Source organism: Mobula hypostoma, chromosome 6, assembly GCF_963921235.1.
Source record: "Mobula hypostoma chromosome 6, sMobHyp1.1, whole genome shotgun sequence".
NCBI classification, from domain to species: domain Eukaryota; kingdom Metazoa; phylum Chordata; class Chondrichthyes; order Myliobatiformes; family Myliobatidae; genus Mobula; species Mobula hypostoma.
The window spans coordinates 9712178-9834577 of NC_086102.1; the positions used below are offsets into that span (position 1 = coordinate 9712178).

General features: G+C 43.4%; 2 protein-coding genes and 1 long non-coding RNA gene across 5 annotated transcripts; 1 reads left to right on the top strand and 2 right to left on the bottom strand.

The window, feature by feature from the left end:
- Positions 1-3319: 3319 nt before the first annotated feature.
- LOC134347817 (lysozyme C-1-like) lies at positions 3320-17341 on the bottom strand. Its single transcript, XM_063050271.1, has 4 exons — positions 17154-17341; positions 12289-12462; positions 6625-6700; positions 3320-3503 (listed from the first exon to the last, which is right to left on the bottom strand). The coding sequence occupies exons 1-4, from the start codon at positions 17281-17283 to the stop codon at positions 3440-3442; spliced, it is 444 nt and encodes a 147-aa protein (XP_062906341.1). The 5' UTR covers positions 17284-17341; the 3' UTR covers positions 3320-3439.
- On the top strand, positions 13112-63102 carry LOC134347818 (uncharacterized). 3 transcript variants are annotated; one of them, XR_010018273.1, is made up of 6 exons: positions 13112-13487; positions 35920-36088; positions 43361-43500; positions 45246-45414; positions 53038-53206; positions 60305-63102. It is a non-coding gene; the product is annotated as an uncharacterized LOC134347818 (long non-coding RNA). The 3 variants fall into 3 exon arrangements; XR_010018275.1 differs by lacking the exon at positions 43361-43500; XR_010018274.1 differs by lacking the exon at positions 35920-36088.
- Positions 63103-63252: 150 nt separating this feature from the next.
- Positions 63253-75933, bottom strand: LOC134347816 (lysozyme C-like). Its single transcript, XM_063050270.1, has 4 exons — positions 75672-75933; positions 75168-75341; positions 71099-71177; positions 63253-65081 (listed from the first exon to the last, which is right to left on the bottom strand). The coding sequence occupies exons 1-4, from the start codon at positions 75862-75864 to the stop codon at positions 65015-65017; spliced, it is 513 nt and encodes a 170-aa protein (XP_062906340.1). The 5' UTR covers positions 75865-75933; the 3' UTR covers positions 63253-65014.
- Positions 75934-122400: the final 46467 nt, after the last annotated feature.

Consider the following 122400-nt stretch of genomic DNA (forward strand, 5'->3'; position numbering starts at 1 on the left):
TACAACATACAAGTGGTTCAGACAGCAAATCAGTGATCTCAAATTCCTTCAATGGAACCTCTATCCTTGTTCTACCTCTGTTGTTGGTACACACACGGACCACAGTATCTGGTTCTTTACTCTTCCCTCTCCAAATTTCTCTGTAGGCCAGATGAAGTGTCCTAACCCCAGGCACCAGGCAGACAACGGAGTCAAAAATCTGCGGACCCTTCAGTCTCCGATTATTTCTGACACTCGTGTTTTACAGGTACGGCTGGGTGAATAACTGCAGGGGAAGGTCAATTCAGCATTTCGTCGAGGGCTGCTGATTGAAATGGAAGTACTTCTGCCATCTCTTCCCAACCCTGTGTACGTCCCTGTTAGCAGTTGGCTCCGTATGGCTGAGATCACTGCAACGCCAGGTATGCAGGGACCAGCTCTCATTCACAACTTAATAAAATAAATGCAAGCAAATATCAAAACTAATCCTGTCATTCTCTTTGATTAAATGATAACACAACAGAAGTGATATTGCACAAGGGTTGCTTCTGGGAGTGGAGCTGTTTAATCACTGGCTCAGGAAACAGAAAGATAATTGAAGTTGGTAATTGGCAACAGGTTTATTATTGTCACATGCACTGAAGTGAAAAACATGTTTTTGCCATCCATACCGATCATTTCAGAACACATGGACACTGAGGCAAAAGCAAATAACAGAACTCAGAGCTGAAGTTCACAGTTACAGAGAAAGTGCTGTGTAGGTAGATCATAAGGTGCAAAGTTTACAAGGTGTTAGTTAGACATATCCAGAGTCCATCTTTCTCATGTAAGATGTCCACTCAATCGTCTTACAGGAGATGGATAGGAACTGTCCTTGAACCTGGTGAGCTTTTGTATCTTCGCTCGCTGGAAAGGGGGAGAGGAGAGATTGTCCACGTTGAGAGCTGTCTTTTGTTACGCTGGCTGCTGTACGGAGGCAGTGGGAAGCATAGACAGAGTCCATGGAGGGGAGTTTTTCCTGATGGACTAAGTGGGTAGACTAGCTGATATACTAAGCTGTGAAGCATCCGGGTAGGATGGTTTCTATAATGCGTCTGTAAAAATTGGTGTGGGTCAATAGGGACTTGCCAAATTTACTTCATATTCTGAGGAGGTAGAGGCACCGATGTGCTTTCTTGTCCACAGCATCAACATGGTTGGAGCAGGACAAGATATTGGTGACAGCTGCACATGCAGCCACGACAGAGAAAAATGAATATAAAGTATGGAAGGGTATTGTAATTACTTAGAATGGGCATATAGTTCAAACAGAATCTTCTGTGTGACTAGAAAGAGTGAGATATGGTCTTCTTCTTGAGCTTGAGAAATTTATATTATGGACGGTGTTTGACAAAGTTATTGGAGAGAAGACATTGCCTCTTGCCTCAGGAGTTTGGTGGTCACTAACAATTTCAGATAGGTGGATACAAAATGCTTCTTTACCAATAGAGTTGCCTGTCTGAAGGTAAATAAGTAACCCAGACCAGGTGGACTACACCATCTGGTCCAGTTGATTTAGTACCGAAGAAGCAAAGAGTTTGCCTGCCCTGTTGTGTATCATTAGCTTAATAAGTTTGGTACAACATTATGGGCTGGTGGGCCTGTTCCTGTACTGTATAGTTCTACATTCTAAGTTCCCTCTCATTAAACTGATCCCATGACTTAAGTACTGCAAAGAAACAGGCCATTCAGCCCAACTGGTCCATGCTAGCCATGACCGCAATCTAATCCTTTCCCATTTGCCATTGTTTGATCCATATCTCCCGAAACCTTTCCTATCTGACACTCTGCAAGTGTCTTTAAATATAGTTTATGTCCTGTATCTACTTCAAGCACTTTCATTGTCAGCTCATTCCATATCCAGACCACTATCAAGGTCAAAATTGTGCCGCATGGGTTCATACGGAATTTCTGCACCCTCTCCTTGAACCCATGTCCTCGATTCTTGATTTCTGAACACTTGGGAAAGGACTGTGTGCATTCACCCTAAAAGTTGCCGCTCCATTTTAATTAACTTCTAACGAATTAGGTCTAATTATGCGGGTTTATATTTTCCCCTCTCTTTCCAGTCTTCATGAAGGGTCTCAGCCCGAAACGTCGACTCTTTATTCGTCTCCTTAGATGCTGCCTGATCTGCTGAGTTCCTCCAGCATTTTGTGTGCGTTGCAGAACAGATGCGGTAATACTAGAATGAGTGCAAAGAGATTCAACAGGACATTGCCTAGAATGAAGGATTTTGTTTAGTAAAGAGAGATTGGGTAGGATGGGATTATTATTTCTTAAGCACTGGAGTCTGAGGGGAAACTACATTTCATTGTTGCCTCCTTCTGATTCCCAACATTTCATTGTCGCCTCCTTCTGATTCCCAACATTTCATCATTATTTATGTAGCCCCCCTGGCCACCCTCAGGGTCGCTCGGCTCGCTGTCGTCTAGGGAAACAGCCTCGGCCCCGCCAAACTGGGTAATTAGTTTGTGTGCAAACAACAGGAATTCTGCAGATGCTGGAAATTCAAGCAACACACATCAAAGTTGCTGGTGAACGCAGCAGGCCAAGCAGCATCTGTAAGAAGAGGTGCAGTCGACGTTTCAGGCCGAGACCCTTCGTCAGGACTAATTAGTTTGTGTGGATGCTGTGTGAGGTACCCCACCCCGCCCAAATAACAGACAATACACCAGATGCAATTAAATGATATACAGTTTATAGATATTACTGGAACTATATAATTAAAAGAGAATAAAATATAAAAGGAAAATAAAAGGCGCCACACTTATCAAAGTTCAATCTCTTCGTGCACAAAAACCGTTGGAGCTCAAGGACTCTTCTTCTTCACCCTGCGACCCCCTCGGACCACCTCGACCGGCTGCCTGGGACCAACAACGGTGGTCGACCAGACGCTCCACACGAATCCGTCTCTGTCTCCTTGCCGAACGTCCCGCTCGGGGTCCGACCCCGTTAGCGGACTCACAGCACCTCGTCCATCCTCTGCCTCGCTCTCCCGCCTTCTCCCCAAAACCCCCTCGCAAACAGTATCTTCAAATACACCAAAACTATAACAACTATCCCAATTGGTTAATAATGTATTTCTTATCACCCTCTAAACCACAACAAGCTGCTAGCGCAAACTTTCTCAGCGTTTAAGACAACAAGGCCACATTCCTCAGATTAACATAACAGAGATGCCATTTTAATTAGCCTCCGCAGTAATATAAAAATCGAAACCCCCTTACATTTAATTCCTCATATCATATCAAAATGACCACACACGGCATTTAATATTTATGTATTTATTTCAGTGTTATTAGATAGAGGGAAAGTCCCTTTTGTGCACAGCTTTTCATTTAGTGAAGATGGGGGAGACTTGGGTTCGATAATGTGTCTGACACCACACACTTCTGATCAGTTAAGATCTGCTCCAGCTTCAGAAGCAAAAATAGGAGTAGTAGCCAATCCATTTATTTTTGCAGTTCTCCACCCAGGTGCTCCTGAAAAGCAAGAGTACCCAACACATATATTATCAATCATTGCAAGAACTTCACAAGAACTTCAATGACATTTGAACATTGACTTCTCTAACTTATGGTAATTCTGGTTACCCTCTCATTCCTTTCCTTCTCCTCACCTACTTATCACCTCCCTCTGGTTCATTCGTAAGGCCAACGATGTTGTGGGGATGGAACTGGACTCTCTCACAGTGGTGTCTGAAAAGAGGATGCTGTCTAAGTTGCATGCCATCTTGGTCAATGTCTCCCATCCACTACATAATGTACTGGTTGGGCACAGGAGTACATTCAGCCAGAGACTCATTCCACCGAGATGCAGCACTGAGCGTCGTAGGAAGTCATTCCTGCCTGTGGCCATCAAACTTTACAACTCCTCCCTTGGAGGTTCAGACACCCTGAGCCAATAGGCTGGTCCTGGACTTATTTTCTCGCATAATTTACATATAATTTAACTATTTATGGTTCTATTACTATTTATTATTTATGGTGCAACTGTAACGAAAACCAATTTCCCCCGGGATCAATAAAGTATGACTATGACTATGACTACCTTCTTCTTCCCTTTTTCCCATGCTTCAATCTCCTCTCCTATCAGATTCCATCTTCTTTAGCCCTTAACCTTTTCCATTTATTACTTCCCAGCTTCTTACTTCATTCCCCCTCTTCTTATCACGGACATTCCTCTTCACCTGGTCTCACCTGTCACCTGCTAACTTGTACTCCTTCCTCTGCCTCCCATCTTCTGATTCTGGCTTCTACCCCATTCTTTTCCAGTCCTGACGAAGGGTGTCAGTCTGAAACGTCAACTGTTTATTCCCCGCCCCAGAGATGCTGCCTGACCTGCTGAGTTCCTCCAGTATTTTGTGTGAGTTCACTGAGAGAATGGTGGGTGGCTGGAATGAGATACCAGAGCTGTTCGTGATTGCCATACACTGGGGTGATAGTGGGGATAAGCTCCCACTTCCAATTAAATTCTCCCAATGGTGCACATCTCAAATAGTCTCCGAGAACTGAGCCCAGCTCCTGGTCTTGATGCGTAGCTTAGCTACTAAGCCTAGTGAGGCTGCTTCTACTGCTAAGAGAGGGAGCAAAGATGGCACCTTAAAACCAGTCGCTTCAGGCAGATGGTTGGCAGCTCATCTAAGAGAAGGAAAACTCTGATCTCAAGCCTTACGGCTGTGCCAACTCATGGGGAAGGCTTCGGGTATAAACCTTGAGGAAAAATCTGGACCTGTGGCCCCTAAGAGAGTCATACGTTGAATTCAATGCTGTCTGGCAATTCCAGCGACGCCACTGGTGTCAAGCTGTATTGGTCTCTGCTGGTCCTTTGGATTCATCAGCTGCACGGAGAGTGGGGGCTTGCTACATGGGAACAGCTTGCTCTCCATATCGTACAGCCCTGGCTTGCATATCATGTAGACAGCTGGGACGCAGCATCTGCACTCCACCCTATCCAATGTAGGGCCTCTCTGGTGGTGGTGGGTGAAAAATATGATAGAGGTATTTAAGAAGTTCTCAGATAGACATGGGAATCTGCAGAGAATGGAAGGATATGGACAGACTCAAGGGGTCGAATGGCCTAATTTTGCTCCTATGTCTTATGGACATTGTGAAGGCAGAAAGGATTACTAGCAATGACATCACTGAATTACATGGTGTTAGAATAAAGATCTTCACTGTGTGGGGTGAAAACCATTTGACATGTATGTGTACAAGAGGGCGCTAAGAGGTCAGAACAATTATTTTATTCTGGGGGTAAAGGAACCAAGTACTAGAGGGCATAGTTTTCTGGCGAGAGGGGAAATATTTTAAAGGGACCTGTGGGGAAATTTCTTCACACAGAAGGTGATATGCATATGGAACAAGTTGCCACGTGAAGTTGGATTGATACAAGGATTGGAAAGGTTTAGAGGGATATGGGCTAAGTGCAAAGTTGGATAGGTATTTTGTTCTTAGTGGATGAGCTGGGTTGAAAGCCCTGTTTCAATGCTGTCTGATATGATGAATCTATAAATTGATTCCAATCCTTCACCAACCTATCTCCTCCCTATGGTGTCCCTCCTCCTTCTCTTTTCCCCAGAGTCCACTCTCCTCTACTATCAGATTCCTTCTTCTTCTTCTTCTTCTTCAGTCCTTTACCTTTTCCACCTATCACCTCCAATTCCATTCTCCTTAACCCACCCATCCACCTACAACCTCACCTGGCTTCACCTATCAACTTCTAGCTTGTACTCCTTGCCCTCCCGCCAGAATTCTTATTCTGGCTTTTCCTCCTTCCTTTCCAGTCCTGATGAAGGGTCTTGGCCCAAGATGTTGGCTCTTTATTCCCTTCCATAAATGCTGCCTATCCTTCTGAGTTCCTCCAGCATTTTCTGTGTTGCTTTGGGATTTCCAGCATCTGCAGCATTTCTAGCATTTATATTCTCACTTTCCTGCACCTTTTACACCGTCCCTTTGTTTTTTTTAACAAAACTCTGTAGCACATTGCACAGTATAAGAGGAATAAGACATCCCTTGATGCCGCAATGTTAGGATACGTATCCTTCATTGTCGCAAGCTTTTCCACACATCCCTCTCTCTGGTAATGTCTACGATTTTGTTCGGTAGTGTAACAGTTGACATAACACTATAACAACGCCTGCGACCCGGGTTCAATTCTCACCGCTGCCTGTAAGGAGTTTGTACATTCTCCCCGTGACCGTGTGGGTTTCCTGCTGGTGCTCCGGTTTCTTCCAGCATTCCAAAGATGTACACATTAGTAGGTTAATTGATCATATTGGTGTAATTGGACAGCTTGGGGTCATTGGACCATAGGGACCTGTTACTGTGCTGTGTCTCTAAATCTAGGAAATCTCAAATTCATCTTGACTTCACGTCTCTAAATACAGCCTTTGCTGGATTTGAATCAGAATCAGTGAGCTGGTGCTCATGAACATAGATCTTAATGTATCTGAGCTGTTTGTGATGTAATATTCTATGGCTCAATGGCTGGTGTCCTCTCAAAGTCACCGGGAAGCCGGTTTTTTGAACATAAAAGACAATGGTGATTTAACATTCAGTTGCAGACATGATTATAAAATAGAGAGGGGAGAGGGTAACGCACCAAGCTTCCATTCCTTCTTGGCTGGCTATTTTGGCTGCACACTCAATATCAGATTGCAAGTCATCTCCCAGGAGCTCTGCAGAGAGATAAGAAATCTAATATTAGATTAGACCAACTTTGGAGGGTTATAGGTTAGGAAGCATGTGAATGCACCTAGAACCAATCTAGGTACTAACAGTAACTTACACAATCAGTGGTGAAGAGGAAGGTGGGACTAGAATTTGTTCGATCTTATATATTAATTCAAGGTTAATGCTGCCATTCCGACGCCAACACAATGCTCGGCAGAACAACACAGAACACAACAAAACAGTACATAACAAACAACAATATCGCCATGGCAAAACAAGCCCTATTCCTCATACATACATATACACCTCGAACCCCAAGACAGTCTGTCTTCTTCAGCTTCCTGTCACCAGTGGACCTGGATTAAGACCTGGATTCAGACAAGGACGTGCAGACATTGGGTTCTTTAGGACCCAGGTATGGCTGGCAAAACCAGTATTTATTGTCCATCCCAACTGCCCTTGAGAAGTGATGATAAGAAACCTTCTTGAACTACAGCATTCCTTTGGGGGAAGAGGTCTCCATTGTGCTGTAGGGGAAGGAGTTGCAGCGTTTAGAGCCAACCATAAGGAAAGAATGCAGACAACAGTGAGAATTGAACCCCAATTGCTGATCATTGGCCCTGTAAAGCATTACGTTAGAATGCCAACCATTGTAAAGAGGCATAAAATCTGACCTAGTTATATGGTAGACCTTTTGCTCACTGGGGGATGGTCACACACTCACCGATCCTCCCTGGGGATGGATCCCATGCGCAAAGGATGACAAACTGACACACATTAACTTGCATTCAGATTCAGTTCCATGCCCCAACTTTCCCAGTGGATGGGCCCACACACACCTTGACCTTCCCTGGAAATGAATCACAGGCATAGCAACTCTCCCTGGATCTTATCAAGGATAAAGGATCAACATTATTCACCTTATAGTTTAAAAGATTAGGAATTTGCTGTGGTATGTTAGTCAGGGTGCAACATGCAACTAAAACAATATTTAACAAGTATAAATGGAAAGTATTTTATAAAAATTAAATTTAGAGGTTAAAGTACAGATCTGGAATAAATGTTCAAAAATACATAAATACCAGCATGTATTTACAGTGTAAGCAGCATTGTAAGCAGTGATTAAAGTGTTTACAGTCCAGTGCAGTGACTGAGATAACAGAGAGAGGGAAGGGTGGAAGGGTTAACTAGAATGGTTGATCAGATGAACTGCCTGGGGGAGAAACTTTTAACATGGTGTGAAGTTTTTGTTTATGTTAACGTTTCTCAGTTGGGTGCAGTTCTACACACTGACTCTCACTGGGAGAGAGATCTTACAGGTTTGCTGGGGTATGGGTCCCACAGCTGTGAATGTTCATTTGGTTATATTACAATCTATTTCCCAAAACTCTGCCCATTCACTTTCTCTATTCATTGCACTTTGTAAATTTAATAGAATTGAATAACGTTAATAACACCAATGAGCCCAACCATATAATGCAGCAATTCCCATGATCTGAAAAAGCTCTTACTGCCTGAGTAAAGCAGCCAGCATAATCAAATACGCCACCCACTCTGGGCATTCTCTCTTCTCCCCTCTCCAATCAGGCAAATGATACAAAAGCCTGAAAGAACATACCACCAGGCTGAAGGATATCTTCAGACCCACTTTATCAGACTCGTGTGGGATAAGATGGACTCTTGTCCTCACAATCTACCTCACTGTGATCTTGCAGTTTATTGTCTGCCCTCACCGCACTTACTCTGTCACTTTTACAATTTATGTGTGTTGTGATTGCTTACCTTATTCTACCTATATATTATCATACCTATAATCGTTTGATCTGTATAAACAGTTTCTAAGTTTTTCATTGTACAATATGTTGGCACATGTGATAAAAATAATCAATACTATTGGAGATGGTAGAAGCAGATTCATTAGGTGCATTTAAGAAACTATTAGATAAGTATATGGATGATGTTCTGTGTTCTGTATTCTACTGTATAGTCAACACCAATACCAATTGTAGACTGCAGACGTGGTCCTAATGAAATAACATATATGACCTACAGTATATCTGATATGACAGGATAATGATTAGAATGAATTTTCATGTCAGGATTTAGGGAATTTCAAAGGGAAGGCTGCAGAGAGCGGTAGAAGTTGTGGTTTTGCAAGGTGTTGTCAGAATAGACCAGGTGAGGAACCACAGGACATCATACGGACTGCAGCCATTGTACATCGGTATGGTGGGAATGAATGGTCAATATAGTCGCTGCATTGCCAAATAGCGGATTGCTTTGTCAGAGCTGGTGTTCAGCTGTTCACTGTTGGTGTAGTTGTTATCCAGGCAAATGCAAGTTGCTCCATTCTACTGCTGGCCTTTGCTTTGTAAGTGATGGAAAGGAGTCAGGGATCAGGATCAGATTACCAGATGACAGGAAAGATGAACTATCCATGCACAATCATTCCCATACTTCTGTATTATTTTAACCTGTAAATAGAAATGAGCTCAGCATTGTGTTTACTATGACTGAACTGCATGACACTTCATTCACCACTACTCTGAACTAAACTACATAGAACATATATCAGCAGAGAACAGGAGCAGGCGCTTTGGTCCACAACATTGAGCTGAACTACTGACATCACCATTGAGCACATCTGCAAGGAGCACTGCCACAAGAAAGCAACATCGATCATTAAGGACCTCTACCATCCAGGCTATGTTCTCTTCCCAACACTACCATCAGACAGGAGTTACTGGAACCTCAGATCTCAGGAATAGGTATTACCATCAGGTATTATCATCATCATGATAGTTATTACCCAACAAAGCGTTTAATTGGAGAAAGGAGAAATATGAGGCTATTAGGCAGGAACTTGGAAGCATAAATTGGAAACAGATGTTCTCAGGGAAACCTACGGAAGAAATGTGGCAAATGTTCAGGGGATATTTGCGTGGGGTTCTGAGTAGGTACGTTCCAATGAGACATGGAAAGGATGGTAGGGTACAGGAACCGTGGTGTACAAAAGCTGTTGCAAATCTAGTCAAGAAGAAAAGAAGATCTTACAAAAGGTTCAAAAATAGGTAATGATGGAGGTCTAGAAGATTATAAGGCTAGCAGGAAGAAGTTTAAGAATGAAATTAGGAGAGCCAGAAGGGGCCATGAGAAGACCTTGGCGGACAGGATTACGGAAAACCCCAAGGCATTTTACAAGTATGTGAAGAGCAAGAGGATAAGATGTGAGAGAGGATAAGATGTTAAGAGACTACTAGACAGGTATATGGAGGAATCTAAGGTGGGGGCTTATATGGGAGGTAGGGTTTGAGGGTTGGCACAACATTGTGGGCCGAAGGGCCTGTACTGCGCTGTACTATTCTATGTTCTATGTTCTTTGTAGAATAGGACCAATCAAGTGTGACAGTAGAAAAGTCTGTATGGAACCAGAGGAAATAGCAGAGGTACTTAATGAATACTTTGCTTCAGTATTCACTACGGAAAAGGATCTCGGTGATTGAAGTGATGACTTATAGTGGGCTGAAAAGCTTGAGCATGTAGATATTAAGGAAGAGGATGTGCTGGATCTTTCGGAAAGCATCAAGTTGGATAAGTCACTGTGACCAGATGAGATGTACCCCTGGCTACTGTGGGAGGTGAGGGAAGAGATTGCTAAACCTCTGGCGATGATCTTTGCATCATCAGTGGGGACAGGAGAGGTTCTGGAGGATTGGAGGGTTGCGATATTGTTCCCTTATTCAAGAAAGGGGGTAGAAACAGCCTAGGAAATTATAGACCAGTGAGTCTTACTTTAGTGGTTGGTAAGTTGATGGAGAAGATCCTGAGAGGCAGGATTTATGAACATTTGGAGAGGCATAATATAATTAGGAATAGTCAGCATGGCTTTGTCAATGGCAGGTCCTGTCTTATGAGCCTGATTATATTTTTTCAGGATGTAACTAAACACATTGATGAAAGTAGAGCAGTAGATGTAGTGTGTATGGATTTCAGCAAGGCATTTGATAAGGTACCCCAAAGCTTATTTGGAAAGTAAGGAGGCATGGGATCCAAGGGCACATTGCTTTGTGGATCCAGCATTGGCTTGCCCACAGAAGGCAAAGAGTGGTTGTAGACGGGACATATTCTGCATGGAGATCGGTCACCAGTGGTGTGCCTCAGGGATCTGTTCTGGGACCCCATTGCTTCGTGATTTTTATAAATGACCTGGATGAGGAAGTGGAGGGATGGATTAGTAAATTTGTTGATGACACAAAGGTCAGGGGTGTTGTGGATAGTGTGGAGGGCTGTCAGAGGTTACAGTGGGACATTATAGGATGCAAAACTGGACTGAGAAGTGGCAGATGGAGTTCAATCAGATAAGTGTGTGGTGGTTCATTTTGGTAGGTCAAATATGATGGCAGAATATAGTATTAATGGTAAGACTCTTGGCAGTGTGGAGGATCAGAGGAATCTTGGGGTCCGAGTCCATAGGACACTCAAAGCAGCAGTGCAGGTTGACTCTGTGGTTAAGAAGGCATACGGTGCTTGGCCGTCATCAATCATGGGATTGAGTTTAAGAGCCGAGAGGTAATATTGTAGTTATATAGGACCCTGGTCAGACCCCACTTGGAGTACTGTGCTCAGTTCTGGTCGCCTCACTACAGGAAGGATGTGGAAACCATAGAAAGGGTGCAGAGGAAATTTACAAGGATGTTGCCTGGATTGGGGAGCATGCCTTATGAGAATAGGTTCAGTGAACTTGGCCTTTTCTCCTTGGAGTGACAGAGGATGAGAGGTGACCTGATAGAGCTGTACAAAATGATGAGAAGCATTGATTATGTGGATTGTCAAGGGCTTTCTCCCAGGGCTGAAACGGCTAGCACGAGTAGGAACAGAGGAGATGTCTGGGGTAAGTTTTTTACACAGAGAGTGTTGAGTACGTGGAATGGGCTGCTGGCAGCGGTGGAGGCAGAAACAATAGGGTCTGCTAGATAGGTACATGGAGCTTTGCAAAATAGAGGGCTATGGATAACCCTAGGTAATTTCTAAGGTAAGTACATGTTCGGCACAGGTTTGTGGGCCGAAGAGCTGTAGGTTGTGCTGTAGGTTTTCTATGTTTCTATAATCACTAGGCTTCTGAACGAATGTGGTTGGCTTCACTCACCACAACTCCAAATGATTCCACAAACTACAGACTCACTTTTAAGTACTCTTTACTTCTTATCCCTAGCGGTGTTCATTTCTATTTGCATAACTTGTCTTCTTTTGCACATTCATTTCTTGTCAGTCCTGTTTTTTTTTAAGTATAGCCTCTCATAAAATTCTATTGTGTTTCTGTTTTTCTCCTCTGTCTTGCCCTTCTGAACATTGTGGGAATGCTATGCTGCTACTAGAATGTGTGGTGACCCTTGCAAACTGCCCCCAGCACGTCCTTGTATGTGTTGGTTGTTAATGCAAACGCCACATTACACTTGATGCACATGTGATAAATAAATGAATCTGAATCTAAATTTGTCCTGCAAAAGGGTGCTGGAAAATGAATCTCAGGGTTGTATATGGTAACATATTAGTTCTTTGACAATAAATTTACTTTGAACTTTGATTCACCTACCGCTGCACCGTATTCCACAGCCGTTTACAGCATCGGGGGTTTGGTCATTATTGCACCAATATCTGCTACTGATCTGGAAAATCCCGTAGTTAGTGGCCCATATTTTTCCATCCTTTGTCTCTCGACCCACTTCCATCGTGTTGTAACCACTTGCATGGTAAGCCAGGCACACCCCTGGAATGAAGATTAACATGCAACAACAGGACAAAGAAACCAATTTTAACAGGAAATGATTAATGCTTTTGAGCACAAGACCTTGCACTTCAAAGGAGAAAAATTATTGAAACAGTACTGATTTGGGGTCCAAGTTCATCGGTCCCTGAGAGTATCTGCACGAGTTGATATGGTAGATAAATTCACTGACCTCAACACTGAACTGATTCCACAACCTGGGGACTCACTTTCAAGGACTCTACAGCTCACATTCTGGGTAGTATTTATTAATTTATTATTTGTGGGTTATTGTGTATTTACACAGTTTCACTTCTTCCCCATATTGGTTGCTTGTCAGTCTATGATTGTGTGTGTAGCATTTTCAATTATTCTACTGCATTTCTTCGTTCTACTCTGAATACCTGCAAGAAAATTAATGTCATGGTAGAATATGGTGACATATATGTACTTTGATAATAAATTTGCTATAAACTTCGAACTTTGGAGACAGGTCAATGATCAACTTTATTCACCGCCCACGTTAGGAATTTGCTGTGATGTGATAGTCAGGGTGCAACCTGCAACAAGAAACATTTATTAACAGTTATTACCCTGTAACCACCAGGATCCTGAACCGGAGTGGATCATTTCACTCACTACAACTCTGAACTGACTCCACAACCTAGAGACTCACTTTCAAGGAATTCTACAAATCATGCTCTCAGTATTAATTTTTTAATTGCACTAGTTGTCTTCTTTAGTACATTGTCAGTCTTTATTTATGAATAGTTTCTCATCAATTGTATTGTATTTCTTTATTTTTCTGTAAATTCGGACTGGCTGTATGGCCTGGTGTTTCGATATCGCCAGGAGCAGCCTGGAAGACGTGCACCTTTGGGGACCGGCCCTGTGGATGGCCTGATTCCTCGCTGATTTCATCAGCTGAAGAGTCATGGGTGACTGAAACAACGGGACAGCAGGTGGTGTGTGTTGCTGTCGGAGGAAGGCCCCCGTACATGAGCGACCACTCTCTCTCTCTTTTGGTGGTGAGTGAGAGCCCATTGATTCGCGAGTCGGGGGATGGGGTGGGCTTGGATAAGCGACGTGGAAGATTTTAACGTCGGAACAGCGAGTTGCTGGTCTCCCACTCTCGTTATTGCAGGAGTGATCTCTCTCTCCCTTGCCTGTCTGAAATTCCGAAGAGTCGGGTTATGGACTGTAGTGTTTGATTGTCTCTAGATCAAGGTCTCTTTGGGGGGACTTCTGCTATTTTTTTACATGGTATGGGGGTGGGGGTGTCGATGGGGGAAGGGAGGAGGGAGGCTTTAGGGTTCTTGATGTTCGTTGTTTGGGGTTTCTTGTTTCATGGATGTCTCTATGAAGAGTAAGAATTTCAGGTAGTATACTGATATTAAATAGAACCATTTGAATGATTTGAAATTGATCCACTTGATAAGGAATTGCAAGGTACTATGTGGTTCCATATACGTGCATTGATAATAACTTTACTTTGACATTGGCAATTTATAGACTGCAAATATTAGAGTCAGAGTGTAACAGTGCTGGGGAGCCACTGTTTGAATTAAATCATTCTATGACTATAACATGATAGGCAGTGGGTAGTGCTGCTGCCTCACAGAAACAGAGACCTGGGTATGATCCTGACCCTGGGTACTGTCTGTGTGGAGTTTGCTTGTGCTCCCTGTGATCGTATGCATTTCCCTGACTACTCTGATTTCTTCCCACATCCTAAAATTCTTGTAAGGTTAACCGGCCACAGTAAATTGCCCCTGGTGAAATGAGGTGAATGCGTGGGATTAGCATAATGGTTTCCTCTCACACATCCCATAGATTTACGGATTAAGGTTAGTGAGTTGTGGGCATACTATGTTAGCACCAGAAACAGAGCGACACTTACACAATGCTCCTTGGTTTGGATGTAAATGATGTATTTCACTGTATGTTTCGATGTACATGGGACAAATAAAGCCATTCTACGTTTTTTAATCTCTCTTTTAAATGTGCAGCCGATGGCTCACATGGACTCAATGGGCTGAAGGGCCTGTTTCTGTGTTGTATATCTTCATGATTCTATCTTTTAGAGAGTAGTGATTAATGCTGAGGATTTAGCTTAATATTCCTTGTCCTCTTCCAGTGGTCTGCGACCTAACTTTTGTGAAGAAGATTGAAAAGATTTGTTATGTCTCCAAAAACACTTGCTAGTTTCTACAGATGAATCACGGAGGGTATTCAAACTGGCTGCGTCACCGTCCGGTATGAGGGGGTTGTGGGCGGGCGGGGGGGGGCGTTGCAACTGCACAGTAAGCTGCAGAGTGTTGTAAACTTAGCTCCATCATGAGCACAAGTATCTGAGATGTCTTCAAGGACGGATGCTTCAAAAAGGGCTCCCATCAGCCAGGTCATGCTCTCTTCTCAATGCTTCCGTAGGAAGGAGGGAGGGAAGTCTGAAGGCATGCACTCAATAATTCAGCAACAGCTTCTTCCCCACCACACCCCCGCCATCCAATTTCTGAATGGACATTCAACCCATGAACGTTACCACTCTGCTTTTTTTAATTTCCATTTTTCAGTACTACTTATATTCAACAGTTAAATTAAATATATTTATACGTCCTGTAATTCATTTTTCTCTAGTATTATGTATTGCATTGTACTGCTGCTGAAAAGTCAACAAATCTCACGACATATACCGGTGATACTAAACCTGATTCTGACTCTGATTACTCAAGCTGGTTCAGACAGCCAGCGTTTTTCAAATTTCATATAATATAAAATAATAAAGATTGAAAGATTAGCTCTATTTGTCAATGTACGTTGAAACAGAGAGTGAAATGTATTGTTCTGCATCAGTGATCAACACAGTTGTCAAGTGTTGCCACACTTCTAGCACCAACATCACGTGCCCACAACGTACTAACACTAATCTGTACACACATAAAAATTGCTGGTGAATGCAGCAGGCTAGGCAGCATCTATAGGAAGAGGTACAGTCGACGTTTCGGGCCAAGATCCTTCATCAGGACCAGCAATTTTTATGAGTGTTGCTTGAAATTCCAGCATCTGCAGGTTTCCTCATGTTTGCATTTTTAAACTAATCTGTACGGCTTGGACTGTGGGAGAAATCTGCATCGCACAGATGGTCACAGAGGTAACGTACAGACTCCAATCTTACAGCTACCGCTATAATAGCGTTACAGAAACTGCTGCATTACTGTGTCGCCCCACAAAGTTGCAACATGGGTCTAGTGTGTCCTAAGCAGCTTGCAATAAACAGTCCTAAACTCTTCCATAGCCAGTGGGACAGATCTGCTCTGCAGTACTGCCCTTTGCCAGAGGTGAAGGTTATAGGGCAGTTAAGCAGGTAACAAGAGGAGGGAAATCTCTGCCCTCATAGATGCCAAATGAGTATTAAGGAGGATTTTGTAGGGGGATGTGGCGAATAGACTACTTCCTGAGATCCCGAACATCAGTCAAGATGGCCCCAACCTGCACTCAAACTACTGCCCTGATTCTTGACTAATGACCCCTAAATCCTAACTCCCTCTAAATCCAAAACTCTGCTCTCTAGTCCCAAAACCATCACTACGAACCTAAAAAACAACTAAATATGAGAAACAACATTGGTGGACATCTTGACCTGCAAATGATGTATTTCATTGTAAGTTTCAATGTCATACTATAAATAATTCTGAATGTGATTTCAGCCAATTCATAGATAGTCAATTAGTCTATCCAGTCAGCACCTTCCAACCCTCTGACCTCTGCCAACAAGAAAGACAGTGTTAGGAGAACAGACCTCCACATGCATCCCACTCCCCTCAACAATTTTCTATCGTGGCACTTTAGTAGGTACACCTGTACACCTGCTTGCTAGTGCAAATATCTAATCAGCCAATCATATGGCGGGAACTCATTATGGAGAATGGTGAGACAAACAAAATAAAAATATCGAGTGAGTGACCATTCTGTGGGCAAAAATGCCTTGTTAATGAGAGAGGTCAGAAGAGATTGGCCAGACTGGTTCAAGCTGACAGGAAGGTGACAGTAACTCAAATAACCACACGTTACAACAGTGGTGTGCAGAAGAGCATCTCTGAAGGCACAACACATTGGACCTCAAATTGGATGGGCAACAGCAGCAGATGACCATGAACATACACTCAGTGGCCACTTTATTAGGTACAAGGTGACCCTAATAAAATGGTTATTGAGTATATATCATTGGGCCCTCATGGACACTGGGTCTATATCCTTCCCTCCCTGATAATACTGTGGGAATATCTTCACTAGGACAGAAGTGGTTCAAGAAGACAGCTCCCTGGGTGATACGAGGGAAGCAAAATAAAAGATGGCTTGATAGGAATGCCCAGATGCCAAAGGCAAATGACTTTTAAACAAACACTAGAAACTACAAACAACAGGAATACTGCAGATACTGGAAATTCAAGCAACACACATCAAAGTTGCTGGTGAACGCAGCAGGCCAGGCAGCATCTATAGGAAGAGGCGCAGTCGACGTTTCAGGCCGAGACCCTTCGTCTGACGAAGGGTCTCGGCCTGAAACGTCGACTGCACCTCTTCCTATAGATGCTGCCTGGCCTGCTGCGTTCACCAGCAACTTTGACGTGTGTTACTAGAAACTACAACTGCATTTGGTAATTGTAATAAGTAAAAGAGGAGCTGGTACTCACAATCCACAACGGAATATTGAGTGAACTGATGTAGCTGGGAGCTTTTTATAATGTCAACAACTTCACATCTTCCAAGGACTTTGGCGTTGGAAACTGCTACCAGGACACTGAGAACAATGAGAATCTTCATTGTGCTGCAGGGGTATGGGTGTTAGGCAGGAATGACTTGTCTTTTATACAGGTCCAAATATGTTGTTATCAGTATGACCAAAACCAAACAAGTCAAAACCGGGAAAAGTAAACATAACAAAGAGTGCAATGCAAAGGAAGGAAAAGGGACTTTCAGATGTGGCCCACACCTTTTCCCTCATAAGATAAGATTAACAATTTAACTCACAAGTATTTGCTCATGATCTTGAACCTTATTGTCTACCTGTGCTGCACTTTCTCCATTAAGTGCAACACGATAGCACAGTGGTTAGTACAACACTTCCAGTGCTAGCAATCAGGGATTAGGGCTCATTTCCCAATTACTGTTTGTAAGGAGTTTATACATTCTCCCCGTGACTGTGTGGGCTTCCTCCAGGTGCTCCAATTTTCTCCCACATTCCAAAGACGTACAGATTAGAAAGTGATAGTGAATCGGTATGCTGTGTTGGTGTCAGAAGCATGGTGACACTTGTGGGCTGCCCCCAGCACATCCTCAGACTGGGATGGTTGTCGACACAAACGATGCATTTCACTGTAGGTTTCAATATTTTGATGTATATGTGACAAATAAAGAAGCTAATTGTTAATAATTATATTCTGCATTCTATTGTTTTCAATTGTACTACCTCAGTGCACTGATGAGATGAAATGATCTGTATAGATGGCATGCAAAACAAAGTTTCCACTGTACTTCAGGACCTCATCTGCTTAATGTCAGTGGAGGAAAGTTTAGGGGAGATGTTAGAGGTAGGTTTATTATACAAAGGATGGTGGGTACCAAGAACACATTCCCAGGGGTGGTGGTCAAGGCTGATATGATCATCATCATGTGCCATGTTGTACAACATGGGTGATTGCGGTCTTTGGCTATGATTGCTGTTGAAAAGTTTTTCTATAGAAGTGGTTTGCCATTGCCTCCTTCTGAACATTAAATGAACCTTTAGGGAATCCTGCACAAGGACTCCCAAGTCCTTTTGTACCTTGGATTTTTAAATTTTCTCCCTGTTTAGAAACTAATCTATGCTTTTATTCCTTCTACCAATGTATACAACCATACACTTCCTGACCATTTGCCACTTTTTTGCCCATTCTCCTAATCCAAGTTCTTCTGCAGCCTACCTACTTCCTCAACACTTGGACGCAAAGCCATCAATTCCATCAACCAAATCATTGGCATACAACGTAACATGAAGCAGTCCCAACACTAACCCATGTGGAACATCACTAGTTACCGGCAGCTAATCAGGAAAAGGCTCACTTTATTCCCACTTTTTGCCTCCTGCCAATCAGCCAATGCTCTATCCATGCTCGTATCTTTCCTGTAATACTACGGCCTCGTAGTTTGTTAAGCACACTCATGTATGCACCTTGTTAAATGTATTCAAATAATGCAACTCTAGAGAATGTAACCACTGGGGGTACACTGAACAATTGCACATACATACTGTGACCACTAGGAAACATATTAAACAGTTACATGTACAGTACAGTGCAAAGGTCTTAGACACATATATAGCGCCGGTGTCTAAGACTTCTACATTACTGTAGTAATTTTATGTATTGCACTGTACTGCTGCCATAAAAAACAAATTTCATGACACATGTGAGTGATGATAAACCTGATTCTGATATGGGTCTCTATTGTGGACTGAGAGAGGGAAGGAGACAGGGTGAGGGGAATCATGGTTGGGAAAAGGGAAGGGAGAGGGGAGGGAGCAGGAAGCACCAGAGAGACATTCTGTAATAATCAATAAACCTATTGTTTGGAATGAAATGACCTTGTCTGGTGTCTCAGGGCTGGGACTCTTCCCCGCAATCCTGGCACTCCTTCTCTGCCACCCGATCCACACCACTCCTGCAGCACTCTATCCTCACCATTCCCAACATCCTTTGCTCCCTATGTGACTAAGACTTTTGCACAGTACTGTATATAAGTAGTTATATAAAATACATGCAGGTAATTGTTAAGCTGCAAAAAAAAAATAACAATTATACAGTGTAATCCAACAATGTCATGGTTCCATACACCTCTATATCGTAGTATCCTGTGCTCCAAAGAACAAAGTCCTTGTCTTTCAGTCTTCTACCTATAACTCAAGCCCTTGAATCTGGGCAACGTTCTTACATCCTTGTAGGCACTACTACTACTACGTCGACTCAGGCCTAGGGGGCCGGCATAAGGCAAGGCTTGTAGGCAGGTTTTCTCGAAATGTTGGGGAGGGTTTAAACTAATTTGGCAGAGCAATGGGAACTGGAGTGATAGGGCTGGAGATGGAGATGGAGCAGTTGGTATACAGGCAGATGCAGTGTGTAATGAGACTAAGGACAGGCAGATGATAGGGCAAAACCGCAGTCAGTGGAATGAGTTGCAGTGTAAGAAGTGGACCCAATCGAAAAGGGTAACAGATACAGGACTGAAGGTATTATATTTGGAAGTATGCAGTATACGAAATAAGGTAGATGATCTTGTCAACACACACAAAATGCATTTTGTATTTCCAGCATCTGCAGATTTTCTCTTGTAGATGATCTTGTAGCGCAATTAGAGATTGGTAGGTATGGCGTTGTGGACATCACTGAGTCGTGGCTGAAAGAAGCTCATAGTTGGGAGCTTAACAACCTAGGATACACATTGTTTCAAAAGGACAGACAGGTAGGCAGACGGAGTGGTGTGTCTCTGTTGGTAAAAAGGAAAGGTATGTCACATCCAGAGCTTCTCCGGTTAGCGGACAATTTCTCTCCACACCTCTCTGACGTAGTGGGGAACTGCGTACGAGGCACGTTACAGCAAGTTACACCAAAGAGGTCACCAGCTTGTAAGCCAGCACGGATGGAAAGCATGCAGGGGAGCCGGCTGGATTCGAACTCGGGACCTTTCGTCCCGAAGTCCAATGCTGATAGAGATGAAATCAAATCCTTAGAAAGAGGTGACATAGATCAGAAGATGTAGAATCCTTGTGGGTAGAGTTAAGAAACTGCAAAGGTAAAAAGACTCTGATGGGAGTTTTATACAAGCCTCCGAACATAGCCAGAATGTGGTCTGCAAATTACAGTGGGAGATAGAAAATACATGTCAAATGGGTAATGTCACGATAGTCATGGGGGATTTCAATAAGCAGAAAGATTGGGAAAATCAGGTTGCTGCTGATCCTGGATTCCAAGAGACAGAATTTGTAGCATTCATAAGAGTTGGCTTTTTAGATCAGCTTGTGGTTGAAACCACAAAGGGATCAGCTATTCTGGATTGGGTGATTAGGCAGCTTTGAGTTAAAGGAACCTTCAGAAGGCAGTGATCATAATATGAAGGCAGTTACCATAATATAACGCGCTCTCAACATGCAATTTGAGAGGGAGAAGCTAAAGTCAGATGTGTCAGTATTAAAGTAGAGTAAAATGAATTACAGAAGCATGAAAGGGACTTTGTCCCGCGCTGATTGGAAGGGGACACTATCAGGGACAACGGCAGAAATGCAATGGCTGAAGTTTCTGGGAACAATTTGGAAGGTACAGGATAATAACATCCCAAAGAAGTAGTATTCTAAAGGCAGGATGACAGAACCATGGCTGTCAAGGGAGGTTAAAACCAACATAAAAGCAAAAGAGAGTGCATAAAATAGAACAAAAATTATTGGGAAGTTGGGTGATTGAGAAGCTTTTAAAAACCAATGGAAGGCCACTAAAAAAAACATAAGGAAAGAAAAGATGAAACATAAAGGTGTGCTAGCCAATAATATAAAAGAGGATACTAAAAGATTATTTAAATACGTAAAAGTAAAAGAAAGGTGATAGTGGATATAAGACTGCTGGAGGTGGTAATGGGGGACGAGGAAATGGCAGGTGAACTGAATAAGCATTTTGCATCAGCCTTCACTGTGGAAGACAACTAGCAGTATGCCATAAGTTCAAGAAGGTCAGGGGGCAAAAGTGAGTGTAGTTGCTATTATTAGGGAGAAGGTGCTTGGGGAAACTGAAAGGTCTTATGGTAGATAAGTCACCTTGACCAGATGGACTATGCTCCAGGGTTCTGAAAGAGGTAGCTGAAGAGATTGTGGAGGAATCAGTAATAATCTTTCTAAAATCACTAGATTCTGGAATGGTTCTGGAGCAGGGGTCCCCAACCTTTTTTGCACTGTAGTCTGGTTTAATATTGACAATATTCTTGCGGACTGGCCAACCGGGGGGGGGCGGGGGGGGGTAGGGGTGTTAATCACGACCAGAATATAGGTGATAAGTCAACTATAAGTCACTTATATCCGTAAGGCCAGTGATGTTGTGGGGATGGACCTGGATTCTCTCACGGTGGTATCTGAAAAGAGGATGCTGTCCAAGTTGCATGCCATCTTGGACAATGTCTCCCATCCACTACATAATGGACTGGGTGGGCACAGGAGTACATTCAGCCAGAGACTCATTCCACCGAGATGCAACACAGAGCGTCATAGGAAGTCATTCCTGCCTGTGGCCATCAAACTTTACAACTCCTCCCTTGGAGGGTCAGACACCCTGAGCCAATAGGCTGGTCCTGGACTTATTTAATAATTTACTGGCATAATTTACACATTACTATTTAACTATTTATGGTTCTATTACTATTTATCATTTATGGTGCAACTGTAATGAAAGCCAATTTCCCCCGGGATCAATAAAGTATGACTATGACTATGACTATGACTATGATTTATAAGTGGCTAATACACTCAATTTCGTTTCTAAAAGGGTTTATCTAATGAATTTAATATTAAACACACAGCACATATTTTCCTCGTATGAACATATAAAATCATTGCAACACACTAATATCGCTGAATCAGTGGGAGCCCTGAGCTTGTGTCCTTGCAACAAGACGGTCCCATCGAGGGGTGACGGGAGACAGCGGTACTTGAAGGGGGTTCCTTGTGTCCAGTCTATTCCGCAATTTAGCTTTTGCTGCATTCATTGCAGAAAAGCTCACCCCACAGAGATATGTTGCAAATGGAAGCAACGTTTTCAGTGCTTTCGTGGCTATCTCAGGATATTCAGCCTTGACTTTGATCCAGAATGCTGGCAGAGATGTTATGTCAAACGCACTTTTCAGCCCGCCCTCATTTGCAAGCTCGAGGAGTTGATCTCCTTCCCGCGTTGACATGGATGAAGCTTGCGTAATGACCTCGCGTGGGTAATGACCTTGTGTGCGTAATGACCTCGCGTGTGTTCATGTTCCAACAGTGGGCGTGACAGGGAATGAGGAAAGGTGCAGATGACTCATATCGTTTCATATCGCCAAATCGTATCGATTCCTTGCGGCCCGGTAGCACATGCTTTGCGGCCCGGTACTGGTCTGTGGCCTGGTGGTTGGGGGCCACTGTTCCGGAGGACTGAAAAATTGCAAATGTCACTCCACTCTTCAAGAAAGGAGGGTGGCAGAAGCAAGGAAATTATAGGCCAGTTAGCCTGACCTCACTGGTTGGAAAGATGTTGGAGTTGATTACTGATTGCTGAGGTTTAGGGTTACTTGGAGGTACATGATAAAGCTGGACAATGTTACAACTTAAGGGAAAATCTTGCCTGAAAAATCTTGTTGGAATTCTTTGAGGAAATAACAATCTTTGAGAAGAGACAAAGGAGAATCAAAAGGCCTTTGACAAAGTGCCACACATGAGGCTGCTTATCAAGATAAAATGCCATGGTATTACAGGAAAGATACTAGTATGGATAGAGCATTGGCTGATTGGCAGGAGACAGAATGGTAATTAAGGGAGCCTTTTCTGACTTGTGGTGTACCACAGGGGTCAGTGTTGAGACCGCTTCTTTTTACGTTGTATGCCAATGATTTGGATGATGGAATTGCTGGCCTTGTGGCCAAGTTTGCAGATGATGCGAAGATAGGAGGAGGGGCTGATAATATTGAAAAAGCAGGAAAGTTGCAGAGGGACATAGACAGATTCGGAAAATGGGCAAAATGGCAGATGGAATATTGTGTTGGGAAGTATATAGTCATGTCCTTAGATAGAAAGCGTAAAGTGTACACTATTTTCTAAACGGGAAGAATATTAAAAAATCTGAGGTACAATGGGAGTTCTCCTGCAGGGTTCCCGAAATGTTAACTTGCAACTGTTAACCAGTTGCTGGTGAGGAAATCAAACAGAATGGCAGCATTCAGTTTGAGACAACTAGAATATAAAATTAAGGATGTAATGCTGAGGCTTTATAAGCAGCCAGTGGGGACTCATTTGGAGTATTGTGAGCAGTTTTGAGCTGCTTATCTAAGAAAGATCTGCTGACATTAGAGAGGATTCAGAGGAGGTACATGAAAATGATTCCATGAACGGGCTATTGTATGCGGAGCGATTAATGGCTCTTGGACTGTACTCAGTGAAATTTATAAGAATGAGGAGGAATCTCATTGAAACCTATTGGACGCTGAAAGGTCTAGATAGAGTGGACATGGAGAGCATGTTTCCTTTGGTGGGGGAGTCTAGGACCAGAGGGCACAACCTCAGAATAGAGGGACATCCATTTAGAACAGAGATGAGGAGGAATTTCTTCGATTAACCAGAGTGATAAATCTGTAGAATTAGTTGCCACAGGCAGCTGTGGAGGCCAGACCACTGAGTATACTTAAGGCGGTGGGAGATAGATTCCTGATAACTCAGGGTGAAAGGTTATAAAGAGAGGAGGGAAATGGATCACTTATGATCAAATGGCGGAGCAGACCTGATGGGCCAAAAGGCCCAATTCTGCTCCCATGTCTTATGGAATATCTTAAGCTAGAACTTGTTAAATATGTGGAATTTATGTCCACAGAGGGCTGTGGAGGCCAATCATTGGATATGTTTAAAGCAGAGATGGATGATTTCTTGATAAGTAAGTGCATCAAAAGTTACAGGAAGAAGGCAGGAAAATGAGGTTGAGACACACAATAAATCAGCCTTGATGGAAAGATGGGGCAGAATCGAAGGGCTGAATGGCCTAGCTCTGCTGCTTTGTTTTATGGTCTTATGGTGTCATACATTGCCTTGAGACCTGGCGTGGACTTGATAGGCTGATTTTCCTGCTATCTTGTAAAAAAAAATTAAATTCTCAATACAAAAATCGTATCTTTCTTGGCCTACGAATACTGTAGAGGTGACTTTCCATTTTTTAGTTGCACTTCAGAAACTATTGGTGAGAAATTTTCTTGAACCACGTATGGTCTGTGTGTTCAAGGTGTTCCCACAAATATTGTACAGGGAATTCAAAGAGTTACACCCACTAATGATAAAAAAAAACCTCAGATATCTTGGCCTGTGCAAATGTGCTTATTTGGTTTGTCCAACAGTGATATGGTCTGTTTGTAGAGGGTGTTATTTTGTTCACACAAACTCCCCTGCGGCAAACACATAGGAACTACACTGAAAATAAATTTAAAAAAATGTGAGTGCTGGAATTCTGAAGCAAATATAAAATCCAGAACAATGCACACAATTTGCAGGTGGAACTCAGCAGGTCAGGTAGCATTTATGGAGAAGATGTCTCTGGCTGACACCCTTTGGCGGGACTGGAAAGGAAGGGAAGAATCCAGATGAAGGTGGGGGGAGGGACAGGGATACAAGCTGACAGGTGATAGATGAAACTAGTTGTGCGAGAAAGTGGGTGCGGGAGAAGGAATGAAGTGAGAAGCCTGGAGGTGCTAGGTGAAAGTGTTAAAGGGTGAAGAAGAAGGAATCTGATTGGAGAGGAGAGTGGACCACGGGAGAAAAGAAAAGAAGAGGGGAACCAGAAAGAGGTGACGGCCAGGTGAGGAGAAGAGAGGGGGTAACAGGGGAACCAGAATGGGGAATGGACAAAGAGAAGCAACATGGGGGTAGAAATTGCACAAGTTTCTACAGGAATAGATAAGGTGGATGTGGAAAGGATATTCCCTCTGGTGGGGTTATCCAGAGCTAGAGGGCACAGCCTCAAAATTGAGGGGTGACTTTTTAGAACAGAAATAAGGAAGATTTTTTTTAGCCAAAGGGTGGTGAATCTGTAGATAGCTCTGCTACAGACTGTGGTGGAGGTCAAGTCAGTGGGTATATTTAAAGCAGATAGATAGATTCCCGATTGGTTGGGCCACCGGGGGATATGGTGAGAGGGCAGGTATATGGGGTTGAATGGGATCCGGGATCAGACATGATGAACTGACAGAGCACACTCAATATGCTGAATGGCCTCATTCTGCTCCAAAGTCTTATGGTCTGAGTTAGAGAGATCCTTTTCCTATCAATGATGTGCAAGTGAGGTCCTGGTTGCACAATACTCTACAGTCTGAAACATCTATTTATCACTATTTTCCAGTTCTTATCCTTTTGCCAATTGCGTGCCCAAAATAGTGCTGCCCTGTTAACTCAGGTGCATGAAGGAGCTCAGCTCAAAACATTGACAGCTTGTTCCTTTCGGTAGATGCTCCCCAGCGTGCCGAGTTCCTCCAGCATTTTGTTTGTGTTGCTCTGGATTAAGATCTTGTGTTTATGCACTTACCAATGTCTGTTGTGTTTAACTTCATTAATTGCTTTTTGGACGTCTAAACGTACCACATTAGTCACCGATACTTCATCAAAGAATTGAACCTGATTAACTTGTCTTAGTTTGTCATTGATTAATGCTGGTTCAAAACCCTTTTTAAGTAAAATGTGATTTATAATTTAATTTAATCAATGGTATTTTTCTCAGCCTAGCTGTTAGATTTAGCAGATTTCTTTAAATAAATGTGTGACATTTATAATCCTTCAAACACCAATGCAAATTAACAATTGCACTCGCATTTATTTTTTTGAATACACCTTTATTAACCCCTGAGGAGTTTCAGAAATTCGTTGATCTGGGCAATCTGCCACCATGTTCTACTGATTAACTTTCTGTGATGGATGGAAGCAAAGAGCTCTTGATTCAAGAACTCTAACAATAGACTGCCACCAGTAAAAAACCATGAGACCACAAGACAGAGGAGCAGAATTAGGCCATTCAGCCCATCGAGTCTACTCTGCCATTCCATCATGGCTGATCCCAGATCCCACTCAACCCCACGTACCTGCCTTCTCACCATATCCGTTAATGTCCTGACCGATCACGAAACTTATTAACTTTTGTCTTAAATATACCCACACCCTTGGCCCCCACCACTCTCTGTGACAGAGCATTCTACAGATTCACCACTCTCTGGCTAAAAAAATTCCTACTTACCTCTGTTCTAAAAAGTCGCTCCTTAAATTTGAGGCTGTGCCCTCTGGTTCTGGATTGGAAGACAGTAAATGTCACACCACTTTTTAAAAAAGAACGTAGGCAAAAGATGGGCAACTATAGGCCAGTTAGCTTAACATCTGTAGTGGAGAAAATGCTTGAAACTGCCATTAACGAAGAAAAAGCGAAACATTTAGAAAGGAGTGGTTCCATTAGACAGATGCAGCAAGGATTCAGAAAGGGAAGGTCCTGTTTGACAAACTTACTGGAGTTCTTTGAGGACATAATGAGTGCAGTGGATAGAGGGGAACAGGTGGATGTCGTATACTTGGATTGCCAAAAGGCGTTCGATAAGGTGCCGCAGAAGAGACTTATAAATAAGATACGGATGCATGGAGTCACAGGAAGTGTATTGGCATGGATAGTGGATTGGTTAACCAATAAAAGGCAGAGAGTTGGTATAAATGGGTGCTTCTCCGGTTGGCTGTCAGTGGTGAGTGGGGTGCCGCAGGGGTCGGTACTGGGCCCGCAGCTGTTTACCATTTACATTGATGATTTGGAAGAGGAAACTGAGTGTAGCGTAGCAAAATTTGCTGATGTCACTAAACTGAGTGGAAAAGCAAGTTGTACAGAGGATGTGGAGAGTCTGCAGAGGGATATAGGTAGGTTAAGTGAGTGGGCCAAGGTCTGGCAGATGGAATACAACGTTGGTAAATGTAAGATCATCCACTTTGGGAGGAATAATAGAAGAGCAGATTACTATTTAAGTGGTGAAAGATAACAGCATGCTGTTGTGCAGAAGGACTAGGGAGTGCTTGTTATGAATCACAAAAAGCTGACTTGCAGGTGCAACAGGTTATTAAGAAGGCAAACGGAATGTTGGCCTTCATTGCTAGAGGGATTGAATTCAAGAGCAGGGAGGTCATGCTGCAACTATACAGGGTACTGGCGAGGCTGCACCTGGAGTACTGTGTGCAGTTCTGGTCTCCTTACTTGAGGAAGGATATACTGGCTTTGGAGGCAGTGCAGAGGAGGTTCGCCAGGTTGATTCCAGAGATGAAGGGGTTAACCTATGAGGAGAGATTGAGTCGCCTGGGACTGTACTTTCTGGAATTCAGAAGAATGAGAGGGGATCTTATAGAAACATACAACATTTTGAAAGGGATAAATAAGATAGAAGTAGGAAAGTTGTTTCCATTGGTAGGTGAGACTAGAACTAGGGGACATTGCCTCAAGATTCAGGGGAGAAGATTTAGGACAGAGATGAGGAGAAACTGTTTTTCCCAGTAAGTGGTGAATCTGTGGAATTCTATGCCCAGGGAAGCAGTTGAGGCTTCTTCACTAAATATATTTAAGATACAGTTAGATAGATAGATTTTTACATAGTAAGCGAATTAAGGGTTATGGGGAAAAGGCAGGTAGATGGAGCTCAGTTTACGGACAGATCAGCCATGATCTTATTGAATAATGGGGCAGATTTGATGGGCCGGATGACATACTCCTGCTCCTATTTCTTATGATCTTATGTTCTTATACCCCCACCAGAGGAAACATCGTCTCTACATCCACCCTATCTAGTCCTTTCAACATTCAGTAAGTTTCATTAAGATCCTCCTGCATTCTTCTAAATTCCAGTCAGTACAGGTCCAAAGCTGCCAAACTCTCCTCCTATGTTAACCCCTTCATTCCCTGAATCATCCCCGTAAACCTCCTCTGACTCTCTCCAATGACAACACATCCTTTCTGAGATATGGGGCCCAAAACTGTTGACAATACTCCAAGTGCAGCCTGACTAGTGTCTAATAAAGGCTCAGCATTATGCTTTTATATTCTATTTCCCTTGAAATAAATGCCAACATTGCATTTGCCTTCTTTACCACAGACTCAACCTGTGAATGAACCTTTTGGAAGTCTTGCACGAGGACTCCTAAGTCCCTCTGCATCTCTAATGTTTAAACTTTCTCCCGGTTTAGGTAGCAGTCCGTTATATTGTTCCTTTTACCAAAATGCGTTAACAAACATTTTCCATCACTGTGTTCCATCTGCCACTTTTTTTTGCCCATTCTGCTGCAATCGCTTTGCTTCCTCAGCACTACCTACCCCTCCATCCATCTTCGTATTATCCGCAAACTTTGCCACAAAGCCATCAATTCCATTACTTATATCATTGACAAACAATGTAAAAAGCAGCAGTCCTAACATTGACCCCTGAGGAACACCACTAGTCACCAGCAGCCAACCAGAAACGTCCCCTTTTATTCCCATTTGCTGCCTCCTGCCTGTCAGCCATTTCGTTACCCATGCCTGTAACGTCATAGTATTTTATCTTGCTAAGCAGCCTCATGTGGCACCTTATCAAATGCCTTCTAAAAATCCAAATAAATGATGTTCCCTGTCTCTCTTTTGTCCACCCTGCTTGTTACTTCCTCAAAGAACTCTAACAGAATTGTCAGGCAAAATTTTCCTTTACAGAAACCACGCTGATTTTGACTTATTTTATCATAGTCTCCAAGTACCTCGAAACCTCATCCTTAATAATTGACTCCAAAACTTTCTCAGCCACTAAGGTTAGGCTAACTGGCCTATAATTTCCTTTCTTTTGCCTTCTTCCCTTCTTACAGAGTGGAGTGACATCTTCTCTGCGACCATGCCAGAATCAAATGATGCTTGAAAGATCATGACCAATGCATCTGTTAACTCTTCAGCAACCTCTCTCAGGACTCTGGGATGTAGTCCATCTGGGCCAGGTGACCTATCCACCTTAAGACCTTTCAGTTTGCTTAGCCCTTCTTCCTTTGTAATAGCAACAGCACCCACTTGGGCTCCCTGACGCTCATGGTCTGCCAGCACATTGCTAGTGTCTTCCACAGTGAAGACTGATGCAAAGTACCCATTAAGTTTATCTGCCATTGATTTGTCCTCCATTACTACCTCACCAGCATCATTTTCCAGTGGCCCAATATTAACTCTCACCTCCGTTTTACTCTTTATATAACTGAAAGAAACTTCCAGCATCCTGCTTTATATTATTGGCTAGTTTTCCCACATATTTCATCTTTTCTTTTCTTATAGCTTTTTAGGTTGCTTTTTGTTGGATTTTAAAAAGCTTGCCAATCATCTAACTTCCCACTCTCTTTTGCTAGGTTATAGGATCTTTCCTTGGCTTTTATGCAGTACTTAACTTCTCTTATCAGCCACAGTTGCCTACCTCTGCCATTTAGGAACAACTTCTGCGGGACATATTTACCCTGTGCCTTGTGAACTATTCTCAGAAACTTCAGCTATCTCTGCTCTAGAAACATAGAAAACCTACAGCACAATGCAGGCCCTTCGGCCCACAGAGATGTGCCGAACATGTCCCTACCTTAGAAATTATTAGGCTTACCTATAGCCCTCTATTTTACTAAGCTCCATGTCCCTACCTAAAAGTCTCTTAAAAGACCTTATTGTATCCGTCTCCACCACCATTGCCTGCAGCCCATTCCACGCACTCACCACTCCATGAGTAAAAACTTTCCCCTGACGTCTCCTCTGTACCTACTCCCCAGCACCTTAAGCCTGTGTCCTCTTGTGGCAACCATTTCCGCCCTGGGAAAAAGCCTCTGACTATCCACATGATCCGTGCCTCTCATCATATTATACACTTCTATCAGGTCACCTCTCATCCTCCGTCGCTCCAAGGAGAAAAGGCCGAGGTCACTCAACCTATTCCCATAAGGCATGCTCCCCAGTCCAGGCAACATCCTTGTAAATCTCCTCTGCACCCTTTCTAAGGCTTCTACATCCTTCCTGTAGTGAGGCGACCAGAACTGAGCGTAGTACTCCAAGTGTGCTCTGACCAGTGTCCCAGATAGCTGCAACATTACCTCTCGGCTCCTAAATTCAATTGCACTATTAATGAAGGCCAATACACCGTATGCCTTCTTAACCAGAGTCAACCTGCGCAGCTGCTTTGAGCGTCCTATGGACTCAGACCCCAAGATCCCTCTGATCCTCCACACTGCCAAGAGTCTTACCATTAATACTATATTCTGCCATCATATTTGACCTACCAAAATGAACCACTTCACACTTATGTGGGTTGAACTCTATCTGCTACTTCTCAGCCCAGTTTTGCATCCTATCAATGTCCTGTTGTAATTTTTGACAGCCCTCCACACTAACCACAACTCCTCCAACCTCTGTGTCATGAGCAAACATACTCACCCACCCCTCCACCTCCTCATCCAGGTCATTTTTAAAAATCACAAAGAGTAGGGGTCCCAGAACAGATCCCTGAGGCACACCACTGGTGACCAACCTCCATGCAGAATATGACCCGTCTACAACCACTCTTCGCCTTCTGTGGGCAAGCCAATTCTGGATCCACAAAGCAATGTTCCCTTGGATCCCATGCCTCCTTACTTTCTCAATAAACCTTGTGTGGGGCACCTTATCAAATGCCTTGCTGAAACTGGCCATTCCTGGCAGTATCCTCCTGCAATCCACCTGGGCAAGCTCCTTTCTCATACCTCTGTACTCCCTTTATTCCATTGCAATACTGATACATGTGACTTACAAGGTAGCCCACAAGTTCCGATCAAGGTGATCAAAGAAGGTAAGCAGGCTCATACTTTATTCCCCCTTGTACCTAGGAGAGTGATCAGCAGACCAAAGTTCAAAGTAAGTTTATTACCAATGTATATACACTCAGTGGTTACTTTATTTAGTAGGTTCACATGGATGTTAATGCAGATATCCAATCAGCCAATAGTGTGGCAGGAACTCACATAAAAAACATGCTGACATGGTCGAGGTTCAGTTGTTGTTCAGGCCAAATGTCAGGATGGGGGAAGAAATGTGATCTAAGGGACTTTGTCCGTGAAATGATTGTTGTGCCAGAAAGGGTGGTTTGAGCATCTCAGAAACCCCTGATCTGCTGGTATTTTCATACACAACAGTCTCTAGAGTTTAAAGAGAAAGGTGTGATAAACACAAAACATCCAATGAGTGGCAAGTCCATGGCTGAAAATGCCTTGTTAATGAGTAAGGTCGGAGGAGAATGGCCAAACTGGTTCAAGCTGACAGGAAGCCTACAGTAACTCAAATAACCATGTGTTACAACAGAGATCTCTGAACACACACGATATTGAATCTTGAAGTGGATGGGCTAAAGCAGCAGAAAACCTTGGACATACACTCAGTGACCACTTTATTAGTTACAGCATGGACCCAATAAAGGGCCACTGAGTGTATGTCCAAATTCAGGGCTGAAATACATTTTCTCGCAGACCCCCAGAAGGAAATAAAGATGTACAACGGAATCCATGATCACCCACACAAAACAAAGAACAACAAACATTCAACGTCAAAGAGAGGACAAATCGTGAAAATAATAAAAAAGGTAAGCAGAAAATAATACTGAGAAGATGAGCTGCCAAGTTCCTGAAGGTGAGCTGACAGACTGGAGAGTCATTTCAGTGTTGAGGCGAGTGAAGCCAGTACAGGAACCCAAAGGCTGCTGGGCAACAACTCTTCCTGGACGTGGTGGTGTTGGACCCAGGACTCCTGCACCTCCTGCCCCTCCTGCCCGATGGCAGTAGCAAGAAGTGAGGGAGAAGCATCAAACGCAGGCAGAAAAGATGGAGGATCTTGGCTGGCATGGAGTAGTGGGGCTGAAATTTTCTGATCTTGGGCCTTGATGCTTTAATCTAGCTTGAAGTCTGCTCCAATACTCTCTCTTCCCATGATGGCTGACCTTCATTCTCTTCAAGATACTGTCATGGTCCCGTCTGGTAATCTCCCACCTTGCCATTTACCTCAAGATTTGGGCCTCGATCACCTCATTTAGATTCCAATCATTCCCAGGTATCACTAACTACACGCACCTGCTTCCCATCAAATGGTAGGATAAAAACCCTGTGACCACAGCAAGAAGTTGCCAGTTTGTTGGTTGACTCTTGTGAGAGTAAACCTTGTTTTCTGTTCCTGAGCACTATTAGTTCTAAGGTTTGTATGGTCTCCTGGATATCGGCTCCCTGTTCATGGAGGTGCTATGCCTAACAACTCTGCCTCAGCATCTGTGTCCTGCACTTGGGTTCATCCCCAGCCATGCCCTTGCAACAGATAAGTGATCATAATATAATTGAATTCACCCTGAAATTTAGAAGGAGATGCTAAAGTCAAATACAGATATATTACAGTGGAGTAAAGAGAATTACAGAGGCATGGGAGAAGAGTTAGCCAGAATTGACTGGGGAAAAAAGCACTGGCAGGGATGATAGCAGAGTAGCAATGTCTGGAATTTCTGGAAGCCATTAATAAGCACAAGAAATATACATCCCAAAGAGGAAGAAATACTCTAAAGGAAAGATGACACAACTGTGGCTAACAAAAGAAGTCAAAGCCAACATAAATGCCAAAAGAGAGGGCATAACATAGAACCCTCTTGTTTGATGGCTCTGGGTCTGTAGTTGCTGGAATTTAGAAGGATGAGGGGATTTAGAAGGAAGTTTCTCATTGAATCCTTTTGAATATTGAAAGGCCTAGACAGAGCAGATGTGGAAAGGATGTTTCCCATGGTGGCAGAGTCTAGGACAAGAGGACACAGTCTCTGGATAGAGGAACGTCCATTCAAAACAGAGATGCAGAGAAATTTCTTTAGCCTGACGGTGGTGTAGTGAATTTGTGGAATTTATTGCCACGTGCAGCTGTGGAGGCCTGGTTGTTGGGTGTATTAAAGGCAGAGATTGATGAGTTTGTGATTAGACATGGCATCAAAGGTTACGGGGAGAAGGTGGGAAATGGGTTTGAGGAGGAGAAAAAGAAAGGATCGGCCATGGTTAAATGGTGGAGCGTATTCGATGGGTCAAATGGCCCAATTCTGCTCCTATGTCTTATGATTTTATGGCCCAAAAGATATTGGGAAGTTAAAGGATTGGGAAGCTTTTAAAAACCAACAGAAGGCAACTAAAAAGTCATCAATAAGGTAAAGAAGGAATATGAAAGCAAGCTAGTTTAGGAGTGGCAACAAAATTTGATATGTATAATTATTTCTAATGTACACTCATTCCTCCCCCCAACCAATGGCGATGTTGTATATGTATAAGAAAAAACCCCACCCACCAAATGTAATAACATACAACATAACATGTAACATACACGGCGAACTTAACCCTTAACAATCTGGGTGAACTCTGCCTAATGAAATTAAGGAGTCCCTGCCAAAGACAATATTATTAAGGAGGATACCAAGGGTTTCTTCAGATACACAAAGGGTAAAAGGGAGGTGAGAGTGGGTAATAGACTGCTGGAAAATGATGTTAGGTCATAATGGGGAACAACAAAATAGTGGATGAACTGAATAAGTATCTTGCATCAATCTTTACACAATCAGTGTGGTGGACGTTCCAGGTTCAGGGGTCATGAAGTGTGTAAAGTTACTATAACTGGAGAAAAGTTTCTTGGGAAACTGAGAGGTCTGAAGGCAGATAAGTCATCTGGACCATATGGTGTACACCCCAAGATTCAGAAAGTGGTGGCTGAAGAGATTGTGGAGGCATTAGTAATGATCTGTCAAGAATCACTAGATTCTGGAATGATTCCAGAAGATTGAATATTGCAAATGGAACTCCGCTCTTAGAGAAGAGAGTGAGACAGAAGAAAGGAAATTATAGGCCTCAGTGGTTGGGAAGATGTTTGGAGTTGATTATTACAGGCCTTAGGGTACTTGGAGGCAGGTGATAAAAAAGGCCATAGTCACCATGGTTGCCTCAAGGGAAATCCTGCCTGACAAGTCTGTTAGAATTCTTTGAACAAGTAACAAGCAGGATAGACAAAGGAGAATCGGTTGATGTTGTGTACTTAAGATTTTCAGAAGGCCTTTGATGAGGTACCACACGTGAGGCTGCTGAACAAGCTAAGAGCTCATGGTATTACTGAGAAGATTCTAGCATAAAGTAGAGCTGATTGGCAGAAGGCAAAGAATGGGAATAAAGGGAGCCTTTTCTGGTTGGCTGCTGGTAACTAGTGATGTTCTACAGGGGTCTTTGTCCGGATCAATTCTTTTTACATTATATATGTCAATGATTTAGGTGATGGGATTGATGGCTTTTTTTGCAATGTTTGTAGACGATATGAAGATAGGTGGAGGGGCAGGTAGTTTTGAGGAAGTAGAGAGACTGCAGAAGGACTCAGATTAGGAGAATGGGCAAAGAAATGGCAGATGGAATACAGTGTCAAGAAGTACATGGTCATGCACTTTGGTTGAATAAATGAAAAGGTTGACTAGTTTCTAAATGTAGGATAGTACAAAAAAACTGAGGTGCAAAGGGACTAGGGGGTCCTTGTGTAGGATTCCCTGAAAGTTAATTTGCAGGTTGAGTCTTTGCTGAGGAAGCAATCATTTCAAGAGGACTAGAATATAAAAGCAAGGATGTAATGTTGAGACTTCATAAAGCATTAGTGAGGCCTCACTTGGGGTAATGTGAGCAGTTCTGGCCCCCCTTAGAAAGAATGTGCTGAAACTGGAGAGGGTTCAAAGGAGGTTCATGAAAATGATGCTAGGATTGAATGACTTGTCATATGAAGAGTGTTTGATGGCTCTTGAATTCAGAAGGATTAGCTCATTGAAACCTGTGGAATGGTGAAAGGCCTTGATAGAGCGGATGTGAGGTGTTTCCTATGGTGGGAGAGTCTAAGACCAGAGGACACAGCCTCAGAATAGAGGGGCATCCTTTTAGAATGATGAGCAGTAATTTCTGTAGCCAGAGAGAGGTGAATCTGTGGAATTCGTTGCCACAGGCAGCTGTAGAGGTCAAGTCTTGATGTATTTTTAAGACAGAGGTTGATGGATTCTTGATTGGTCCGGGCATGAAGAGATACAGGGAGAAGACAGGAGATTGGGGCTGAGAGGAAAATTAGATCAACCATGATGAAATGGTGGAGCAGAACTGATGGGCGAAATGGCCTAATTCTGCTCCTATATCTTTCGGTCTTATAATAGATTGAAGCAAGCTGCAGAGAGTTGTAAACTTAGTCAGCTCTATCATCAGTAACAACCTTCGTAGTATCCAGGACAGTTTCAAGGAGAGGTGTCTAAAAAAAAAAGGCAGTGTCCATCATTAAGGACCCCCACCATCCAGATCATGCCTCGTCCTCATTGCTGCCATCAGGAAGGAGGTACAGAAACCTGAAGGTATACACTCAACAATTCAGGAACAGTTCCTTCCCTTCTGCCATCTGATTCTGAACCCATGAACACTACCTCACCATGTTTTCAATTTCTATTTTTGCACTACTTATTTAATTTAACTACACAATATTTATATAGTTTTATTCACAGCTTTTTCTCTATAATTATATATTGCACTGTACTACCGCCACAAAGACAACAAATTTCAGAACATATGCTGGTGATATTAAGCTTGATTCTGATTCTAATGGGTGTCTCTTTTCATAGAGCATAGACGTGGAACACAGGGAGAGGCCCTTCAGCCAAACAAATTACATGAGAAATCAGATGATGGATAGGATGCTTTTTGTGGTACATCGGTGAAAGTTTGTAAGGACCCTCCAAGAGTATGCTCCAGTTGGATTTGAATTGCTTCATTATTGTCACACATTCTGAGGTACAGTGCAAAGCTTGTCTTCTATAATGTTTGTTGGCACGTGGCCAAGTGGTTAAGGCGTTCGTCTAATGATTTGTAGGTCGCTAGTTCGAGCCTTGGCCGAGGCAGTGTGTGTGTCCTTGAGCAAGGCACTTAACCACACATTGCTCTGCACCGACACCGGTGCCAAGCTTTATGGGTCCTAATGCCCTCCCCTTGGACAACATCGGTGGCGTGGAGAGGGGAAATTTACAGCATGGGCAACTGCCAGTCTTCCATACAACCTTGCCCAGGCCTGCGCCCTGGAGACCTTCCAGGGTGCAAATCCATGGTCTCGTGAGACTAACGGATGCCTATAATGTTTATACATATCCGATCATTACCCAGTGCAACGAGGTAGTGCAAAGTAAAACGATAACAATGCAGAATATAATGTAACAGCTACGGAGAAAGTTCGGTGCAGATAAGCAATAAGGTCTATGATCATAACGAGTCAGCTGTCAGGTTAAGAGTCCACCTTGTCATTCAAGGGTGGGATAGAAACTATCCTTGAGCCTACTGTACATGCTTTCAGGCACTTTTGTACCTTCTGCCTGTTGGGAGGAGGGAGAAGAGAGAATGCTTGTGTTGGATGTTCTCAAAACCTCCTTAAAGAAATGGATAATTCCCAGTGATTCCTGGGACTCATCCAGGAGGGAGGGTATAAGATTTTGGATCACTGGGCTCTTTTCCAGGGGAGGTGGGACCTATACAGAAAGGATAGATTGCACCTGAACTGGAGGGGACTAATATGCTAACGGGAAGGTTTGTTGATGCTGCGTGGTGGGACTTAAACTAGAATTGCAGGGAAGATGGGAATCAAAGTGCCAGGGCTGCTCATGGAGAGGTTGTGGAGGCAGATGTTGGATTACGTTTTGGCTTTGTGGGAGAAATCAGAAAGTGGCAGTAGAGGGTTGCCTCTCTAACTGGAAGCCTGTGACTAGCGGTGTCCTGCGGGAATCAGTGCTGGGTCCTTTGATGTTTGTCATCTATATCAACGATCTGGATGATAATGTGGTGAACTGGATCAGAAGTTTGTGGATGACACTAAGATTGGGGGTGTAGCGGACAGTGAGGAAGGCCATCATGGCTTGCAGAGGGATCAGCATCAGCTGGGAAAACGGGCTGAGAAACGGCAGATGGAATTTAATGCAGACAAATGTGAGGTTTTGCACTTCAGTAGCGCCAATCAGGGTAGGTCTTGCACAGTGAGTGGCAGGACTCTGAGGAGTGTGGTAGAACAAAGGGATCTAGAAATTCAAGTACATAACTCATTGAAAGTAGTATCACAGGCAGATAGGGTCATAAAAAAATGCTTTTGGAATATTGGCCTTCATAAATCAATGTACTACATACAGGAGATGGGATCAACACACGCAAAGTGCCAAGGCCTTTCATCAGGGCTGTTTACTCGTTTCCTTAGATGCTACCTGACCTGCTGAGGTCCTCCAGTATTTTGTATGTATGGCTTACATTTCCAGCATCTGGAGATTTTCTCTTGTTTGTGACAGGAGGTGGGATGTTATGTTAAAGTTATATAAGACATTGCTGAAGCCTAATTTGGAGTATTCATATCTCCTATCTGCATACCTTGACTCTTGTTTTATCCCATTTAGATCAGTCCCTTCCTACCTACATCTGTGACACCTCACACGCTTTGGATCTGTTCAATGATTTCAGGTTCCCTGGCCCCCATCATATTTTTGCTATGGATGTCCAGTCCCTATACACGTCCATCCCCATTAAGAAGGCCTCAAAGATGTCCGTTTCTCTCTGGACGCCAAGCCCAACCAGTTCCCCATCACCATCGCTCTCCTCCGCCTAGCTGAACTTGTCCTCACTCTAAATAATTTCTCATTTGGCTCCTCCCACTTCCTTCCATCAAAAAGTGTAGCCATGGGCATCTACATGGGTCCCAGTTGTGCCTACCTGCTTGTCGGCTATGTGGAAGAGTATGTTCTAAGCCTACACTGGTGACCGACCCACACTTTTCCTACGCTACATTGGTAACTGCATTGGCTCCAACTTCCACCCTGCCCTCAAATTCACCTGGTCCATTTCCGACACCTCCCTCCCCTTTCTCAATCTCTCTGTCTCTGTCTCTGGAGACAGCTTATCTACTGACGTCAATTATAAACCACGGATTCTCTCAGCTACCTGGACTATTCCTCCTCCTACCTTGTTACTTATAAAAATACCATCCCCTTTTCCAATTCCTCCATCGCTGCTGCATCTGCTCTCGGAATGAGGCTTTTCATTCTGGAACAAAGGAAATGTCCTCCTTTTTCAAAGAAAGGGGCTTCACTACCTCTACCATCCATGCTGCCCTCAACGGCATCTCTTCCATTTCACACACGTCTGCTCTCACCCCATTCTCCCACCACCCTACCAGGGATAGGGTTCCTCTTGACCTCACCTACCACCCCAACAGCCTCTGCATCCAGCACATAACTCTCCAAAATTTCCACCGTCTCCAATGGGATCGCACCACCAAGCACATCTCCCACCTGCACGCCCCCCCCCCCACCGGCCCCAATTTCTGCTTTCTGCAGGGATTGCTCCCTATGCGAATCCTTTTTCCATTCGTTCCTCCCCACTGATCTCCATCCTGGCACATCCTTGCAAGCGGAACAAATGCTACACCTGCCCCTACACCTCCTCCCTCACTACTATTTAGGGCTCCAAACAGTTCTTCCATGTGAGGCGACACTTCACCTGTGAGTCTGTTGGGGTCATATACTGTGCCCAATGCTCCCAGTGTGGCCGCCTGTATATCAGTGAGACCCGACGTTGATTGGGAGACTGCTTCGCTGAGCACCTACGCTCTATCCACCAGTAAAAGCAGGATCTTCCAGTGGCCACCCATTTTAATTCCCTATTCCCATTCTGATGTGTCTATCCATGGCCTGCTCCACTGTCATGATGAGGCCACACTTAGGCTGGAGGAACAAAACCTTGTATTCCGTTTGGGAAGTTTTCAACCTAATGACATGAACATCGATTTCTCGAACTTCCGGTAATAATGTCCCCCCGCCACCCACCACTTCACCGCTCTCCATCCCCTGTTCCCACTCTCACCTTATCTCCTTGCCCACCCATCGCCTCTCTCTGCTGCTTCAACAACCTTTTTCTTTCTTCCATGGCCTTCCGTCCTCTTCTATCAGAATCCTCCTTCTCCAGCCCTGTATCTCTTTCACCAATCAACTTCCCAGCTCTTTACTTTATTCCTTCCCCTTCAGGTTTCACCTGTCACCTTGTGTTTCTTTCTCCTCTATCCCCACCTTTAAAATCTACCCCTCAGCTTTTTTTTCTCCAGTCCTGCCGAAGGGTCTTGGCCCAAGATTTCGATTGTACTTTTTTCCGTAAATGGTGCCTAGCCTGTTGAGTTCCTCCAGCATTCTGTGTGTGTTGCTTGGAGTATTGTGTGCTGTTTTTGTCACCTACTTACAGAAAAGATTAGATTATGAAGACACGCAGTCCTCTTTTATTGTCATTTAGTAATGCATGCATTAAGAAATGATACAAGGTTGAAAGAGTACGAAGAAAATTTACAAGGATGTTGCTGGGCCTGGTGGACCTGAGTTACAAAAAAGATTGAATAGGTTAGGACTTTATTCTTTAGAATGTTGATGATTGAGAGGAGATTTTGATGGAGGTATACAAAATTATGAGGGGTAAAGATAGGGTAAATGCAATCCTCTGATGTTGGATGGGACTACAACCAGAGCTCAGGGGTTAAGGGTGAAAGATGAATAGTTTAAGGGAAACATGAAGAAAAACTTCTTCACTCAGAAGGACGTGAGAGTGTGGAGCGAACTGCCAAGTGGTGCGTGCGAGCTCGATTTCAACATTTAAGAGAAGTTTGGATAGGCACATGGATAGAGATATGGAGGACTATGGTCCCGGTGCAGGTTGATGGGAATATGCAATTTCAATGTTTTTGGCATGGACCGGATGGGCCAAAGAGCCTGCTTCTGTGCTGTACTTCTCTTTGACTCCATGACTCTATGGACCATTACAGTACATTGTGTCAGCTCACAATGTTGTGCTGAACTTTTAACGTGCTCTAAGATCAATCTAACTCTTCCCTCCTACATACTGTAGTCCTTCTTCCTCTCATCCATGTGCCTATCTAAGAGCCTTTTAAATGTCCGTAATGCATCTGCCTCTACCACCACCCCTGGCAGGATGTTCCATGGACCCACCACTCTCTGTGTAAAGAACTTACCTTTTACCTCTTACACTTTCCTCCAATCACCTTAACATTATGCCCCCTTGTATTTGTCATTTTCACCCTGGGGAATAGTCTCTGGCTGTTCACTTGATCTATGCTACTTACCACCTGGTACACCTCTATCAAGTCAGCTGTCATCCACCTTCAGTCCAAAGAGAATGTGTTTATTGTGGTGGCTGGCCAGTGTGTCCAACAATGAGAGGAAGCCTGTGTGGGCTAGTTTTTAAAGTGGAGAAGTCGGTGCACTGGTGCAGTTCCACTGTCTCAGCCTCAGAAGATTGGGTCCAGTGGTACGAACAAGCCAAGACCGTGATAGGTATGAGACGCGCTGAATACCCTCACTTGGTTCAGCTCCCCTGTTGAAGCGGTGCCGCAGGGCGTGATCATTGTCGCTAGGAAACAGCTACTTGGAGATACAGATGGGAGCCACGTGTTCGGTGGGCTCTAACGGCAACTGAGCTGCCCCAGGATGGACACAACAAGCCCCTTCACCAGAATAGCTACCCCTCCCTGGACACCCAGGATTAGTGTAGGTTTTAGTGAAAGTGGAGGCTAGATGGCTGGGGCAGACTCATATACTCAATAACATTCCTGCGTAAAAGTGTCAGTTATAACACTCTCCAAGGTTAACTTCCCAGCATTCATTGAGTGAAAATGGACATTGATCTGTCAACAGTGAGGAAATATGTTTATGAAAATACCGCTAGTATTGATACCAATCAAGTCCACCCAAAAGGCATTGTGTGCGGAGAAATTGGGTGCGGATGTGCTTACAGTACACATTGTTGCCTCTTCATACTACCCCTGTGATTCCTGATAAAATACAAACTTTGATCATAATTTAATCAATGATAAGCTTGAATGTGTTTAATACAAAGGCAGTTTTGAAAGGTTGGCTTTTGGGCTTACAGGATGTAAACTGAACAGGCGATATTAAGTTGAGAGTGAAATGATCTCTGTGCAAACAACAGGAATTCTGCAGATGCTGGAAATTCAAGCAACACACATCAAAATTGCTGGTGAATGCAGCAGGCCAGGCAGCATCTCTAGGAAGAGGTACAGTCGATGTTTCAGGCCGAGACCCTTCGTCAGGACTAACTGAAGGAAGAGTGAGTAAGGGATTTGAAAGTTGGAGGGGGAGGGGGAGATCCAAAATGATGGGAGAAGACAGGAGGGGGAAGGATAGAGACTTCTCTAACTTCCGCTAAGGCCCCACCTCCCCCCGTACCCTATCTGTTACTCATTTTTATGAACACATTCTTTCTCTCACTCTCCTTTTTCTCCCTCTGTCCCTCTGAATATACCTCTTGCCCATCCTCTGGGTCCCCCCCCCTTGTCTTTCTTCCTGGACCTCCTGTCCCATGATCCTCTCGTATCCCTTTTGCCTATCACCTGTCCAGCTCTTGGCTCCATCCCTCCCCCTCCTGTCTTCTCCTATCATTTTGGATCTCCCCCTCCCCCTCCCACTTTCAAATCCCTTACTCACTCTTCCTTCAGTTAGTCCTGACGAAGGGTTTCGGCCTGAAACGTTGACTGTACCTCTTCCTAGAGATGCTGCCTGGCCTGCTGTGTTCACCAGCAACTTTGATGTGTGTTGCTTGATCTCTGTGCAATACATTTTCTCAACTGGGTGAGAGTGTTGCCCAACACCACTGCACCAGGCACCATGTTGCACTGTTGTATGAGGAAACAGAAATACAATAAAAGTTGTTGTGGGGTCACAGAAAGAGACCTTTTGGACCAACATGTTCTGAGCTAGTCCCCCTTCCCCACGTTTGGACATATTCCACTAAACTAGGGATTCCCAACCTTTTTATGTCATGGATCCCTACCATGAACCAATGAGTCCATTGTCCCCAGATTGGGAAGACCTGCTTTAAAACTTACCTAACTATGGTCAGTGACTACGGTAGTGAAGGGGTTAGCACATTTCTTTACAGTGCTAGTGACTGTGGTTGAATTCCCACTGTTATCTGTAAGGAGTTTGTAGTTTTCCCATGACCCACCAGCCCTGGTAGTACTTTCCACACACCCACCACTATCTGTGTAAAACCTACCTCTGACCTTACTCCATATTAAAACCTTGAGAAAGAACAGTGATCTCTATAACTTATTCATATTTAAGTAAAAACATTTGTTTCAGACATTCCATCCAGAATAAACTCATGATTTTATCCCCAAATACCTGCATGGGTTTCCTCCGAGTGCTCTGGTTTCCTCCTACATTCCAAAGGCATGTGGTTGGTCAGTTCATTGGTCACATGGGTATAACTGGGTGGTGCTGGCCTGTTACTGTGCTGTATCTCTAAAGAAAAACTATCATAAAAATTATCTTTGAAAGTTATATCATCAGGTGGGATTTTTGATACCAGCAGAGGAGGTGAAAGAAAATATCTAAATGAAAACAACACTCTCAAAATGCTGGAGGAACTCAGCAAGTTAAGCAGTATCTATGGAGGTGGGTAAACAGGATGGGAACCTGCTCAGGTCGCTCAACATTTTGTGTGTGTTGCTCAAGATTTCTTGCAATCTCTTGGGATTATGAAGTTATTAAAGTTCTTTCTTACTTTTATCTTCTTTGGAATTGAAATGATTAGCTGAGACATTGGGAAGAGATGAGAGATATTCCTAAAATAGGCATCAGTAGGAATATTGCATCGTATTGTATTGCATTTCTTATTTTCCCATAAATGCCTGCAATAAAATAAAACTCAGGGTAGTACATGATGACATGTATGTACTTAGATTATACATTGACTTTGACTTTAATTAAACTGGTTAAGGAACGGTTGCCTTAAGATTCAGATCAAACATAAGTCGGGAATATTAAACCTGATTCTGATTCTGAAAAATTTGATATTCAAGGATGGACTAAGTTTATTAATTAGATATGGCAGCTAAGACCATAAGACATAGAAGCACAATTATGCCATTCAGCCGATTGGATTTGCTTTGTCATTTGATCATGACTGATTTATTAATAATCTCAACCTCATTCCTCTGCCTTTTCCTCTCTTTAGTTTTGCTACCCTTACTAATCAAGACCCTGTTGACCACCGCTTTAAATATACCCAGTGGCTTGGACTCCGCAACCATCTGTGGCAATGAATTTCACAGATTCACCTTCTGCTGGCTAAAACAGAAATTCCTTCAGCCAGAGGTATGTCACAGTGTGAATCCCAGGTGATCAGCAATTTCTGCAAAACTCTAACCATCTTGTCTGGCATTGACAATCATTTCACAGTCAAAGTCATTTGGATCACATTTCTTCCCCATTCTGGTGTTTAGTGTGAACAACTAAACCTCGTGACCATACCTACATGCTTTTCTGCACTGAGTTGCTGCCGCATGATCAGCTGATGAGATACTTGCTTTAATGACCAGGTGTACGGATGTACCTAATAAAGTGGCCACTCAGTGTCTATGTCTCCAAAATGATCAATCTCGTTTGGCATTTGTCTCCTCAGTTATGGGGCAATTAGAGATGGATACAAGTTGCTGATGTTTCCATCTTTCCTTCAGTGATTATGTTTAAAAATAACCTTTTCCATTGTGAAATCACAAATAGCAAATTCAACACAACTGTGTGCATGCCCTACAGCAGTGAAGCAAATGAATCTTGCCTTCCCCACCATTTAAAGCATCTACATGATGTGTTTGCTTAAGAACGTGGCAGCTATCACCAAGGATCCCTACCAGCTGGGCCATGCCCTCTTCTTACCGCTATCATCAGGCAGTTTGTACAGAGGTTGAAGACATCACCACTCAATTCAGGAACAGGTTCTTGAACTGACCTGTGCAAGCAACATTAACCCCACATCAGCCAAGGAACACTATCTGGTCCTGATCAAGGGTCTCGGCCTGAAACATCAAATGTTCATTCCTTTCCATCAGTGATGCCTGATCTGATAGGGTCCTCTGGCCCATTGTGTGGCTTCTCAAGATGTCCAGCATCTATAGAATCTATTTTTATTATTTATTTAGTGATGCAGCATGGTAACAGGCCCTTATAACCCAAAGAGCCTGTGCTGCGCAGTCTCTTGTGTCTATGGAACGGATGTGGCTATTTCACACATGGTCTCGGTTAGCACAGTCTTTTTGTTCTCATGTACAATTTGTGCATAAATTATATTCTGCATGTTGTTTGAGGCCTCGTGTCCATGATACTGCTGCAAGTGTTTCCTTGTACTTGTACCTCACTGTACATGTTCACATAATAATAAATGCAACTTGACTGGGCTTGACTCAGAGATGCAGAACTGTGTGAAAGTATTAGGCGTATATATAGAGCTCAGGTGCCTAAGACTTTTGCACCGTTCTCTATTTGTCAACATGGAGTGGGGAGCAAGTTTGTAAGTGTGGCGAGAGCAAAGGATGCTGGGAAATGGTGGAGCAGAACTGATGGGCGAAATGGCCTAATTCTGCTCCTATATCTTTCGGTCTTATAATAGATTGAAGCAAGCTGCAGAGAGTTGTAAACTTAGTCAGCTCTATCATCAGTAACAACCTTCGTAGTATCCAGGACAGTTTCAAGGAGAGGTGTCTAAAAAAAAAGGCAGTGTCCATCATTAAGGACCCCACCATCCAGATCATGCCTCGTCCTCATTGCTGCCATCAGGAAGGAGGTACAGAAACCTGAAGGTATACACTTAACAATTCAGGAACAGTTCCTTCCCTTCTGCCATCTGATTCTGAACCCATGAACACTACCTCACTATGTTTTCAATTTCTATTTTTGCACTACTTATTTAATTTAACTACACAATATTTATATAGTTTTATTCACAGTTTTTTCTCTATAATTATATATTGCACTGTACTACCGCCACAAAGACAACAAATTTCAGAACATATGCTGGTGATATTAAGCTTGATTCTGATTCTAATGGGTGTCTCTTTTCATAGAGCATAGACGTGGAACACAGGGACAGGCCCTTCAACCAAACAAATTACATGAGAAATCAGATGATGGATAGGATGCTTTGTGTGGTACATCGGTGAAAGTTTGTAAGGACCCTCCAAGAGTATGCTCCAGTTGGATTTGAATTGCTTCATTATTGTCACACATTCTGAGGTACAGTGCAAAGCTTGTCTTCTAGAATGTTTGTTGGCGCGTGGCCAAGTGGTTAAGGCGTTCGTCTAGTTTCTCGAGGATTCCCGAGACACTTTGCACCTTAGTTTTTGTATTTTCTCTCCATTTAGAAAGTAGTCTACTCTTTCATTTCTTCTACCAAAGTGCATGACCATACGCTTCATGACACTATATTCCATCTACCACTCCTTGCCTATTCTCCTAATCTGTCTAATTCCTTCTGTAGTCTCTCTACTTCCTCAACACTACCTGCCACTCCACTCTCTTCATATCATCTGCAAACTTTGCAGCAAAGCTATCAATTCCATCATCCAAATCATTGACATATAATGTAAAAAGAATTGGTCCCTATCCAGACCCCTGTGGAACATCACTAGTCACCGGTCGTGAACCAGAAAAAGCACCCTTTATTTCCACTCATTGCCACCTGCCAGTCAGCCACTGCATTATCCATGTAGAACCCTTCCTGTAATACCATGAGCTCGTAGCTTGTTAAGCAGCCTGATGTGTGGCACCTTGTCAAAGGCTTCCTGAAAATCCAGGTATGCAACATCAACCACTTCTCTGTCTATCTGCTTGTTATTTCTTCAAACAATTCCAACAGGTTATTTAGGCAAGATTTTCTCTCGCAGAAACCATACTGACAATGGTCTGTGTTATCATGTTCCTCCAAGTACATTGAACCTCATCCTTAATAATTGGCTCCAACATCCTTCCAGCCACTGACGTCCGACTGGCCTCAAGCACCATAGGTTTCCTTTCTTCTGCATCTCTCCCTTCTTGAAGTGTAAAGTGACGTTGCAATTTTCCAGTCTTCCGGATCCATTCCAGAATCTAGTGATTCTTGAAAGATCATTACTAATGCCTCCATGATCGCTTCAGCTACCTCTTTCAGAAAACTGGGTCTACACCATCCCTCCAAGTAACTTATCAACTTTCAGACCTTTCAGTTTCCCAAGAACCTTCTCTCTAATAATGGTAACTTCTCATACCTCATGACCCCTGACACCTGAAACTTCCACTAAACCGCTCGTATCTTCCACAGTGAAGACTGATGCAAAATAATATTCAGTTTCATCTGCCATTTACTTGCCCCCATTATTACTTTTCTAGCATTGTTTTCCAGCAGTAATATCCATTCTTGCCTTTTTTTTTACCCTTCATGTATCTGAAGAAACATTTTTGGTATCGTCTTTAATATTATTGGCCGGCTTTCTTTTGTATTCCATCTTTACCTCCTAAATGACTTTATTGGTAGCCTTCTGTTGGATTTTAAAAGCTTCCCAATCCTTGAACTTATCATTGATTTTTACTTTATTATATGCCCTCTATAGGGCTTTTATGTTGGCTTTGACTTCACATGTTAACCATGGTTGTGTCATCTTGCATTTAGATTACTACTTCTTTGGATGTATATATCTTGTGCCTTCTAAATTGCTTCTAGAAATTCCAACCATTGCTGCTCTGCCATCATCCCTGAAAGTGTTCTTTTCCAGTCAATTCTGGCCAGCTCCTCTCTCATGCCTATGTAATTCTCTTTACTCCATTGTAATACTGATACCTCTAACTTTAGCTTTTCCTTCTCAAAATTTAGTGTAAATTTGATCATATTACGATCACTTTCTCCGAGGGGTTCTTTTACCTTAGCTCGCTAATAAATTCTGGTTCATTGCACAACACCCAATCCAGAATAGCTGATCCCATAGTCAGCTCAACCACAAACCACTCTAAAAACCAGCTAGAAGTTCCTCCACTTGGAATCCAGCACCAACTGATTTTCCAAATCTACCTGCATATTGAAACACCCCCATGACTATTGTAACATTGTCCTGTTGGCATGCATTTTCTATCTCCCATTGTAATTTGTAGATCACTGCCTTACTACTGTTAGAGGGTCTGTATACACCTCCCATTAGGGTCTTTTTACCCTTGCAATTCCTTAGCTCTATCCACAATGATTCAACACCTTACGACCTTAGGTCACCTCTTTCTAATGATTTGATTTCATTTATTACCAACAGAACAACACCGTCCCCCACTGCCTTCCCACCTGTCCTTTTGATACAACATTTATCCTTGGACATTAAACTCCCAGCTATAATCTTCTTTCAGCCATGATTCAGTGCTGCCTCAAATATCGCACCTGCCAATCTGTATCTGAGCGACAAGTTCATCTACCTCATTTTGTTTACTGCAGGCATTCAAGTCTAAGATCAATCTAACACTTCCCTCCTACAAATTCCTCCATCATTCTCAGTTGTTGCCTTATCATAGCAACCAATTTCAGGCGAAAATAACCAATGGAAAAATGCAAGTGATGCAAACATTGGGAAATGTTTCTCCCAACCACAAACCCAATTTCAAAATACTTTTCTGTGGTCTATTCCGAAATACCATTCAACAGTTTACAGATCAGGTCACTTGTTTTTTTACTCTGGGTGACTCAGCTGAAAGAACCTAAAGAGATTTGAGAAATTGGTTTCATTTGTCACATGTACATTGAAGAATTGAAACATGTTGGCGTAATTTGTTCTTTTTCACTTTGCGTTGTGCATTTGATGTTTTTTGAAGAGGTTTTATTTTAATTTTTTGCACTACTTATTGAACTATTTTATATATATATTAACTATAGTTGATAGTTTTTTTCTCTATTATTATGTGTTGCTCTGTACGGCTGCTGCAAAGTTAACTAATTTTATGACATATGCTGGTAATATTAAACCTGTTTCTGATTCCATGGTGGGTCTTTGTTTCATGGCTGCCTGTGGGAGGAGGAATAGAGTTGTATTCTGTGTATATACTTTGATAACAAGTGCAGCTTGAATCTTTGAATCTTGAATATTTAGCGAAATGCATAGTTTTGTGTCAATGTGCAACACAGTTCAACGATTGTACTGGAGAAGCCCACAAGTATCTCAATGCTTCAGGAGCCAATGTGGCATTCCCTCAACTCACTGACACCAACCCGTAAGTCTGTGGAATGTGGGAGGAAATTGGAGCACCTGGAGGAAACTCATGCCATCACAGGGAAATTGTATAAACTCCTTAAAGGCAATGGCAGGAATTGAGCTCTAATCTTCAGTGTTACACTAACTGCTATGCTGGTCATTGGCTTCAGTCCATCCACGTTCAGGTCCAACCTCAATAACCTGAGGACAACATTTTCTCAGTTCTCCAGGACAATATTAAGCCAATGCTGCTCCATCAAAGAAACTAGTATTAGCTGGATGAACTGTGCTGCTTTATCTGTGCTGCAGTGCTGTGCAGAGAGACATTGATAGGATGCAGAAGTGGGCTGAGAAGTGGCAGATGGAGTTCAACCCGGAGAAGTGTGAGGTGGTGCACTTTGGAAGGACAAACTCCAAGGCAGAGTACAAAGTAAATGGCAGGATACTTGGTAGCGTGGAGGAGCAGAGAGATCTCGGGGTACATGTCCACAGATCCCTGAAAGTTGCCTCACAGGTGGATGGGGTAGTTAAGAAAGCGTATGGGGTGTTAGCTTTCATAAGTCGAAGGATAGAGTTTAAGAGTCGCAAGATAATGATGCAGCTCTATAAAACTCTGGTTAGACCACACTTGGAGCACTGTGTCCAGTTCTGGTCGCCTCGCTATAGGAAGGATATGGAAGCATTGGAAAGGGTACAGTGGAGATTTACCAGGATGCTGCCTGGTTGAGAGACTATGCATTATGATCAGAGATTAAGGGAGCTAGGGCTTTACTCTTTGGAGAGAAGGAGCATGAGAGGAGACATGATAGAGGTGTACAAGATAATAAGAGGAATAGATAGAGTGGATAGCCAGCGCCTCTTCCCCAGGGCACCACTGCTCAATACAAGAGGACATGGCTTTAAGGTAAGGGGTGGGAAGTTCAAGGGGGATATAAGAGGAAGGTTTTTTACTCAGAGTGGTTGGTGCGTGGAATGCACTGCCTGAGTCAGTGGTGGAGGCAGATACACTAGTGAAGTTTAAGAGACTACTAGACAGGTATATGGAGGAATTTAAGGTGGGGGGTTATATGGGAGGCAGGGTTTGAGGGTCGTCACAACATTGTGGGCCGAAGGGCCTGTACTGTGCCGTATTATTCTGTGTTCTATGTTTACCCTTTCAGTTACTGTATATAATAGGAGAGGAGTTGACCAACATTCATTGAAATGGAACATTAGCAGGGATGACGGTAGAACAAAAATGGCTGGAGTTTCTGGGAGCAGTTTGGAAGGCACAGGGCAGATAAATCCCAAAGAAGAAGTATTCTAAAGACAAGATAACACAACAGCCAAAGAGAGCATAAAATCAAAAGGGATGGCATCTAATGTAGCAAAAATTAGTGGGAAGCTTGAGGATTGTAATGCTTTTCAAAACCAACAGAAGGCAACTCAAAATGGAGAGAAAAGACGAAATATGAAAGTAAGCTCGCCAGATTAGGATACAAAACGTTTTTCGGTGTGTACAGAGGAAAAGAGGCATGAGTGGATGTCAGACGGCTGAAAATGATGCTGAGGAGATAGTAACGGCAGATGAAGAAATGACAGATGAAATTAAGCATTTTGCAGCAGTTTTCATTGTGGAAGTTACCAGCAGTATGTCAGAAATTCAAGAGTGTCAGGGGACAGAAGTGAATATATTTGCTATTACTAAGAAGAAGGTAGTTGGGAAGCTGAAACTCAAGTCACTTGAACCTGATGGACGACACCCGAGGTTATGAAAGGGGTAATTGAAGTGACAGTGGAGGCATTAGTAATAAACTTTCAAGAATAACTAGATTCTGTAATGGTTTTGGAGGACTGGATGTTTGTAAATGTCACTCCAAGATGGGAGTTATGAAGATTAAAGGAAATTTTAGGCCAGTTAGCCTGACTTTAGTAGTTGGGAAGATGTTGGAATCATTTTTAAGAATGAGGTTTTGGGGTTCTTGGAGGTATGTGAAAAAATAGAGCAAAGTCAGCTTTGTTTCTTTAGGTGAAAATCTTGCCTTACAAATCTATTGGTATTCATTGAGGAAATAATAGGCAGGGCAGACATAGGAGAGTTAATGAATGTTGTTTGCTTGGATTTTCAGAAGGCTTTGACAAGTAGCTGCACAGAAGGTTGTTTAACAAAATAAGAGCCCATTGTTTACAGGAAAGATACTGGTATGGATAGAAACATTGCTGTCTGGCGAGATGTAAAGAGTGGGGATAAAGGGGGCCTTTTCTGGTTGACTGCTGGCAGCTAGTGGTGTTCATAGGGGTTGATATTGGGACTACTTGTTTTCACGTTATATGTCAATGATTTGGATGACAGAATGGATGGCTTTGTGGATTTGTGGCCAAGTTTGCCTATGACACAAAGAGAGGTAGAGGGGCAGGCAGTGTTGAGGAATCAGGCAGTCTGCAGAATGACAAATTGGAAGAGTGTGCAAAGAAGTAACAGATGGAATATCGTGTACGGAAGTGTATGGTCATACAGTTTGGTCATACAGAAGAAATAAAGGCATAGACTATTTTCTGAATGGGGAACAAACTCAGAAATATACAGCTGAAGTCCTTTCATGACACATTCTCCTATATTGCAACTTTTAAACAAACTAAATCTCATTTGGTAACTTATCAAATTCTTTGCAAAGATATTCAGTTCTTCCAGAAAATCAAATTCAGATTCTTGAGAATGAGAAATAAACTGATACATCCAATCATGTTAAACCCTCTACGTCATGAAATCTTGTGTTCCCTTTGCTGGTTCTTCAATCTTGGGTGGCTCTCCATCTTGTTTCTTGGTTCAGTCACAAAATCTGCTGATGCTGGATATCCAAACAACACACACAAAATGCTGGAGGAATTCAGCAGGCCAGGCAGCATCTATAGGAAAGAGTACAGAGACGTTTCGGGCCGAGACCCAGTCCTGATAAAGGATCTCAGTCCGAAACATCAGCTGTACACTTTTCCACAGATGCTGCCTGGCCTGCTGAGATCTTCCAGCATTTTGTGTGTGTTGTTTCTTGGTTGTTGGATGAAATGGTGGGTCATCCACAGAAAGTCCATACACAAATCTTTTACAGAAAAACCTGACTGTATACAACAGGATTACAGTCTGTTAAATACTTAAACGCATTCTATTCTTTCTAATTCAAAATAACTCAGTATCACATTGTCATTTCCAAACATTTCTCAGTTACAACACTACTGAACATATTTCACAGACAAATTATACACTCAGAACATTAGGGGTTTTAACTCACCAAACCCCTTTGGATGATTTAACAGAACTAATTCCCGGTTTCCCAGTAGAGTGCTTGGACACTTGTCTCTACCGATACTGTCTCACCGTAGCTGGTGCTCATTATAGCCAGAGCTCCAATATCATCTCTCCTCCAGCAGTTTCACCCTGAGGATTTCCACGAAGTAGGGTAGGGTTACTCATGGCCAATTCCATTGTTAATTAGTTTCTATAGTTTGCTGCATTTCTGTCATTCGCCCATGCCTGCATCAGCTATGTCTCATTCTTGCATAATTGTTTTTTCAAGTTCTTTTTTTGAAATTCGGTAAACCTTGTTTTCAACACTGCACAGGTGGAGTTTTCTAACATTACATCCTTGGGTTTAATTAACCTGGATTTGCTTTGCTGTTGTTGTTGTCCTTGTTGCTGTTTGCATTATTCTGTGGAAAATTCTGGATATGTGATGTTGGTACCGGAGCGTTTGGTGACACTTGCAGCTGCCCCCAGCACACCCTTATGTTGTAAACGCAAGAGGTTCTGCAGATGCTGGAAATCTAGTGTAACACACAGTCACTTTTGCAAGAACTCAGCAGGTCAGGCAGCACCTTTGGAAAGGAATTAAAGAGCTGATGTCTTGGGCTGAGACCCTTCGTCAGGACTGCTGAAGGAGCTTGGCCCGAAACGTCGACTCTTTATTCCTTTCCACAGATGCTGCCTGACCTGCTGAGATCCACCAGCGTTTTTTGACTTACATCCTGAGCTATGTGTTGATGTGCTTGTGATAAACAAATGAATCTGTAACTGAATCAGAAGTTGCATGGGATTGTGACTTGTAAATGCATCACTGATTCCTTCATTGTCTGGCCCTATTATTCCCTCCTCAACAGCAGTGTGACAGCACCTTCATCCAACAGACTGCAGCATATCAAGGAAGTGATTCGACTCCACTGACTCAGTGGCAATTGGGGACTGGCACAGCTGCCACATGTGGAAGGGTAGCATCACACTCGATCATGCCAGTGATCAGAGACTGGGTTCAACTCTCACTGTCTAAAAAAAAAAGGCAGTGTCCATCATTAAGGCCCCCACCATCCAGATCATGCCTCGTCCTCATTGCTGCCATCAGGAAGGAGGTACAGAAACCTGAAGGTATACACTCAACAATTCAGGAACAGTTCCTTCCCTTCTGCCATCTGATTCTGAACCCATGAACACTACCTCACTATGTTTTCAATTTCTATTTTTGCACTACTTATTTAATTTAACTACACAATATTTATATAGTTTTATTCACAGCTTTTTCTCTATAATTATATATTGCACTGTACTACCGCCACAAAGACAACAAATTTCAGAACATATGCTGGTGATATTAAGCTTGATTCTGATTCTAATGGGTGTCTCTTTTCATAGAGCATAGACGTGGAACACAGGGACAGGCCCTTCAACCAAACAAATTACATGAGAAATCAGATGATGGATAGGATGCTTTGTGTGGTACATCGGTGAAAGTTTGTAAGGACCCTCCAAGAGTATGCTCCAGTTGGATTTGAATTACTTCATTATTGTCACACATTCTGAGGTACAGTGCAAAGCTTGTCTTCTAGAATGTTTGTTGGCGCGTGGCCAAGTGGTTAAGGCGTTCGTCTAGTTTCTCGAGGATTCCCGAGACACTTTGCACCTTAGTTTTTGTATTTTCTCTCCATTTAGAAAGTAGTCTACTCTTTCATTTCTTCTACCAAAGTGCATGACCATACGCTTCATGACACTATATTCCATCTACCACTCCTTGCCTATTCTCCTAATCTGTCTAATTCCTTCTGTAGTCTCTCTACTTCCTCAACACTACCTGCCACTCCACTCTCTTCATATCATCTGCAAACTTTGCAGCAAAGCTATCAATTCCATCATCCAAATCATTGACATATAATGTAAAAAGAATTGGTCCCTATCCAGACCCCTGTGGAACATCACTAGTCACCGGTCGTGAACCAGAAAAAGCACCCTTTATTTCCACTCATTGCCACCTGCCAGTCAGCCACTGCATTATCCATGTAGAACCCTTCCTGTAATACCATGAGCTCGTAGCTTGTTAAGCAGCCTGATGTGTGGCACCTTGTCAAAGGCTTCCTGAAAATCCAGGTATGCAACATCAACCACTTCTCTGTCTATCTGCTTGTTATTTCTTCAAACAATTCCAACAGGTTATTTAGGCAAGATTTTCTCTCGCAGAAACCATACTGACAATGGTCTGTGTTATCATGTTCCTCCAAGTACATTGAACCTCATCCTTAATAATTGGCTCCAACATCCTTCCAGCCACTGACGTCCGACTGGCCTCAGGCACCATAGGTTTCCTTTCTTCTGCATCTCTCCCTTCTTGAAGTGTAAAGTGATGTTGCAATTTTCCAGTCTTCCGGATCCATTCCAGAATCTAGTGATTCTTGAAAGATCATTACTAATGCCTCCATGATCGCTTCAGCTACCTCTTTCAGAAAACTGGGTCTACACCATCCCTCCAAGTAACTTATCAACTTTCAGACCTTTCAGTTTCCCAAGAACCTTCTCTCTAATAATGGTAACTTCTCATACCTCATGACCCCTGACACCTGAAACTTCCACTAAACCGCTCATATCTTCCACAGTGAAGACTGATGCAAAATAATATTCAGTTTCATCTGCCATTTACTTGCCCCCATTATTACTTTTCTAGCATTGTTTTCCAGCAGTAATATCCATTCTTGCCTTTTTTTTTTACCCTTCATGTATCTGAAGAAACATTTTTGGTATCGTCTTTAATATTATTGGCCGGCTTTCTTTTGTATTCCATCTTTACCTCCTAAATGACTTTATTGGTAGCCTTCTGTTGGATTTTAAAAGCTTCCCAATCCTTGAACTTATCATTGATTTTTACTTTATTATATGCCCTCTATAGGGCTTTTATGTTGGCTTTGACTTCACATGTTAACCATGGTTGTGTCATCTTGCATTTAGATTACTACTTCTTTGGATGTATATATCTTGTGCCTTCTAAATTGCTTCTAGAAATTCCAACCATTGCTGCTCTGCCATCATCCCTGAAAGTGTTCTTTTCCAGTCAATTCTGGCCAGCTCCTCTCTCATGCCTATGTAATTCTCTTTACTCCATTGTAATACTGATACTTCTAACTTTAGCTTTTCCTTCTCAAAATTTAGTGTAAATTTGATCATATTACGATCACTTTCTCCGAGGGGTTCTTTTACCTTAGCTCGCTAATAAATTCTGGTTCATTGCACAACACCCAATCCAGAATAGCTGATCCCATAGTCAGCTCAACCACAAACCACTCTAAAAACCAGCTAGAAGTTCCTCCACTTGGAATCCAGCACCAACTGATTTTCCAAATCTACCTGCATATTGAAACACCCCCATGACTATTGTAACATTGTCCTGTTGGCATGCATTTTCTATCTCCCATTGTAATTTGTAGATCACTGCCTTACTACTGTTAGAGGGTCTGTATACACCTCCCATTAGGGTCTTTTTACCCTTGCAATTCCTTAGCTCTATCCACAATGATTCAACACCTTACGACCTTAGGTCACCTCTTTCTAATGATTTGATTTCATTTATTACCAACAGAACAACACCGTCCCCCACTGCCTTCCCACCTGTCCTTTTGATACAACATTTATCCTTGGACATTAAACTCCCAGCTATAATCTTCTTTCAGCCATGATTCAGTGCTGCCTCAAATATCGCACCTGCCAATCTGTATCTGAGCGACAAGTTCATCTACCTCATTCTGTTTACTGCAGGCATTTAAGTCTAAGATCAATCTAACACTTCCCTCGTACAAATTCCTCCATCATTCTCAGTTGCTGCCTTATCATAGCAACCAATTTCAGGCGAAAATAACCAATGGAAAAATGCAAGTGATGCAAACATTGGGAAATGTTTCTCCCAACCACAAACCCAATTTCAAAATACTTTTCTGTGGTCTATTCCGAAATACCATTCAACAGTTTACAGATCAGGTCACTTGTTTTTTTACTCTGGGTGACTCAGCTGAAAGAACCTAAAGAGATTTGAGAAATTGGTTTCAATTGTCACATGTACATTGAAGAATTGAAACATGTTAGCGTAATTTGTTCTTTTTCACTTTGCGTTGTGCATTTGATGTTTTTTGAAGAGGTTTTATTTTAATTTTTTGCACTACTTATTGAACTATTTTATATATATATTAACTATAGTTGATAGTTTTTTTCTCTATTATTATGTGTTGCTCTGTACGGCTGCTACAAAGTTAACTAATTTTATGACATATGCTGGTAATATTAAACCTGTTTCTGATTCCATGGTGGGTCTTTGTTTCATGGCTGCCTGTGGGAGGAGGAATAGAGTTGTATTCTGTGTATATACTTTGATAACAAGTGCAGCTTGAATCTTTGAATCTTGAATATTTAGCGAAATGCATAGTTTTGTGTCAATGAGCAACACAGTTCAACGATTGTACTGGAGAAGCCCACAAGTATCTCAATGCTTCAGGAGCCAATGTGGCATTCCCTCAACTCACTGACACCAACCCGTAAGTCTGTGGAATGTGGGAGGAAATTGGAGCACCTGGAGGAAACTCATGCCATCACAGGGAAATTGTATAAACTCCTTAAAGGCAATGGCAGGAATTGAGCTCTAATCTTCAGTGTTACACTAACTGCTATGCTGGTCATTGGCTTCAGTCCATCCACGTTCAGGTCCAACCTCAATAACCTGAGGACAACATTTTCTCAGTTCTCCAGGACAATATTAAGCCAATGCTGCTCCATCAAAGAAACTAGTATTAGCTGGATGAACTGTGCTGCTTTATCTGTGCTGCAGTGCTGTGCAGAGAGACATTGATAGGATGCAGAAGTGGGCTGAGAAGTGGCAGATGGAGTTCAACCCGGAGAAGTGTGAGGTGGTGCACTTTGGAAGGACAAACTCCAAGGCAGAGTACAAAGTAAATGGCAGGATACTTGGTAGCGTGGAGGAGCAGAGAGATCTCGGGGTACATGTCCACAGATCCCTGAAAGTTGCCTCACAGGTGGATGGGGTAGTTAAGAAAGCGTATGGGGTGTTAGCTTTCATAAGTCGAAGGATAGAGTTTAAGAGTCGCAAGATAATGATGCAGCTCTATAAAACTCTGGTTAGACCACACTTGGAGCACTGTGTCCAGTTCTGGTCGCCTCGCTATAGGAAGGATATGGAAGCATTGGAAAGGGTACAGTGGAGATTTACCAGGATGCTGCCTGGTTGAGAGACTATGCATTATGATCAGAGATTAAGGGAGCTAGGGCTTTACTCTTTGGAGAGAAGGAGCATGAGAGGAGACATGATAGAGGTGTACAAGATAATAAGAGGAATAGATAGAGTGGATAGCCAGCGCCTCTTCCCCAGGGCACCACTGCTCAATACAAGAGGACATGGCTTTAAGGTAAGGGGTGGGAAGTTCAAGGGGGATATAAGAGGAAGGTTTTTTACTCAGAGTGGTTGGTGCGTGGAATGCACTGCCTGAGTCAGTGGTGGAGGCAGATACACTAGTGAAGTTTAAGAGACTACTAGACAGGTATATGGAGGAATTTAAGGTGGGGGGTTATATGGGAGGCAGGGTTTGAGGGTCGTCACAACATTGTGGGCCGAAGGGCCTGTACTGTGCCGTATTATTCTGTGTTCTATGTTTACCCTTTCAGTTACTGTATATAATAGGAGAGGAGTTGACCAACATTCATTGAAATGGAACATTAGCAGGGATGACGGTAGAACAAAAATGGCTGGAGTTTCTGGGAGCAGTTTGGAAGGCACAGGGCAGATAAATCCCAAAGAAGAAGTATTCTAAAGACAAGATAACACAACAGCCAAAGAGAGCATAAAATCAAAAGGGATGGCATCTAATGTAGCAAAAATTAGTGGGAAGCTTGAGGATTGTAATGCTTTTCAAAACCAACAGAAGGCAACTCAAAATGGAGAGAAAAGACGAAATATGAAAGTAAGCTCGCCAGATTAGGATACAAAACGTTTTTCGGTGTGTACAGAGGAAAAGAGGCATGAGTGGATGTCAGACGGCTGAAAATGATGCTGAGGAGATAGTAACGGCAGATGAAGAAATGACAGATGAAATTAAGCATTTTGCAGCAGTTTTCATTGTGGAAGTTACCAGCAGTATGTCAGAAATTCAAGAGTGTCAGGGGACAGAAGTGAATATATTTGCTATTACTAAGAAGAAGGTAGTTGGGAAGCTGAAACTCAAGTCACTTGAACCTGATGGACGACACCCGAGGTTATGAAAGGGGTAATTGAAGTGACAGTGGAGGCATTAGTAATAAACTTTCAAGAATAACTAGATTCTGTAATGGTTTTGGAGGACTGGATGTTTGTAAATGTCACTCCAAGATGGGAGTTATGAAGATTAAAGGAAATTTTAGGCCAGTTAGCCTGACTTTAGTAGTTGGGAAGATGTTGGAATCATTTTTAAGAATGAGGTTTTGGGGTTCTTGGAGGTATGTGAAAAAATAGAGCAAAGTCAGCTTTGTTTCTTTAGGTGAAAATCTTGCCTTACAAATCTATTGGTATTCATTGAGGAAATAATAGGCAGGGCAGACATAGGAGAGTTAATGAATGTTGTTTGCTTGGATTTTCAGAAGGCTTTGACAAGTAGCTGCACAGAAGGTTGTTTAACAAAATAAGAGCCCATTGTTTACAGGAAAGATACTGGTATGGATAGAAACATTGCTGTCTGGCGAGATGTAAAGAGTGGGGATAAAGGGGGCCTTTTCTGGTTGACTGCTGGCAGCTAGTGGTGTTCATAGGGGTTGATATTGGGACTACTTGTTTTCACGTTATATGTCAATGATTTGGATGACAGAATGGATGGCTTTGTGGATTTGTGGCCAAGTTTGCCTATGACACAAAGAGAGGTAGAGGGGCAGGCAGTGTTGAGGAATCAGGCAGTCTGCAGAATGACAAATTGGAAGAGTGTGCAAAGAAGTAACAGATGGAATATCGTGTACGGAAGTGTATGGTCATACAGTTTGGTCATACAGAAGAAATAAAGGCATAGACTATTTTCTGAATGGGGAACAAACTCAGAAATATACAGCTGAAGTCCTTTCATGACACATTCTCCTATATTGCAACTTTTAAACAAACTAAATCTCATTTGGTAACTTATCAAATTCTTTGCAAAGATATTCAGTTCTTCCAGAAAATCAATTTCAGATTCTTGAGAATGAGAAATAAACTGATACATCCAATCATGTTAAACCCTCTACGTCATGAAATCTTGTGTTCCCTTTGCTGGTTCTTCAATCTTGGGTGGCTCTCCATCTTGTTTCTTGGTTCAGTCACAAAATCTGCTGATGCTGGATATCCAAACAACACACACAAAATGCTGGAGGAATTCAGCAGGCCAGGCAGCATCTATAGGAAAGAGTACAGAGACGTTTCGGGCCGAGACCCAGTCCTGATAAAGGATCTCAGTCCGAAACATCAGCTGTACACTTTTCCACAGATGCTGCCTGGCCTGCTGAGATCTTCCAGCATTTTGTGTGTGTTGTTTCTTGGTTGTTGGATGAAATGGTGGGTCATCCACAGAAAGTCCATACACAAATCTTTTACAGAAAAACCTGACTGTATACAACAGGATTACAGTCTGTTAAATACTTAAACGCATTCTATTCTTTCTAATTCAAAATAACTCAGTATCACATTGTCATTTCCAAACATTTCTCAGTTACAACACTACTGAACATATTTCACAGACAAATTATACACTCAAAACATTAAGGGTTTTAACTCACCAAACCCCTTTGGATGATTTAACAGAACTAATTCTCGGTTTCCCAGTAGAGTGCTTGGACACTTGTCTCTACCGATACTGTCTCACCGTAGCTGGTGCTCATTATAGCCAGAGCTCCAATATCATCTCTCCTCCAGCAGTTTCACCCTGAGGATTTCCACGAAGTAGGGTAGGGTTACTCATGGCCAATTCCATTGTTAATTAGTTTCTATAGTTTGCTGCATTTCTGTCATTCGCCCATGCCTGCATCAGCTATGTCTCATTCTTGCATAATTGTTTTTTCAAGTTCTTTTTTTGAAATTCGGTAAACCTTGTTTTCAACACTGCACAGGTGGAGTTTTCTAACATTACATCCTTGGGTTTAATTAACCTGGATTTGCTTTGCTGTTGTTGTTGTCCTTGTTGCTGTTTGCATTATTCTGTGGAAAATTCTGGATATGTGATGTTGGTACCGGAGCGTTTGGTGACACTTGCAGCTGCCCCCAGCACACCCTTATGTTGTAAACGCAAGAGGTTCTGCAGATGCTGGAAATTTAGTGTAACACACAGTCACTTTTGCAAGAACTCAGCAGGTCAGGCAGCACCTTTGGAAAGGAATTAAAGAGCTGACGTCTTGGGCTGAGACCCTTCTTCAGGACTGCTGAAGGAGCTTGGCCTGAAACGTCGACTCTTTATTCCTTTCCACAGATGCTGCCTGACCTGCTGAGATCCACCAGCGTTTTTTGAGTTACATCCTGAGCTATGTGTTGATGTGCTTGTGATAAACAAATGAATCTGTAACTGAATCTGAAGTTGCATGGGATTGTGACTTGTAAATGCATCACTAATTCCTTCATTGTCTGGCCCTATTATTCCCTCCTCAACAGCAGTGTGACAGCACCTTCATCTAACAGACTGCAGCACATCAAGGAAGTGATTCGACTCCACTGACTCAGTGGCAATTGGGGACTGGCACAGCTGCCACATGTGGAAGGGTAGCATCACACTCGATCGTGCCAGTGATCAGAGACTGGGTTCAACTCTCACCACTGTCTGTAAGTAATTTGGACATTCTCCCCATAACTGCGTGGTTTCCTCCGGGTGCTCCGGGTTCCTCCCACATTCCAAAGATGTTAACGGTTAGGGTTAGTAAGTTATGTTGGCACTGGAAGTATTATAACACTTGCTGGCTGCCCCCACTGCATACTCAATTGTTGGTGCAAGTGAGGCATTTCACTGTACTTTTCGGTATTTTGATATACATGCAACAAATAATTTTTATCTTACCTTTAAGTTAATATGAATTGGCTGCAACAGTACGATGGTGAGAATCATCTCAGCCTATGTAATCTCTGCCTCTCCATAATTAGGCCTGTACTGAGGGATGGGTATGCAGCCTCTATACCTTTAGCTCACACCTTGGGTAGCCTTGATCTCCCTGGTGCATGATTTGCGAATGGAATGAGAGCAAGCACACAGATTGACTCCTTATAGTGCTTGCAATGATATTGTTTAGCCAGTGGATGGCAGGTTGGTTCTTAGGAATGTACTATGGAACAGAACATTAAGTTCAGTACAGGCTCTTCAGCCTACAATGTTGTGCCAACCTTTAACTCACTCAAAGATCAATCAATCTAACCTCCACCCTCCGACATAACCCTCCACTTTTCTATGATCCATGTGCTGATCTAAGTGTCTCTTAAATGCCCCTAATGCATTTGCTTCTACTACCATCCCTGGCAGAGTTTGATGCTCCTATCCCTCAGTGCAAAAAACATACCTCTGACATGACACCCCATGCCTTTCTCCAAACATCTTAAAATTGGCCTTAATAATAGTTTTTTTGTTCTGGTCTATTGTTGCTATTGGACCAGAAGATACTGATCTTCAGTTGAGTATGCAGGTCTAACCATCCCACAGAGCTGTGAAAATTATGTGCAGTAGTGGGGAAGGGTGAGTGTGAGAGACAGTCAGGTCCACTGTTAGCCGCTCGGCAGGGAGCATTAAACCACTTGGAAGACAGAATCATAGAGTCATACAGCACAGTGTCAAACTAAGCTAGTCCCATTTGCCCACCTAGGGTCCATCGTTCTTTTGACCATTATGTATCATCAAATGATATAGATGATCATGGTCTTTCCATGACCATGATTGTTCTCGGCATATTTTTCTACCAAAGTGGTTTGCCATTGCCTTCTGGGCAGTGTCTTTCCAAGGTCAGGTCACTCATCTGAGTGCTACTGGTACCATGTAACCCAGTACTACCTGTCGCATGGTCGGGTGGTCGGCGATTAAACCGGCTCCCCCACCAGGCTTGCCTGGTGAGGAGGGTGGCTAGACACCCTGCAGGACGAAAAACAAGACCTGTCAAGGGCGGATGAACCCTCTCGTAGGGTCAATGGCCATCTAGCAAACACGTGCCGTGAAGCGCGGAAAGGGCATCCCTTGCATCGAAGCTTGGTCTGGCCATTCACTGCAACAGAACTTCCCCCAGCCGTCTTGGACCCCATCATGCCGCTGGATCTGGGAGGGGATGTCGAGAGGGTGGGTCTGGACCTGTGCAACCCCCTACTCACCTAAAATCCACTCACGCACATGCTGTTCCTTTCTGAGGAGTGGGGTCAACCCCACTAAATGACTGAAAGGAACCATCATCATCCTATGAGATGGATAGCCAGAGAGAGAGTCTTTCCAAGATGGGTGACCAGGCATTATCAATACTCTTCAGAGATTGTCTGCCTGGCGTCAGTTGTTGCATAACCAGGACTTGTGATATGCACCATCTGCTCATACAACCATCCACCACCTGCTCCCATGGCTTCAAGTGACCCTGATTGGAGGGGTGGTGGGGGAGCTAAGCAGATGTTACACTTTGCTGAAGGGTGACCTGCAGGCTAGCAGAGGGAAAGAGTGCCTCACACCTCCTTTGATGGAGTCGCATCTCCTCCCCTCCATCCACTGAGGTCATATTTGTCTCTGAACCCTTCCTAACCGTCTACATTATATTGGTAATGTGTCGAAGCTGAGTATCGAGGAACGAGGATTACATCAGAAGTCTGGACTCTTGACGGCCGGAGATGAGTGTTTGAATCTGTGGGTGTGCTGTGGAAATCAAAGCCCAATGCTGGGAGTCCAACTCCACTGGAGGCTGGAGACCTCTCCTGGGTTTGGAGGACTGGGTATGTGTGTGAGTGAGAAGGAGAAATGGGGCTGTTGTTGTTTTGTTGTTTGTTGTGCTCTGTGTTCTACCAGGCATTGTGGGCATATTGTTTTGGCACTGGAATCTGTAGCAACACTTAGCCCACATTTTTGGTTCTTAATGCAAAATGTGCATTTCTCTGTATGTTTCAATGTACATGTGATAAATAAAATTAAATCTTGAATCTATCCAAATGTCTTTTAGAAGTTGTTACTTTTCCCACCTCAACTACTCTTTTCAGCAGTTTGTTCCCTCTGCTTGAAGGAGTTGCCCCTCAGGTCCTTTATAAACCGTACCCCTCTCACCTTGAAACCACGCCCCCCGGATTTTAGTTCCACTTGGCTTGGAACGTGATTGTGCCTGTTCACCTTATCTTTCTCCCTCATGATTTTATACACCTCTATACTGTCGTCCATCAGAGTCTCTACACTCCAAGGGAATAAAGTCACAGCCTGCCCAACTACCTCCTGTAACCGAGGCTCTTCATTCCTGGCAACATCCTCATAAATCTTTTCTGCACTCTTTCCACTTTAATGACCCCTTTACTATACAGGGTGACCAAAACGATACTTCAAGCATGGTCTTGTATGTTTGAAGTGCAGTTGTGAAAAATGAACAAGACAGTATTAAATATCTATTTTCTTTATTTTTTTTAGATCTTTTTGACAAGCAATAGCAGTATAATGGCTCGGATATGATACTTGCAGATTGAAGGCGTAGACAGAGGCAAGTTTGCTCCCAGCATCAATATTACCGCTCCAGGGTTGGAGTTCACAGTTCAATCATGGCAGCCACCATAAGGAATCTGTGTACATCCTCCTCGAGCAATGCACGAGCTTTCTCCAGGTCCTCTGGTTTCCTCCCACAGTCCAAAGATGTTCAGGTTAGGTTAACTGGTCATTGTAAATTGTCCCATGATTAGGTTCGGGCTAAATCGGGGATCTTGGGGGTTGCTGGGTCACTGCGGCTTGAAACGCTGGAAGGGCCTAATCCACAGGGATCTCTAAATCAAATTAACTTAAATTAAAACTAAACAAACTTCTGGAGGAACTCAGCAGGTCAAATAGAGAAAAGGTCGATATTTTCGGTCTAGACCCTGCTGCAGGAATAATACTTTTACTTCCTGAAGACAAGGGATTCTGCAGATTCTGAAAAGTTTGAGCGACATACCCAAATGCTGCAGGTCAGGTAGCATCTATGGAGGGGAATAAACAGTCAATGTTTTGGGCCGAGACCCTTCATCGGGACTGGAAAAGAAGCAGGAAGAAGCCAGAATAAGAAGTTCAGAAGATTTGCCTCATTGTGGAGTAGAGGAGACCATGAACATCCATGTCAGAATGAGGATGAGAAATCAAATTGAAATAGGTAGCCATCAGGAAATCCTGCCTTTTGCAAATGTCAGAGTGAAGGTGTCCCCCTCCCCACCTTCTTACTCTGGCTCCTGCCCACTTCATTCCTATTCCAGATGAAGGGTCCCAGCTCGAAACATCTTCTGTTTACTTCCCTCCATCGATGCTGCCTGACTTGCTGACTTCCTCCAACATTTTGTGTGCGTTGCTTCCCCTTGCACCCCTCCTCCCTTGGCCTCTGTCGCACTGCCTTGCTCCACCCCGCCTTTAGATGTGCGCAGACAAACTGATGTACGTACCTCGGGCATGACAGACAGTGCAGCAGACCCTCCTCTCCACTCTACCAAAGCCAGCTCTCCCACCTCCAAAAGTTATTGTCCCTCCCCCCTCCATCGCTGTTGCTCTCACTACGGACCGAACAGAGGGAAACTTCTCAAGAGATTCGCGTACAGAGCGGCGAGTGGCTGAAATAGTCAGGAAGGATGCGGGAACACTCCCCAGCATCTTAACCTCTTCGCACATGTTCTGATCGCCCATCTATAGGAACAATGTCAGAATGCTGGAGAGGGTGCAGAAAAGATTCCTCAGGGAGGTTACCGGGACCTGAGAGCTTGAGTTATAAAGAGATTAGAGAGGAGAGATTGAATTGGGTGTCCTGAACAAGAGTCTCTGTCCAAACCTTCGACTGCTTATTCCGCTCCATGGATGCTGCTTGACCTGCTGACTTTTTTTCTGTGTTTGTGTACAGTGGAGGATAAGAGGGAGTAATGAGTGATGAAGGGATTTGGGATGGTTGGACATCTACAATGGCAGTAACTCTATTCACCGTGACCGAAGCATTGATATAAATGTCACCTCTGAGAAGCAAGCTTTCTGCTAAGAAGCCCGCTCTTCCCTCACATCTGGTTACTTGGATGGGGGAAGTCGTCCTCGTCTGTCTCGTCTGGGGAAGCAAGCCAATTCAAAATAATGCAAAGTGAACTAGTAGCATAGCTTTGAGCTGTGACTAGACAGAGTTGGTGGGGCTTGAAGGCAGAATCACTCTTTGCTTAGAGACGACACCCACGCACAAAGCGACTGACGTCTTTTCCCTTGCAATATCTATCCCAGGCAACCCTGCAAACCAAAAGGGAAACACATAGAGAATGAGAAGACAATCTATTGAGTCAAAGACCAAAATCTGAAGACCATCTCATCAACTATTACACTCTGGATTGCTGAAGGAAGAAGATTTGAATCTTTTCTCCAGCAGTTAAGATCTATCATCCATTCTCCTTCCTCTAAGACTCAGTATTGAATTCCAAGTCTCCTCCAACACCACTCCCCCTACCAACCATTAACTCCGTCTGTACTGACCACTGCCTTAGAAAACCAGCCAACACCCTGGACATTCTCCCTCCTCCTGTGAAGATACAAAGACCTGAAAGCACTTACCACCAGGCTCAAGAACATGTTCGAACCCACTATAATTGGTTTTGGAATTGGTTTATTAGTGTCACATTTACTGAGATGCAGTGAAAAGCTTGTCTTACGTACTGTTCATACACATCAAACTATTACACAGTGCATTGAGCTAGAGTAAGGTGAAGCAATAACAATGCAGAATGAATTGGAGGAGTGCAGTGCAGGGAAATGATCAAGTGCAAGATGATAATGAGGTAGATGCCAGAAGCCCGGTGACACATAGATACAGCCCAGCGCAATCATCGTTAATTTGATTTGATGAAAGTGACGCTGCTCCCTGTACGTTTCAATTGTTTGTTGTACATGTGACAAATAAAGCTACGCTTTAAAAATCTTTTAGAGTCCACCCTATTGTCCAAGGGGCCCATTCAGGACTCTGATAACAGTGGGACAGAAGCTGTCCTTGAGCCCTGGTGGTACATTGGTGAAGATGTACATCATACGACACAGCACATAACGAACAAACAAAACAAACGAGCGTAATAAACATGAACCGTTTGGTTCTCATGGAGACCACATTATTCTGAATTGTGAATTAAGTCGTGGATTACAATCTATTAGAACCAGACCTTAAATCGGATTGAAAGAAAACAAATCAAGTCATTTGGACCGATCTATGTTAAACGTATTCTGTAAGATAGTCACAGTCATAAAGTTATAAATACAAGAGATTCTGCAGATGCCAGAAATCTTGAACAACAGACACAAAACACTACATATGTAGTGGACAGGTAAATGCTGGCTGAGGAGTGGACATGGCCCAGTCCATTACAGTTAAAGCCCCCCACCACTGAGCACATCTACATAGAACATTGTTGCAGGAAAGAAGCATCCATCATCAAGAACCCTCACCACCCAGGTCATGCTCTCTTCTCGCTGCTGCCATCAGGAAGAAGGTACAGGAGCCTCAGGACTCACAAAACTAGATTCAGGAACAGCTATTATCCCTCAACCATCAGGCTCTTGAACCAACGGATACAACTTCACTCAACTTCACTTGCCATTGAAATATTCCCACAACCTCTAGACTCATTTTCAAGGACCCTTCATCACATGTTCTTGACACTTATTACTGGTTTATTTATTATTATTGTTATTATTATTTCTTTCTTTTCATATTTGCACAATTTGTCTTTTGCACACTGTCGAACCCCCAAATTGGTGTGATCTTCCATTGATTCTGTTATAGTTATTATTCTATTATGAATTAATTGAGGATGGCCGCAGCAAAATGAATCTCGGGGTTGCATATGATGACATTTATGTACAGTACTTTGATAATACATTTTTTCGAACTTTGAGACGCTCAGCATGTCAGGCATCACCTTTGGAATAAAGAGTCGACATTTCAGTCCAAGACCCCTCATCAGCCATAGAATTAAACAGCACAGAGATAGGCCTATCAAGTCCTTTTATGTCTTATATTAACCCCATCTCCGCCCTGGACGATCCCAAGCCAGGCTGTGAAAGGAGAAAGGTTGGGCATGAGACTAGCAACCCAATCCTATTAAAACCCAGAGCTACAGAAACACTAACAGATACTCCAAAGTCCTCATCCCTGGGAGAGGAAGGATATATAGAAGATGGGCTACACCTGGGGAAAACTTGAAAGACAGGCCCAGATCAGGGGACTCTGGGTGAGTCCAGTACCGCATAGGGTCAGGCCTCTTGGCTCACAATGTTGTGCCTGAACCAACTAAAGGTTATAAACTGCCAACTAAGCTAATCTCTTCTACCTACACAATGTCCATATTCTTCCATTTTCTTCACATTCATGTGCCTATCTAAACATCTCTGAAAGGTTCCTTATCTACCTGCTTCCACCACCACCCCAGGCACCAGACACCTACTACTCTCTTGATTTAGAAACTGCTTGCCCCTCACATTTTCTCTGAAATAACCCCCTCTCATTTTAAATGTGTGCCCTCCAGTTTGGGCATTTCAACCCTGGGGAAAAATACTGTCTGCTCTATCAATGGCTCTCATAATCTTATAAATCTGTATCAGATCCCCCTTCAACCTCCGCCGCTCCGGGATAAACAACCCGAGCTTGTCCAACTTTTCATTAGAGCACGTGGCCTCTAAACCGGGCAGCATCCCGGTGAACCTCATCTGCACCCACTCCGAAGTCTCAACATCCTTCAGATGATGGGGTGATCTGACTGTATACAGTAGTCAGACGCAGCCGAACAAGAATTTTATAGAGCTGCAATAATGTTGTTTTGCGACAACAGTACAATGCAAAGACATAAAGTTACTAAGTGTTACAAAATAAATGTGATCTCAATTTCGACGCTTAAAAGAAATTTGGATTGGTATGTGGATAGTAGGGGTGTAGAAACATAGAAAATAGGTGCAGGAGTAGGCCATTTGGCCCTTTGAGCCTGCACTGCCATTCAGGACAATCATGGCTGATCATCCAACTCAGAACCCTGTACCAGTCTTCCCTCCATACCCCCTGATCCCTTTAGCCACAAGGGCCATATCTAACTCCCTCTTAAATATAGCCAATGAACTGGCCTCAACTGTTTCCTGTGGCAGAGAATTCCACAGATTCACCGCTCTCTGTGTGAAGAAGATTTTCCTCATCTCAGTCCTAAAAGGCTTCCCCTTTATCCTCAAACTGTGACCCCTTGTTCTAGACTTCCCCAACATCGGGAACAATCTTCCTGCATCTAGCCTGTCCAATCCCTTTAGAATTTTATACATTTCAGTCAGATCCCCCCCTCAATCTTCTAAATTCCAGAGAGTATAAGCCTAGTCGATCCAGCCCTTCTTCATATGAAAGTCCTGCCATCCCAGGAATCAATCTGGTGAACCTCCTTTGTACTCCCTCTATGGCAAAGATGTCTTTCCTCAGATTAGGGGACCAAAACTGCGCACAATTTTGTATGGAGAGCTGTGGTCTGGGTGCAGGTTGATCAGACTAGGCGGTTTAAATGGTCTGGCATGGACTAGATGGGCTGAAGGCCTGTTTCAGTGTTGTACCTTTCCATGACTCTGTGAATCTAGATAAACAGTGCGAAGAAGAACAGATGAACAAGTAGTGGTCTTGGGTTCATGAAATCTGATAACAGAATTGTTGAGTGTGGGTCTCCAGAAGAAGATTCTTCAAGAAGATTAGCTTTATTTGACATATGTATATCAAAAGATGGAAAATATGTTGGTTTGTATTAACGACCAACACAGTCCAAGAATTGTGCTGAGGGCAGCCTGCAAGTGTTGCCATGCTTCTCCCACCAATTAACAACTCATTAACCCAATCCCAAATAGCTACATCTTTGGCCTGTGGGAGGAAACCAGAGCACCTAGAGGAAAGCAACACAGTCATGTGAAGAATGCACAAATTCATCAGCGGCAGCAACTGAACCCAGACTGGTGATGGCTGGTGCTGCAACATGGATCTACTGTGTCACACGCAGACTCCTGTACTCCTCCTGGATAGTGGTAATGAGTAAAGGACATTTCCCAGATGGCGAGAGACCTTAATGATGAATGCCACTTTCTTGAGGCACCTCTTGAGGATGTGGGCACTGACTCTAAATTCAATCTTCCCTCTCTCATCCCCATCAAACCACTCACTTACTCCTGTGGTAAATCCCTCTTTGGGATGTGTGGGGAAATCAGTCACTGTAAGACCATAAGATATTCGAGCAGAATTCGGCATTTGGCCCAAGATGTCCACTCCGCCAATTCTTCGTGGTTGATCTATTTTCCCTCTGAGCCTCAATCTCCTACCTCTTCCCATATCCTTTCATGCCCTGACATATCCAGAATCTGTCAACCTCTGTCTTAAATATACCCAATGACTTGGCCTCCATACCCGCCTGTGGCAATGAATTCCATAGATTCACCATACTCTGGCTAAAGAAATTTCTCCTCATCTCCACTCTAAAAGGACACCCATTTATTCTGAGGTTGTGTCTTCTGGTGATGAAATGCTTTGAGAGGTTGGTCATGACTAGACTGAACTCCTGCCTCAGCAAGGATCTGGACCCATTGAAATGTACCTATTGCCACAATAGGTCAATGGCAGATGCAATCTCAATGGCTCTTCACACAGCCTTAGACCACCTGGACAATACAAACACCTATGTCAGGATGCTGTTCATTGACTATAGCTCAGCATTTAACACCATCATTCCCACAATCCTAATTGAGAAGTTGCAGAATCTGGGCCTCTGTCCCTCCCTCTGCAATTGTATCCTCAACTTGCTAACTGGAAGACGACAATCTGTGTGGATTGGTGATAATATCTCCTCCTCGCTGACGATCAACACTGGTGCACAACAGGGGTGTGTGCTTAGCCCACTGCTCTACTCTCTCTATACCCATGACTGTGTGGATAGGCATAGCTCAAATACCATCTATAAATTTGCTGATAATACAACCATTGTTGGTAGAATCCCAGATGGAGACGAGAGGGCGTACAGGAGTGAGATATGCCAACTGGTGGAGTGGTGTCACAGCAACAACCTGGCACTCAACGTCAGTAAGATGAAAGAGCTGACTGTGGACTTCAGGAAAGGTAAGATGAAGGAACACATACCAATCCTCATAGAGGGATCAGAAGTGGAGAGAGTGAGAAGTTTCAAGTTCCTGGGTGTCAAGATCTCTGAGGACCTAACCTGGTCCCAACATATCGATGCAGTTATAAAGAAGGCAAGGCAGCAGCTATATTTCATTAGGAGTTTGAAGAGATTTGGTATGTCAACAAATACACTCAAAAACTTCTATAGACGTACAGTGGACAGCATTCTGACCGGCTGCATTACTGTCTGGTATGGAGGGGCTACTGCACAGGACCGAAAGAAGCTGCAAAGGGTTGTAAGTTTAGTTGGCTCCATCTTGGGTACTAACGTACTAGGACTTCTTCAAGGAGCGGTGTCTCAGAAAGGCAGCGTCCATTACTAAGGACCTCCAGTGCCCAGAGCATGCCCTTTTCTCACTGTTACCATCCGGTAGGAGGTACAGAAGCCTGAAGGCACACACTCAGCGATTCAGGAAAAACTTTTTCCCCTCTGCCATCCATTTCCTAAATGGACATTGAACCCATGAACACTAACTCACTTTTTCAATATACGATTATTTCTGTTTTTTGGCACAATTTTAATTTATTCAATATACATATATTGTAAAATGATTTACTTATTAATTTATTATTTTTTTTCTTCTTCTTTTATATTATGTATTGCATTGAACCGCTGCTGCTAAGTTAACAAATTTCACGACACATGCCGGTAATAATAAACCTGATTCTGATTCTGGGCTTAGACTCCCCACTATTGAAAATATCCATTCCACATCCACCCTATCCAGGCCTTTCAATATTCAATCATTTTCAATTAGGTCACCCCTCGTTCTTCTGAATTTCAGTGAGTACAGGCACAGAGTCATCAAATGCTCTTCATATAACAAGCTGTTCAATCCTGGAATAATTTTCATGAACCTCCTTTGAACCCTCTCCAGTGTCAGCACATCCTCTCCTGGATATGGGAAAACATGCAGTCACAATGAGAATGTGCAGACTCCACGCGGACAACAGCAGAGCTCTGGGTCAAACCCTATCCAAATGAACTGGAACTAAGTTCCCATTTCCTTCAACTTCATACCAGTAAGTTCCCAGTTACTGCAGAACTAAAACAAACACAGAGGAAGATTTAACATACCAGGCTCCCATTCCTTTGCTGTCTTTCACAATACGCTTTGCACATTGGCAGTCATCGCCCAGGTAGTCGTTCAAGAGTCCTGTAACCATCAATGAAATGAAAAGATTAGCTTTATTTGTCACGTTTACTTGGAAGTGCAGTGATATGCATCAATACCTAAATCTATATGGGATGCAGACTCAAATGATACCCTTAAACACTAACTCAAAACCTTGTTTTCAACAAACATCTTTTTGTCTTTTATTTTCATGTTTATTTTTATTTTATTTTCATGTTTGCACTTTAGCCCATTGTAAAGGCACTTTGAACTCTATCGTCTGTCTGAAAAGTGCTTTATTAATAAGTTATCAACATTATCACTATTTATTTTTTCTCAGCTCAAGCTGGTAAAACCTGAGGTACGGGCATAACCAAGCACGTTGGTTTGTCATTTGCTAAGAACTTTCGGACTATTCTAGTGGTGTTTCGTATTATAGCTTTCTGAAGATTTATATAGATATTGATGTGTAGACCTAATTGTTTAATACCATTATGCAGTGGCTTGGATATGATGCTAGTTGTAGATCCTACTATTGGGATAATGTATACCCTGTTCATGTTCCATAGTCTTTAAATTTCCTTTTTGAATTTATCATATTTCTGGTATTTTTCACTTATTGATTTTTGTATGTTATTTATGTTTGGAAAGGTTCCATTTAGTAAGTAAGCAGTCTTTGCTTGTTTATCCTGTACTATTATATCCGTAGCAGTTAGCGCAGTGTGATTACAACTTGGGGTGATGGATTTCAGAATTCATTTCCGGTGCCATCTACAAGGAGTTTATACATATGAATGCTTGGGTTTGGGTTTTCTCCAGGTGCTCCAGTTTCCTACCACATTCCAAAGACTTACCAGTTAGTAGGTTGACTGGTCATTGTAAATGGTCCTGTGACTTTGACTAGGGTTAAATAGGTCGATTGCGAGATAATGCGGCTCATAGGATCGGATGGGCCTTTTCCGTGCCAAATCTCCAAATAAAATTAAATAAAAATAAGAACAGGTGCAGAGAGGGTGTGGAGAAAGTGGATTCAGCCGCAAGTTGGGTCACACATAGGCAAGAATGACTCAAGATGTGTGCTGTATCTCTACAGTTTGAGTTTCATGAACAAGAGAGGAAGTTAGGACATCAGAATTTGAAAATAATGATTTTATTTCTTAAATGCTCCCAGTTTTTTGTGCTAACAGAGTCAAAATAGGAAGATGGATGTCTGGTTTGAGACATGGTGGCGGGGGGGGTGGGGGGGAGCGCAGAGGCAGAGGAAGAGCTCCTGATTGTTGGAGTACTTTAGATACATTGGGGCAGGGGGCATTTTCTTCAAATAGGAAGACTTGCAAACCATCAGGATTCGAGTAATGTCCCCACTGCAAAAGAGTTTAGCCCTTCAACCGGGGTCTTCATTCAGAGAGGGCCCAGAGGAAGTTCATGAGATTGATCCCAGGAATGAAAAGGTTAATGCATGAGGAGCATTTGATAGCTTTGGGCCCGTACACACCAGAATTTAGAAGAATGAGGAGGGATCTATTTGAAACCTATTGACTATTGCAAGGCTTGGATAGATTGATGTGGAGAGGCTATTTCCTTAAGTGGGGGAGTCTACGATCAGAGGACACAGCTTCAGAATAGAAGGTCATTCCATTTGTAAAGAAATGAGGGATTTCTTTAGCTAGAGGGTGGTGAGTTTATGGAATTCATTGCTGTATATGGTTGTGGAGGCTGAGTCATTGAGAACTGTATGTTTAAAGTGGAGGTTCTTATTAATAAAGGAATCAAATGTCATAGGGAGAATGATATTGAGAGGGATGATAAATTAGCCATGGTAGAATGTCGGAGCAGACACTATGGGCCGAATGGCCTAATTCTATTCCTATGTCTTACGGTGAGTCCTGGGTCAACACTGAAGATTGAAGACAAAGGTCAATCTGAGGTCCAGATAGAAAAACTTAGGTGGACCACAAGTCCAGAAGTTAAGCCCTGATTCTGTGAATCTCTAGAATTCTGCTGGAGAAGTTGAGGCCCAGTATCTATGAGCCTAGAAAACTGCTAAAGAAGACAATATCTCCCATGGTTTGAGGACTATATATACTCATGGGTGGGTGGGTGGGAGGAAGGGAGAAAAAGAGCTTGTTTTGCTGTTGTTTTGTTGCTTGGTGTACTCTGTTTTGACGTGTACTTCTTAGTCTCCTGCAAATGGAGGTCTGGCTAACTTCTCCAGGTCACTAACACTCTTGTTGAGCATTGTGGGCACGCTTTGATGGGGCCAGATAATTGCGGGCTGATCCCAGCCCATCCTTGGGTATGTTGGTTGTTAACACAGATGACACAGTTCGCTCTATGTTTCGACGTACATGTGATAAATGAATCTGACTCTGAATAATTTAAACTAAATTGGCAATGGGATTAGGAACCAATCTGTTGAAGTAGAAAAGAATGACTCATAGAGGGAAGTGAGAAGCGAGAATGCTCCAGAACACGAGAGAAGGAAGTGGAGATGATTAGTGAAGCAATACGAACAAGTGGGGGGGGGGGGTTAGTAAGATTGCAAATGACACAAAGGTCGGTGCTGCAGTGGAAAGTGTAGAAAATTGTCACAGCTTATGACAGGACATTGACAGGATGCTGTGCTGGACTGAGAAATTGCAGATGGAGTTCAACCAAGAAACGTTTGAAGTGATTCACTCTGGAAGGTCAAATTTGAAGGTAGAATACAGGGTTAATGGCAGGATTTTTGGCATTCTGGAGGAAACACTCTGTGTGAAAAAACTTGTCTCATTCACTTTCTTAACACCTTTCATGCTAAAGCTATGTCCTCTTGTATTTGCCATTTCTACCCTGTGAAAAAGACTCTATCTGTACTAATTCATTTTATAAACTTCTGTCAGGTCCTCATCAGTCTCCCACAAATGGAGAAATCTGGCTAACTTCTCCATATAGTTATCACGCTCTAATCCAGACAATAAAGATTAGCTTAGCTTTACTTATCACATGTACATCAAAACATACAGTGAATGCATCGATTGCTCCAATGACCAACACAGTCTGTGGATCTGCTGGGGGCAGCCTGCAAGTGTTGCCCTGCTTCAGGCATCTACATAGCATGCCCTCAACGTTCTAACCCTAACATTAATGTCTTTGAAATGTGGTAGATACCTGGAGCATCTGGAGGAAACCTGTACAGTCCCAGAGAGAATGTACAGACATACAGACAGTGACAGAAATTGAATTCAGGTCCCTGGCACTGTAATAACATTACACTAACTGCCACGCTACCGTACTGCCCCATGGAGAACATTTTTTCGGAAGAGTGATCATAGGTTTCCAAGTAGTTATGGGTAAGGAATTGAACCCCAATCAGTAATGACCTGATGTAGTGTTAGTTACATGCAGCAAGAATGGAAATGTTCTGCAGAGAGACGGATGTCATAATTAGAACATTGCATTGATTTACTTAGAGTCATAGGAAAGTACAGCATAGAAACAGGCCCTTTGGCCTATATAGTCCATGCCAAAACCTTTTGAGTTACCTACTCCCATCGACCTGCACCGGGACCATAGCCTTCCCTACCCCTCCCATCCATGTACCTAATCGAACTTCGCTTAAATGTTGAAATTGAGCTCGCATGCACCATTCGTGCTGGCAGCTCATTCCACACTCTCACCACCCTCTGAGTGAAGAAATTACTCCTCGCGTTCCCCTTAAACTTTTCACCTTTCACACTTAGCCATGACCTTTGGTTGAAGTCCCACCCAACCTCGGTGGAAAAAGCCCTGCTTGCGTTTACCCTCATACTTTTGTATACCTCGATCAAGTATCCTCTCAATCTTCTACATTCCAAGGAATAAAGTCTTAACCTATTTAATCTTTCTCTATAACTCAGGTCCCCCTTGTATATTTTTCTGTACTCTTTCAACCTTATTTACATCTTTCCTGTAGGTAGGTGACCAAAATTGCACACAATACTCCAAATTAAGCTTCACCAACGTCTTATACAACTTCAAAATAACATCCCATCACCTGTATCCAATACTTACTAGAACATGGAATGTTGCAGAGGTTTTTGGCACCTTTAGTTACACCATCATTACACCACCATTTGCTGTTGATTTGAAAAATGCCGTAGTCTGTTGACACAATTTGTCCATGCCACCTGTTATGATTAATTGCTGTTGTGTTGTAGTGGCTTTCATAGAAAGCCATGCAAACCCCTGCGGTTAGAAGAATAAAATTCCTTAATAATTATCATAAACACAAGAGATTCTGCAGATGCTGGAAATCTTGGGCAATGCAGATAAAATGCTGGAGGAACTCAGCAGGTCAGGCAGCATCTACAGAGTGGAATGAAGTGCCTGACCTGCTGAGTTCCTCCAGCATCTTGTATCTGTTGCTGAAATATTGGGAGATGGCACAATGGCAAGCTGGCATAAATTTGATGAGCCAAACAATTTATTTTTATGTTATAAAAAAAAACTTTGAAATCAATATCATACAAGAGAGAACTCAGATGTTTTACCTGCTGCTGATACAGTGATACTCACAGTTAGCCAGGCTATATCTTTCATATCCATCCATACCAAACTTCTTTAAGGTTCTTGCCAGCTCACATCTCTCATAGACTTTGGCATTTACAAGCACGAGCAGAAGACTGAGAACAAGGAGTCCTGGGGCTGAAATATTGACTCTGTTTCTCTTCCCAGAGACATGGCCTACCCTGCTGAACGTGTCCAGCATTTTCTGCCTGGAGTTTATGACTATGAAGAAGAGGTGTCTTCTTTGTGTTGCTAATATCACTAATACTAATGCCAATATTGTTTCTGCTTTTTTAAAGAACCTCCGGGGATGAATCATTTGGTTCCGCAAATGTACAGGAAGTACAGGGAGGAGCTAGTTGTGCAACTCTTTGCAGAATTGCAGCATATCAGACTCGTGATACAGTGAAAGGCAACGTATATTTATCAAGAGCAGTACCCATTTTGTAGGGCACCAAGTTGGTACCTGCGATGCACACACAGGGCATGGGGTAGCTTGCATTAAATCATGGGTGCCACAGTAGCGTAGGGGTTAGCACGATGCTATTACAGCTCTGGAGGACCCAGAGTTTGGAGTTCAATTCCGGTGTAGGTTTTCCTCAATCAAGCAACATGAGGCTTAAGAAAATCATAATAACACATCTATTAAATTTCAAAACCTGAAGACAAAAGCACACTAAAATCTCCCTATGTAAAATACGTCATTGTGTCAGACCAACCTCTTAAAATGAAGGTCCAAGTCAATGTCAGTTGTTGTGAATTAAGTACATTTCCACTAATTATGTCACCCTACACAGGTGATACTTGTAAGGAGTTTGTACGTTCCTCTCCGTGAACGCATGGGTTTCCTCCGGGTACTCTGGTTTCCTCCCACAGTCCAAAGACATGCAGGTTAGTAGACGAATTGGCCATTGTAAATTGTCCTGTGATTAGGCCAGGGTGAAATAGGTGGTTGCTGGGTGGTGAAGTGCCTTCTAAATAAATAATTAAATAGATAGACACAAGAGATTCTGCAGATGCAGAGTACAGAGCAACACACAGAGAATGTTGAAGAAACTCAGGAGATCAGGCAGCATCAATGGAGGGGAATAAATAGTCGGTGCCTTGGGCCAAGACCTGAGGAGGGCTAAGGCACTGGAGACCCCTGTTTCCATCCAGGGGGTCAGCGTGGACATGGTGGAGGATTACAGATACCTGGGGACACGAATTAACAATAAACTGGACTGGTCAAAGAACACTGAGGCTGTCTACATGAAGGGTCAGAGCCGTCTCTATTTCCTGAGGGGACTGAGGTCCTTTATCATCTGCTGGACGATGCTGAGGATGTTCTACGAGTCTGTGGTGGCCAGTGCGATCATGTTTGCTGTTGTGTGCTGGGACAGCAGGCTGAGGGTAGCAAACACCAACAGAATCAACAAACTCATCCGTAAGGCCAGTGATGTTGTGGGGATGGAACTGGACTCTCTGACGGTGGTGTCTGAAAAGAGGATGCTATCCAAGTTGCATGCCATCTTGGACAATGTCTCCCATCCACTACATAATGTACTGGGTGGGCACAGGAGTACATTCAGCCAGAGACTCATTCCACCGAGATGCAACACAGAGCGTCATAGGAAGTCATTCCTGCTTGTGGCCATCAAACTTTACAACTCCTCCCTTGGAGGGTCAGACACCCTGAGCCAATAGGCTGGTCCTGGACTTATTTCCATCTGGCATAATTTACATATTACTATTTAATTATTTATGGTTTTATATTGCTATATTTATACTCTATTCTTGGTGCAACTGTAACGAAACACAATTTCCCTCGGGATCAATAAAGTATGTCTATGACTATGACTAGGACTCAGCGAACGCTACAATGGGATTGGTATCGACTTCTTAAAGTTACCTGTTTCAAGACACAGAGAAAATCTTGTCTTGAATTTAGCTTATACAGATAAAGTCAGTACGCAGTGCATTGAGTTAGAATAAGATAAAGTAATAACAATACAGGATAAGGTTTTAGGCTACTGAAAGAGTACAGTGCACCTAAATGATAAAATGCAAGATCATAACAAGGTAGATCACTGCAAACATGGAGACACTTGCAGGCTGCCCAGCTGCAACATTGTCGATTAGATTTGTTTCACTCTATGTTTTGATGTACATATGACGATAAATCTAATGTTTAAAAATCTTTAGGACTCCATTTTATTTTAGAAAAGATCTGTTCACTGGTTCATTGGCAAGACCGACGGCTGGAGAGCTACGTGGCCTCGGTTGTTGCATGGACCAGACTTTCGTGCCACGGGGTCGCCAGCTGCAGCCACCCAGGATAGGAGGCGCCAGAGGTGATGTGGGAGAGAGAGAGATGGCCTCTCACATCAGTGCAGCCCCCAGTGGCTGCTTGGTGGTAGGCAAGCTGGAATGTATTCGTCAGCTGTTTTGTTTGGCTATTTTTATGTGTACGGTTGAATGACAATTAAACTTCAGTTTGAAACTTGAACTGTTTAAGAATCAGATAACAATGAGATAGAAGCTGTCCTTGAGCCCGGTGATACATTGGTGAAGGTGTTAGCCCACAGTGGATGGCAGGGCCTGAAGAACAGTGAGGCCTATAGGTACAGATACGCAACACACTGCAAGTGAGGACAAGGTGATGAAGAAGGTGCATGGCATGTTTGCTTTCATCAGACAGAGCACTGAGTATAAGAGTTGGGAAGTCATGTTACAGCTGTAGAAGACATTGTTGGGACCTCACTTGGAATAGGACAGAGAACATAGAGCATAAAACATTACAGCACAGTATAAGGCCAATCAGCCCACAATGTTGTGCTGACATATTAACCAACTCCAAAATCATTCCAACATAGCACTCCATTTTTCAATCATCCATATGCCTATTAAAGATTCTCTTAAATAACCTTAAATTATCAGCCTCTACCGCCACTCCTGGCAGCGCATTTCATACACCCACTACTCTCTGTGTTGAAAACCTTCCTCTGACACCCCTCTTTATACTTCCAAAGACCCAACCCCACACGGGACGTTCTCCCTTTTCCCTGCTCCCATCAGGCCGAAGAAACAAAAACCTGTAAGCAGAGACCACCAGGTTCAAGGACAGCTTCTACCCTGTTGTGATAGCACTGCTGAAGGATTGCCTAGTACAATAAGGTGGACTCCATAAGAGCATAAGACCCTAAGACATAGGAGCAGAATTAAGCCACTTGGCACTTTGAGGCTCCTCCACCATTTCATCATGGCTGATTTCCTCTCAGCCCCAGTCTCCTGCCTTCTTCCCACATCCCTTCTTACCCTGACCAATCAAAAACTTATCAACCTCCGCCTTAAATATATGTGGATACTTGCCCTCAACTACCCGTGGCAATGAATTCCACAGATTCACTGCTCTCTGCCTAAAGAAATGCCTCCTTATCCCTGTTAAAAAAAATGTCCCTTAAAAAACCAAAAAACTGCTTAACCTTGCATTGTCTTGGATCTTTACTTTACCTTACTGTCGCCAAACAATTGATACTACAGCGTTCAATCATCACAGCGATGTTTGATTCTGTGCTTCACGCTCCCTGGAGTACAAAGCGATAGTAAATAGTAAAAATTTAAATTATAAATCATAAATAGAAAATAGAAAAATGGAAAGTGAGGTAGTGTGAAAAAACCGAGAGGCAGGTCCGGATATTTGGAGGGTACGGCCCAGATCCGGGTCAGGATCTGTTCAGCAGTCTTATCACAGTTGGAAAGAAGCTGTTCCCAAATCTGGCTGTATGTGTCTTCAAGCTCCTGAGCCTTCTCCCGGAGGGAAGAGGGACAAAAAGTGTGTTGGCTGGGTGGGTCATGTCCTTGATTATCCTGGCAGCACTGCTCCGACAGCATGCGGTGTAAAGTGAGTCCAAGGACGGAAGATTGGTTTGTGTGATGCGCTGGGCTGTGTTCATGATCTTCTGCAGCTTCTTCCGGTCTTGGACAGGACAACTTCTATACCAGGTTGTGATAAACCCTAGAAGAATACTTTCTACGGTGCATCTATAAAAATTACTGAGGGTTTTAGGGGACAGGCCAAATTTCCTTAGCTTTCTCAGGAAGTAAAGGTGCTGATGGGCCTTCTTGGCAGTGAACTCTGCTTGGTTGGACCAAGTCAGGTCATTTGTGATATTGACCCCAAGGAGCTTAAAGCTTTTGACCTGTTCCACTTGCGCACCACCGATGGAAATTGGGTAGTGCGGTCCACTACTCCTTCTGAAGTCAACAACCAATTCCTTCGTCCTGCTGACGTTGAGGGATAGGTTATTGTCTTTGCACCATGCCACCAGGTTCTTAATTTCCTTTCTGTACTCAAACTCATCATTACCAGAGATACAGCCAACAATTGTGGTGTCATCAGCAAACTTATATATTGAGTTCGGTGGAAACTTGGCTACACAATCATGGGTGTACAGTGAGTCTTATTGTCTGTAACTGTAATACTTTATTCTGAATTCTGTTATTGTTTTACCTTGTACTACTTCAATACACTGTGTAATGAATTGATCTGTATGAACAATATACATTTTATTTTTAATCTTCTACAGCTATAAAATGATACAAGACTTCAACAAATTGATATATATACAGTTAATAAAGCTGAAAAACGAACTAATCAAAAAAGAATAATATATGATAATGAAAAAAAAAGTTTTCTTATAAAGAAAAGAAGGAAAAAAGAGAACCCCAACTAACTAGAAGAAAAAAAACACTAACTACAAGAGAAAGAAAAAGAAAATAAAGAGGAAAAAACCATGAGGCACCAACTCCCGGACCAACGTGTAATTGCATTTGTTACGTTGTTGGCAAGAAGGGCTATTTTATTGAAATGGAAAGATACCTCTGTCCCCACATTAATTCAATGGTTTTCTCAAGTAATGTTATGTCTTAGTTTGGAAAACATTAGAAATAGAACTTTTGATCCTGTGATTTGATTTTGAGAGAAGATGGGGCTCTTTTGCCAAATATTATCATTTAATTTGAATTAATTTATATAGTTTCCTTCCAATCTCATTTTATACAAATGTAAATTGGCGGTTGATGATTTTTCTTCTTCGTATATGTAGATGTTTGTTAGACGTATTGCTCCATGAACAATCTCCAAAACTAGCATTTCAGTGCATCTCGGTACATGTGACAAAACAATTCCAATATTCCCCCTACATTCCCATTAATTTCCCCAGGTTCTTCCACTCTCTACACACTAGGGGCAATTTACAGTGACCAGCTAACCTACTGACTCACATATCTTTGGATTGCAGATGAAACTGGAGCTGCCAGTGAAGGTAGGACCAATTAGAGATAAAGGTGGGAAGATGTGCCTGGAGGCTGTGGAAGTGAGTGAGGTCCTCAATGAATACTTCTCTTCATATTCATCAATGAGAGGGAACTTGATGAAGGTGAGGACAATATGAGTGAGGTTGGTGTTCTGGAGCATGTTGATATTAAGAGAGAGGAGGTGTTGGAGTTGTTAAAATACATTAGGATGGGTAAGTCCCCGGGGCCTGACAGAATATTCCCCTAGCTGGTCCACGAGGTGAGGGAAGAGATTGCTGAGCCTCTGGCTAGGATCTTTATGTCCTCGTTGTCCACGGGAATGGTACCGGAGGATTGGAGGGAGGCGAATGTTGTCCCCTTGTTCAAAAAAGGTAGGAGGGATAGTCTGGGTAATTATAGACCAGTGAGCCTTATGTCTGTGGTGGGAAAGCTGTTGGAAAAGATTCTTAGAGATAGGATCTATGGGGATTTAGAGAATCATGGACAGTCAGCATGGCTTTGTGAAGGGCAGATCATGTCTAACAAGCCTGATAGAGTTCCTTGAGGAGGTGACCAGGCATATAGATGAGAGTAGTGCAGTGAGTATGGTCTACATGGATTTTAGTAAGGCATTTGACAAGGTTCCACATGGTAGGCTTATTCAGAAAGTCAGAAGGCATGGGATCCAGGGAAGTTTGGCCAGATGGATTCAGATTTGGCTTGCCTGCAGAAAGCAGAGGGTGGTGGTGGAGGGAGTACATTCATATTGGAGGGCTGTGACTAGTGGTGTCCCACAAGGATCGGTTCTGGAACCTCTACTTTTTGTGATTTTTATTAACGACCTGGATGTCGGGGTAGAAGGGTGGGTTGGCAAGTTTGCAGATGACACAAAAGTTGGTGGTGTTGTAGACAGTGTAGAGGATTGTTGAAGATTGCAGAGAGACATTGATAGGACGCAGAAGTGGGCTGAGAAGTGGCAGATGGAGTTCAACCCGGAGAAGTGTGAGGTGGTACACTTTGGAAGGACAAACTCCAAGGCAGAGTACAAAGTAAATGGCAGGATGCTTGGTAGTGTGGAGGAGCAGAGGGATCTGGGGTTACACGTCCACAGATCCCTGAAAGTTGCCTCACAGGTAGATAGGGTAGTTAAGAAAGCTTATGGGGTGTTAGCTTTCATAAGTCGAGGGATAGAGTTTAAGAGTCGCAATGTAATGATGCAGCTCTATAAAACTCTGGTTAGGCCACACTTGGAGTACTGTGTCCAGTTCTGGTCGCCTCACTATAGGAAGGATGTGGAAGCATTGGAAAGGGTACAGAGGAGATTTACCAGGATACTGCCTGGTTTAGAGAGTATACATTATGATCAGAGATTAAAGGAGCTAGGGCAGGAGAGAAGGAGGATGAGAGGAGACATGATAGAGGTATATATGATATTAAGAGGAATAGATAGAGTGGACAGCCCGTGCCTCTTCCCCAGGGAACCACTGCTCAATACAAGAGGATATGTCTTTAAGCTAAGGGGTGTGAAGTTCAAGGGGGGGATATTAGAGAAAGGTTTTTTTACTCAGAGAGTGGTTGATGCATGGAATACACTGCCTGAGTCAGTGGTGGAGGTAGATACACTAGTGAAATTTAAGAGACTGCTAGACAGGTATATGGAGGAATTTAAGGTGGGAGGTTATATGGGAGGCAGGTTTTAAAGGTCAGCACAATATTGTGGGCCGAAGGGCCTGTGCTGTGCTGTTACATTTGTATGTTCTATGTTCTAACTCGCACAGTCACAGGGAGAACTTGTGTAAGCAGAGAATAGCAGCACTTGTCTCACCAAGACATCGAAGGCAAGTGGACAGAGTGCAGGCAACTGGAATTAGTATAGATGAGGACAATGGTCAACATAGAGATAATGGATCAAATGGCCTACTGCGGTGCTGGGCAATTCCATACACTATTACAACCACTCAGACAGAAACAAGAGTTACTGCATCATGTCAACAGCCTTTCACCAGACTCGGTTACTGAGGAATAAGAGGAGATATGAGGATACTCTGAAAAATAACATGGACTTAAAATATCTTCTTCTTCTACTTAGGAATACCTGAGACGAGTACATTGTTCTCCTAAGGGATTGTCAATTGGTGGGTCCTTAGGTGGCTGTAGAGGCTGATCTGGGATGCACGTTCTGGTTCAGTGTGGGCATTAGTAAGCAGTGACTGTGGTTAGTGGTTGGGTCTCTTTGTTGTTCAATTTCTCCTTTCGCAGCTGCTCCTTCTTCTTTGCAGAACAGCGGAGGTTGCTGTCATGCTGCACAGCTCCCTCGAGAACAGATTTCCTGCAGGTGCATCTACTGAGTGCAATGCCTTCCCAGTTTTTAGATGTAATGTTTCTCCAGGGGTTCACTGACCTTCCATAACTCGGAGTAGGGGATCTGTTTGGGGAGATGTGAGTTAGGCATCGGCATCACATAACCTATGCCATCATTGCCAGCTGGTGGTGTAGTGGCATCAACGCTGGACTTTGGGGTGAGAGGTTCCGAGTTCGAATCCGGCCGGCTCCCCTGCACGCTCTCCATCCATGCCTGGGTTGAGTGTCGAGCTAACAGTTCGACCTCATTTAAAAAAAACCTGGAGAGGGATGGGCTCCACCAGGTTTCAGATGCCCAAGACATGCCGTACAATGAGCATACCAAAAGCTTGTCATGACAGTGCCCCGACGACTCCACCAGGAGTTAAGAGCGTGCACACACACACACACATTACATAACCTATCCACTGGAGTTGGTATTGTTCCATGGGTAGGATGAGTGACAAGGTTCTACACAGGGAGTAAGATGCTAAATTAAAGGGCAGGACATCCAGGGTTGTGATCTCAGGATTGCTACCCATGCCATGTGCTAGTGAGGCCAGAACTAGAAAGATTAGGGGGCAGGGATTCAAGTTTTTGGATCGTTGGGACCTCTTTTGGCGCAGGCGTGACCTGTACAAAAAGGACGGGTTACACTTGAATCCCAGGGGGACCAATATCCTGGCAGGGAGATTAGCGAGGGGTACTGAGGTGACTTTAAACTGGAATGGTTGGGGGGTGGGAATCAAATTAAAGAGGCTAAGTGAGAGGAGGTTAGTTCACAACAGGGGGATGGGAACCAGTGCAGAGAGTCAGAGGGGTGTAAAGTGAGGGTAGAAGCAAAAAGTAGTAAGGTGAAAAGTAAAAGTGGCAGGCCGACAAATCCAGGGCAAAAATCAAAAAGGGCCACTTTTCAACATATTTGTATAAGGGCTAAGAGAGTTGTAAAAGCAAGCCTGAAGGCTTTGTGTGTCAATGCAAGGAGCATTTGTAACAAGGTGGATGAATTAAAAGTGCAGATTGTTATTAATGATTATGATATAGTTGGGATCACAGAGACATGGCTCCAGGGTGATCAAGGATAGGAGCTCAACATTCAGGGATATTCAATATTCAGGAGGGATAGACATGAAAGAAAAGGAGGTGGGGTGGCGTTGCTGGTTAGAGAGGAGATTAACGCAATAGAAAGGAAGGACATAAGCCGGGAGGATGTGGAATCGATATGGGTAGAGCTGCATAACACTAAGGGGCAGAAAACGCTGGTGGGAGTTGTGGTACAGGCCACCTAACAGTAGTAGTGAGGTTGGGGATGGTATTAAACAGGAAATTAGAAATGTGTGCAATAAAGGAGCAGCAGTTATAATGGGTGACTTCAATCTACATGTAGATTGGGTGAACCAAATTGGTAAGGGTGCTGAGGAAGAGGATTTCTTGGAATGTATGCGGGATGGTTTTTTGAACCAACATGTCGAGGAACCAACTAGAGAGCAGGCTATTCTGGACTGGGTTTTGAGCAATGAGGAAGGGTTATTTAGCAATCTTGTCGTGAGAGGCCCCTTGGGTAAGAGTGACCATAATATGGTGGAATTCTTCATTAATATGGAGAGTGACATAGTTAATTCAGAAACAAAGATTCTGAACTTAAAGAGGGGTAACTTTGAAGGTATGAGACGTGAATTAGATAAGATAGACTGGCAAATGACACTTAAAGGGTTGATGGTGGATATGCAATGTCAAGCATTTAAAGATCGCATGGATGAACTACAACAATTGTTCATCCCAGTTTGGCAAAAGAATAAATCAAGGAAGGTAGTGCACGCGTGGCTGACAAGGGAAATTAGGGATAGTATCAATTCCAAACAAGGAGCATACAAATTAGCCAGAAAAAGTGGCTCACCTGAGGACTGGGAGAAATTCAGAGTTCAGCAGAGGAGGACAAAGGGCTTAATTAGGAAGGGGAAAAAAGATTATGAGAGAAAACTGGCAGGGAACATAAAAACTGACTGTAAAAGCTTTTATAGATATGTGAAAAGAAAAAGATTGGTTAAGACAAATGTAGGTCCCCTACAGACAGAAACAGGTGGATTGATTATGGGGAGCAAGGACATGGCAGACCAATTGAATAATTACTTTGGTTCTGTCTTCACTAAGGAGGATGTAAATAATCTTCCGGAAATAGTAGGGGACAGAGGGTCTAGTGAGATGGAGGAACTGAGGGAAATACATGTTAGTAGGGAAGTGGTGTTAGGTAAATTGAAGGGATTAAAGGCAGATAAATCCCCAGGGCCAGATGGTCTGCATCCCAGAGTGCTTACGGAAGTAGCCCAAGAAATAGTGGATGTATTAGTGATAATTTTTCAAAACTCTTTAGATTCTGGACTAGTTCCTGAGGATTGGAGGGTGGCTAATGTAACCCCACTTTTTAAAAAAGGAGAGAGAGAGAGAGAAACCGGGGAATTATAGACCGGTTAGCCTAACATCGGTGGTGGGGAAACTGCTAGAGTCAGTTATCAAAGATACGATAACAGCACATTTGGAAAGCAGTGAAATCATCGGACAAAGTCAGCATGGGTTTGTGAAAGGAAAATCATGTCTGACGAATCTCATAGGATTTTTGAGGATGTAACTAGTAGAGTGGATGCGGAGAACCAGTGGATGTGGTATATTTGGATTTTCAAAAGGCTTTTGACAAGGTCTCACGCAGGAGATTAGTGTGCAAACTTAAAGCACACGGTATTGGGGGTAAAGTATTGATGTGGATAGAGAATTGGTTAGCAGACAGGAAGCAAAGAGTGGGAATAAACGGGACCTTTTCAGAATGGCAGGCAGTGACTAGTGGGGTACCGCAAGACTCAGTGCTGGGACCCCAGTTGTTTACAATATATATTAATGACTTGGATGAGGGAATTAAATGCAGTATCTCCAAGTTTGCGGATGACACGAAGCTGGGTGGCAGTGTTAGCTGTGAGGAGGATGCTAAGAGGATGCAGGGTGACTTGGATAGGTTAGATGAGTGGGCAAATTCATGGCAGATGCAATTTAATGTGAATAAATGTGAAGTTATCCACTTTGGTGGCAAAAACAGGAAAACAGATTATTATCTGAATGGTGGCCGATTAGGAAAAGGGGAGGTGCAACGAGACCTGGGTGTCATTACACACCAGTCATTGAAAGTGGGCATGCAGGTACAGCAGGCGGTGAAAAAGGCGAATGGTATGCTGGCATTTATAGCAAGAGGATTCGAGTACAGGAGCAGGGACGTACTACTGCAGTTGTACAAGGCCTTGGTGAGACCACACCTGGAGTATTGTGTGCAGTTTTGGTCCCCTAATCTGAGAAAAGACATCCTTGCCATAGAGGGAGTACAAAGAAGGTTCACCAGATTGATTCCTGGGATGGCAGGACTTTCATATGATGAAAGACTGGATGAACTAGGCTTATACTCGTTGGAATTTAGAAGATTGAGGGGGGATCTGATTGAAACGTATAAAATTCTAAAGGGATTGGACAGGCTGGATGCAGGAAGATTGTTCCCGATGTTGGGGAAGTCCAGAACGAGGGGTCACAGTTTGAGGATAAAGGGGAAGCCTTTTAGGACCGAGATTAGGAAAAACTTCTTCACACAGAGCGTGGTGAATCTATGGAATTCTCTGCCACAGGAAACAGTTGAGGCCAGTTCATTGGCTATATTTAAGAGGGAGTTAGATATGGCCCTTGTGGCTAAAGGGATCAGGGGGTATGGAGGGAAGGCTGGTACAGGGTTCTGAATTGGATGATCAGTCATGATCATACTGAATGCCGTTGCAGGCTCGAAGGGCCGAATGGCCTACTCCTGCACCTATTTTCTATGTTTCTATATTATACAGTTTAATATGTGGCTAAGGAGTTGGTGTAGGAAGGAGGGCATAGATTTTTCTATCATTTGGCTCTCTTCCAGGGAAGGTGGGACCTGTACAGAAGGGACGATTTCCACCTGAACTGGCGTAGGACTAATATCCAAGCAGGAAGGTTTGTTGGTGCTGCATGGTGGGATTTACGTTAGACTTGCAGGGAAATGGGAACCAGAGTGCCAGACAGTTAGTGGAGAGGTTGTGAGGGTAGACATTGGTAAGAGCTCAGACAAAATTAGGAATCAAAAGGTTGAGCATGGTGTGACTCGTGTTCTGAGCTGCCTATATTTCAATTCAAGTTATATTGTAGGAGAGGCGGATAACAGTACTGAAGATGAGGTAGCTGGCTTACAAACAGAGGCAATGTGTAGTGAGGAGAGACTGTTGATAGAGCAAAATTGCGGTCAACTGGATGATTTGCACATGAGGCTGCTTAACAAGCTATGAGCCCATGGCATTACAGGAAAGATTCTCGCCTGGATAAAGCAGTGGCTGATTGGCAGGGTGCAAAGAATGGGAATAAAGTGAGCCTTTTCTGGTTGGCTGCTGGTGACTAGTGGTGTTCCACAGGGGTCTGTGTTGGGACCGATTCTTCTTACGTTATATGTCAATGATTTGGATGATAGCATTGATGGCTTTGTTGCAAAGGTTGCAGATAATATGATGATTGGTGGAGGGGCAGGTGGCTTTGAGGAAGTAGAGAGGCTACAGCAGGACTTAAACAGATTAGGAGAATGGGCAAAGAAATGGCAGCTGGAATACCATGTTAGGAAGTGTATGGTTATGCACTCTGGTAGAAGAAGTGAAAGGGTAGGGTGTTTTCTAAATGGAGAGAAAATGCAAAAATCTGAGGGGCAAAGGGACTTGGGAGTTTTGTGCAGGATTACTGAACATTAATTTATAGGTTGAGTCTGTGGTGAGGAATGCAAGTACATTGTTAGCATTCATTTCAAGAGGACTAGAATACAAAAACAAGTATGTAATGTTGAAACATCATAAAGCACTTGGAATACTGTGAGCAAGTTGGGCCCCTTGTTTTCGAAAGGATGTGCTGAAACTGGGGAGGATTCGAAGGAGGTCATGATTCCGGGATTGGATCATTAATTCTCTCCAAGGAGGGAGTTAAGTGTGCCAAATTCCTGGGAGTTCACATCATGGGTGACCTCACCTGGTTCCTTAATGCCACCTCCCTGAACAAGAAGGCACAACAGTACCTCCACTTCCTAAGAAGATTGAAGCAGGCAAGGCTTGCCACCGCCATCTTAACTGCATTTTACAGAAGCACCATTGAGTGCATCCTGACAAGTTGCACCTCCGTCTGGTTTGGGAGCAGTCAAGTATCGGATGTGGCGTTCCCACAAAGCACTGTGAGAACGCTTGAGAGGATCACCGGGGTCTCTGTACCATTCATCGGGAACATTATCGGGAGCGTTGCATACACGGGGCTGTTACTATTATTAACAATCCAACTCATCCATCTGTCATCCTCTTTGACTTTCTACCATTAGGCAGGAGATTCTGATGCATAAAAACAAAAACAGTCAGGATGGGAAACAGATTTTTACCCCAGACTTCTGAACTCCCATCTGCGTCATATTTGAAGTGTCACTGGTTAATTTGTTCTGTACTTTACAATATTTAATATCAATGCACTTCAGTTTGTTATTTATGTGTGATTCATCTGTAGATTTTATTCTTAACCTTCACAAGTTACCGTGTGTTATTTATGTTATATGCTTTACACCCTGGTTCAAAGAAACACTGTCTCGTTTCTGTATATATTATATACATTATGTACATGTATGTAGTTAAATGACAGTAAACTTGACTGACTTGACTTGAATGGCTGTTAATATGAAGAGCCTCTGATGGCTCTGGGCCTGGATTCACTAGAATTCAGAAGAATGAGGGGTGACCTTATTGAAACCTATTGAATGATGAAAAGCCTTGACAGATTGGATGTGGAGAGGATGTTTCCTATTGGAGGAGAGTCTAAGACCAGAGGACACAGCCTCAGAATAAAGGGCTGTCATTTCTGAATGGACATAAGGAGGAATTTCTTTAACCAGAGAGTGGTGAATCCATGGAATTGTTTGCCACAGGCAACTGTGGAGGCCAAGTCTTTATGTATGTTTAAGGTAGAGGTTGATAGATTCTTGACTGGTCAGGGAATGAATGGATACTGGGAGAAGGCAGGAGATTGGGGCTGAGAGGAAAATTGGATCAGCCATGATGAAATGGTGGAGCAGACTTGATGAGCCAGAAGGCCTAATTCTGCTCCTATATTTAATGATCTTATGACCTTTACCATGATGTAGATGCTGTTCATGTTGAGCCACCCGCATCACAATGGTGTTCGAGTTTCTGTCCTTCCAGCTGATCCTCAAAATCTTTCATAAGGTCGTGTTGTTTCTGTACTGTAGGTGGTCCATGGTTCAGCTCCATACAGTAATGTAGGAAGTATGACGGCTCTGTAGATAAAAAGATTTGTTTGAACCTGTTAGGTTGTAGTCTTCAAAGACTCTTTTCCTTAATCCTGCATAGGCCCCACCTGCACTACTCAGATGGTGGCTAATCTCTGGGTCGATGTCTGCTGTTGAGGAGAGAATGCGGCCAAGGTAGGGAAAGTGATCTACATTTTCATTGTAATCGCCACATTCTGCCTCGTTTCTCATCTTGAATATAGTCGCTATTAGAGAAGTCCTGAACTCTGAGGGCAGTTGTTACTTTCTCCTGACCTTCGGGGTGAGGCATGTATGTGGTGCAGGAGAGCTGGTCCTCCTCCCTTAAGGATTTCTGCTGGGATCCCATCAGGACCAGTGACTTTGTTGCTTTTCATGCTCCTGATGGCATTACTGTGAGCATCCTCCATCTCTTCTCTCACAGGAGAGAACATAGAACACTACAGCACAGTAAAGGCCTTTTGGCCTAAGATGTGGTGCCAAACTTTTAACTAAGATGAATCTAACCCTTCCCTTCTACATATCTCTCCAATTTTCTACCATGTGCCTGTCTGAGAATCTCTTAAATGCCACTCGTGTACCAATCTCTACCATCACCCATGGCAGTGCATTCCACGCACTCACACACTTCTGTAAAACAGTTATATCTGGGTCTGCCTGATACATAAACTTGATTCGCCTGGTCCTCACCTACCTCTCCGTAACTTCCGCCACCTCCAACGGGATCCCACCACTAAGCACATCTTTCCCACCCACCCCTCTCTCTGCATTCCGCAGGGATCGCTCCCTACACAACTCCCTTGTCCATTCATACCCCCCATCCCTCCCCACTGATCTCCCTCCTGGCACTTATCCGTGTAAGCGGAACAAGTGCTACACATGCCCTTACACTTCCTCCCTTACCACCATTCAGGGCCCCAAACAGTACTTCCAGGTGAGGCAACACTTCACCTGTGAGTCGATTGGGGTGATATACTGCGTCCGGTGCTCCCGATGTGGCCTTTTATATATTGGCGAGACCCGACGCAGACTGGGAGACCGCTTTGCTGAACATCTACGCTCTGTCCGCCAGAGAAAGCAGGATCTCCCAGTGGCCACACATTTTAATTCCACATCCCATTCCCATTCTGACATGTCCATCCACGGCCTCCTCTACTGTAAAGATGAAGCCACACTCAGGTTGGAGGAACAACACCTTATATTCCGTCTGGGTAGCCTCCAACCTGATGGCATGAACATCGACTTCTCTAACTTCCGCTAAGGCCCCACCTCCCCCTCGTACCCCATCTGTTACTCATTTTTATGCACACATTCTTTCTCTCACTCTCCTTTTTCTCCCTCTGTCCCTCTGAATATACCTCTTGCCCATCCTCTGGGTCACCCCCCCCCACCCCCGTCCCCGGGCCTCCTGTCCCATGATCCTCTCGTATCCCCTTTTGCCTATCACCTGTCCAGCTCTCGGCTCTATCCCTCCCCCTCCTGTCTTCTCCTATCATTTTGGGTCTCCCCCTCCCCCTCCAACTTTCAAATCCCTTACTCACTCTTCCTTCAGTTAGTCCTGACGAAGGGTCTCGGCCTGAAACGTCGACTGCTCCTCTTCCTACAGATGCTGCCTGGCCTGCTGCGTTCACCAGCAACTTTGATGTGTGTTGAGTGATAATAAATCTTATTCTGATTCTGATTCAGTAGCATCTCAGCTCCCTTAGCAACCAGTCCAGACAATAATATGGTCAAAGGATGGTCACCTCTGTTAAGCATCTATCCTCAGCTCCGTTTGGCTTAAGTATCCTTAATGAACAGAGCAGGTGACTTCGACAAAACTTGAGCCTAACTTGGCTTATTGAGCACTGGATAGCAGAAAATTGGAGCATTTTCTGATATAGGGACTTATTGATCGCAGCACAGAGCAAAGAGGCCTGCTAATCATCATAAAGTCAAAATCATTCATCTTAAAACTCTCAACGATGCTTTCCTGAAACTGCATACTAATCTTTCTTCCCATTATGCACTTTTTAATGCTTTTCAGATGATTATCACAGCAGGTTATCGGGAGAGAAAATCATTCCTCTCATCTGGGTGGAGGCCCTGAAGAAAGATCCCGAATTAAACAGGCACAGGTTGTGGACATAAAATTTAACAGAGGCTATTGCCAAAGAACAAGTGGAAGGAAGAGGATATAAAGAGAAGCAGAAATAGCAAACTGGTGGACATTATTCACATGAGTTGAGGATCTGAGTTCTAGGGAAAGTTTGAATAGAAAGTTTGACCAGTGAGCCTTACGTATGTGGTGGGAAAGCTGTTGGAAAAGATTCTTAGAGATAGGATCTATAGACATTTAGAGAATCATGGTCTGATCAGGGACAGTCAGCATGGCTTTGTGAAGGGCAGATCGTGTCTAACAAGCCTGATAGAGTTCTTTGAGGAGGTGACCAGGCATATAGGTGAGGGTAGTGCAGTGGATGTGATCTATATGGATTTTAGTAAGGCATTTGACAAGGTTCCACAGGGTAGGCTTATTCAGAAAGTCAGAAGGCATGGGATCCGGGGAAGTTTGGCCAGGTGGATTCAGAATTGGCTTGCCTGCAGAAGGCAGAGGGTGGTGGTGGAGGGAGTACATTCATATTGGAGGATTGTGACTAGTGGTGTCCCACAAGGATCTGTTCTGGGAACTCTACTTTTCGTGATTTTTATTAATGACCTGGATGTGGGGGTAGAAGGGTGGGTTGGCAAGTTTGCGGATGACTCAAAGGTTGGTGGTGTTGTAGATAGTGTAGAGGATTGTCAAAGATTGCAGAGAGACATTGATAGGATGCAGAAGTGGGCTGAGAAGTGGCAGATGGAGTTCAACCCGGAGAAGTGTGAGGTGGTACACTTTGGAAGGACAAACTCCAAGGCAGAGTACAAAGTAAATGGCAGGATACTTGGTAGTGTGGAGGAGCAGAGGGATCTCTGGGTACATGTCCACAGATCCCTGAAAGTTGCCTCACAGATGGATAGGGTAGTTAAGAAAGTTTATGGGGTGTTAGCTTTCATAAGTCGAGGGATAGCGTTTAAGAGTCGCGATGTAATGATGCAGCTCTATAAAACTCTGGTTAGGCCACACTTGGAGTATTGTGTCCAGTTCTGGTCACCTCACTATAGGAAGGATGTGGAAGCATTGGAAAGGGTACAGAGGAGATTTACCAGGATGCTGCCTGGTTTAGAAAGTATGCATTATGATCAGCGATTAAGGGAGCTAGGGGTTTACTCTTTGGAGAGAAGGAGGATGAGAGGAGACATGATAGAGGTGTACAAGATAATAAGAGGAATAGATAGAGGGATAGCCAGCACCTCTTCCCCAGGGCACCACTGCTCAATACAAGAGGACATGGCTTTAAGGTAAGGGGTGGGAAGTTCAAGGGGGATATTAGAGGAAGCTTTTTACTCAGAGGGTGGTTGGTGCGTGGAATGCACTGCCTGAGTCAGTGGTGGAGGCAGATACACTAGTGAAGTTTAAGAGACTACTAGACAGGTATATGGAGGAATCTAAGGTGGGGGCTTATTTGGGAGGCAGGGTTTGAGGGTCGGCACAACATTGTAGGCCGAAGGGCCTGTACTGTGCTGTACTATTCTATGTTTTATGTTCTATGTAAATAGAACATAGAACAGTACAGGAGAGTACAGGCTGTTCAGCCCATGATATTGCAGTGACCTTTACACCTACTCCAAGATCAATCTAACCCTTCCCTCACACATAGTACATTTTCATTCATATGTCCCTCTAAGAGTCTCTTCATCAATATCATCATTATATCCCTAAACGTTTAATGTGGATGATAATTGTCTTCCATTAGTCTTTAATCTGAGAAGTTCTAATGAACTCTCCAAAACTTTTGTCTGTCCATCCCTTGAATGTCATTGGCTGTCGACTGCGACTTTGTCTGCCGTCAATTTTTCCTATCACTGCAAAATATTCAAGCTTCTCTTTCCCCAGTACACGTCCCAAAAATTCCAGCTGCTGTTTCCTGTTTGATGATGTCAACTCTCTTCTTATTCCAGCTTTTCGCAATACTTCCGCATTTGTTACTCTGTCCTTCCATAATATTTTCATCAATCTTATCAGAAACCACATTTCTGTAGCTTCGAGTATTCCCTCATTTTGCTTTGATATTGTCTAATGTTTGCTTCCATATGTAAGTGTGGAATGACGTAGCCCTGCAACACTCTGATTTTCGTACCCATAGAAATGATGTTACTCTTTAGTATCTTACATGTCCCTAATATATCTGCCTTATCACTATCTCTGACAGCACATTCCTTGCACCTACCACTCTCAATGTAAAAAGCTGTCTCTGACCTCCCCCCATTACACTTTCCTCTAACCACCTTAAAATTAGGCTCTCTTGCATTAACCATTCTGCCTTGGCCTACAGCGACCTGTCTGACTCATTCCCAATCAGTACCAGAGTGAAACAAGGCTGTGTTTTGGCACGAATGCCCTTTGCCCTCTTTTTCAGCGTGATGCTATGGAAAGGGAAAGAGACCACCCATTTGGTTTGCACTATCGGAAATATCTTCAACTTCTGCCGCCTTCTCATCCAAACAAAAACCATGCAAGAGCCCATTCTCCAGCTACTGGTCCTCTGTGTGCTCTTCTCACGCACGCAGAGGACGTGCTACAGGCTTCAGTCAGTCAGGTTGTCAAGGCTGCAAGGGCTTTCGGGGAGAAAGCAATGATCCTCCATCAGAAGCCCCCTCATGACATTTATAACCCACCTCAGATCATCACCCTCTCACCACATCTGAGCCGTTACCTACCTGGGCAGTGTCATCCCCAATGATGCTATGGAAATAAGGGACGTTGACAGTCAATTCACCAGAGCTAGCAGTGCCTTCGGGTACCTCCAGAAACGTGTGGAAGAATCACCAGCTGCATCTGTCCACAAAAATCCAGGCGTACAGGGCAGCCCTCATCACAACACTGCTGTACAGCTCTGAAGCCTGGGTCTTGTACCACAAACAAATCCGGTTGCTCCAGTACTTCCATCAGTGTTGTCTCCACTCCATCATAGGTATCAGCTGGCAGAATCATGTCTCCAACAACAAGATCCTGGAGAATTCTCAATTTCCAAGCATTGAAGCCACTTTAATGTTCAGGCAGTTCCGCTGAGTGTGTGCCTTCAAGCTTCTGTATCTCCTTCCTGATGGTAACAATGAGAAGAGGTCATGTCCTGGATGATGGGGTCCTTAATAATGGATGCTGCCCTTCTGAGGCACCCCTCCTTGAAGATGTCTTGAGTGCTATGGAGACTAGTACCCATGACGAAGCTGACTAATTTTACAACTTTTTTCTGACCTTTTTCAATCCTGCGCAGTAGCTCCACCACAGGAGCACCCCCCCCCCCCCGGCCCCCCATATCAGACAGTGATGCCTACTGTCAAAATGCTCTCCAAGGTACATATGTAGAACTTTTTGAATGTCTTAGGTGCAAACCAAATCTTCTCAAACCCCTAATGAAATATAGCAGCTGTCTTGCCTTCTTTATAGTTGTATTGATCTGTTGGGACCAGTTTAGATCCTCAGAGATCCTGATACCCAGGAACTTGAAATTGCTCACTATCTCCACTCCTGATTCCTCTTTGAAAATTGGTTCATGTTCCCTTGTCTTACTATTCCTGAAGTCCACAATCAGCTCTTTGGTAAGCAAGAACAGTGTGCGAGATAAGCTTTTTCGGGTGCCTCGGTAAATGTGACTGCAGTAAGCCTCGGTTCCTCATCATTGTCATTGCCGGAGGTGGTAGTGGGGATAAGCTCCCACTACCTATTCAATGCTCCCAATGGTCTGCACCTCAAATAGCCTCTGACAACCAAGTCCACTTCCTGGCCCTCATGTGTAGCATAGTTGCTAAGCCCGACAGAACGGTTTCTACTGACGGGAAAAGGGGCTACTGGTCCCTTAAAATCAGTCAGTTTGGGTAGATGACACTCATTGGCCAAGTTTTGGTAGTTAATGTAGGAGAAGGAAAACTCTGATCTCAACCTCTGCTGCCTTGTGTCTGTACCCATTCATGGGGAAGGCTTCAGGAGAAAACCCTGAGGAAAAATGCAGAGCTGTCCTGAGGCAGTCCTACATTGAGTTCAACATGGAATGGAAACTGCTGAAAGACATAGACAGCTGGGACACACTTCCATGGTCAACCTCAAACAACAGAGGGCCTCAGCTAATCAGCTTAAATCTGAACTTAAATTACCAATAGGAGAGGCATTGGAACTGGTTTATTATTGTCATAGTACTGAGAAATACAGAGAAAGACTTTGTTTTGCTTGCCATCCATAATGATCATTTCATTACATGGGTAGATTGAGGTTGTACAAGGGAAAAACAATAACAGAATGCAGAATAATTTGAGGCCCTCCATTGGTTAGGGTCAGCCATGGATGTTGTGCCCCAGCTGCCTGCACGATAAGCAAGTCAGTATGCAAGCCAGGGCAGTATGATATGAAGAGCCGACTATTGCCCGTGTACCAGGCTCCCCCTCTCCATGCAACTGATGAATCCAGAGGACTAGAAGAGACCAATACAGTTTGGCACCAGTGGCATCGCAGGAGTTGCCAGTCAACATTGAATTCAATGTAGGACTGCCTTAGGGATCCAGCTTCGGATTTTTCCTCAGAGTTTACTCCCGAAGCATTCCCCATGCGTGGGTATAGCCAAAAGGCAGTAGAGGTTTGAGATCAGAGTTTTTTTTCTCTCCTAGGAGAGCTGCCAACCATGAATAATGATACCCATCTGCCCAAAGTTACTGGTTTTAAGGTACCAGTAACTTTCTCCTGTCAGTAGAAATGGTTCCACCAGGCTTAGTAGCTAACCCACACATGAAGGCCAGGAACTGGACTTAGTTGTCAGAGGCTATTTGAGACACATGCCTTTGGGAGCATTTAAAAGGTAGTGGGAGCTTATCTCCATTACCAACCCCCAGCTATAACAACCTAAAGGAACCAGTGTGGCATACAGTGATATAGATACAGAGAAAGTGCAGTGCAGACAGACAGTATGAGGTGCAAGATCAGGTAAATCAATGAGGTAGATTGTGAGGTCAAGAATCCATCTTATCATACTATGTGCCATGTTGTATGAATGACAATCATGGTCTGAACCATGGTTGTTCTTGGTAAATATTTCTACAGAAATGGTTTGCCATTGCCCTCTTCTAGGCAGTGTCTTTAGAAGATGGCTGACCTCAGCCATATCAATACTCTTCAGAGATTGTCTCCCTGGCGTCAGTGGTTGCATAATCAGGACTTGTGATGTGCACCAACTGCTCATATGGCCATCTGCCACCTGCTCCCATCGCTTCACGTGACTTGATCGGGAGGGAGTGATGGGCTACACCTTGTCCAAAGGTGATCTGCAGTCTAGTGGAGGGGAGGAGTGACTTACACTTCCTTTGCTAGAGATGGATCTCCACCTCGCCATCATACTAGTAGACTGTTCAATAGTCGTACAAAGGTAGGATAGTCTTATAAGATAAGACTTGGTTTGGCACAACATTGTTGGATAAAGGACTTGTTCCTGTGTTGTACTGTTCTATAATATATGTTCAAAAACCTTTGGCTTCAGATCCGAGGAATCACTGATTAATTTTTCAGTCAAATATGATGCAAGTCATAAAACCCTGTGAGTGTTGCAAACCTGAAATAAAAATGGGTAAAGGCTAGAAATACTCAGCAGATCAGGGCACATCTGTGGAGGGAGAACCATTTAATGTTTTAGGTACATGGCCCAGGAAAGGATGAGAAGATGTTTTGATAGCAGAGAAGGTGGAGGAAAGCAAAAAATCTGATTCAAATGAGATATTTTTGTCATATATGGCAGGGTACAATGAAATCCCTTGCTCACCTGAATAGTAAACAGAAATTATTTTAAAAAATTCGTTGTGTGTTTTGTCCTGGTTCAACTCAGGGTATTCACAAACAAAAGGAGATGACATAAGTGTTCAAGGTCACCAGAAAACACTTCATTAGAACCAACACAAGTGCAATACAAAAGAAAAGGCAAATCCCTACAGCAGTAAGCAGTGGCAGTACAGAAATCAAAATAATACTTATCATCCTCGGAATGAGCTGATGTGCGGAGTGCTGAGAGACTTCCAAGCAGCCTCCTCTCTCCCTGTCTCTCCAAATCTAACTCTGACTCAACATACTCTGATTCTCTCAATGTACGGTTTCCTGTCTCAGCCACTAGCCACCATCCAGCAAAGGACAGACCTTCTCTCCTTGCACTGAGAAGGTGCCCCGCTTGCACCCTTCAACACCCCTTACACTGGTACATTTCCATGCATTTGGTACCTGCCTCTGCATAATGACCTCGCTTTCCTCAGAAAAGCATGTTTTTCACCATCTTCCACTGTTATGGTTGTACTTGATTTTTTCAAAACATTGCTGTGGACTAGTTCTCTTGCACTCTCTGAAAACAATCCCTCTCCAGGCTAACATCGTTTTGTCTTACAGACTTCCATTTTATTTTAGCATTTACCAAGGAGGAATCACATTTACCTCTTTCTTTACAGAAGTTCACAGAGTTAACCATATGCCTAGTGACAATATACATACGGCAGCAAATACAGTGACAAGCACAAAATCAACACAATAGAGTAACGTATAGTGGTTCAGATTGAGGAAAGCAAATGCAAATGCTCACCTGACGATAATGGATGAGGAAGAGTTAAAGGTTTAAGAATGTGACCATGTCACTGGGAAGAGGTTGTGAAAGAGAAGGAAGAGGAAATGAGAGATAGGTGGAACAAGAAGAATATTTCTATTAGTGTGCTGAGCTAGAATTTCAGGTTAAAAGGCAGGGAAAGATCAGATTAAGTTCCTCCCATTGTTCATTTTCCACCTATCTACACTCAGGAGTATTTACAGTGGCTATTTAATTAACTACCATTTTTTGAGAAAATTTCATGACTTGCTTTCAAATGTGTTCCTCAAAACCCCTGCAGTGAGAACATGCAGTGTGGGAGGTTCCAGATCCTGTCTGAGTATCTGAAGGGATTGCTCCTCAAGCTCTCGCTGCATTTCACACTGACGGTCATCCAGCGTGGAGCTGCAGGGCCGTGGGGGTGGGTGGAGCTCTCAAGAAATCTCCTGGTGGGTTGCTCTTGGGCCTGGCCAAGCTGGCCAATCACGGTCCAGGCAGTGAGCAGTCAAAGGCTCTGGCTGAGCTGACTACCTGCTCCTCTCCTGGGCTTATGTCTGTGTCTGGAAACTTTAGGAGAAGGAACGTGCATACACTCTGGGCACAACGGAGATTTCCGAGAATGGTGGGCACCTCAGGGAATTGAGTGCTTTGTAGACAATAATAACCCAATAATAATAGTTTTAACTTGAAATCGTTAATAGTATTTGCGAACCCCTGACTATTGTATGTACTTTTGTGAGTGAATAAACTTTAGTAGTTGTGTAAAAAGGCAAGGTTTGAGTAGACAAGGTGCACTCAACCAGATCAATGGCAAACAAGCTAACAGCCAACAGACCAACAGCCAACAGACCAACAGCAAACAGACCAACAGCAAACAGACCAACAGTAAACAGACCAACAGCCAACAGACCAACAGCCAACAGACCAACAGCAAACAGACCAACAGTAAACAGACCAACAGCCAACAGACCAACAGTAAACAGACCAACAGCAAACAGAACAACAGTAAACAGACCAACAGCAAACAGACCAACAGCCAACAGACCAACAGCAAACAGACCAACAGCAAACAGACCAACAGCCAACAGAACAACAGTAAACAGACCAACAGCAAACAGACCAACAGCAAACAGAACAACAGTAAACAGACCAACAGCCAACAGACCAACAGCAAACAGAACAGTAAACAGACCAACAGCCAACAGACCAACAGCAAACAGACCAACAGCAAACAGACCAACAGCCAACAGACCAACAGCAAACAGAACAACAGCAAACAGACCAACAGCAAACAGAACAACAGTAAACAGACCAACAGCAAACAGACCAACAGCAAACAGAACAACAGTAAACAGACCAACAGCCAACAGACCAACAGCAAACAGAACAGTAAACAGACCAACAGCCAACAGACCAACAGCAAACAGACCAACAGCCAACAGACCAACAGCCAACAGACCAACAGCAAACAGAACAGTAAACAGACCAACAGCAAACAGAACAACAGCAAACAGACCAATACCAAATACATGAATAGTAAACAGACCAATAGCAAACATACCAATACCTTACTTCATATCTGTTGGATATGTGAGAAAAGGGCAGTAGATAAATCATTATCCCTGGTAAAGATTTTTAAAGAAAATATATATATTTTTGAACACTAACCTGGTTAGTGTTAGCAGATCACTTTGTTCCTTAAGGCTCCAATGATGATCCATTACTTGTGTAAGAATGTTTCAGTGTTTCTACCAAGGTTACCTGCTGATTAAACATGAGTAAACTAGTCCTTCAAAAAAGAGCTTATATTGACCAACATGAAGACTTTTTATTCCCCTGTGTAATTATTGGTAAAGACCCTGAGGTTTTGGAATCCTTAGGGAAGTTGTGGACACAGCTCAGCACATCACAGGAACCAGTCTGGCCTCAGTCTGTGAGCCTTTTGTGGTAATCTACTTGATCAGGTTCTCCCGGTGTGCCTCTGTATCAGTGAGACCTGAACTAGATTGGGAGACCGTTTAGAGGAGCACCTTCACTTCGTTCGCCAGTAAAGGCACGGTCTCCTGGTGGCCACTTCCCATCACCATTCTGATATGTCATTCCATGGCCTCCTCTACTGCCATGCTGAGGCCACACTCAGGTTAGAGGAACAACACCTTATATTCTGTCTGTGTAGCCCCCAACTTGATTGCATGAACATCGATTTCTCAAACTTCCGGTAATTGCCCCCCCTCTTCACCATTCCCCATTCCCTCTCACCTTATCTCCTTACCTGCCCATCACCTCCCTCTGGTGCCCCTCCTCCTTCCCCTTCTTCCATGGTATTCTCTCCTATCAGATTTCTCCTTCTCCAGTGCTTTATCTCTTTCAGCAATCAACTTCCCAGCTCTTTACTTTACATCCTCCCTCTCTCCGGACTTCACTATCACCTACCACCTTGTACTTCTGCCTCTGCTTCCCCCACCTTCTTAGGCAGACTCTTTCCCTTCCTTTCCAATATCGAAGAAGAGTCTCGGCCCAAAACACCGACTGTAATCGTTCCATAGATGCTGTCTGACTTGCTGAGTTACTCCAGCATTTCGTCTGTGTTGCTTTCGATTGCCAGCATCTGCACTTTTTCTTGCGTTTGTACCCTCAGTTATCTCTGTCCACAGCTCTCACTGCCTTGGTAAAGCAACCAAAATAATCAAGGACCTTCTCTCATCAGGCAGAAGATACAAAAGCCTCAAAGCACTTAGCACCAGGCTGAAGGACAGCTTCTGTCCCACTGTTATCAGACTCTTGTAGTTTAAGACAGACTCTCGGCCTCACAATCCACTTCATTATGACCTTGCACTTTATTGTTTACCTGCACTGCATCTTCTGGTCACTTTTACACTTTATTCTGCATTGTTATTGCTTTATCTCAAAGTACTGTGTAATGATCTGATCTGTATGAACGGAATGCAAAAGAAGCTTTTCACTGCACCTTGGTACATGTGACAATATTAAACCAATAACTTGCAAAAATTCACCATTTTGCAGTAAAAACAAGTGATATTGTGAAACTGCCTTTAAAAAACCCAGAATGAATCCAAGCTTCTTCCTCTCTCCTCCTGATCCCACAGGCTCCATCATCCTAGCTCTTTCCCCTCTCACATCCTCTCCATCTGCCTATCACTCACACATGCCTCTGACCGGTAGTCTTTCCCATCTCATTCCCTTTATTCTATTCTTCAACACACTGTCCTATCATCTTCCATCATCTTCATCCCTTCCACCTATCACGCCTCCAGCTTCTGACATAATTCCCACCCCCATCTGCCTATCATGCCCCCAGCTTACTTGGATCCTCCTAGGACCTGCTTGTTTTTGCTCCATCATTTCCCTCCACCTTCTTGTACTGCTATGTCGTCGTGACTATCCCTCAAGTTCGAGGATGATGGTCTTCATTCTGTTGATCTATTTATGGGCTCTCAAGTGGCTTATGAGTCCCATCTTGGTTTTGAAAGTTCTTCCGCATTCAGGACAGGTAGTTCCAGATGGCAGATCGGGCTTTGGTTGTTGCTGCCTCTCTTTCCATTTTCTTCTCTTTTCTTCTAATTCTGCACATCTGTTGGCTTCGAAAGTTGCTGTTCCTTCTCGGATGATGGCTTGTCAGAGTTTCCTGTCCTTGGCATTGGTTTCCCAATTGTTGATGTCGATGTTACATTTCTTCATGTTGGCTTTTAAGACGTCTTTGAATCTCTTCTGTTGTCCGCCTCTTTTACGTTTGCCTTCTTCAAGCTAGGAGTAGAAGATTTGTTTCGGTAGACGTTCGTCTTTCATCTGAGCAACATGACCGCTCCATCTTAGTTGGTTCTTGATGACATAGGCTTCAATGCTTGTTGTTTTTGCTGCATTTAGTACACTGACGTTGGTTCTTCTATCTTCCCAGCTGATATTTAAGATGTTTCGAAGACAGCATTGATGGAACTTTTCAAGTGCCTTCAGATGGCGTCGGTATGTTGTCCAGGTTTCTGATGCATACAGGAGCGTTGGGATTACCACTGCTTTGTACACTAACATGTTGGTGTCTGTTTGGATGTCACGATCATGAAAGACTCTTGTTCGGAGACGTCCAAAAGCTGTTCCAGCGCATTTAATACGATATTGGATCTCGTCATTAAGGTCGACATTGGAGGAGAGGTGACTTCCAAGATACGGAAGGTGGTCCACTTTTTCCAGGGTTGTTTCGCCAAGTTGTACAGTACTGTGTAAAACCCTTAGGCACATCTATATAGGTAGGGTCCCTAAGACTTTTGCACAGTACTGTTAATTTGTCAACATGGAGCAGAGAGTGAGTTTGTAAATCTGGTAGGAGCAAAGGACGTTGTAAATGGTGAGGGTGGGACGTCGCAGAAGGGGTATGGGATAGGTGGCAGAGAAGGAGTGTCATGAGCGGTGGACTGACACGGGTGCAGACACAACCAGTCCTGAGACACCAGGCAAGGTCATTTGATTCCAAACAATTGGTTTATTGATCATTACAGAATGTCTCTCTGGTGCTTCCTGCTCCTTCTCCTCTTCTTCCCCTCTTTCCAACCATGATTCCCCTCTCTCTGTCCCTTTCCACAACAGAGACTCATATCAGGCCCAGGTTTATCATCACTCATATATGTCATGAAATTAGTTTGCGCGAAATCAGTACTGTGCAAAAGTCTTAGGCACCCTTGGTACCTTTTATTTATATATATATATATATATATATATATATATATATATATATGCTTAAGACTTTTGCACAGTACTGTACCTTCCTATTTCCAACAACCCTGATGAAAAGTCTCAATCCCTAAAAAAGACTGTCCATTTCCCTCTATAGATATTGCCGTTCCTGCTGAGTTCCATTTGCACCCCTTGTGGTAACTCAGACCTCTGTTCACATGAGGTTAAAGCTGCCTTTAATAGGTCAACATAAAAACACAGAGGGGAGAGAACAAACAAAGCTACCATTCTTGTTTAATACACGCAACATGCCTTGACTGTGTGCCTTCTGGCTCCTGTACCTCCTTCCTGATGGTAGCAATGAGAATAGGGTGTATCCTGGTTGATGGGGGTTCTTAACGATGGATGCCACCTTTTTGAAGCAATACTCCTTAAAAATATCCTGGATACCACAGAGGCTAGTGCCCATGATGGAGCTGACTAAGTTTACAACTCTCTGCAGCTTACTTCAGTCCAGTGCAGTAGCGCCTCCACCCCTCCCCCTGACCAGACAGTGATGCAGCCAGTTAGAATGCTCTCCATGGTACATCTGTAGAAATTTGCAAGTGTCCTTGGTGACATACCAAATCTCCTCAAACTCCAAATGAAATACAGCCGTTGTACCTTCTTTGTAGCTGCATTGATTTGGTGGGGCCAAGCTAGATCCTCAGAAATATTGACACCCAGACGAAATATGAAAGTTTGCTTCTCAAACCTGTGAGCAGCATCATTGTGGCCATAAAAAGCCCCACCTTCCCCTCCTTGTGTGTAGTGCCATCATACACCAGTCAGGCTGAATTGCTTTTACAGGACTGATTTCTTCCATGGAATATTTGACCGTTGGCCTAGTTCTTCCCAGGACAAAGCGATCAGCACCCGAGGTCATTAAAGAAGATAATTAGAACAAAGTATGTAGCAAGTGTGGTCAATGATCAAGCCACTAAGCAAGAAGTGAGTCACAATGAGTCCTCATTTTCAGAAACAGAAATGGAAGCCCTTCATCCCTTTGTGCCTGTGCTAGTAACTTGAATGAGTTATCCATTTAGACTCACTCTCAATTCTCTTTGCCTAATTGTGCAAAGGGAAAATTATTGGCAGGTTTGGAGGTGGAGGCGACAGAGGGAAGGAGGGGACAGAAGGAAGGAGGGAATGAAGGGAAGGAAGGGACGAAGGGAAGGAGGGGAGAGTGGTGGTGGAATGCTAACAAAAGGATTCAGATAGAACAAATGGGCTACCTTGAAAGCAAAGGTGTGATTTGATAAGTGCAAAAGAGGGGAAAGGGAAGAGTGTCTCGTAACTAGACAGGCATTGAGTTAATCCATTTATTTATTGAGATACGGTGTGGAACAGGCCCTTCTGGACTTTCGAGCCATGCCGACTAGCAAACCCTGATTTCAACATAGCCTAATTACGGAAAAGTTTACAAAGACCAATTAACCTACCAACCGGTGCGTCTTTGGACTGTGGGAGGAAACCAAAGCACCCGAAGGAAACCCGTGCGGTCAGAGGGAGAACATACAATCTCCTTGCAGACAGTGGTGGGAAATGAACCCCAGTCACTGGCAGTGTAAATCATTATGCCATCTTGGACAATGTCTCCCATCCACTACATAATGTACTGGGTGGGCATAGGAGTACATTCAGCCAGAGACTCATTCCACCGAGATGCAACACTGAGCGTCATAGGAAGTCATTCCTGCCTGTGGCCATCAAACCTTACAACTCCTCCCTTGGAGGGTCAGATACCCTGAGCCAATAGGCTGGTCCTGGACTTATTTCCATCGGGCATAATTTACATATCATTATTTAATTATTTATGGTTTTATATTGCTATATTTATACTCTATTCTTGGTTGGTGCAACTGTAACGAAACCCAATTTCCCTCGGGATCAATAAAGTATGACTATGACTATGACTAACCTCTATGCTACTGTGTGCCCATCTAGGCCCAACTGGTCCACGCTGACCAAGATTCCCATCTCATCTAGTTCCACTTACCTACATACGGCCCAAATCCCTCTAACCCTCTAATCCTATGTACAATATACGTCTGTTCAAGGACCTTTTAAATGTTATGGATGTACCTAGTTCTGTCAGTGACCCGACTGCTCATTCCATAGGTGAGGTGAGGATATCTTCATTCACCTGAACACTGAACTGATTCCACATCATATGAACTCACTTTCAAGGCTCTACAACTCATACTCTCAGTATTATTTATCTTATTTATTTATTTTATCTATCTATCTATCTATCTATCTATCTATCTATCTATCTATCTATCTATCTATCTATCTATCTATCTATCTATCTATTATTTGCATTTTGTTTGTATGGCACAGTATTCCTTTGCACATTGTTTGTTTGCCAGTCTTTGTGCATGTAGATTTTCACTGATTTGATTGCATTTCTTTGTTCTTCTGCGAATGCCCTCAAGAAAATGAATCTCAGAGGAGCATATGGTGAGATATATATACCTTGATAGTAAATTTAATTTGAACTTTTATATTGACCACTCTCTGGTTGAAAAATTTACCTCTCAGTTTTCTGTTAAATCTCTCCCTCTTCTCCTTAAATTTTTATGTCCTCAAGTTCAAGTTGAAGTTTATTGCCATTCAACAATATACGTGTATTCCACAAAACAAAACAACATTCCTCTGGACCAAGGTGTACAACGCAGTACATATAACTCACACACAACACATAAAGTAATATTATCACAAATCAATTAACAAATACAGTAATAAATTTTTTTTGGAAGATTGCCATTTGCCATAAGGTGCATTTGCGACTCAAGCCAAAAAGTAAACAGAATAATGCTATTGGTACTTCGTATGTGATGAGACCTGGGTGGTGGCAGGGATCTCAGTGGGTGATAAAGATGTTTTCCATCCTAACAGTCTTTGTTCTAATGCTACGATAACCCCTGCCTGCTTGTAGATTGTTGGAAGGATGGGAGGGATCATTGATAATGATAAAGGCCCTGTGTACACAATGCTCCTGACATATATCTCTAATGCATGGAGGAGAGACCCCAGTGATTCACTCAGCAGTCCTCGCAATCCTTTGTAGGGTTTTGCAGTCAGAACACTCTTGATGGTGTTGCTCGTAAAAATTGATTAGAATGGGCATCACAGTGGCGTTGCGGTTAGTGCGACACAATTATACCTTGGGCATGCTGGAGTTCGGAGCTCAATTCCGGTGCCATTCCAGAAGGAGTCTCTGCCTGTCCTCCCTGTGGAATGTATGGGTCTTCTCCGGGTCCTCCAGTTTTCTCCCACAGACCAAAGATGTATTAGGGGGTAGTGTCCAAGGATATACATAATATCAAATGGACAGGCAAGTCGGCAGAGGGAGTAGTGTGTTGGCTCCATTGGTAAAAAATAGAATCAAATCATTAGAAAGAGAAGACATAGGGTCAGAAGGTGTTGAATCATTGTGGGTTGAGCTGAGCAACTGCAAGGGTAAAAAGACCCTGTATGTCAATGACTTGAATGATGGAATAGATGGCGTTTTTGAAAGATTTGCAGTTACGAAGATAGGTGGAGGGCAGGTAATTTTAGGGAAGTAGAGAGACTACAGAAGGACTTAGACAGATTAGGAGAATGGGCAAAGAAGTGGCAGATGGAAGACAGTGTGGGGAATTGTATGGTCATACACTTTGGTAGAAGAGGTGAAAGGGTTGACTATTTTCTGAATGGAGAGAAAATTCAAAACTCTGAGGGAAAAAGGGACTTGGGAATCCTTCTGCTGGATTCCCTAATGGTTCATTTGCAGGTTGCGTTGTGGTGAGGAAAGCAAATGCAACGTTAGCATTCATTTCAAGAGGATGAGAATATAAAATCAATGATGTAATGCTAAGGCTTCATAAAACATTAGTGAGGTCTCACTTGGAGTATAGTGAGCAGTGTTGTGCCCCTTATCTTAGAAAGGATGTGCTGATACTGGAGAGAGTTCAAAGGAGATTCATGAAAATGATTCCAGGATTGAATGGCTTGTCATGTCAAGAGCGTTTGATGTCTCTGAGCCTGTATTCACTAGAATTCAGAAGAATGAGCTGTGACCTCATTGAAACCTATCGAATAGTGAACAGTCTTGATAGAGTGGATGTGGAGAGAATGTTTCCTATGGTGGGAGAGTCATGGACCAGAGAACACAGCCTCAGAATAGAGGGGCATCCTTTTAGAGCAGAGATGTGGAGGAATTTCTTTAGCCAGAAAGTGGTGAACCTGTGGAATTTTTTGCCACAGGTGGCTGCGGAGGCCAAGTTTTTGGTGTATTTAAGGCAGAAGTTGATAGGTTCTTGACTGGTGAGGGCATGAAGGAATATTGGGAGAAGACAAGAGATTGGAGCTGAGAAGAATAATGGATCAGTCATGACAAAATGGCGCAGTAGGCTCTTTGGACTCAATAGCCGAATTCTGCTCCTTTATCTTATGGTCATTGGAAACTGGCCCGTGATTAAGTTAGGATTAGTCAGGTCTATTCGGGGTTGCTGGGTCAGTTTGGCTGGAAGAGCTGGATGGGCCTTCACTGCACTGCATCACTAAATAAATAAATGGGAGAGGGTGGAACTTCTGACAAAGATGTTGTGCACTATCTGTGCCTGTCATGATTTGATACACCTCTATAAAGTCACCATTTATTATGGTATGCTCCAGTGAATTGTTAATAGTCTAATAGGGAGTGAGGTCGGGGAATGTTCAAGATAGAGTCATAGTCAGAGATGAGTCATAGTCAAATCGAAGAGGAGTTGGAGTGGAGGAGATTTGGAGCCTGTCTACCTAAACCGAGAGAGAGGTTGGATTGATCTAAGTGCTAAGCCAATTTGGAAAGGTCGAGTACAGGTCAGAACATGGTGGCACGGTCCAGGCCCAAAGCATATCGCCATGGCGGGGCCTGGGTCCTGGTGGGGGAATAACCTGATGCTTGGACAATCTAAACGCTGGCCCAGATAGACTGCAAAGGCTGTGTATTGGGATTAGACGTGAGAGTTGGGTCGATTCTGCTCGCTCTTCAACGCTGTTTACTCTTCTCTCCGCAGTACTGAGGCTGTGAGGCTACTCTGAGATTTGTGTCTGCAATTTGCCCCGCTGTGTGACAAACTGAGACTGAGGCTACGGGCCTACTCCAGTGGCCCTGGGCTTCGTCTCTATGGACTCAACTTCTGTTCTAAAAGCTGCTGCTTGCTTTTACTGTTTGCATGATTTGTGTTTTTTTTTCCCTCCGTGCATTGGGTCGGTCTTTTTTTAAATTGGGCTCTTTCTTTCAGGTTTCATGTTTTGTGCAAGGGGACAAACCTCAATGTTGTATTATTTATACATATTTTGATCATAAATGTACTTTGAACCTTGAACTTTGAAGATGTCTGTTTGATAGCTTTATTTTAATTAGAGATACAGCGTGGAAGAGGCCTTTGTAGCACAACAGGCCATGCTGTGAGCCCACCTATTTAACGCTAGCCTAATCACAGGATAATTTACAATAACCAATTAACCTACTAATCGATATGTCTATGGACTGTGGGAGGAATCTGGAACACTGGAGGAAACCCATGTTGTCATGGGGAGAATGTGCAAACTCCTTGCAGAAGGTGTTGGAATTGCACTCCAAACTCCGGAATGCCCCGATCTGTAATAGTGTCACACTAACCGTCCTGCTACTGTGGTGCCCCAGCCTCTCATTGTCTCAAATTCTCTTCATGTGGGCCAAAAGCTGAAAGATGGGAGCTATATGGATAGGTGCCAATTTTCTTGGCATCGATGTGATGAGCTAAATAAACTGTCTCTGTGCGGTAAAATTCTCTGACTCAGGTAAAAGAATTGAAAGAGTACGGGAAAATACAAAGATGAGATTTAGCTTCGTCAAGTCCAGTGGCTGATACAGCACAAGATTTGGCAGCGGATAGGAAGGCAATATAAAGGCTATTTAATTCAATATGGCATTTCTCCAGAGATTTCAGGCTCGTCTGTTCATTGGCTGTGATGCTGTTGGCCCCACATAAATTCCACAACATTAACTAAGCTTTTTTATTGATTAATAGGCACTGTAACCACAATCAGCAATTCTTCAGCATCACAATTCCTCTTCTAAAGCACGTTGACAAGGCTCTCAATTCCTCTCTATTGGGATTTATCACCCAGCACGTGAACTGTAATTAGGTTATGAAAATGAGGGCCTGGAGCAGTACTGAGCAACTTTCAAATTCCAGTAGCATTTTGCAGAAATATATGAGGTATGCTGAGTACCAGAAAAGTGTCAATTAAGGATGAACTATGAACACTAGAAAAATTATTAATATTGTTGAAATCCAATAATGCATTAAGTAAATAATCCAGGTCCAAAGAATCAGAGGCACACAGGCACAGCAGGATCAACTAAAGTAGGCCTAGATACACGCAGTACCTCCTGTACCTAATAAAGTGGTCTAGGTGTATGTTCTGTAGCCCATTCACTCCAAGGTTCAATGTGTTGTACATTCAGGGGTGCTCTTCTGAATGCCACTGTTGTAGTGCATGGTCAAGTTACCGTTGCCTTCCTGTCAGCTTGAATCAATCTGGCCATTCTCCTCTGACCTCTCTCATTAACAAAGTCTTTTCACCCACAGAACTGCTGCTCACTGGATGAATTTTTTTTTTTGCTTATTTATAGACTCCAGTGACTGTTGTGTGTGAAAATCCCAGGACATCAGCAGTTTCTGAAATAGATACTCAAACCACCCCGTATGGCAGCCACAATCATTCCGCAGTCAAACTCACTTAGATCACATTTGTTCCCCATGATGATGTTTGGTCTGTACAACAATTGACCTCTTGACCATGTCTGTATGCTTTCATGCATTGAGGTGCTGCCACATGATTGGCTGATTAGATTAAGGAGCAGGTGTATCCAATAAAGTGGCCACTGAGAGTAGAACAGTAAACTTTTGTGAACTCCTGTGTTACCAGCATCTGAAAATTCATGCACAGTCCCTCGCTTGCTATTTTAGTCGGGGCACTGAGAAACATAATGTCTCCATATTGATGTGTAGCGTGTGTAACGAACTCGCTGCCTTTGATCTCATGTTCCGGACAACTTGAAATTAAACATTCATGTTACAGGTATTTACAAAGGCAACACCGGATAGCAGATTATAAACCTCCTTCTTGTATCACCATGGGAAGCATTAATTGGAATCGATTGAAAACATCTGCAACTCGTTAAAACTTCTTTCAGTATCCATGGCGATGGAGTTCAGCAAGACGATATGCCAAAAAAAAAATCAAGCAGCAATTAGCAAATGGAGCCCCATGGGGAGAATGATGAGTTATCTTAATTTGTTCATTTGCAAGATATAGATGTTGCTATCATACCAGCATTTATTGCCCATCCTTAATTGCCTTCAAATTGAGAGGGCAGTTAGATGGTAATCAAGATGGTTATGGACCAGACTGAGAAAACATAGAACTGAGAATATTGGTTCAGGATATTGAAAGCAGGACATGTCCAGTATTGGACAGTCAATCACAGGGTAACAGAACGGTGCAGTGGCAAGGATACACTTTAAGGCATCAAATTAATATTGGGTTCTTGAAATCTTTTAATGTGTGAAGTTCAAAGTAAATTTATTATCAAAGTACATATATGTCACCATACACAAACCTGAGATTAATTTTCCTCTGGGCATACTCAGCACATTTTTAGAATGGTAACAATAATATGATCAATGAAAGATCAACCAGAGTGCAGAAGACAAGAAACTGTGCAAATATAAATAAATAGCAATAAATAACAAGAACATGAAGTAACAAGATAGAGTCCTTAAAGTGAGATAATTGATTGTGGGTACACCTCAATGGATGGGTAAGTGAGTGTAGCTATCCCCTTTTATTCAAGAGCCTGATGGTTGAGGGTAGAAACTGTTCTTGAACTTAGTGGTGCGAGTCTTGAGACTCTTGTATCTTCTACGTAATGGCAGTGGCCACTTTATTAGGTACTGCCTGTGCCCAGTAAAGTGGTCACTGAGTGTATGTTTGTGGTCTTCTGCTGCTGTAGCCCATCCACTTCAAGGTTTGATGCGCTGTGTATCCAGAGACGCTCTTCTGCACATCACTTGGTTATTGTTGACTTCTTGTCAGCTTGAACCAGCCTGACCATTCTCCTCTGATCACAAAGTCACTTAGATCACATTTCTTCCCCATTCTGATGTTCAGTCTGAACAACAACTGAATCTCTTGACTTTGCGTGCTTTTATGCATTGAGTTGCAGCCATGTGATTGGCTGATTAGATATTTGCATTAATAAGCAGGTGTACTGGTGTACCTACTAAAGTGGTCACTGAGTGTATGGATGGCAATGAGAAGGCATAAGTGCCTTGACATATTGAAAGAGAATTACTGAATTAACAGTGAAGCTGGAGAAAGACCAGTCCTGTTTTATTTTATGTATACCTCACAAATAAAAAGTTTGACAGTAAACCATTTTGAGATGCTTCAAACTCAAAAGACGCTATTGGGTCCCTTCTCTAAGAAGGAGTGTGCTGGAGAAGGTTCAGAGGAGGTCCTTGAGATTAATTCCGAAAATGAATGATTAACACAGGAGCATTTGATGGTTCTGAGTCTACACTCACTGGAGTTTAGAAGATGGAGGGTGTGGGATCTCATTGAAACCTATCAAATATTGGAAGGCCTAGATAGAATGGATTTGGAGAGATGTTTCCTATCCTGGGGAGTCTCAGAGCACAGGGCACAGCCTCAGAATAGAACGTCGTCCCTTTAGAACAGAGATCAGGAAGAATTTCTTTAACCATATGGTGGTGAATCTGTGGAATTCAATACCACAGACAGCTGAGGAGGCCAAGTCAGTAGGCATATTGAAAGCAGAAGTTCAAACTTCAAATTTCAGAAGTAAATTTTGTTATCAAAGCATATATGCCACCACATACCACCCTGAGTTTCATTCTCCTTCAGGCACACTCAGCAAATCCATGGAATAGTAACTATAACAAGATGAATGAAAGATCAACCAGAGCGGTTGATCAACCAGAAAGGTTCTTGATTAGTTAGGGTGTAAAAGGTTTTGGGGGAAAGGCCTCAGCTGTGGCAGCATGTTTGTGTCCTTGAGCAAGGCACTTAACCACACATTGCTCTAGAGTCTGTGCGCGGTGTGGCGCCCCACACAGACTTCCAATCTGCGCCTTGTAAGGCATGAAAATGCATGGTCTGAGTTGACGTTACTCCCTCCCCCTCCCTATGATGGAATGGTGGAGCAGACTCAGTGGGCCAATTGGCCTAATTCTTCTTCTTTGTCTTATTGTCCAACACATTCACAGATGGAAGGTATTAAATAGTAGAACAGCCCAGCAGTAGAAGTATGCAGGATGATCCTATGTCTTATAGTCTTATGGAAATTCAAGTCCTTCCATTGAGCAGAAGATACAAAAGCCTGAAAGCAGGGTTAAGGATAGCTCCATCTCCATTCCTGGTACAACAAGATGGACTCTTGACTTTATTGTTTACCTGCTCTGCACTATTTCAATAGTTTATACACTTTATTCAGCATTGTTATTGTTTCACTAGGTTTCAATAGGTCAATAGGTACATTTAATGTCAGAGAAATGTATACAACATACATCCTGAAATTCTTCTTCTTTGCAAACATCTACGAAAACAGAGGAGTGCCTCAAAAAATTAATGACAGTTAAATGTTAAAACCCCAAAGCTCTCCCCAGCTCCCCCCACCCATGCAAAAGCAGCAGCAAAGCGACAATCACCACCCCCACCAGCAAAAAAGTATCTGCACCCTCCACCAAGCACTCAAGCATGCAGCAAAGCATCAATAAAAACACAGACTTGCAGTACCCCAAAGACTACTGGTTAACTCGGTAATTCGACAAAATACGGGCTCTCTCTCTCCCTAATAAGGGAAAAAGAAATGTCCCTGTTTCACAGCGAGAGGGGAGACATAGCAAAACAACTCGCCGATTTATGTTGTTAAAAGTTTGTTGCGTTGCTTTCTCTGAGCTCTGTGCCCAAAGAACTCGGGTCTGTGGGCACGCAGCCAGCAGCCAGCTCACTGCTTTTGATCTTCCATGTACTCCCACAATACATCAGGTAGCGGCAACAACCTTGAATCTACTCGCTTCCAGATCCACAAAAATCCTGCACCCTGAAGGCTCACTAGTCTTCCAGGCCGCATCCTTGACTTATCAAAAAGCGGCCGGTCGTGAGGCCCTGAGAGCGGGCCCCATTCCCGCAAAGAACCGAAGTCAGCATGTAACTCCAGGTCAGGGTCTTCAAAAGAACCCTGAAAAGGAAAAATAGAGATATTAAGGATAGAAAGAGAGCTGTTTCCGAAGATGCAAGCAGAGGAGTTACTGACAGGTGCCTACATCCTAAGCTCCACCCTTTGTATCATTATACTCGCTGTGTAATGAACAACATACAAGATAAGCTCTTCACTGGATCTTAGTACACATGACAATGTGAAATGAATATCAATACTAACCATGATGCTTACCTTTCAAGAAGCTCTGAGAATAAGCAGATCCAGCCCTCCCCACCACTAACTGCATCTCAGCATCTACTGGAGGTGGCACCTATCAGCAAGGATCCTCGCCGTCCACCTCATGTCCTCTTCTTGTTGATAATGCCAGGCCACAGGTACAGAAACCGGAATTCCCACACCACCAAGTTCAGGAACGGCTACTTGCCTATAGCCATCAGGTTCTTGAAGAGACCTATTCAACCCTAACTCTACCCTAGCATCAGAGCACTACAGATCTTGCATTACCATGGCCTTGTCTCTAGTTATATTTTATGGCACTAATGTTCAAGGTCAGGCTCAAATTCAATTTCAAGTTTAATTGGCATTCAACCGGATTCAAACTCATATATACAGCTAAATGAAGTTTTCCTCCTAGGCCAAGGTGCAAAAACATTACATACTGTCACACACAGCACAAAGCACATATAATCACTATTGCACAAAGAGTCATAAAATAATGTTACAGCAAGTCCCTGAGTACCATGGGCTGAAGATTGATGGTGTATTGAAAGTTGTCCTGGAGTCATGTTTCTGCAAGAACAAGTACGCAGCAGTTCCTCAACTTGCGCTGGCTCAGCGGGGGAACACAAATCATCTTGTCTCACGTTGGGTCAGCCACAGGCAATCCGGCTTGTCTTCCAAGAAAGAAACACTGGAGAGTAGCAGTGATGGGAGGGGTCACCAACTAACCTAGCGCCTGGCAAGCGCCTTTTCTGTCTCACAGAAGGGCTGTTAATCAGGATGCTGTTCCTTTTTGTGCGGGGTGGAGGGTGGGTTTGATTTTTCTCTCTGAGGGACTTTCATGCTCTTTCTTTGGTTCATGGCTACCTGGAGAAGACAAATTTCAGAGTTGCATAGGGATACATGCTTTGATAATAAAAGAACCTTTGAATCTTTGAACACTGCCTCCTCCCCTTGGTGGCTGTAACAGGCAATCCGCGGCTTGAGGATCTGCTCTGCGCAACAACCGAGGCCATGTCTTGTTTTGCAACTATCTTCTTCTTTGTTTCCTTATGAAGAGAGCTGGAGGAACTGGGCCCTGATTAGTCAGAGGAAAATGTGAGAACCAAGGTTTTACTGAGTGAAACATCTCAGTGAGTGAATTGGGAGCGCAGGAACATCACTTGTGGAACCATAGGTAATCAATGATACTATTTACTGTGAGGGTGTTATGACATGCACACAATCACGTCAACTTCCAGGGCTTACATGCTCTAACTCTCTACTCTCCAGAATATGGATAACTGGCACAACTTCCTTTAAGCTCCCTACTCATTCATAAGGCCAGTGATATTGTGGGGATAGAAACATAGAAACATAGAAAATAGGTGCAGGAGTAGGCCATTCGGCCCTTTGAGCCTGCACCGCCATTTATTATGATCATGGCTGATCATCCAACTCAGAACCCCACCCCAGCCTTCCCTCCATACCCCTGACCCCTGCAGCCACAAGGGCTATATCTAACTCACTCTTAAACATAGCCAATGAACTGGCCTCAACAGTTTCCTGTGGCAGAGAATTCCACAGATTCACCACTCTCTGTGTGAAGAAGTTTTTCCTAATCTCGGTCCTAAAAGGCTTCCCCTCTATCCTCAGACTGTGACCCCTCGTTCTGGACTTCCCCAACATCGGGAACAATCTTCCTGCATCTAGCCTGTCCAATCCCTTTAGGATCTTATACGTTTCAATCAGATCCCCCCTCAATCTTCTAAATTCCAATGAATACAAGCCCAGTTCATCCAGTCTTTCTTCATATGAAAGTCCTGCCATCCCAGGAATCAATCTGGTGAACCTTCTTTGTACTCCCTCTATGGCAAAGATGTCTTTCCTCAGATTAGGGGACCAAAACTGCACACAATATTCCAGGTGTGGTCTCACCAAGGCCTTGTACAACTGCAGTAGTACCTCCCTGCTCCTGTACTCGAATCCTCTCGCTATAAATGCCAGCATACCATTCGCCTTTTTCACCGCCTGCTGTACCTGCATGCCCACTTTCAATGACTGGTGTATAATGACACTCAGGTCTCATTGCACCTCCCCTTTTCCTAATCGGCCACCATTCAGATAATAATCTGTTTTCCTATTTTTGCCACCAAAGTGGATAACTTCACATTTATCCACATTAAATTGCATCTGCCATGAGTTTGCCCACTCACCCAACCTATCCAAGTCACCCTGCATCCTCTTAGCATCCTCCTCACTGCTAACACTGCCACCCAGCTTCGTGTCATCCGCAAACTTGGAGATGCTGCATTTAATTCCCTCATCCAAGTCATTAATATATATTGTAAACAACTGGGGTCCCAGCACTGAGCCTTGCGGTACCCCACTAGTCACCGCCTGCCATTCTGAAAAGGTCCCGTTTATTCCCACTCTTTGCTTCCTGTCTGCTAACCAATTCTCCACCCACACCAATACCTTACCCCCAATACCGTGTGCTTTAAGTTTGCACACTAATCTCCTGTGTGGGACCTTGTCAAAAGCCTTTTGAAAATCCAAATATACCACATCCACTGGTTCTCCCCTATCCACTCTACTAGTTACATCCTCAAAAAATTCTATGAGATTCGTCAGACATGATTTTCCTTTCACAAATCCATGCTGACTTTGTCCAATCATTTCACCGCTTTCCAAATGTGCTGTTATCACATCATTGATAACTGACTCCAGCAGTTTCCCCACCACCGACGTTAGGCTAACCGGTCTATAATTCCCCAGTTTCTCTCTCCCTCCTTTTTTAAAAAGTGGGGTTACATTAGCCAGCCTCCAATCCTCAGGAACTAGTCCAGAATCTAACGAGTTTTGAAAAATTATCACTAATGCATCCACTATTTCTTGGGCTACTTCCTTAAGCACTCTGGGATGCAGACCATCTGGCCCTGGGGATTTATCTGCCTTCAATCCCTTCAATTTACCTAACACCACTTCCCTACTAACATGTATTTCGCTCAGTTCCTCCATCCCACTGGACCCTCTGTCCCTTACTATTTCTGGAAGATTATTTATGTCCTCCTTAGTGAAGACAGAACCAAAGTAATTATTCAATTGGTCTGCCATGTCCTTGCTCCCTATAATCAATTCACCTGTTTCTGTCTGCAGGGGACCTACATTTGTCTTTATCAGTCTTTTCCTTTTTACATATCTATAAAAGCTTTTACAGTCCGTTTTTATGTTCTCTGCCAGTTTTCTCTCATAATCTTTTTTCCCCTTCCTAATTAAGCCCTTTGTCCTCCTCTGCTGAACTCTGAATTTCTCCCAGTCCTCAGGTGAGCCACTTTCTCTGGCTAATTTGTATGCTACTTCTTTGGAATTGATACTATCCCTAATTTCTCTTGTCAGCCACGGGTGCACTACCTTCCTTGATTTATTCTTTTGCCAAACTGGGATGAACAATTGTTGTAGTTCATCCATGCAACCTTTAAATGCTTGCCATTGCATATCCACCGTCAATCCTTTAAGTGTCATTTGCCAGTCTATCTTATCTAATTCACGTCTCATACCTTCAAAGTTACCCCTCTTTAAGTTCAGAACCTTTGTTTCTGAATTAACTATGTCACTCTCCATATTAGTGAAGAATTCCACCATATTATGGTCACTCTTACCCAAGGGGCCTCTCACGACAAGATTGCTAATTAACCCTTCCTCATTGCTCAAAACCCAGTCCAGAATAGCCTGCTCTCTAGTTGGTTCCTCGACATGTTGGTTCAAAAAACCATCCCGCATACATTCCAAGAAATCGTCTTCCTGGATGGAACTGGGCTCTCTGACGGTGGTGTCTGAAAAGAGGATGCTGTCCAAGTTGCATGCCATCTTGGACAATGTCTCCCATCCACTACATAATGTATTGGGTGGGCACAGGAGTACATTCAGCCAGAGACTCATTCCACCGAGATGCAACACAGAGCGTCATAAGAAGTCATTCCTGCCTGTGGCCATCAAACTTTACAACTCCTCCCTTGGAGGGTCAGGCACCCTGAACCAATAGGCTGGTCCTGGACTTATTTCCTGGCATAATTTACATATTACTATTTAACTATTTATGGTTTTATTACTATTTAATTATTTATGGTGCAACTGTAACAAAAAACAATTTCCCCCGGGATCAATAAAGTACAACTATGATTATGACTATAAAGATTCAAGCCCACCTTGCTAATGTTTTAAGGCCAGGATTTTAATATTTAAAGAGCACCTAAATTGAGGTTCAATGCTAAATCGTCACTGAAAAACTCCTACAAATGTACCGTGGAGGGCACTCTGAAAGGCTGCATTACTGTTTGGTACGAGGTGGGGGGGCTACTGCACAGAATCGAAAGCTGCAGAAAGTTGTCAAATTAGTCAGCTTCATCTTGAGTGGCAGCCTCTACAGTATCCAAGAATCTTCCAGGAGTGGTGTCTCAGAAAAATGGCGTCCATTATTAAGGATCCCCATCACCCAAGACATGCTATCTTCTCATTGCTACCATCAGGAAGAAGGTACAGAAGCCTAAAGGTGCACACTCATCAATTCAGGAGCATCTTCTTCCTCTCTGCCATCCGATTCCTAAGTGGACATTGAACCCATGAATGATACCTCACTTTTATTATTTCTGTGAAATGGACGGAAGGGAGGACCATTGCATGGTCCATTCATTTCAGGAGTTTTCGGCTTGATGTTCAAACCCCCAGACTCTCTTGAGACCAGCGGCCGTTAAGAAGGCAGACTTATTCAGAGTAATCTGGAGCCTTTGGGAGACCCAGACCTGACTCCAAGGACAGAAAAGCCAGCTCCAGCCAACAAGATTGTACGACTCCTGACCCTGTCTATTCGTGGGTGTGCTGGAACTAGAGAGAGAGTGTCTCTAGTTCAGGAGCAAGCCAAGGAGGTGCCCAAGCAGTCTGGAACTCCAGCAGCCAAACCTAAGGGATCCAGTCGCCAGGTCCCATCTAAGGGAGAGACCCCTAAATATAGACCATTGGAGTCTATGGAACACAAAGACCATTTGTTCTGCCTCATTCCGTTGCATGGCCGGTTGGTGGCGTAGTGGCATCAGCGCCAGACTTCGGAGTGAAGGCTCCCGAGTTTGAATCTAGCCGGCTCCCTTGCACACTTTCCATCCATGCTGGGTTGAGCATCGAGCTAGCAACTCGGCCTCGTAAAAAATAAGAAAGCCTGTTTAAAAAAACACCATCATGACAGCGTCCCCCAATGACATTCTGTTATATGAGGATATGAACGAGAATTTGGACTCTGAGATGGTCTCTGTTCCATCTAAAGACTCTAACCTAGCGAACCTATGGAGGAGACTCTGAGTTCTGCTGAATCACTCCTGGTATCAAAGGAGTCTCAGGAGTCATTTTGGAGGGAGGTTCAGGGGTTGTTGCAACACCTAAGCTGGACCGAAATCCCTTCTATTTACAAGGACTTAGAAAAAGTCATCAGCAAGGGAAAGCCCTCAACTCCCCCACCTCTCCTATGACTATGGAAAGAGCTACTGCCTGGTACTTGTTCTCCACTGGGTCAATTATACACATATGCAGGCTTGGTGTGAAGTGCTGGAAGGGAATATATAAAGGAGGCTCTTGACATGGGATTCATTCATCTCTCCACCTCGCCAGGTATTGAAAGCTTCTTCTTCGTACAGAAAAAGGACGGGGGCCCACGGCCATGTATTGATTAGAGAGAGCTGAATTACATAATGGAAAATGTGTGCAGGCATGCGAGATATTCGCACAGAACAAGGAGTCCTGCACCCAGCTTCAAGCACTCCTTCATCCTCTACCTGTTCCGGGCAGACGATGGGCGAACATCTCCATGGATTTGTCATGGGTCTTCTGCCTTCCAAGGGGAAGAGCATCATCACGGCAATTGTAGATCAATATTCAAAGGCCTGCAAATTCATGGACTTGGACAAAGCACCATCTGCGATGAATATGGTCAAAATTGTCCTGCACCTGGTCTTCTGGTGGTCATTGAGTTGGATCGCGGTCCTCAATTCGCATCACATTTTTGGAGGGCATTTTGTACGCAGATTGGGACAACAGTGAATCTTTCCTCTGGGCTTCACCTGCAGTCCGATGCCCAGATGGAGCAGGTGAACCAGGATACAGAATGAACCCTAAAATGCCTGGCCTCGGAAAAAACAGACAAATGGTGCAAGCATTTGATATGGCCAGAGGTTGCCCACGACACTTGACAGCATTCTGTGCAAGGGATGTCCCCATTCAAATGCCAGTTTAGGCATTCTCTGCCAATATTCCCTGAGCAAGAGACCGAGATTGGGGTTCCTGCAGCTGAAGATCTCATCCAACTTTGCAAAGGAAAATAGACCAGAGCAAGAGAGATTTTGTTGGCCCCCTACCTGGAGGGTTGAATTAAAGACTAACTGAAAGAGAAGCCAGGGACCAACTTTGTAGCCTGGGCAACAGGTCTGGCTGTCTACTCAGGGTTTGCCTCTCTGGGTGGAGTCCAGGAAGTTGGCACGCAAGTTCATTGGACCCTTCAAAGTTCTCAAGAAAGTAAACCTGGTGGATTACGCCTTGCAGCTCCCCAACACCTTCAAGATCGATCCCACCTTCCACATTTCCAACTAAAACGTAAACACAGTCCTTTAGTCCCACCGCCATCAGTCCCATCACCACCCAGGTGAACAGGTCTTCACCATAAAAAAAATTCCGTCGTCACAAACTGTTCGGAGTTTTCGCCAGTTCCTCGCAGATTGGGAAGGATTCAGACGCAAGGAACGGTGCTGGGTTCAAAAAAGAGACATCTTGGATTTGGCACTCCTCCATGCCCACCATCATCATCTCCCCAAGTAGCCAGGACTGTCACAGCCGTGCGTGTCGTAACAGGAAGGGGTCCTGTTATGACGTGTACCTTACTGTGCAAGCCTCTGGGGTTTAAACACTCTAACTCTGAGGGAATATGGCAAAGCCCCTTTAAAAATTCAGGCCCACCCCACTAATTGCCCCACTGTTTTGGTGTAAGAATTTCAATATTTAAAGAGCACCTGAACGGAGGTTTGGTGCTCAATCATCAGCTCAACTTTGGATTCTCATTTAGCGTCTAGTTTGGGACCCTGTCTTCATTTCATTTTGCATCACGTCTTGATTTGAGTCTCGGATACTCCAGCACTTGGGTCCTAACCATCATTGCCTAGGCCTCTCGTCACTTAGAACTGGTCTGCTTGTTCTCTATATGCTAAGGAGCATTCGTAATAAGGTGGATGAATTGAAAGTGCAGATTGTTATTAATGATTATGATATAGTTGGGATCACAGAGACATGGCTCCAGGGTAACCAGGGATGGGAGCTCAACATTCAGGGATATGCAATATTCAGGAGGGACAGACATGAAGGAAGGGGAGGTGGGGTGGCGTTGCTGGTTAAAGAAGAGATTAACGCAATAGAAAGGAAGGACATAAGCCGGGAAGATGTGGAATCGATATGGGTAGAGCTGCGTAACACTAAGGGGCAGAAGACACTGGTGGGAGTTGTGTACAGGCCACCTAACAGTAGTAGTGAGGTCGGAGATGGTATTAAACAGGAAATTAGAAATGTGTGCAATAAAGGAACAGCAGTTATAATGGGTGACTTCAATCTACATGTAGATTGGGTGAACCAAATTGGTAAAGGTGCTGAGGAAGAGGATTTCTTGGAATGTATGCGGGATGGTTTTTTGAACCAACATGTCGAGGAACCAACTAGAGAGCAGGCTATTCTGGACTGGGTTTTGAGCAATGAGGAAGGGTTAATTAGCAATCTTGTCGTGAGAGGCCCCTTGGGTAAGAGTGACCATAATATGGTGGAATTCTTCATTAATATGGAGAGTGACATAGTTAATTCAGAAACAAAGGTTCTGAACTTAAAGAGGGGTAACTTTGAAGGTATGAGACGTGAATTAGATAAGATAGACTGGCAAATGACACTTAAAGGATTGACGGTGGATATGCAATGGCAAGCATTTAAAGGTTGCATGGATGAACTACAACAATTGTTCATCCCAGTTTGGCAAAAGAATAAATCAAGGAAGGTAGTGCACCCGTGGCTGACAAGAGAAATTAGGGATAGTATCAATTCCAAAGAAGAAGCATACAAATTAGCCAGAGAAAGTGGCTCACCTGAGGACTGGGAGAAATTCAGAGTTCAGCAGAGGAGGACAAAGGGCTTAATTAGGAAGGGGAAAAAAGATTATGAGAGAAAACTGGCAGAGAACATAAAAATGGACTGTAAAAGCTTTTATAGATATATAAAAAGGAAAAGACTGATAAAGACAAATGTAGGTCCCCTGCAGACAGAAACAGGTGAATTGATTATAGGGAGCAAGGACATGGCAGACCAATTGAATAATTACTTTGGTTCTGTCTTCACTAAGGAGGACATAAATAATCTTCCAGAAATAGTAGGGGACAGAAGGTCCAGTGAGATGGAGGAACTGAGCGAAATACATGTTAGTAGGGAAGTGGTGTTAGGTAAATTGAAGGGATTGAAGGCAGATAAATCCCCAGGGCCAGATGGTCTGCATTCTAGAGTGCTTAAGGAAGTAGCCCAAGAAATAATGGATGCATTAGTGATAATTTTTCAAAACTCTTTAGATTCTGGACTAGTTCCTGAGGATTGGAGGGTGGCTAATGTAACTCCACTTTTTAAAAAGGGAGGGAGAGAGAAACCAGGGAATTATATACCGGTTAGCCTAACGTCGGTGGTGGGGAAACTGCTGGAGTCAGTTATCAAGGATGTGATAACAGCACATTTGGAAAGCAGTGAAATGATCGGACAAAGTCAGCATGGATTTGTGAAAGGAAAATCATGTCTGATGAATCTCATAGAATTTTTTGAGGATGTAACTAGTAGAGTGGA

Excerpts from the sequence above, each read along its gene's own strand:
- LOC134347816 (XM_063050270.1), bottom strand. The coding sequence starts at position 75,864 with ATGCTGGACACGTTCAGCAGGGTAGGCCATGTCTCTGGGAAGAGAAAC. Across the intron at positions 75,342-75,671 it reads AAGATATAGCCTGGCTAACT|GGGTTTGCATGGCTTTCTAT; the intron begins GTGAGTATCACT and ends TTCTAACCGCAG. Across the intron at positions 65,082-71,098 it reads AGCAAAGGAATGGGAGCCTG|GGTTGCCTGGGATAGATATT; the intron begins GTATGTTAAATC and ends TTTGGTTTGCAG.
- LOC134347817 (XM_063050271.1), bottom strand. The coding sequence starts at position 17,283 with ATGAAGATTCTCATTGTTCTCAGTGTCCTGGTAGCAGTTTCCAACGCC. Across the intron at positions 12,463-17,153 it reads TCAATATTCCGTTGTGGATT|GGGTGTGCCTGGCTTACCAT; the intron begins GTGAGTACCAGC and ends TCTTCATTCCAG. Across the intron at positions 3,504-6,624 it reads CAAGAAGGAATGGAAGCTTG|GAGCACCTGGGTGGAGAACT; the intron begins GTGCGTTACCCT and ends CTTGCTTTTCAG.